The sequence below is a fragment of the Dreissena polymorpha genome, chromosome 14, assembly GCF_020536995.1.
Source record: "Dreissena polymorpha isolate Duluth1 chromosome 14, UMN_Dpol_1.0, whole genome shotgun sequence".
In the NCBI taxonomy this organism is placed as follows: Eukaryota; Metazoa; Mollusca; class Bivalvia; order Myida; family Dreissenidae; genus Dreissena; species Dreissena polymorpha.
The window spans coordinates 61,008,957-61,153,135 of NC_068368.1; the positions used below are offsets into that span (position 1 = coordinate 61,008,957).

Sequence of the window (144,179 nt, forward strand, 5' to 3'; positions counted from 1 at the left end):
TTGACCCTTCACCACTCAAAATGTGCAGCTTCATGAGATACACATGCATGCCAAATATGAAGTTGCTATCTTCAATATAGCAAAAGTTATTGCAAAATGTTAAAGTTGGCGCAAACCAACCAGCAGACCAACCAACCAACCAACAGACCAACAGACAGGGCAAAAACAATATGTCCCCCACTACTATAGTGGGGGACATAAAAAAGCCCAATATTGCTCAACAGCTATAATAAAGATTGCTGAACTCTTATTGATTTGTGGGGTTGATTAACTTGGAACATAAGATGAATCTGATAGCTCATTAATTTTTGTAAAGATGTGATCTCCAAGGAAGGAGCAAATTTTAACCAAAGGGGCATTATTTAAACAATCCTGATAGTGGACCAATTAGAGACGCTAGATACCAAATACAAATGTATAAATGCTCTTTCCTTTTTGTTACAGGGAAAAAATAAGAATGTGGCGTCTCATCAGGATCCAAACTGTTTGCTATTCTAATAATATTCTATGAAAAAAACTCGAAGAAAATGCTAATTTTTGAAATTCAGCAGATGAATTAGAGCAGGAGACACATTTCCCAGCATGCAAAGGGTTAACAGCTGTTTTTGAGGATACAATTATGTTAGCGAAAAGCCATAAGCTGTTTGATGACAAAAGTTATGTTAGTAGTTTGACATCCATTCATGTGTGCTTCTTCATGATAATGGCATCATCTATTTATTAAATATGATGTATATGATATAACTAACCTTCCATGGTAGATCAGACACACTATAGTCATAAAGAAGCTCCTCTCCTGTCTGAATGTCTCTTTGAGCAAATAAGCATAGGTATGGTTTTTGTGTGTTCATTTTCAGCACAAAATAATTGTAGATGTCACTATCTATTAATGTAGGAAAGTCCATTAAGTCACTACTCAAAAATACGTAATAGCCAATATGGCGGCGCCCTTATTATCGATTCTGGGATTGTCTATATTGCGGAGGATACTGGCAGTGGTCAATGTATAGTGATTGAGCATGCCTGTATTTACGTCATCGTCCAAGATGGTGGCAAGCAGAAAAGAAATTACGATGAACGGCAAAATGATAAATAACATTCGAATTAACAACGGATACCATATGGTTATAAGGAAATAATTTAATGGGTGTGTCAATTAACCCTCAAGACTAATTTTGAGATTAAAACAACACATATTTAGTAGAAATCTGCACAGTGAATGTGTGTCACTGAAACCAGTGTTAGAAAATTGCAGTTCAGTCTACTAGCAATACATTTTAATTATATGGGTCTCAACATTAGTCATTAAGTGTAAACATGTCTACTTCTAATAAAGGGCCAGGCCCAACAATTTTCATTACTTATATGGATACCTAAAGTGTTAATTATAGATTTAATGTTAATTAAATTATAAGGGACCCTAGAATGTCAACTTGTATCTTTTATGTTGGACCCAACGATGCTTTTTACGTATATGGGACCCAACAATGTTTCTTATATGAGATCAAACAATATTTCTTACAATACTTTTTATATATGGGACCCAACAATGTTTCTTATATGGGACCCAACAATACTTCTTATATAGGACCCAACAATATTTCTTATATAATATGGTACCTGACAATATTTCTTGCAAAATTTCTTAAATATGGGACCCAACAATGTTTCTTATACGGGACCCAACAATACTTCTTATATAGGACCCAGCAATATTTCTTATATGGTACCTGACAATATACCTTATATGGGACCCCACAATATTACTTATATGGGACCCAACAGTATTTCATATATGAGACTCAACAATATGACTTATATGAAATCTGAAAATTAGTGTCAACATGTTTATTTCTTATATGGGACCCTACAATTTTTATAACTGATAAGAGGCCCAACAATGTTTATAACATGTATTTTGGCAGAGGAAGAAGTATTGCAATATTGCAATATCATCTGTTTACCACCACTGTTTCCCTTTGAAAGAAAGGAAGTATCTGAAGAGAAGGGGAATGGGAAGCTTGGTATTAGTTTATAGCCGTGTGGATACATAATTATGGCTGAATGTTACTGCTTCTGTTACTGATTATCATAAAAGCTTTAAAGCAACAATCAATATTCCATTAAAAATTTCCTCTGTATTTTGGCAAAGAAATATTAATCTTAGTCTTTTACAGATGACACAGAGGGAAAGTTTTGAAAAAAAATCGGTTAAAAAATAATACAATATAAAGAAGTGAAACTCCAGCTGCTGGAGCAGTATTGAATTTTCATTAAAAACAATTAGTAGGTCCTTTATTTAAGGCAAGTGACCGATTGCCCAAACAGTACAAAACAGCACAATACAGCACAATACAAACCAACATAAACACAAAATATGAATAAAGCTGGGGTCACCGCCTTGGAACGGTCAATGCAAAGCATTGGGGGTTTAAACCTGGTTATAGAGCGCTCAACCTCACACTTGGCCCAGCAATATTCATAATACATTTAAGTGTAAATAAAATTTAACGTCATAGCATTGTTACTCAAGTTAAACAATAATAAAAGGGAATTAAAACGCATTCAATTTAATTGCTATTTAATTACTCAATTGCATTGAAGATACAAGAGTAACAGAATTACAACTTTTTGACGAACGATCAAATAAAACTATTAACAATTGTCAACTACATTCCTTCTTTATAGAAAAGATTTGAGAATACAGAATCATAGAGTTAATATCTCAGATAATCATCGCGCAAATACAGGAAGAAGCAGCAATAATGGGTGTAAAAATTCCATATTACATAGCTTGGTTGTTTATGTGACTGCTAAACAAATTACAAGGCATTTTTCCTGAACAATTCCAGGGAACAGTTAAGCATTTGAAACTTGAAATGTTTTATTTTATTCATAAACCCATGTGGGACAGACAGACACAGTGATTGCAGTATAGCTCCAATCACTTGTGGTAGGGGAAAGCCATATAAAAAGCTACAGCTTTTAAGTGGAGCAAATAATGGTTATTACATGTAATTAACCTTCGGTTTATGACAATTTATTGCAATTTTTCCCCAAAAGTGCCCGTCACATGGTATTTTCCCCTTTTGAAAGGTAAGGCCGTATCCCAGAGTCAATTGTTTGTTTGCTTAAAGGATTTGATGCCCATTTTATTTGTTCAAACATATAAAGGCAAAAACATGTAGTGCCAGCTGAAATTGAAATTAACAAACAAGATTAAATGACTTAAGGTCAAGGCTACAAAGAGGAATCTTAAATGATGCACAGTACCAACTCCAGGGATTTTCTTAACTCTTTCAGTGCTGGAACCGAATTTTGAAGGCCTTTGCAAACAGTTTGGATCCAGATGAGACGCCACAGAATGTGGCGTCTCATCAGGATCCAAACTGTTTGCTATTCTTATAGTATTCTTTGAAAAAATTCAAAGAAAACGCTAATTTGAGAAATTCAGCAGACAACATTTTAGCAGACGACAAATTTCCCAGCATGCAAAGGTTTAAGAACTTGACTTCCACTTGCACAGATCCTAGGCCCAAGCGTTCTTGAGTTATCATCCGGAAACCACCTGGTGGACGGACCGACAGACCGACATGTGCAAAGCAATATACCCCCTCTTCTTTGAAGGGGGGCATAAAAATCAGTTACTTGTTTTATTTCTGCATAAACAAACTGTTGAGTGAAACATCTATCAGACATGAAAATCATGCAAGATTAATACATGGCTCTATATCTAACATAAATGATATTTAAATTTTCATAATATTTAATGATTAATCAAATAACTGTAGAGAATGAAATTTTGAAAGGCCTTATTACTCACTTAATGTCATAAAGACTAGTCACTTTAGGGAGAAGTTCTGCAAAATCTCAAACAGAAGAAGGAATAACGTTGGTCCAGTTCTTTAAGATTAATATTAAATTGTGTTTTGGAAACAGTCAATCTTTAGAAAATTGAAAACAGTTTAGACAAATGATCGTTGTTGGCAATGTTATTGAAACGACCATACTATTGACTGCTAGCCGCTGACAATCGAACTGGACGGGGCTTTATAATCAATAATCGAGGTGACTGCCAACAGCTGTTGTGTTGGAATGTATTTGAAACTCTGACCTTTGGGCAAAAGAATTTGGTTGAATTTAGATTGATCAGGTTTAATGCCTTCTTGAACCCAAATTAAGGTCATTTTGCAAGTGGTCAGGACATGAACCAGCTTTCCTACTTCTTGTGACCAGTATTAGCCAACCACAAGTGACCCACTTCTTCCCAACTTGATTCAGAGGTTGGGGAAGAATGACCTACAAATACAATGTTACAATGTTCGGGAACCAATCTCTATGAAGAAACTTTATCCTACCCCCAGATTCAAACCTAAAAATTGACAGTCTGGCGCTCTATCAACTGAGCCATCAACTCAGCTAGCTGGGCAGGCCCAAAACATTTTGGATTAAAAAAATCAATGCACAGAAAGCAGAAAGCATACTTCATTTTTAGCATATGATCATATAACCGGACATTACCTAACTTTTGGTTCCTAAACATCAGTAAATTACAGACTGCGCATTGCGATAAATAGTTGATATTTTAGATGATATTTAATATATAGCATCTTCAAGGTCTGTTCTTTAAAACGCACTGATTGAGTCGTAATGGGAAAGACTCTTTGTCAAACATTTCGGTATGTTTTGCTGACATTTATATACAATTTTGTTGATTTCTGTCTCGTTTCCAAATCGAGGTTAAACATTGTTCGCGGCCACATGCTAGTATAACTATGTTGGCAAGCAAGAAGTTTAAGCATTAATTTTAAGGCCATTTAGTAGTCCTGCCTGCAAAAGTCCATTTCAGTTTTGATTCGTGTTTAAAGATTTTGCAGCACCTTAAATGAAATAAAGAATAAGGACAATAACAGATCAAGCGTGATAATATGCGTATTGCTAATATATTATATTAAAATATATGAAAATCTTGTTGATTCTTACAATAAATGACATCAATCTTATAGTTTTATTTATGATCCATGTTTAATATCGATGATTATATATGATTCAAATAATTTCATGGTTTTTAACACGCCCATATCTTTCTGATCTATTTAGGATTTTCATCAGATATTTCACACAAGAATACAAGATCACATATAGAAAACAATCAATAACAATAACAAAAACATGAATATTATTTATAACTGGCAATATAACTTGGTCCTTGTAAACAACAAAGTTCATGTTTCGACATTTTAAATAATATGTTAAATGCCCCCCTCCTTGAGTGGTTTTGATCATGTGATCCGTTATAGCTACAACTGATCCGTTAATGCATGAATTCTGCGGCGAAAAAAAGGTAACACAAATACATTTTGGATTTGACAAGGCGGACAGTCGCTCCAACATTATTTTGCCAACCCGGCTAACATCTATAATTAACAGACAATTAAATTTGCCAACTTGTTAACAGAAAGCCAATTTAACATGAGCGGATCAATGTGATTTTAATAAATCAATTTACTTATTAAGAAACTATGTTACAGTTGGTCGATTCTTTAAATGTAATTTAGCAATCTGTGAAAACAATATGTATATATTGTAATGTCAATATTACGCCAATAATTTACTACCAACATGGAACTTCTAACAAACAAACGCAGTCAGTCTGTGCTATGCTTAGAGGGTCACTCGTACTCAAAGAAGCACATGTCTAAGTCAACCATATGATGGTTATGCAGTAAATCGAACATGTCTGTACAGTCGAATTTGCCTGCATGTTGCATTTTATGAATTTCGTCTTCAATGTATAATTTTTCTGGTATAACATTCTATCAATATATAACAATTTAATTCTTTGCTATTATATAAATATAATCGGTGATAAAACGCGTAAGAAAGAAGACGGTGAGCCACTGACAGACACAAAAGACCTTTTGTTTGGATGTTTTTTCGTTTGTGTATTTTGTGTATATATATGTTTATAAATGTCATATAAATGTCATATCATAAAAACAAATGAAATTAAGAACAACATATTTGCGGTTTTTATGTTTATCCCATTCGCAAAATGGCACTTACATGTATTCCAATAAATGTAATGTAGGAAATGTAATGTTTTGAATTGGCTAACTGTCAACAAGTTGGCAAAATTAATTGTCGGTTAATTATAGGTGTAAGTCTTTGATAGGCATATAGAACGTTTTGCCGTTGAATAAAAATAATGTAGGAGCGACTGTCCGGGTTGACAAAATAATGTAGAAGCGATTGTCCGAGTTGGCAAAATAATATAGGAGCTACTGTCCGCCCTATCAAAACATTGTAGGAGCGAATGTCCGCCCTGTCAAATTTAGCGTTAGCTAAAGAAACTTCAGCGTACAGTTTATATAGTATTGACATATCTGTACGCTGAAGTCAACCCTGTATCGAAAGTCAACCAGAGTGGTGACAGATTTATGTCACGCTATAAATCAAAGACAGTATGTTTTCTTGGATACATTCCTTCATATATTGGTGAATGAATATAAATTACTGCATCGGGGCATATTTTAAGATTCAAATGTTTCAAATGCATCTTACAATAGATGAAAATAACTCTCATCAGCCTGAAAGTCATAATTTTGCACCATTGTCACTTTGTCATGTGACGAGTTTTCATTTGGATACTTTCGGATCGACCTTGACATTTTTTGCTGGAATTGTAAACATTACTTTCGTTTTCTGAAATCTATTATTTGTGATTAACAAGTTACGTCTGGTGGATTTAAACACTGATTTCAAAGTGAATTTGGTAATTTTGAATATTTTGTACATTGATTTTGTATTTACACTACAATTTGTTTACAAAACAAGCAAGAATAATTATAAAAAAAAAACGGGAAATGTCTTTCTGAATTTGTAAACAATTGAGCACATGGTTTGTTACTAAAAATAGAAATAACATCATATGACCGTGAAATCTCGGGAGATTCGCATTTCAATCATGTGTGTCACGTCACTGTTTTTCTCGATAGACCAGTTGAATGTTATTGTTTACATTCGGGATTTTCCGCGCATGCGCACTGGCTGGTTGGCAAAAAACACTGGTTACAGTAACGTAAAACATGTATACATGTCGTTTGTTTAGTCAATAAAACGATACAAAAATCCGAAATAAACATAAAAACTCTTAAATAATAGTGCAAAAATATAATATTTAGTACCAATAAATGTATTTTCATAAATATAATTACCTCTGTATAAAAATACATATTAATAATATTAATACATCAGACTAAAAACTGGCAATCCAACAAAACAAAACAATAAATATTCTTTCATATTTTTTGTGATTGTAAGATTTTGGTAAATTATATTTCAAAGATAATAACACATACATTAATTTGATTATAATTATAAGTGGTGCAGATATTGTTATTGTTCATAAGCGAACGAAGGTGCAAGAGGGGCATTTAATCAATTATAAAACGAAGCCCTAAAAGCGGAATACATTACAATTAATAAACATTGTAGTAATTTTATTTTACATGGAATGAATTACCGTTTCGTTTCCATCGAATGACAATATCATAAAGTTTAGCATACATATGAAAAACAAGAACTGCATATTAAGCAAATTAAACTGTCTTTGCATGCACTCTCTTTACTGGTGGTAAGGAGTGATAACAATCTAGCATTTTATGATAAATATATCTATATATTAATTTATTTTACGCAAGTATTTTTTACCCTTTTGTTGTTTGCTTGTTTTCATGTCATTTCATACACTACAGAAACGTACAATCTTAACATGAATAGCCGAGTTTACATTTGCCGGTACTCGTTAAATACGTTAATTGTGTAGCAATGAAATTGCACAATATTTTTAATTTATAGTTATTAACACTCTATTATTATGATTAAACAGGCTAATATATACATACACTAATTCCTGTTAATCCATTTCGGACAAATATCTTCATTTTTTAATATGTTCAAATATTTTATTAAAGCAACTGTTTCGTATTTTGGCTTTACAATTTTGCTTAGATGATCGCTCAATATGCCAAGAGATGACATGGAGGTATCATAAATGATGTTTAATGACCAGACACTTGTATGCCACATGTGGTTTATGCAGTGGCCAAGAATAGGTCCCTGGATTTATCACACCATGTGTTCTTTGTAATTGTTTGGACAGTATCCGATCATAACGAGATAATCGCTTTATGATGAACAAAAGTGCAATAAAACACCGGGTTAAAAACGCTGAAACAAAGAGTGTCAAAATTGGTGTGAATAATTAAATAAAAACAATTACATTTATCAAGAGAATTTATTTAATGTGTAACAAGGCAAGTTTTTACAGGCATGTTCAAATCAGTTACTATATGTTGCGTACATAAAGTCGATCTATTTGCTGTTTGTTTACATCCTTATTTTTGTTCGTTCATTAAATTTGTTTTATTCTGAAAAAATTTCAATATCAGAGAATTTTTTATCTAAAAAATGGTCGCGAAGATGTGCCAAGTAGAGATTTTTATGGTAACTGCATACCGTGCTCGTATATTGTGTTCCACTCCAGATTTCGTTTATAGTAAAAACAAATAATAACAACAATATAATCGTTCCAAAAATGCATTTCCTTGCACGCTTATGTTTAATTCAGACATAGTTAGTAAAATTATATTTGATATAGTGCATGATTATCAATAAAAACGATTATTATTTCAACTTTCTCTATAAGCGCTTATATGAATTTCACCTCTTTTTGCCAACCAGTGGGCGGAGTGTAATATTTGCAGGTGCGCGTGACTTCACTCGTCAACTGGTCTATATGTTAGAGCAGAAAAGATAAATGTTAAATGTTTAAGATAGTATTTTGTAAAAAAACATATCAGTTAAATGTGAAAAATGTCAATCTTTCCAATAAAGACATAAAGTAGCTGATTTGGGCCAATAACTGCTTTTACAAGCTGTTTTGGAGCGGTCTTTGTTAACTGTCAACTTTTCGTATATTCCTGGTTGACTTTCCTACTGGGGTTGGTCCATAACTTTAATGTTGCGCCATTCAAAATTCATAGAAAGCGAATTTTAAAGTTATTGAAGCCAGAACTAATTTAGCGTAGGAGCGATTGTTTGTGGGAGCGTTTGTCTGGAAACCTTATCAAACTGATGTAAAAGAAGTCTTAAACCATTTATTGCTTTTCCCCAGAACAACTTTATTACGCTACTGATCCGGTAATAGTAACATGACTGTACCACTAAGGCTAGTCCAACTGTCTTGTGTGGTTAAAGATTCTGTTCTTTTATAATTTATTTCCCCAGTCTAACCATTGCAGTCAGCCTAAAACATATATTGAACTTGTATCGCATGGAAATGATCTGATGCTACAATCATGCTTGCTTTCATGAATGTCACTATATCTGCATTAAATGCAGATTATAGGTTACATTTGTTTGTTTGCGGTAACAAGGTTGTCACCTAAATTCGTGCCACGGCTTTACATGTTTGAAATATGTTTTCATTGTCAGCAAACGTTTCAGAAACTGTGTCCTAATTATTGGTTGCAGTTTCAGTTTAAATTCAGTCATTTGCAGAATAATTTTAATAACCAAAAATATAAATAAACCTAATAAATATTATCGCCACTTACCTTTTTAAGTTTAACCGCGAAAATTGGCAATTTTTATTACAGAGTTGTCGGGCGCCGAGTTGTCGTTCGTTGCTATGCTGGTTCCCGGTAAATCACTGCGCCGAGGTTGGTCAATCTCATACGCAGTGGCCTCCCTTATTCTAGAAAAAGACATTAATGATTGGCGAATGCCCAAGGGAAGTAACTGCTGTGTGGAGTTTGACCTAATGTGTGCTAATGGGAGATATAGGCCCGACAATTCGAGTAAAATTACACATGCAAATTTGAATTTAAAAATAGTCATGAGTATGTTAAGCAGCCTTTTTTTAAGTGGGTCTTCAACTGTCGGGTCCAAGTGCCCGATAATCGACTTTGGGACCCGACAATCGACTAAAGACCCAACAATACGGCCGTAAAATGGACGTTTGACCCACCATTTTACCCAATCTGAAACTATATAAATAAATAAATAAATAAATATATATATATATATATATATATATATATATATATATATATATATATATATATATTCTACTTCTACTTGTTTCTCCCGAACAATCAATCCTGACTATGATTGGGAGGCGCTGTCAAGAAAACTGTGTTAAGAATAAAATATTAGTGCAGATTAACAGATAAAAGTTCAAAGATAAAAGTGTGCAAGATTAAAAACATAGTAGGGTGGCTAAACTGTAACTGTCACCAGCCTATCTTTGAAGATATCTAGGCTGGGACTGGACTTGACCTGGTATGGGAGACTATTCCAAAGTCTCAGGGTTCTCGGGAAAAAGGAGTTTAGGTGGTACTGTCTACGGGAATGGGGGATCATGAAGTTCAAGTTTCGGGTAGGGGTGAGGTGGTCATGGTCAACGTAAACAAGGTGGTACTGAATTTTATAGAGGAGGATTAGGGAGGTTTGGAGTCTGCGGCTTTCTAGGGTGGGCCAACCAAGCTCATTTAGCACAGTAACGCTACTCTGGAAGCTATAGTTGCTACAAACATATCTAGCCGCAGCTCTTTGGACACTTTCGATGTTGTAAGTTAGACTTTTCTGCCAAGGGTGCCAAATTACAGAGCAGTATTCTAGTTGGGGTCTAACATATGTGCAGTAGGCTGTGGTTTTGATTTTCTTATTTTGAGTTTTGATGTTTCTCTGAATAAATCTTAGGGATTTTTTTGCCTTGGAGGTTGTGTTGTTTACGTGATGTGTCCAGTTTAGGTCTTTTGAGGTGGTTACTCCAAGGTACTTCGCAGTATCGGCGGATTTAAGGATTTTATCATGTAGGGTGTAATTGAAGATAGTGGGGTTCTTTTTGCGTGTGATCCTAAGTACCTCACACTTATCTGGATTGAACTCCATAGCCCAGACCCGCTCCCAGCCTTCAAGTCTCAGTAAGTCCTCTTGTAGTCGGTTTGCGTCTGTCTGTCCCTTAATTGTTAGGTAAACTATTGTGTCATCCGCAAATAACTTTGTTTTACTTTTGACGGTTTCTGGCAGGTCATTAATGTATACCAGAAACAGGCAGGGTCCGACAACAGAACCCTGGGGGACACCGGATAACACAGGCAAATTGTCAGAGATTTGACCTTCAACCGCAACCCTTTGGCTACGGTTGCTCAGGAATGACCTAATCCACGAGGAGACATTGCAGTCAACCCCCATGTTATTTAACTTGTGTATTAACTTGTGATGGTCGACTTTCTCGAAGGCCTTTGAAAAATCCATCACAATGACGTCAGTCTGTTGTCCACTGTCTAGGCTGTCAAGGACTTCTTGGGAAAAACTCAGCAGCTGAGTTTCGCAACTACGTTTAGACCGGAAACCATGTTGGAAGGGACTGAGGATATCATGATTATCAAAGAAAGTCATCATATTTGAGACAATGATATGCTCCATAAGTTTGGAAGAGATGCAAGTGAGGGATATTGGTCTGTAGTTGCTGGCGTCAGATTTATGACCCTTTTTGTATACTGGAGCTATGGTTGCGTTCTTCCAATCATCGGGCACAATACCTGTTTCTAACGATAACCTGAATATGTGAGTGAGGATGGGGGCTATTTCACGGTGGAGTTCTTTGAGGGCCCTTGGTGAAATTTGATCTGGGCCTTGAGCTTTATTGGGGTTTAGGCCTGCCAGGAGTTTGTCAATGCCGTCAACCGTTATTGTAATAGGGGGCATACTGTGAGAGGGTGGGTTAAGTACACTTTTGCACATTTGCTTTAGGCTCAATGGTTGTGGTCGGGAGAAGACTGACTCAAACTGTTTGTTAAGAATGTTTGCCTTGTCCGTTGCATTTGTAAAAGTTTGACCTTCAGACTTAAGGGGTGCTACTCCACAGTTTTCAGATTTGTTATGCTTTACAAAGCTGTAGACTTTTTTGTTTTGACCTGGTTGGGAATCTCCTGAGAAGATAACAGACTCTAAGTACGACCAGTATGAGTTACATATTTTTCGTTGGATGATCGCCTTTAGGGTCTTAAAGTGGGGATTTGACTGGGGGGGGCTCATTTTTCTTTTTAAGTCTAGCATACATTTTGTCCCGTTTACGTATTTGTCTAAGTATGTCCATGGTAACCCAGGGGAGATTTTGTCTATGTTTGGTCATTTTCGTTGGTATGTACAAGTCACAGAGTCTATGAAATTCAGTCTTAAAGTCAGTCCAGGCTGAGTTTGGGTCTGTGTGTTTACATAGTCTGAACTTAGAATGAAAATCGTTTAACTCCGATTTGATTTTTGACCAGTTGGCTTTTTTGTAGCATGGGATTTTTCTTAGGGGTTGGACGGGGCGGCCTCTTTTTATGTTAAATTCATGGAAGATGATATCATGATCGGAGTTTTCTAAGCTTGGGAGGGATTTGACATTATGAACCAGTGATGGTACATTTGTGAGGAGTAGGTCTAAGATATTATTATTTCTTGTGGGAATTTTTACCATTTGCTCAAGGTTGAGGCTGACAATATTTTCAAGGAAATCTTCGTATAGGGTTTTGAATTTGCAGGAGTTCTTAATAGCTTCTGAAGACCAGTCTATGTCGGGCATGTTGAAATCACCTTCAAGCCATATGATGCTGTTTTTAGGGATTTTTTGCAGAGATAACCATAATTGTGAGAGGGCATTTGGGTCATTTTCATGAGGCTTGTAGAATGAGCCGACATAGATATTACGGGAACCGGGTATACTTAACTTGACCCAACAGACATTACAGTCTGTTTTGAGATCTGGCTGCTCCTGACTCAATAGGGACCTTGTGACAGCTATCAGGACTCCACCCCATTGACTATGTGTCCTATCATCCCTCATCCCGATAGACTGCATAACCTAAACTGTCTGGGAAAAAATATATATAATAAAAGTAAAAACACGTGTCTGGGAATTTAAAGATATATTGATATAGCCAACGCGTTTTGCACAGCTCATCAGGGCATAATACAATATATTACAACGTCAAAATGTCATGGAGATAACGTCATATCAATTATGACGTCATAACGTCAATAAATATTAAATGAAATCTAATTGGGGTTTAAATGTTATTCTTTTGCGAACCTAGCTAATAGATAAATGTGCTGGTAAGTGGTAAGTATTATAAGTCAATAGATCTAATTTTGAGCTTTTTATATAGAGCATGTATACTCTATACAGTATAAGTGACATTTTTTGTTGTAGTTCCTAAGTTAGTTACAGTACAATTGTTGTAGAAGTGAATTGTAAGTTGGTGTTATGTTCACACTATAGTATTGATGTGATATTGTAGTACAATAAGTTTGTATTTTTGTATAAAAGGCGGACCGTGTTATGTGACATGGAAATACTTGTGACATTTAACAAGTTATGCATGTATTATGTACAGTTCAAAGATTATGATGAGGGCATCATTTCTGAGCTGAGCTTGTCTCTTTTTTGTATATATTGGTTTGCGTTCAATTTTAATTATCTACCCTTGGATCAAGTTTGCCGCCTTACTCAGTTGGCAGCAGGATTTCCTCATGACAAGATGTCAGTTTTGTCACTGGGTGACAGTTTATTAAATTTTGTGGATGCATTTATATGGTTGGTATAATTGTGTTATCAGACTGCATTGTTCAAATGAGTCCTGTGTATTTATTTGCCATTGTTGTGCTAGTGAAATTCGGATTTGATTGAGATTCTTAAAAGTAAATAATGTACTTTGGAAATGGCCTGGCAGACATATTTGTTCTTGGATTTTTTTTTAATATCACATTCCAAATATTTACACACTTGCACTTAATTTGCAGTCCTAACCGTCACAACAGGAGAGTGCGATTGAGAGGATGTATTAAAGCAACCTTTCCATAAAAGGTACATATGTATTATTGTTGTGGCATTGTTTTGTGTTTTTTATTATTTAAACATTTGTTATGGCTTCATTCATATGATGTTACACCACTGGGTGACGTCAAAATATTATAATGTTGATATATATATATATATATATATATATATATATATATATATATATATATATATATATATATATACATATATATTCATATACTATGTCTTTTCATCAATAGCTACATAGATATTAATGTTTCATTTAATGTGGTAATTTAATATTTGTGTTGTTTATATTTATTTCAGGTTGTATCCTTGATATCTCCTTGATACAAAATGTATCTCCTTGATATCTTCGCACAACCTACAGAATAAATTACTCCTACAACAATTATCTACTTCGTTTTTTTACTTCTACGAACCCAAACCTACCTTTTGAACATTATATAATTATAACAAAAAGTGAAGGTTACAAATGGCGCCAAAAGTGCTTGGAGTTTTATTCTAACATAAATTAATAATTAATTTAAAGCTTAAGTATATAATTTTAATGCAAGTGTGAAGTTTTTGACGCTGCCAACTAAAAATTACTATCATGTTAACAGTTAACGACGGGCGGGAAGCGTTATTTAAGATGAGGGGAGGACATCGTGTAATAGGGTGTCTTAGCATCACTTCAAGAATCTTCTTGTCAACAGATTTCCACAAGCATCAGATTGGGTGGAAGATTGTGTCATCACTCATGCGCTTCCAGTCAGACGTGGCTATACATGTCATTTCACACTTCGTTTTCTTCAAGATCGTCGTTCCAGCTGACTGGACCTGTGGATCATGTGCTTCCAGTCAGACGTGGCTATACATGTCATGTCACACTCTATTTTCTTCAAGATTGTCGTACCAGCTCACTAGACCTGTTGATCGCCGAGGATTACTTCTCGTATTACATGTGAACTCTTAGAGTGCATATGAACTAGAACATTGTTACATTTAGTACATCCAGTGGTCAAATTATTCAAATTGTACTTTCAAGGTCCAGGTCGACTAATCGTGAGTATTTTTGTGTGAGATATTTTCTCTTGCATGCTAACATTTGGTGATGGATTGAATAATATTGCATTTCTCATATTTTTTAGCGTTTTCTGCTGTATTCTTATGTCCAGGCCAGGCTATTTTCTATTCATTTTGGCTATATATATATTTACATTTGCCATATGTATATGTATGTACATATTATATGTACATGACATATAAAGTGCATAACATAACATGGAACTCATTGCATTGGTTGTGTACTGACTCAATTTCTGGTTGGATATTGTGTTTACATTGCAGAAACATTTGCAAAACAACTGGTTATTCCTGTTCAGAACTGGTTTTGATCTTGGTGATCTTTGTTTACAAACATACTCATTGGCTATTTCTTGGGAAAGACCTATGGCATCATCGGGTATCTGAATATTTAATTGGTTGACCATATGAATGACATTTATTGACTAGTATTTTGTAAGTAACTCCTTTTATGGAATACACATTTAGTAACCATGTTTTGGTTGTGTAATGTACATGAATGGTAGTAGTTTTGTTTAGTGTGGAAATAAGGCATATATTTTAGATTAATTGCTGTGTGGAATACAACGTAAGTCAAACAGGGACATCAAATTGAAATATTGGTTAGGTAATAATATTTCAATAAGTGACTTGCAAGAAATGAAGTTTCAAATAAATAAATAAAATTATTTTGGTACTTTGGACAAAAATTACCAGTGTTGTTGAATAAGTCACGAATGGAACTGTCGATATATGCACCTCAGCAACAGGCAAAACAACAACTTCAGATAAAACCAACAACTATGTTAACAACAACATTAAACAACAACAACAACAATAAACAACAACAATGATAAACAACAACAATAAAAAACAAAAACAACAACAATAAACAACAACAATAAACAACAACAGTTGTTACCAATCAAATATTCAGCATTGGCTTTCTGTTTTATATTAATAAAAATTGAATTTCATGTGGTTTATTCGAATTGTATTTTAAATTTGAAAAATATTTAACATAGTTTGTACTTTGATATTTACTGTGACAGTCATTCAAATTTATTGAAATTAAAACAGCATGTGGAAGAGAAATAGTTATTTTGCATTTGATTTGAAATGTGATGCTTGTACTTGAAGCATTTATTTGGATATGGACTGAAGTTATGGATTTGAGTTGAAATAATTCCAAGTTGAATAATGTGTTGAATTATTTTGTATTTTGATGCGTTATTGACTTTATACATATTCAAAATAAATGAATTACAGTATCGTCAATTTGATTATGTAAACAACTTATGTGTTTACAGTGTTATAAAGTGGATGAAAGCAAAAGTGGACATAGTTGTGTGATAAAAATATGCGCGTGTTTATCAACAATTAAGTATGACATTGACAATTGAGTGTGAATATTGGAAGTGTATAGGTACTTTCTTATTGATGTAATCTTTTGCATCGAGAGTAGAAGATCTGTTTGATAAAGCTATTGTTGTAGGTGGTGTATAAACTGAAACTGAAACTGGTTTATTTGCTAAAACGCATATTTCTACATTTAAAACATATTCAACGGCGTTGTACATAGTCTATATAAATAAAACTATATAAATGACAAATAAAGTAAACACATTAAAGAAATAAAATAAGAATTATATAAAACTAAAAACTAAAGTTGTCATATCACAATATCTTAAAACCAGTTTAGATATAGAATAATAATATTGATACAGATATATATTAATCTTCTAGTTTACTATCACAAATGTTCACTATTTTTTACAGTTCATTAACTTGTTAAAACAATGATAAATAGTCTTTAAAAAGGTGCGTTTTCAGATTTCTTTTAAAACATTCAATGGAGGAGAGTTGTTTCAGGCTCAATGGTAGATTATTCTAATAATCTAATAATATTATTCTGGAATAATAATCTACCATTTAGCCTGTATAAAAGAATGATGGTGAAATTTTGAAAGGTATTTTATATCAAGGTTTGCGAAAAGATTTAAAACACATGGCAGCATATAAACATGAAACAGTGAGCAATTGTGATACTTTCAAAATTTAGCTTCGAAAACTAGAAATGGATTTGAAAGATGATAAAGGTACTGAAACTAAACCTTGTAAACCTGTGGTGACATCCAAAAGTTCTGAAATGAGTGAAATTAAGGGACTTTAAAAAATAATTGAAAGAAAAGATAAGCTTGAAAATGAAAAACAATCAGGTAAGTATGATAATGTTCATAGTCTTTTATTGTTCTTTCAAAGTTCTGCAATCGACACACATTCTTAATTTCCCATTACGTTTCAATACCAAAACAATTGGTGAAGCAAATGGTGACTTTGGTGGTCTAATTACACCACAAGATTGTAATTGTTCTAAGTGCTCACGCACTTCGTCAACCATGCAAGGCGGTATACGCATATGACGTAATTTAAAAGGTATGTCATTTGTCAAGTCAATTCGGTGTTTAGTTTCTGAACACTGACCTATATCAGTATCACTTGTTGAAAAAATATCTTTATGTTTCAACAACTAAGTTTTAATTTCAATAATTTCTTCAGCAGTAAGTAGATCATTATTTTCTCCTATGATAATGTTCAATACAAACCCTACACCTGTAGAGGTACAAGGCGAGGGCAATTTTATCCTAACAGAGGGCAAAGGCGTGGTTTCAGAAGTCAGGTAAGTAGAAGACCCTTTAGGCCAGCTTCAAGTTTTACTTTTGCCATAAATGTGGACAGACTGGACACTTTCAAGCTTAGTGCCCAAACTATATTGTGCTCCGGTGAGGGGATCGAACCTGAGTACGAAATCTTTTAAAGATCCCAGCGAGGTAAGTATTGTTTTGAGTAATATATATATATATACATATATTAATACCATAGCCTTGTTAGACACTGTTTCCCGTATAAGTATACTATCTGAAAGTTTTTATAACAATAATTTTAAAGACATAAGTTTGGAGCCATTGAATGATTCGCTTAATACTGAATGAGCTGATGGTAATCCGTTGACATATCTTGGTTTTGTGGAACTTGAAGTGAACATTTGTGAAGGACTCGAGAGTTCAAAGCCGAGTCAATGTTTATTTTTTGTGTCACCCGACACAAATTTTTGAAAGAAGTACCAGTTATTCTGGGAACCAATATTTAAATAGACTGTTGGAAGAATGTCATGAGAAATAAGGTGAACAGTTTTTACAGACAGTTAAGTTACACACACCATGGTGCTTAAGCTTAGAGCTATATCGTTAAGAGAACAGTCTTTGAAAAGAAATAATGTCAGAGTTGCAATTGTAAGAAGTTTAAACAAAGAGACTATTTTGTTAAAGCTAAATGAAGTAAAAAAAAAGTTATACAGATAAGCAAATTGTTTATCCATCCTCAAGTGTTATAACAGTACCATATACTGATGCAAACATTCCAGATTTTATTGATGTTACACCTGCTGGGAATATGTATGAATTTGGCAAGTGTAATGAAATGTATGTCACATTGTCTAATTTGACAACAAACACAGTTGCTTAAGCAATTTTAGAAAAGTTACAACATGTAACCATAGCAACGGAAATTACAAATATGAAAGAAAGTGATTTAAACCACAAAATAACAGAAATTGTTGAAAATATTGTGATAGAAAATAATGATCTACTTACTGCTGAAGAAATTGTTGAAATTAAAACTTTGTTGTTGAAACATAAAGATATTTTTTCAACAAGTGATACTGATATAGGTCAGTGTTCAGAAACTAAACACCGAATTGACTTGACAAATGACATACCTTTTAAATTACGTCATAGGCGTATACCGCCTTGCATGGTTGACGAAGTGCGTGAGCACTAAGAACAATTACAATCATGTGGTGTAATTAGATCACCAAAGTCACTATTTGCTTCACCAATTGTTTTGGTTTTGAAACGTTATGGGAAATTAAGAATGCGTGTCGATTGCAGAACTTTGAAAGAACAATAAAAGACTCTTATGCTTGCCAAGACTTGATGAAATATTTGATTGTTTAAATGGTGCTCAATACTTTACTACTTTGGACATGAAGTCATGATGTCACCAAATTGAAATAGAACAATCACATAAACAAAGAACAGCATTTACTTTAGGACCATTTGGACTTTGGGAGTTTAATGAAATGGCTTTCGGTTTGACAAATTCAGCCGCCACATACCAGAGAGCATTGACCGAATGTCTTGGTGATTTAAACATGAAAATTTGTGTCGTTTATTACGATTTTATTATTTTTAGCAGAAGTTTCACGGAATATTTGGATAATATAGAACAAGTATTTGAACGTTTAAAATCTTGGAATTGAAGCTTGCACCTGAAAAGTGTAATTTTTTTAGAATGATCTTCTCTTTGTCATATAGTTGGCAATGATGGTTTAAAAAATGATACTGAAAAAATGATAAAGTTAGTAAGTGGCCAACCTACAAATCCGGATGAACTAAAAAGTTTTCTTGCTTTTGCTGGATACTATCGTAGATTCGTAAAAGATTTCAGCAAATTTACACGTTGTTTGGCTTATTGCCTTCCACCCACCAATGCTAAGAAAACTAAACTGAAGTGTCAAAAAGAATGGCAATGGGGTGCAGAGAACCAGACAAGTTTTAAAATTTTAAAAGAGATTTTAACTTCTCCACCTGTATTGGAATATCCCAATTTTAACCATCCATTTTAATTACAGACTGACGCATCTACTTAAGGACTTAGTGCAGGTTTATACCAAGAACAAGATGGACACAAAAGCGTAATTACATACGCAAGTAAATAATTGTCAAAGTCTGAACAAAATTACTCAGCTTTTAAACTGGAGTTTTTAGCTCTCAAATGGGAAGTTGCAGAAACGTTTTCTGATTACTTGACCAACAATCACTTTCATGTGTTAACGGATAATATTTCCGTTCACATATATTTTAACATCTGCTAAATTAGATGCTACTTGACAACGTTGGGTCTCAGCCTTATGTTCTTATTATTTTGACATTCAATACCGCAGAGGTATAAATAACAAAGATGCGGATGCTATGACTCGTTATCCGTACCCTGAAATAAAGCCAGTTAAGTTTTCAATGGGCACTGATGCAGTGAGTGCCATATGTGGGTGTATTTCACCACCTTTCGTTGAATTACTGCCATCAATGAATGTCAATATTGTTGAAATAACTGAAAATCCTGGAAAACCAATGGCTCAAATTGAATTAAAATAATGTAAGAAATCAACAAAGAATGAATCTATTTATTGAAAAATGGAGAATAGCCACCATTGATAAAAGTATTCCACAATGTTTTTTTTCCAAAGGAGACCAAACAATGAAAAAACAATTTAGAAATTTTGTCGTTAAAAGAGGAATCTTGTTTAGAAAAATTGGTGAAAATGACGAAACTGTTGAACAATTAGTTTTACTTACAGTTTACAGGAAACAAGTTCTTTGTTGTTTGCATAATGATGTTGGACATCCCGGACGAGACAGAACAGCACGTTTACTGCGAGAGCGTTTTGACTGGCCATTGATGTTGACGGATGTTGACAAATGGATTTCAAATTGGGAAAGATGTTTGCGAAGAAAATCTTCAACACACATCAGAGCTCCATTGATTAATGTGAATACCACAAATTCTTTGGATTAAGTTTGCTTTGATTTTTTTAGTCTTGGACCTTGTAAAGGTGGATATTCAAGTATTTTGGTCATTACTGATAATTTTACTAAGTTTGCCATGGCTGTACCTACAAAAAACCAAACTGCAAAAACTACTGCAGAAGCCTTCTTCAATAATTTCATTGTGCACTTTGGTATTTCTACCAGACTACATAGTTATCAAGGTGCTAATTTGAGTCCGATAATCAAGAATCTGTAATATAGCAAACATAAGAAAATCACATACTTCTGTTTATCATCCTCAAGGAAACTCTGGTCCAGAGAGATTCAACTGTACACTTTTAGACATGCTTGGAACACTGGAAAATTCAGAAAAACAAAATTGGAAAACATATGTAAACTCTTTAGTATATTGTTATAATTGCAAACATCACGAGTCCACAAAATCGTCTCTCTTTGAAGTGAGGTTTGGTCGTAAACCTAAATTGTTTATTGATGCTGTTTTTGAAAAGGCAAACCGTGATTCAAATCAGAAAAGTTTTTTCTGAATATATTGTGGATTTGCAATGTAGAATGCAGAAAACAAGAGAAATTGTTGAAAACACATCCACAAAGCAAAATTCAAACAAAAGTCAGTGTATGACAGGAAGACTAAAGCAGCTTTACTTGAAATAGGAGACCGAGTATCGGTCAAAATACTTGCCTTCAAAGGAAAACATAAAATATCTGATAAAATTGAAGAAGACTTTCATACTGTAATTGAACAGATTAATGATAATGTTCCAATATATAAAATTCAGGGCGAAGTAACGAAAAGTGTTAAAACTCTACATAGAAATCATTTTCACTTGCTTAGCATTAATGAAACTACAGGAAAAACAGAACTGGTACCAGATGAGTATGATGAGGTAGAAAAGAATACACAAAAGGTTTCTGTAAATTAGGAAGATAGTGATGAAATAGAACAACTTGTATTTGGGGACGCCCAAAAGAAATCGGTAGTTTCGGATAATCAAGTTGTTATATCAACTAATGGACATTCGGATAATGGTCGAAATACTGTTATTCAAGATAACAGTTTAACATTTGAAAATGTAGAACAATTAGAAATAGTGGAAAGTGAAAACAAAGATGATTTACATGTAGATGAAATACCTGTTTTAAATGAAAATGTAGATAAGGTAATATAACCAAGTACTGAAAAAAAGGGAGAGTGTGCAAGCAAATGATTTAAGCGAGTCAACGAATGAGGTAAGAGAGAGTGTGCAAGAACATGATGTTAGCGAGTCAGCGAATGAGTTAAGAGAGAGTGTGCAAGTACGATGGAAGCGAGATACCTTAGCTTGCACCAAGAAACTCAGGTAGAGTAAGAAATGTGCCCGATAGATGTTAAGATTTTCAAATGTATGCCAGTGTAAACCTGCCAGATAAGTCATGGTTCACTGTTCTTAATGAGTTTATGAACAGTGAAATGATAGATTCAATGAGCCCAGAGATGGCAGAGAGAATCATTAACAGTATTATACAGAATATTTACACTTTTATTGTGTAATATTGATATGGTATGTGCACTTTTTGTGCATAATTGTGTTGCATCAGGTAGCCTGATATTTGATAAACAGTTTATTGTATATTTGATCTGTGTTTTACTTGTTTATTTTTGTTCAAAAATGTGTTTTTGTAAATCTTTCTCTTATATTTTGTTTTACATTTAGACTTAAACTAGTTTTGATACTTAAATGTAGTGCCGGTATGTACTCCTAATATTTGACAACCAACATGCATACTTATAGTAAGGCGGATTGATTCTTAAAGTTAGATTTTAAAATAGCTGTATAAACAAAACCCGCAATCAATAGCATTATAATGAATGTGAAATTCTCTTAAAAGTCATTGTAGCTACTAAAACTTTCATTAACCATACATACATTGTGGAACAGTTTATATACAGTACAATTTAATAAAGCTCGAATGCGATCATAGAAGGGTGTTTACAGTCACTGTGATGTCCATCACCTGGGTCAAACTCATGAGAACTGAGTGTCCTTAGGCATAACAAAGTTATTTGTTTCTTCTTGTTTAGTTTTTAGTAACTCTTTGGCCTAGTGGTTCAGGGCAAACTCCTACACTATATTTTTCAGGCGCGAAGACAGAGAGGTAAGCAGCCATGACAAATTTGCAGCTGTCACATTGATGAGGTCCTTAAGGAAAATGGACCAACAATTTTTGTCTACAGCAAAAATGTTGGTAGCTTCCCAGATGTACCTACACAACAAAGGTACATTAATAGATGAATACCGAGTACGTGGGCAAGTGAAATTCTCCTTTTTTGGTGGGATGGAATAGGCGGAGGGTTGACACCATTTGAAATATAAATTATTCACAATGTGATTGTCTAAAAGTGTTTCATTGAATTTACCCATATTCACATAACATTAACACATTTTATTTATAATATTCTAATACATTGCATATGTCGATAGTACATAATAATATTTTATCCCAGTTTGTATGAATTTTGAAGCACAACAATCTCTTTATATACTGCGTCCCTCAATAAGTTAATACATATTCTTTTTTCACAATCAGACGAAAAAGGCCTAACCTAGATGATGCCCAGATAGTCGATGTTCCTTATGGTCAAGCCATTTCAACTGGATCTGTCCTGTATCACAGCTATCATCTAGTGCAGCCATATACTGATCATGTCCATGTGGAGAACCCAACAAATCATGCAAAAGAAGGTAAATTTGATAGTGTATCTGTATACTTTAGTTAGATTTTTTTGTATATTTACAAAATTATGTCATTTTAATTTTGTACTTTTAAATTCTTGCTGCAGGGTCCATATCCACAAAGCTCCTAAGGCAAATCTTAACTTAAGGTAGACTGAAGTGAACATTTTAAATTCCATTTTTACATTGAACTCCAATGTTGTGCACTCAATTCTGGTAAAAGCAGCAGGGTGTTTTGAATCTTAAACAGCATAATATCATTAAAAACAAAATTGAAGTTCAATTAAATCAAATATAGACTTAATGAAATTTTCAATTGTAAAGAATTTACATTAGTTTACACTAAGGAACTTAGTGGATACGACCCCAGACCAACGAATCACTTGTAAATATTGAATTGATAAAGGTGTTATTAGAACTGATTCGTAATTAAGATGGTTGATAAGCCATATTGATATTTCATATAAATTTTGTATCAAATGTTTTAAACTAGCTTTATTGATGTTTGTCCTTGATTACATAGCCCATCTCATCAACAGCCACTACCAAAGCAGACAACATACCTATGCTGATCCAAATTCCTTCGGGCCCATTTAAAATAAATCTTTCTGCCTTTATTTAATAGACATGGAAATGGCGAAACGTTAACCTCATCAATTAAACATGATTCACCGTAGCTGTACTTATTGTTTGCCGTTTTCTTTACAGAATACAATACAGTGTTATTGAATTCAAGAATTGAAAAAGAACATTCGTGAACTGGAAAACGAGCTCAGAGTGCTTAAAATGCAGAAAAGTGGACTCTCCATAAAGGACATTATAAATGATACAGACAAGGTATGTGAACTTGCTGGCTTCAAGCTTAAGGTGCCCTATCATAAATTTTTATTAAAACATCCTTTGTTTTATTCCTTGTGTATATTTGAGTAAAATCAAGCAAGAAATATGTTATGTAGGTTTTGCAAAAGTAAACGCTGTACTTCATGTTACATTAGAAAAGTTTAAGTTAGCAGTTAGAAAGGCAATACTATATTTTACTGTAGTTTACAAATTCGTTTGTATCACCTCTCTGTAGAGTGTTAACCCGCTTCAACATATAATCTAAATTGATATTAATTATTGTAGATGCTTTTGTATGCATCATTTCCACCAGATGTCTTTCAAGTGTTGTTGAACATGGTCAACAGGATGTCACCCTTCACTATTCTGGCTGGACAGTGTCATGTTTTACGGTTAAGGATCAACTCCTTATGACATTTATGAAGCTGCGGCTTAATTGTAAGGACTTGGATTTGGCAGTTCGGTTCAATACTAGCACGGGAACTTTTTCCAATATCATTAATACCTTCATGTGTGTGTTACATGAAATTTTATTTGAAGGAGTTCTACAGAGTGTTGGAATACCAAGTCATTTTAAATGTTAATGGTCTATGCCAAAATCGTTTGATGATTTTAGTTCTGCAAGGATAGCAATTGATGCAACATAATTTTAAAAGATGTTTTATCTGATGTCAAGCTCTTTCCTACAGTAATAACAAAAGCAGACACTGTTAAAGCGGTTAATTGTGTGGCACCAAATGCATCGTTAGTATATTATTCAGATCTTTATCCTGGCTCTACATCAGATTCAGCTATTGTAGAACACTGTAAAGTTTTAGACCAGCTACGGCCAGGTGATTTGATTTTGGCAGATACAGCTTTGAATATTTTTGATAAAATTCCATCTGGTGCCTCGTTAAACATCACACCTTTTCTTGCTAGTAAAGGTCATTTTACACAGAAGGCGGTTGAACTTTGCTTTAAGATAGGAAGGAGCAGAATCCATGTAGAACGAGCCAATGAAAGAATAAAGAACTATGATATTTTAAACCATATTCCGTCACAGTATAGGCATTTATCAAAGAAAATATTTTAACTATGTTGTTGTCTTGTGAACCGTCAAGCACTACTGCTGAAGGATATTGCTGATAGATATGAAATAACACAGTAAAAATTAATGAAATTGTATGACTGTAGTCATATTCATTTGTTTTTATTATATAATACCATGTTATCTGTTAACATAGACATATGTATATAAATAAAAAGTCAATCTTTCTTGCAAAGTTTTAAAAGGTAAATATGTAATGAAACATTCGAGTATATCAAAGTACGACACAACTAACATAATGATAGACACCCCTATAAATGAAAAATGGTCAATAACTCATTTACAATCGACACATATGTGAGTACTAAATGTCACAATATCGCAATAGATATAACCGCACGTGGTTGAATGTCATTAAACAGAAGGATTGCACTGCCTTTAATTAAAAAGGGGATAATAATGTTTTGAAATAAAAGTCAATCATAAAAGGGATGCTTATTGCACAGGAATCATATTTCACTATACGAATGATCTGCATGTCTTTTGGGGTCCACACAATCAAATCACAACAATTTGTCCCTGTCAGGTAGAGTTGACCCTGTATTTGGTTCCGGTAGTCATGGGTCTCTTTTAACATCAACCCTTCATGAGATGGTGGCTCTGAAACAAAAAATAAATCAATGAATTGCTCTGTAAAATCAAAGACCATAAGCAGCATTGCACTGGATGGAAGTGTTCATGTTGCAGATTCAATTTCAAATAAAACTGTTCTAGTTGTGGTATTCAATAAAGAACTTAAATTGATTTTAATGATTAGAAAAGATATAAAATCAGTTTTTTTTTCAATTGAGCATCCTCTTGTTTTGGAAAAATACAAAGCTGTTATTATATCAAATGCATTTAAATGAATTTATTTAAATGAAATCATTTACCTAAGAAGAAGTCTTTATTTGAGCAGCATGTCTCTGCAACAGTCATGTCCGTTGCCGAAAATGGGCACTTGATGTCTGTGATGTCTAGTGACAATAGCTGTTGCCCATTTTGCTGCAAGTGAACAGGTCCACTGTACACCCCCTGAACGAGTCCATCTGGAGAGGCGCCAAGGATACCAGACTGGTAGCAAAATACCTGTGATATAAGAAAAGCATAAACAAATCTGTACCTTAACCCATACAATTCACTCCACCTCGTATGCTGTATGACACTGTTTAACATTTTAATCAAATTTTGCCTTGAAATAGTACCCAAGATGAACTATGCTGGTGCAAACATACATATACATCTTTTTACAATGTTCTACTCTACTACAGTCTACAGTACATTTCTTGTATTATTTTATAAATTAATGGAAATAGGCGATTGATAATGTATCATTCTTTTCTTTTGAAATCTTTATTTAAAATGTTAAAAAGAATAAAATCGAGTATATGAAAATCAACTAAAATATATGTATATTATTTTTTTTATACATGCCTGTCGGTAATACAGTTGCACTTCCTTCTTTGCAGTAGTCGTCTTTGGCATTTCTCTCGTGGGTAATGCCCCACTGGATAGGGGCCCGTTTTTCAAGGTTGTAAGCACCAAGAAGGCGTTTCTTCAGGGATAACGTCAACATGTGGAACGTAAACAAGCATTGATACAATTACCGATTTTTGCACTTCATCTTACTAGTATTTTCAATGAAGAAAATCAAGTAAAACTTGTAGAATTTATCTAGATCTAAAATGCTAAAAACTTATCTGCTCTTCATTAATAAATAAACACTTCATTATTTACCTGTTGCGTTTTGCAGCAGATATGATCTGTCCAAAGTTAGAGGCAGTAAATCGGAGCTTTCTGACTGCAGACCACAATGCATTATCCCACTGGCTACTAGTCACAGATGCGGTCAAATTTATTTCTTTTGTACTCAGCACAAGTTTACCCAATCACCATGTATGTGGCTGTGAGGCTGACAGGTATTCAGGGCTCGTCAACCAATCGAACTGGCGCTGCCTGAGATGCTGGCTCCTTGGTTCACCAGTGCAACCCCTTTTCCCACTCTCCATTTATCCGATATTCATACTAAACTCATTGCATTGAAGCATTAATGTTACACAGACTCAAGTGTAAATGTCACCTCAGAGAGCAGAAATGAGATAATGAAACATTTTCTATAACTATTGCTTATAAACATATATATATATATATATATATATATATATATATATATATATATATATATATATATATATATATATATATATATATATATATATATATATATATATATATATATATATATATATATATATATTTATTTATAATAATTAGCACATACAACACACACACACAATTTATTATGTGTTGTATACATGAAGGGAATGACTGTTTTGAACAGAGCCTAAAATAATCAAATATTGTATATGTATACACATGCCATTATGATAAAACATTGACTGTCTTAAATATTAACCATTTCACATATAAAATGCATAAAAAAGGGTTATAATGATTTGCAACAGAGATTTGCACTAAAAAATGTAATATCAATGCTAAAATTCTATCAACTGATAGCATTGATGAGATTTCTTCATCTTGATAAAAAATAACTAAGTAAAAATAGGAGGTCTTACTTAAAAAATAACAATAGAAAGAATCTAAATAAAACACTTCAACAAAAACATCTAAAAAGTATGGGTTCATAGATTCATACCAAATAACGGTAACATAAGAGTTTTTGTCAACACTGTGCCAAAAGGAAACACCATTATTTTTATGTTTAGAAACAATTTTAAGGCAATATAATGCTATTTTATCAAGTAACATGAAAATGAAAAAGTTTGTAAAGTTTCTTTAACTTAAAAATTCTCCAAGTACTTTTGTAACAGACATGTATGCATCAATTATCCCATATAAAAAAATAAAACGGCTAGAATAATGAAATTCATGAACAATAAACTGGAACAGTTTGGCAACCTGTAAAACCCCCTAGCTTTCCAAGTGTGTTATATAAAAGATATAAAAAATATATAAAATTGTTCTTGATGTCTTGTTTACTTAATATATTCTAATTATATACAATTATAATTATGAACAAAAAAAAGTATTAATATTAAGAAAAAAAACGATTTATATTCTGTTAAAATCGAATAATGTATCCAATCACATCCAAACCGTATATATTTAATACAGTCAAGGTACCCAGCATTTCCGAGCAGAATCATCAAAAGTTGCAAGCAATAAATAGCAATGTCTAAAATAACGAATAGAGGAAATGTGAAGTAGATTACACGAATATCGGTACCATTTTGTTTTATATTTTACTCATAGTGGTAGTCTTCTGCATTTGCAATAACATATACACTGTTTTGTGGTCTTATTAAGTTTAAGATGGCGTTTATGAAATAGAAGGTTAATAGAGTCAACAGTTTGTATCTATTCATACCCCAATATTTTTTGGACCCACAACAAAGTGTCGGCTCGACCATGAGGTCATCTATTTTTTATCATGTCTTTTTGTGGGAAATAAACTAATAAGTTTTGAAAGAAATAAATTGAAAAGATGTATTTTCGTGATTTAGAAACTGACATTATTAAAAACTCAATTAAATAAACATCAAATAGTTCCCTTCATATTGCTCTTCATCTGTACACTCGTAATGTTTGATAATGCAACCCACTGTCGATATAATACAGCCATAATATTATAATATGTGCTACCTTATTTACGGGCGAAAACGTATTTCAACGCGAGAATCACGTGGTCAGAATTGATAAAAAAAATGGCCGCCGATGCATCGATTCGATCGAGAAATCAAGTTTTCAAACAGGTACATCTTTCTTATTACTTACTTGTTTTTAATCGGATGACGTCTATCATAGGGCCAGTCGAAAGCGGTTTCAGCGAGTATCAACCGTTTTCCTCTGGTTGGTCTGATTGTGGAGATAAGTCATGGAATATTTCTTGATTTCCTGAACCGTCAATTGAAATTGAACACGGAATAACACTAATAACACTGTTTTCACACTAATTAGCACTGTTTAAGTACCAGTTGTTCATGTGGACGCTTTTTGGTTGACAAAAATGGATAAATCGATTGCTCAAGGCGTTATTTTCAAGGTAAAGTTGAGTTTCAATTGGTTTTGACGATTTTTACTGAGCACGTACATGGCCCTTATAAACGGACAACTTCTTGAACAACCTGATATTGAGCACGCACATATCAAGGAATACCGTTTTCTCCGCCCAATAAGTCTAAAACAACCTCGCATTGGCGTGTTCTGGTACATATAGCGATACATTTCTTATTATTTAGCTGCCAATTTAGCCTATTCAGCAAGTTTAATAAATAGGTTGAAACTTACTTTCTATAACATCTTTTATTTTATAGCCTATTTAGTAGCCTATTTAGAAAATTTTACAAGTTGAGTTAAAGGTAGGAAAACCTCCTATTTTAGCCTAATTGGCAGCCTTTAAGCCATTTTACAAATTTTATGAACTAGTTTGAAACATAGATCATATTTAGCCTTTCATCCTATTTAACCTATTTAGCCTAATTATCAAGCTTAATAAAAAGGTTTGAAGCATACATCCTTTATGGTTTGTTTAGCCTACTTATCAGCCTATTTATCTTATTTAGCAAGTGTTATATATATGTTGAAACATCCTATTTAGTATCTTTAGCCTAATAAGCAGCCTTTTCAAGTATATTTGTATATTTGGCTCTTACAGCTAGTTCATTAAGAAGATTGAAACATGCATCCTTTTAAGCACTTTATTTTTCGCCTATTTAGAATCTTATTTAGCATAATAAGCAAGTCTGTAAATATGTTGAAACATACATCACATTTAGCATATATAGCTAGTCCAGTCTATTAAGTTTATTTTGCAAGTGTGTTTAACAGGTTCATACTTACATCCTTTTCAGGCTTTTTAGCAGCAATTTCAATCTATTTATCCTATTAAGCAAGTTTATTTTAAAGGATAAAAATATATAACATATTTGTCATAATTCGCTTATTAATTAAATAGGATGAAACAAACACTACTTAAGCATGTTTAGCAATTTTAACATCCTGTAAAGAATTGTTATCATATTAAGCTAGTTTAAATAATTATGTACGATGTAGAGACTTACAGGCAGAATGAGACGATTAAGCAGATTATTTACAGTGCATCATTTCCGATGAGTAGTAGTGTAGAGAAGTTATCCCAATGAAGCGACCAGTGCTAGCAGACTTACCGTCGGCTGCTTGTCGGCTGACTTGTTTTAGCCAGTTGTTTTGATTTGGGCGGGAACCAGAGTGGAAGAGGGAATCCTCAAAGGAAAGAAATAACAGCATACAGACAGCTTCAAGTATCTCGGACCTTTACTGCAATATTTGATAGCGCGATATACATCAGAGTGAGAACACCATAGCATTGAGCTCAACGAGACACCTGGACAGCATCTGATACATCAAGAACATGAACAAGAAAGCTAAGATGAGACTGTACAATTCCCCATAGTCCCGATGTCATGTACGGATGCGTGGACTCTTAGAAAAGCTGAAGAAAGGCAACTGCTAGTGTTCGAGATGAGTTCGCATTATGGATACGATATGAAAAAGTAAGACATCTGGAAGGTCCTCAACTAAACAGACACGATGGTAAAAGTAAATGTACGATAACACCAATAGACAATAACAGGATTTCTAACATTGCTCTACACGGAAGAGTGGGCGGGAAAACCCAATTCTGACTTCTCAGAACAACAAGGATGTCGGCAGCATTCTCAAGATACGTTAAGGGTCCGTATACCTTAACATGTTCGATTCAAGACAGAGACCGATGGAGTTTATTGTCTAATTATGTGGAAGCAAAAGTCGACGTACCACAGCACTGATATATGGCGAAGAAGAAGCAGATAAAACTATTCAATTGTATTGTTTCGTACACAGAATTGAACTTATTCTTAATTTGTTTTTCAAAAGGTTTAGGAAGGAGGTCAATAAGTGTATATACAAACCATTTATTCAAACGATCGAATTAATTGTAAGGAAATTAATGGCAACAATGAGTAATTGTATAGACTATAAGATAATTATTTTCCGATGGAAGTTAATTCACCATGTCGCTTATATTTTCCTTGTGGTCACAGCTTTGAACAAACAAAATATGTACTGTTTGTATGGGATTGGCAATTTGTTGAGAATTGATTCCTATAAACGGAATTATTTGCATTTACAGAACTCGAGCATTTTAAGTATTATACACTTACAGTTAAATATATATATATCAATACATTTAGAAACGCTGTTCTTGATGCAAGAAAAAAACAATTCTCCTCTGTTATTTTAGGTTATTCTAATTAATATTTTGTATGTGTACCATTGTGGTGCAAATGATTTTTCAAAAGTCATCTTTGAATTAAAAACAAAAACGTTTTTTCTTAATTAATTGAATCTAACTCATACAAATTACATGTATTTGTTCGATATAATTATATTTATATAATATATAATGATCGATTTGTAAAACAATATGAATACAATTACCAGAAAACGTATCTGTACCAAACAGGTTATTTACGTATCGCGTTCCTCCTGAGAATTTCATCGTATTTTTGCATAGCGAACATTTCTGTGACAAGGCGTAAAGAAGGTAATCTGAAAACGAAAAACAGTCACAAATGAATATGCGGTCACCTGAGTATAGTGGTATCCTGAGTATAGCGTTCACCTGGCTATAGCGGTCGGTCTTGTCCCTACCCGCAATCCCTGAGTACAATGGTCATATCGATATAGCGGCCAATGACCCGAATATTTAACCCCGAGCCATTTTCACCTGCGTTAAGCGGTCACAAGGTAGTCGTTTCGAGGTGCAAAAAGTATAATCGCAAATCAATGAGCGTGTTTGTCTCTAAGCTTTAACGTCCTAGTGGAAGCGGTATTTGCGACTAAAGAATCTGAATGCGGCCCACTGTGAGAAAAAACATAATTAGGTGTTGTAAAGGTTTTTTTCCTGTGTATTATGCGGAAATCTGTTACAATTAATTATGTAAGGGTAACGATACTATTATCTTAACAACCATTTAAAAAGTGGTCACCTGAGTACAGCGGCCACATGCCTACAAAGGTCACCTTAGCATTTTATCTGACTGGCCGATTATGCACATGTTTTACTGTATAGAACACATTCATTCAACCAAAATAGAAGTGTGCAATTGTAAGACATCTCTTTAGAGCGGAATTGCATATTCATGTAGGTCATTATGCATTTGTGTGTAATCAGTGATGATGATGATGGTGATGGTGATGATAATGATGAAAATGATGCTGCTGCTTTTTCTTCTTCTTCTTCTTCTTCTTCTTCTTCTGCTGCTGCTGCTGATGATGATGATGCTGATGACGACGAAGACGACGAGGATGAGGATGGTGTTGATGATGATAATGATGATTTTGAAACTGCAACTGATGCTGCTGATGCTGCTGTTGCGGATGATGAGGAGGAGGATTAGTATGAGCTTGAGGATGATGATGATTATGATGATACTCCTGTATGACAACGCATTTTAAACACTAAATCAGGCGATTTATTCGACTGAAGATTATTATAAGCCACAATTTAAACATGTTTGTATTGTGTCAGTAAATGCCTTATATTGCTAGATTGTAACCACGACTCTATGGATCTCCATTATAATGACAACAATAGATTTTGAGGAAGAAAACAAAAAAGAATAGTTTGTGCTCAGCTGGTTCGCAGTAGAGTCCTTTGTATTAAAAGTTTAATGCTTAAACCATTTCGCCATCCGAACTTTTAATACTACAAGACATTTCATATGAGAGATCCACGTGACGTAATAAAATTTTACGAACAAAAGAATCACTCTTAATTATTAAATCGTTTTGCGTTTGAAACATTTTCTAATTTTATCAATTTTTGATGATGATCATTGATAAACGAAGCTTTATATTTAGTTACATTTCACGTCATCAGTGGTACTGTGCTCCTGTGTATAAAGCGTTCTTTTAATTATTGTATTTGCAATAAAAAATGGAAACATTGTCATTTTTGCAATTTGTCAACAAGTTCTTATAACAATGACTCAATTGCTCTCCTAACGCTTGATCCATGACTCATATAAAAACAAAATTTTCAGCCAGTGTCTCGTTGTCAGATGTAACATTCAAACAAACGGGCTTCTTTACGTCGATAATTATAATAAGTATTCAAATGCAAACCAGATAATATAAACGATGTTCAACGTAGCTTATTCATATACACATGTAAAAACACTAGAAAATAATACACCTATTTAAAAAATTGTTTAAAAATTATACTTTATTTCTTAATCATATATTTACAATTGTTTTCAGGTATCAAAAGGCGCTATGTACGGACAACGTTCAAATACAAAATATAAAACTGTTGATACATGACACCTTCTTTTAGACAATTTGAAAGTTCACCGTATTGCTGATTTTGATTACCAATAGCGACGATGTGTAATAAATGGACTCGGAATAAACATTTTAATAAACCGAACAGTGTTATGGGAAGAAATAATTTTAAGCAATATGTTCTTAAAAATAAAACTTATTATATAATTAACGTTGTTAAAAACCATGAAAACGGATTATGTTCTTTTATTGCTTAATTTTCTTTATATGTTGGTGCAACTATTTTCATTTTTTTCTCAAAAAGATTTGGCGATTCGAAAACGATACATGAATTTTGTTTCGTTTCCCTTAACAGTAATATTCTTAAGAATTGCTATTTGACACGCTAATATATCGTTTCAAATTAGTTCTTTTAAAGCTTTTTTTTAATAGTTATCACCTTATTCCGTTGAAGTGTTAATAGGATATGAACTTACAGATCATTATGAATTTTTTATTTGTATACAGGTTAACATGAAATCATGTAGTATAACATGGATTTCATCGTCTCTCGAACCAAAAAGTGATAATAAATAAATAAATAATGTAGAGGTGTTTCTTTAAGAGTTAAGAAATTGTAAATGTTGATTAAATCCGGTACATTTCACCTTGTGCGCATGACGTTTGAAAGGAGCCCAAGCCATATTCGTCAGTTAATGCGCATCTTTAATTTCCTGTATATTCCTGAACGACAATACTACTATTTTTTTCAACAAGCATAGTAATCCTTTTCTAATAGTTTAAAAATATAATTTAACGATGATGGCTAGATTTTGTACTTGGTATTCACCGTTTCATTGTTAAAAGGTAACACAAGGTGAACTCGTTAACAGTCGCGAGCGTCAAAGGCGCCAGATATATAAGTTAAGACATAGTTTACACCAATTAGCTGTGATATTTACGTTTCCTCTAAGTTGCAAAATATGCAATATATTACGTAAAACCAAATGCAATTATGTCATGGTAACTAAATCCAAATTAAAAAACAACAACATCTGTTTAACTGTAAATTAAACTTACAAACTGCTGTGTTATATATATATACATGTCTTGAGGTCAGTGTCAAAGCTTTTTGACGCGTGTAATTTTGCATTTATTGGATTGATACCATACGGATGTGTGGATAACGTATTTGCCACGTGTTACATCAAAATTAGGACCCAAGTATGCACATGTGGTAACACAAATTTTACCTTTTATGCAGGATTAGTATCTTAACATTTATAAGGCAAGATTAAGCAATATGTCGACTATCGGTTGCACCTAAAGGAGAAAGCCACATTGCACATCTGTTCATATCAGCGGCAATTTAGCAATCATTTGAAATGCAATTTGCATCTCCATTCGAGTTTCGAATTCATCGGTAAATAATTGCGCTGATAATTGCTTATCAATGAATTTTAAAGACGTCAAAATCCTAAATAATCGGATGACTATGAGGTTTTTGAATAGGTATGATTCCTCTGGAGTTTCTTTATGCATATATTAAACGTAACAAAATCTTGATGAAACAGCAAGTATTTTCTCTCGACGTCGCAAATGTAATGTGAACCTTGTCTGAAATTAAAAACAAGAGACGAGATTTGAATTGCGCACAATGTCTGGTATTAGTCTGGTTCCATTGCTTACTGGCCCAGTGAATCGCGAAATCTCGTCGCGGATGTTGATGCATTAATTAATATTAAAAGTGTTTATGATATGTATGCAAAATGTAGTTATTTACTGAGATACGGTTAAAAGACAACTTGTTCCTCAAGTTTAATCAAACCAATATCACTTGCATCATTATACGACGGTAAATCGCATATAGCATTGTTCGAACATTTTGCCTGCCAAAAGGTGTACTCATTATATACAGTGTAACAGTCGCATCTCGCATAACGCATAAATTATCAGACACGCATGTAAATAAATGAACATTCATACACTTTCACGGACTCATTTATTTTACAAATGTCAATAGCATATATAATAAAGCTATAAAGTGAAATTGTTAATACAAACACCATTAAATGTGACATAACACTGTATTGCATGGGTGATTTGTATAGAATTCAACACAAACAGTAATTTAAAACACCGCCAACACATTATGGAAAAAATCACTTTACTGTCCAACACATTCAGTTTTGTCCATGTAGGTTCTTTTGTAATGTACATGTGTGTCTAGCTTAGTGCATTTGTTTTGTGCCTCACTGTTTCGAGAATGGCTCCTTGTCCTTAGAGGCCCGCACCGTAAGGTTGTCTTTCCTTTTTGTGCAACTGAAGTCTTATTTTATTTGTATTTTAAAACACATATTAAAATATTTACAATATATACATATTGATGAGGTTAACATGTTATCGGGTCCATTTAATGTTCCGTTTAAATATCCAACACCTAAAACTAGGTAGCCGAAGAATTATGTGTTTGACAAACGATATTGTATTACTTCTTTGGAAACAAACACGCTTCTAGATATAAACATTTACATTAAAGTACCGTTTATATTTGGAAACATGATCAATTGAAAATCAAAAATTGTAATAATTGAAGAAATCTTGCAAAAACTGTGTATGACTATTTGATATTACTCGAACCCTTTTCTCCACGCTTCTTCTTTACCACGCTGTATAAATAACCTTCGCAGTTCTCTTCTCACCTTATGGTACGTAGTCAAAATAAAAGGTAACACAGCTTAAGAACACGTTGATTAAAGCATTAAAATAACCTAAAAATCGGAAAGTGGCTAATAAATATCATATGTTATTATATATTTCACATGACTGTATTCACTTTATGAAAATCAATATAATATGTTAAAAGTGAAACAACGCCAGCAAACTATGGGCATGAAAGAATAATTATAATACTTATTTCAAAAAATAAATGTTCACTTACGACGTCTTTTCAATTGCGCACTCATCTGAAAGTATTTTGATTGTGTATAATATTTATGAAAGCAACTTTGAAAACTTATTAAACAATCATTTGTTTAAGCTGCGAATAGTGAAGAAGACTCAAGTTCATTTATGTGAACATACTTGTTTATCAAAAGTGTGAGTGCAAAATAACTGCATTAACCTACCTGTAATAATGTCTGTCGTTGTATGCATTATACTGTTGTTTGCATCGTCTGTTATGTTCTTTTTGTTGACGAAACTGTATATGTAGTCTATTGGCATATCATCCTTATTGGCGGCATTCTCCGATAATTGGCCCGGTTTGTTAAATGTGTTGACAAAGCTGTATGTACTGTCAGTTGCTGCATTGACAATTTTCTCGGCGCTACAGTCAGTTCTTTCCTTTATATTTCGCTTCTTACCGACCAGTAATGTTGAGTTGTCGGGTCGTCTTTTTTTCGTCACAACGCTGTATGTGCAGTCATCTGATAATGTTTTTGTTTGTACATCATCTACATTTTTATCAGACTTTTTCTTTCGTTTGACAACGCTGTAAGCGCAGTCATTTGAACTCGAGTGTGTGCTGTCATTATTGTCGGTGCTGCCGTTTTGGCTATTGTGTGTAATGCCAAATGTGGTGTCGTCAGATCGTTTCTTCTTAACAACGCTATAAATGATGCCTTCTGAACAAAGATGATGATTACAAATGTGCGCCCTGCAATTGATATTCAGTGTTTAATAAATAACACCTTCGAATAACAAAAAATATTTCATACAAACATGAATAACCGCACATTTGACGAATGTATGATTCTATTATACAATATATAAGTAATATTATGTTGTGTATGATTCGTTATGCATCGCACATGCGGCTTTTCTTGTTTAAACACCATCACAAATTAAAACAGATCGTGAATCATTCATCAACAAAGTGCTGTTAAATTGCATTTATGATAACATTTGATACAATACTCACGGTGCGTTTTTGAAAGACGAATGGGATTCTGAAATGATAAAATAATACATGGGTTAGTAATCAATGTAACCTACGACGAAGTACTATTTTAGGTCGGTAGACTGTCTGTACAGCGAATTAGTCTTTTCAGTTAATATGCAAAATCCATATTGGAACATTTATCAAGTTTTGATAGTATCGTTTCTATAAAAGTATAGTTATTGATGCTGATAAATTGAAAATTACTTTTAATATTTGATGAGAACAATAAATGTAGAACTTGACTGATAGTATGGATGCAGAATATGAATTATAAGCATAAATATGAAAACAAGTTGTTAACATCATCACAATATTTTTTTATCGAAATCCTTTGTTACCTTTTAGTTACACATATTCATGATATCATTGTCAGTGTACCTGCTAAACTAGGCTTCGTGATGCCACTATACAAAGGGTTGTCTTGAAGTGAATCCAGTTCAACGGCATAATTACGAGCATGCTTGGAACTATATAGATCAATTAAAGCATGTTCAATAAAGTATGCGTAAATAATCAATGACCTTAATATTCCGTTTTGAAAAAAATATTTTGGTGAAATGTGTATGTTTTATAATACACAAAAACATTAACCAATTTGTATTTAGATAAGTTTTTACTACAGTTTATTTTATTTTATAAGACGTGATTAACTCCATTGGAACTATAAACCAAACTCATTGTATACACTACTATTCATTATCCATATGACATTGTATGCATATACATGCACGTTGTTTTCGTCATGATTAACGTGCATTATTAATTTATTCAGTATATAAGATTGGTAATAGAAACAAAACATATATATAACATAGTGATTTAAACTGCATGATAATACTTATCATTGCATTTTTTTTGAATTTCTAAGAACCAGTTTTTTAACAAACCTATTTTTACGATCCGGACCTGAAAATGTAAAAAAAATTATCATTTAACGGTTATTTTGTGATAGATATCTTGTTCAATGAAACCCATGTTAGTTTAATTAGACACAAAATTTAAGAACGTTTTAATATTATCAGTTTATCAGTTACCTGACCAATGTTTGTTCCCAGGACGCTCATTCAATATTTGGATATTTCCATAATAAATTTCATTTCCGAACGCATGTGCCATATCCGCAATCTCTATTGGCGATGCATTCGCATTTGCAAGATCAGAATCGGGTATATTGTCCTCTGGAAAATGTCCAATGGTGTTCGATCTTACATACAAAATGACGCGCTTATACATGTCTTAGCAAAAGTTGATTGCACCAACGGTATGAGGATTCAAGGTCTGGACATAAGGTCCGTCTTTTTTACAAAATACCATAAAACTCTATTCAAATGAAAATTACCTTCAACAAACGCGTTATTGGTCCCAATATTCGTATCTGAATGCGATGCGTTACTGAAAAAAGGCAACATACTGTATCATAAACGATTGACGACATATGAGTATAGAAGAATCGAATCAAGTTTTGTTTATTGAACATGTACAAATGATATATCCGAATATAAGGTGAATGAGATAAATTATTGCAAAATCCACTGTTGTGTCATCTATTATGTAATTACACATTTTAAAAACTAAATGGATTCGTCTAAGTTTCATTTAACACCACAATCATTACTATAAGTATGTTAAAAACAAACCCGTCTTTCGGTTCATTTATTTTCTCTGGAGCAGCTGAAAGCAAAAGAGACAGCCATAATTAAACTTAAGAAATTTTATTTTGTACATAATTGGTATCCATACAAGACAGTTTTCATTTCACATTGTGTTTACTGCTATTGTTTAAAACGCCACACGATGAAAATATACATAAAGCCTGGTATACATATAACTTTTTATTATCACTTATATAGATAAATCAAATACAAAAGTGTTAGTTTTTGTGTACGTAGACTAATACTCACCGGTATTGCAAGTGTAACCTCTGTGTACAAGATACAACACAAGTGTCAATATAAATAAACTGATGGCAACAGACGCACCGACACAAACAAAGACTATTAAATACGTATCATTTGTGTTATTGGCATCCTCTGTCTCACCTGCTAAAAAGATACCAAACTAGTTTTCATGCGAAAAGGCAACGCATGTTAAGACGTTCTCAACATTTCCTAAACAAGCGTATGCAAGCTTTGTACTTGTTCACCATTAATGCCAAATTGATGTATTTTGTTATCAGCCAATAATCTTAATCTGTCTTTAATCTCAATTAACTCCTTTGTAAGATCTACAAATAAAATAGGATTATAACGATTCGTCTAACCTTGATGAACATCTATTGCAATATGACAGGTGATAAAAATCGCCTCGCTGTGGTCACCGAATGCGTTAGCAGCTACGCATGTATAATTTCCACAATCTTGGGATACATTCAGTGTCATGGTATGTTTTATCAGCGAATATCCTCGGCTGTATTCGACACCGTCTTTTACTAATGTCATTTCAGGAGGTGGATTACCATGACCAAGACACTGGAACGTTATTGTGTTTGTGACATTGAACGTGATGTTCGTCTGATTGTACAAATCTTCTAAATAAAATTGCTTTACTGATGCTCTGACTGTGAAATAAAACAAAAGGTGAATGCACGCGATTAATTGAATACACGCTGGTAAAATAACATACAAAAATATTAACGCGCGTTTAAATGAAATTAAAACTTTTTGTTGGATTGTAATTTGTACTCACAAAGGATGTCCAACTTGAAGAGGTCGGTTTCATTGCCTACAAAATATTTAGCTCCTAGGTCTGCCCTATTAACAGCATCACAAAGCTTTAACGCTTCAGGTTTTAAAATCTTTGAACCTAACAGACACTTTGACGACTCATTGTCCGCCCTGACGACTTCTATTAACGGGTTACCGTTTGCCAATTTACATGTTTGATTCGTTGAATGAATGGAAACATACGCAGAACATAGTGCTGGTGGATCTGAAAACGGATCGAAGTGCTTCACGATAAACACGACCATGAAACATGTCTGTACACACAACAATGTATATGCATAATGTTAAAATATATAAATGTACAAAATATTTTATTTTTGAAGTATGTTAATTATGTGCAATGCATAAACATACTAACGTACAGAGTATTTTTATGTTCCATTCCAGTTGGTCCTCTGCTTTAACTTTGCATACGAGAATAGAGCCATTATCTTCTCTTTCAACTGAGTGTATCAGGGAACTTATATTTTCTGAATTGTACAATTCCGTTGGAAATAATATTCCTGTATCTAAATAATGTATCTCATCTACAACCCATCTAACAATATCCATTGACCGATTAGTTGAATCGGCTGAACAATCTGATGTCGTCTTCGTTGAGTTGTTGTTTTCGACTAAAACGTCACAATATATATTCTTTGGCATTAAAAAGCAGGATCAACAAACGCTGGAACTGTTATTGCATACAATCAAACGAACATGTACCATTACATTCGTGTCCACGTGACGAATACGTATGATGCACACGTAAAAAAATGGGTTTAACCCTTGTATAATAAGCAAGGGCCTCTTTGTCATGTTACAGTAAAATGTTTTTAACAGGTTAGCTTTACAAATACTGCGGTTTACGGACCAAGAGACATTAGTTATGGCAGTTCATTTAAACATGATTTGATAGTCTATGCGAATTGCAATAAATGTACTAATTATGCAAATTATCCTTGTACTAATTGCTTTCAATAACTATGGTTGAACACATAAAATTATTGTTTCACTATAGTTGATACCCATAGTCCGTAGGCATACGTACCATGCATGCACACATCCACCGAATTACTTTCCGCTAAAATGCCCTCGTGTATTGCAGCACACCTCCAAGTGTAACAATAAGATTGGTACTCGTTATTTGCTAAATCGCAAGCAATAACTGAATCGGCAGAGCATAGACAGTGCAAACTGTTCATTAAAGTTTTAACAGTGCAGTTATTGAACTTATATGAAACTTCGGCAACATGTTTACTATTTTCCAGAAAGTAGATTGAGTCCATTTCAAGTCCGGAAACATTACACAACAGCATTTGTTTTCCATGTTTCTCTACGATCCTCATCACTGGTGTTAGAGCTGCAACAGATAGGCATTGACATAAACAATTTTTCAACTTCTTTTGTTCCCATCTCTATAACTGTTATAGTATAGTTATATAAACTTACCGACTATATAGCCAATTTTAATTATAACAACAGCCACTCTTAAATATTCCATTGTGGAAACAATGTCTGCAGCAAAGGAAAATGTTAAATGCTAAAACTCAAACACGGAACTTTATTCAAATATAATCCATACAGGAAACACTTGCTTATGAATGGTTCAGAATAATTGTGGAACAATTACTCATTGTTTCATTATCAACTTTCATCTGATTTGAAAATACAGACATGTACATTTTGTATTGTAAAACCTTCAACGCTTAAGGCATCAACATTTTGATATTTATTCTATAGCATGACACAAATTTTTTACGTATATTTAATTATATTTAACAAACCAATACCAGTGCGGGTTTTGGTTAATTTATATCATCATATCTCAGAATACATTTTTCTTTGCAACTGTCTTGAAAACAGTCAATTTTAGTCTACATTTCTGGCATAAAGGTCTATATTTCGATCGATACGTAATTTGCATAGTGTTTTCTGTGATTTGTCTCTAGATGTTTATGTTCAAAAAAGATGCCACGAATGTTTCAAGATGACTCTGGTTCGCTCAAATGAACCATATTTTCGAGGAAAAGGCATTGTTAAATACCACCTCCATTAATTATAACATACCAAATATTACATCTCTTGATCATTTAGTTTCAGAGGATGCTTTCTTCCCGAATTCACTGAAAAATACACCTTCAGATTTGATATAATAACATTATCTATATTAGCTTTGTTAAGGACCAATTTACGAAAAGACTTACATAATGTTACATTACTTGGTCCTGTTTTGTATAGAAACAATTGAGACGTCATCTCCAGAAACCCGTACACATGAGATCGACGTTATTTAAAGCTACGTTAAAAAATGAACAGAAATTACAATTATTTTATCAAAAATCCATTGAAAGCTTGAGACGTATGCATATCTTTTAGGACGAAAATGCCCTGAATGGACAGTGCACGCTTTTACTTTTACAATTGGTTGAATGCAACCCTTGCTGAAAGGGACATCTATCCCTTATTATCATAGTATCGGCCCTACAAATATGTATCGTGCCTTTGGCGAAAACCCCTCAAGAAGTGATGGGCAGTAAATTTGTTTTTCCATTTGTAGAAGTGTTAATTTATTTGCTGTTTATTACTGACTATTACGACGATCTTTCTCATGATTTCCGGTTTTCATATAAAAGTGGGTCAGGTTTATTCGAGGCCGATTTCAGTATTACACATTATTGTGTTAGTTTGTTTTGGGTTTATTAGTAGTTTTATCCACTGTTGTATAAGCCACTTATTTGTGAAATTTATATAAACATAATTTAAGAGAAACATGAGTTTCGTTTTTCCATTAAGAAACTATTGATAGAAAAAGAACTTTCGCATAGTAACAAACCTTAGCAACCATCAGAAGGGCTAATATTATAAGAAACGGTGTACATGATTCTGATTATCACATGGAGCTTAGTCTGGCGAATATTGTGGCAAAACATTACCAAGTTAAATGCAGTTTTTGTTGTTATGTCTAAGAATCCACATTGAACTATAGACTGACGTATTAAACATGTATGTTTTTCAATCTTTATACGTAAAATATTAAGACGTTTTCATTAGGCGGACCGAAACTACGGATACACATGCTACTTAAAAAGGCTGGCGTATTTAAAACATTCAAATTGTTCACCATATATTTAACAATTTCGTTTAAATTCATTGTCGCGACACTAAGTTCTTCAAATAAAAATCAGGTAAGTTATTTGATTACATTTGACACTTATAATACTGGTTAACAGTTGTCTTATTTAACTTCCCTCGAAAGACAAAAGAGTATTAACCCGGAAGTAAATTTTGCAACGAAGGTGAGATTTAACTATGTCCAATTCCAAAAGCGTCCCATTATAAAACTGCCAATATAGAAGCATTTTTCTTGCCTTTTACATCAGACTTTCCAGGTCTGCTGTCACTTTAAAGATAAATCTGTTCTCTTTCAATAAATGCATCATAGAGATATAGTCTTGCAACTTCTAAGAAAGTAAAATGCGCCCAATGCGAGAACCATCGGAACATATGGTTTATACAGTGAGATTTCGACAAAAGCACCGTACGTCAATAATCGCCCCTTAAAATTCTTTAAACGAATTCCGCAATGAAATGCAACAAAGTGACGCAGACACACATAGGATACAGCAATGAGCCACACAAAGCATGGGTGCGATCGCTAAGGTGCTTTTAAACCAGAAGAGATAAGAAATCTGTAGAATAAGGCACTAATTATGAACTACGGAATGAGTAAAATTGAGTGAGAAAATTGTTACTTAAAGGAAACTAATTTTTGACATCATGGAAAAAACGTATCTTCATCATCATTAATCTACTTGTAACTCAAATGCAAAATTTCAAGTTGATCTGACAGCCATAAATACCCCAAACACGCGTTTCATTTGAGTATGAAGCATTATAAAGCATTTGTCTTTCGTTTTCTGTTCTTGGATAGTGTACGCTAGGCAACCTAACATTCGCTCGTAAATAATAAAAAATAACGAAATAAGCAGCACATTTTTACATATTTGCATGGACCACGGAGGGATACTTACTGATTTAGTGTAATATAACCTTCGAAAACTTGTTTTGTTTGCTATTCATTTGCAATGGCGAGAGTATTGAGATTGTAAATATGTTCTAAGGACTTCAGCAAGCACCATCCCATATAAAATTTTCTAGGGTCATGATAATTTTTTTGTTGACGATCTGAACTGAGTTGACCAACTTTATTTTTAAAACATCAAGTATGGCACTATTTGAAGTAGTGTCACCTGTAGATTATGATGAAAAAGAAAGAAAGAATTATGGGTCAGATTTTTCAGAAACAGAATAACCACAGGTGGTTATCGTGTGGCTATGATATTAATTAGTGAAAACATCATTTTGAATGATAAATTATCATATTATAACGAAAAATCAACTTTTCTGAAAAAAAAATTCACTATCAAATATATATATAACAAGGTATCCAACTCGAAAACACCCGAAAACGGGATGCATCGTTTTGAACAGCCATTACTTCATCAATTTTGCAGCGATTTTCACGATCTTGGTCTTATTCAACGCAGAAATGAATTTCCTTTCTGAACCAATAAGACATACAAAACATCACTAACATGATTTCGATTATCGTCACATAAATAAGAAATCGAAAGAGGTCCTTATAATAACATACTACGCGAAAATAGAAAATGTAAGTTTTGCAACGCACACGCTATAGAAAACGAGTATCACGTTTTACTTGTTTGTCCTCTATATAGAGAAATTAGAAAGGAACATTTTAAACATATGAATCGCGCCATGAGAAAACCAGCACAAATGACATCGACGACGTATTGTTTACAATAATATTAAAAAAGCATATGACTACTACTAGCCATAATAAGTAAAATCTAAAGTTCAAGTAGCAAAAATGGACAGATAAATAAGCTGTTAGTCAATGTTGTAGTTTTATTTGTGTGGGAATAGCCTATTTAAAATAATATTTTTGCAACATACCGTATGGATATATTTAGATAGTACAATATGTCGTAAATATACTGTGAGTAAATAGCGCAGTCGGTAAGGCAGTACGCTCAATACTGTTTTGCTTGATCTAAGCATTGGTTCGAATCGTAGAAGTTCCTACATTTTTTGTGTTAGTATGTGCATGTTATGTAATACAATTATTATTAAATTGCCACTTAATTGTTGCTTTAAATATACTAATATACATTAATAATCAATTGATTAATTAACGCGTATTGAAATATTTCAGGTTTTGGAAAGTATCATCTCAGACCACTTTGGTAGTACCCCGGCGAGTACACCCGTTTGTTCCTAGACATTGGAGGCGAATGACGAGGGTGACGTGGATACTAGCAGCTACGCCGACATCTGTCAGGGTCGTGTGAGGTCTATGGTGAGTGAAAATATTGATGCGAGTGATGACAACGATAGCGACAACGAAGACGATCAAATCGATGGTCAATCACTGTCAGAAGATGAAAAACATGTTCACAACGTAACAAGCGCTGGCTTACATAAACAAGGAGAATGTGACCCTGATAGGTTAGCTGTAGAGCATTTCATGAAGAGATGTGAATGTGGCAGGCAATGTCAAAAGAACTTCACACCATCTTCGGTGTATCAGTCCATTTTAGACATGCGTGAGAAGAGTAAAGATGAAAAAGAAATGTTCCATATGGGAATTTTAAGTAATTGTTTGGATACCTCTTCTAGCACTAAGAGAGGGAAGAAACGTTCCCGCGTGCGCGCACACTTTGCAATTAATGGTGTGTAGCGAAATTTGTCAGCTGTTTTTTTTACGTAAAACGTGCTGTTCTATATGCACTGATACAGGCAGTAAATCAGGGCGGCTGTACACCGAGAACGCACGAGAACAGAGGGCGAAAACATAAACACGCACTAATGTTTGATGATGTAAATCGGGTTGTGCAGTTCATCATGAACACATCCGAAGAAATCGGACTGCCATACCCAGCAGCCCCAAGGGGAAAAGACAATATTCCAATCGTCTTCCTTCCATCAAGCACATCAAAGTTGCATTTACATGCGCAATATAGCGCTGCTTGTGAAGAAAGAAATGCGCGGTGCGTGAAAATTTCGGCATTCAAAAGCATCTGGTTGCACTGCATTCCGCACACTAAAATTGCAAAACCAAGAAAGGACGTTTGCGGCACGTGGACATCGTTGGCGCTATAACAGAATATTAGAAGCTACATGCACTGACAGCAATGGAGACGCACATCACCGACGCTCGCAAGGTTGTTATTTGTAATAAAACTTAATTTATCGATAGCCTACACATATACCTGGCACATGGTATGTAGCAATAAGTACATTATAGAAAATGAACTGGTATATTATACGCAAATAGTTTAATAACAATCCTACTGATTTGGACAAAATACAAATAATTAAATGTGTCCATCCACTGAAGAAAAAATCAGTACTTCCGAATGTCGTCTGCCGACCCCGGCGTTGTCATGGCGAAGACAAGCAGCGACGGTGAAGAGACCTCTTTGTGTTTATTGTGTCTCCTCTTCACGAACACCGACCGTTCAGTGCAGCTTCTCACTCCTAGATTATCTGCAGCACTGCGCGACTACTTGCGTGATAACGTGCGAACTCTATTGTCAGCTCGGGGTCAGGATGGCTTCGCGTGTTAGACAGAATGTGACATGTTTACTGTTCTAACTGTGCTAAGAGTTGATTTAAATAGTTATTGTTAATGTATTATGGAATCTGTACGTTAGTTTGTATAACAAAATTATATCAACATTCTGATTTTATTTAAATTATTTAAAAAAAACTGCGTTATTTATTTTCTTGAAGAAAAATAATAAATTAATATTAACACATTATATGACATAACCAAACAGTAACACATTTACGTCATCGGTATCAAAAACAACATGATTTAAATCTAAAAATGATAACGGACATTTCCAAATAAAATATGAACGAAGTGAGTTTGAAAATAAAATGAAATATGACGCGGCGTCAAAATAACGACGTCATAAAGCTCACTTTAGACTCACACTTGTTAACGTAAATGTAAATTAGTTTAGGTTATAGTTGGAAAAGTATAACATTTTATACATATATGGAACCGGAAAAGAACGTAGATTTTGTCATTTGTGCTGGTTTTCTCATGGCGCGATTATTTATAATATACTATTATTTATTTTCAAAGGTAGCCAACGTAAAAAATATTTGACGTTCTAATGAAGTCGGTAAATAAAAAAGATACTATAAACCTTGCTTAATATGTTTTTAATTCTAATGAAATGCGTATTAATATAGACAATCAGTTATAATTGTTAACTTTTACAAGACTATAGCCATGTTATTTGATTTGTTCATTGAATATGTTTGTATAGTTTAAATAATTCTACCATTTCCTCGTGTTACAGTTGGAGATATAATTATATTGATTACAGCTGTGTTACTGTTTGTTGTAAACTTCTCTTATTGAATCAATGTATTAATGTTATTATACACACTGCTAAACGTTTTGTTTTGTGGCATAAAGGCAGTGTATTATGCTTATATGCAAATAAAGGTTGTTGTTGTTTTTATGATTTTTATCGCGAGTTAGAGAAACGTGTAAATTACGACTTCGCTAATTGCCCCCGCCCCCCACTCCCAGCAGTTCGCTTTTTAAATTTTCGCGAGTAAAAAACAAGCAAAAATAGAGCCAATGATCAAATTATACTTTCTGTTGTAACCACATTGGTATTGATTTATTGCTGTATTACTTTATTTGTTGACACGTTATTTATTACCGTCGATGGCGCGGTATGTTGTTCTTACTAGTTATCAATGCAAGTTGGCAGTTTGTCACGCGAAACGTAAAATTGTACGAATAATTCCATGAAAAAGCATTACCAGGTTTGTTTTTTCAGGTAAACCTTTTACCAAAAATGTAACCGGTTAACTGGTCGTTCCGGTAGGTGAACCGGTTAACCTCTAGCATCCATTATTAACACTAAAATCATTTTCATTAAAAATAGAGCGAATTATTAAATTATTACTTTAATAAATTAAATATTAAGCCTGATGCAATGAAATATGTATATGTGTGCATAGTTATTCTGCAATTAACATGAAGGCTCAAACAACAATACATAGCTTCAAATCTTATCTGTCCTTCTGATCATGACGGTTTCAGCTGTGTCTTTCTAATCAATAATTTGTTTTAACGTGTACATGGACTCGTACCGACGAGTTGAAATATATTTAGACACTTGCATTATTTTCGGTTTTTATACATTCATACATGCCATCTCTTTTGTTTTTTAATTACATGATCTTGTGAAAAAAATCCTTTATTATTGGGCTAACAATTTTATCTACACAAAGGTACATACGACTTAATACATTAATGAGAACAACAACAAGACACATCGCAAAACATACGTCAGGCTGATATGTGTTAGAAATGTCAGCGCAGAATATAATGCCCCATGGGCATTACACCCATTTACTACCATATTTTCTTTTCGCGACACCAAAACTGACACCGACTTTGTTTCATCAAACACCTCTGTGCATGTGTAATTTCCATAGTGACCATTTCCAATGTTTCTCAGGATTAATTCTCCGCCATTTTTGGTTCTTCTCAGACTGTATTTTGCTATCAGGGTTGCAGTCGTCAAATAACATCCGCCAAAGGAGGTACAACCACCAATTATAACATTTTCCTTATTGCTTTGTGTAAAATGTATCTGAAAACCACCTATCGCGTCACACTCAAGATTAATAGTATCCCCCTCGCTTGCTAAGATTTCGTTTTCGGATTGAAATGCCAAACAGTTGCGAACTGAAAAGAAAAACAGTATGGTTATCATACAAAAATTTAAATTTATTTAATTGATATAAAGTCATTACAAATTAGCAAATACGCATCTCTGCTTCGTTTTGATGACACCAATTAAGCAAATTCAGTACACTTTTAAGTACGGAATATAACACTAATATGAGAGTTTTGTATAAAGTTATTCGAAACATAATTACCCAATTCACATGTATGTTGTGTATAATTTTAGCAAAATGATGGAAGATGATTTTATTGCATTCATAGTCATTACGGGTACTAAAAGCAAAAGCCCTTGCAAATCGTATTTATAACTAATTGACCATTATGTTCCGAGATGGATCGCCTTTTTCATGGCGAAAGTCAAGTTGCATGCTAAGAACAATTTTACGAAAAGACCACAATCCTATGGCACATGTGTGGTTTCATATAAGTTGAATCATTTTTTCGAACCACTCCAACATAAAACATGTCATCCCAACACCACAGGCAGTGTTAATTTCGACTTAATGAACATGATTTTAAAACTGCGTAAGTACCAATAATCATAAATATATAAACTTAAAACTTGTTAATTTGATGAAACACCCATTTATATAATTATATTCAATGGCGTTGTACAAAACATATATATGTACATAAAATTAATAAAAAACAAGAGTGATTGATACTATTATGAAGCATTAATTAAAGGATTTATAATCTAAAATTGTGTGATATAAATAAAAATGCTGTAAGAAACTTTAGCAATAAAACAATGCCGGCTACAATAATAAAACAAAGTAAAAGTAAAATATTATGTAATAAATTGATATAAATAGGGTTAGACAATAATTCTAATGATATTATGAGCAATTTTTGGGGAACATAAAGACACTGTTTTTCATGACTGAAAGGATACGTGAAAGGATATTTCTGCACTTTGGCTGTCGGATTCCACAGCTGCCGGTCACCCTTACGGGCATTTCTTTTGTGTTTTAACCTTATTTGAACTATTGTGACTACAAATTACGACTATAAGACACAACTAGAGGGGCTAAGCGCGACTAAGAGACAGCTGGGTGATGTCAATCAATAATTGAGCAAAGAAAACCTAATGAATTTTGGTTACCGGTCACTTGTACAATAAATATCCTTGTCGAGCAAAGAAGCCCGCACAATTCTTAAATTTCCTGGTCCTCCAAGTCCAGGTTTTTGGACAAATAAGCCCGTACAACTGAGACTTGATTATTTTTAAAATCACTGGTATTCAAGTCAAAATAGGTTGTAAAAGTCCCTGAAGAGAAAGAGAAGTCCGGATGCTTAATAGTAGGTCATTCCACAGTTTCGGACCAACAACTCCGAAACTCCTGTCCATGAAAGTTTTTCTCTTTGTGCATTTAACATCATAACCTCCGTCATACGAGGCGGTAGATCGCAGGTTACGTGCTGGTATTTTTTCTGTTAAAAGTTCAGTTAGGTTTTTTGGTGCGTGACCAACAGAACAATAATACATGAAGGTCAGTAATTTGAATGTTATCCTGACCTTTACTGGTAGCCAGTGAAGTTCGTACAAAGCATCTTTTGAAATGTCATATTTCTGCCTTAGCAGTTTCGGTGTAAAAGATTGATTTTTAAGTTATTTACATAAGTCTATATAAATCATGTCATCCCGGGGCGAGGAACTTTTTTACCACCCAGGCCTGTTTTTACAATCTTTATGGAGGACCATTATGCGATGTTAAACAACCAAAATTGAACCTTAGTGCCTTACGTGGTCAGATTACTTTTTTTCCTTTAAACAAAATAACGGTTTCCCTCTGCTGAGCTACACATGCAACGGACCGGACCGAGTTGAACAACTTTATAAGAGGGTCACCCATGGAACGATTCCTGAAAGTCCGCCAATTAGTGAACGTAATTGTTTCGTTTGAACTTAATTGTTGACGACCGAAGATATACGACAAACGACGCGGGAGAGCTATCCTATGTGAACTAATGAGTGAAAGAATGAATCCCACCATGAAATGTAATATGCCTAATACCATAAATCTGGGTCATGTGGTTAAAGTTTTAAAAGTTATTTTGCTATGTAAGAGAATACAAATACTGTTGCCATTATTTACCCCACAGGCACAATTTAAACACACTTTGTAGAAGTACCAAATAGTGTTCTGATTTGTCGTGTAGTTTCTATTTTTATTTGGAATTTTTATTAACATTAGTATGATAATTATCATTTGCATTAATCTCAACGCGCTTTTACCACATATATAAACTTCGTTTGCTCATAGCTACCAAAATTAATAGAAAGTATATTTAAGCCCGAACACTTACCACACAATAGTGTCAGCGTAAACAGGAATGTATGATTCATCTGAAAAAAGTTTATATGAGTATATAAAACAATCAATGCTGCATCAAGACATATATGCACCAGTCAACGGGCAACCGGCTTTTTCCTAATTAAAACACGTAAATTTACGAAATAAATAATCAACTAGGTTCGATATTTAAAGGCACTTATAACGCAAAATTTATACGTATCAATGCATGACAAAAAGGCAAATGTATCTATCATACTCAAATTTCACCCAAGAAATATTCCTGAGAAATTTCATCAGAATTGGACCAGTAGTTTAGGAGAAGAAGATGTTTAAAGGAAAAGTTAACGCACGGACGCACGCACGCACGACGGAGACACAGGACCATGACATAAGCCCCGCTGGCATCTGGCCAGTGGAGCTAAAAACGATAATATCAGCTGAATGCCGATATACGTGGCATCCTATTCCATCAAGTTCCCGTAGGCTGCAGAGATTTTATTTGTGAGCATTAGCTCACACATAATGTAGAGGCAATTTTTAAAATCAGTATGGGCTTAACTACGCTAGGAACCGTAACCCGCGATTGCCTGTATGGATAACTGAAGTAAAATTAAGCAGACGACGAATGCTAAAAGAGTCTACTCTAACCACAGCATCTGCCTGTTTATAGTTCCCACTGGTTCACTACATGGTGTGTATGTATCCAAAAGTATTTAACAGCTTATAAGACAACGTTGGCCAGTCTAGTGTTTATCATTGAAATCTGTACATATTGGCTGCTTTCATGGAAAATGGGGCTTAATGCATGTCAAGTAAGATTAGCCTGTGCACACTGATTAACTGTATCAATGATTTGAATAAAACAACACATCTCGACCTGTGCTTTAAGACACACTCTTTATAAATTTGAATTGGTTGTGGTCATTTCAAACTTGCGATATAAAAAGCTATAACATTATTTTGAAAACTGAGGATCGTCTAAGATTATACAACAGCGAACAAAATCAGTGCCTTCAGCGCTTTGATTAGGTCCGTGTATATACACCCATGTTCAACTAATCACACACGTTTGTTTTTTAATAAGGTTATTTTCATTGCAGTGCAAACGTTTTTTTTTATGTGTGATGCAAGTTATGTGTAATGAAATTGTTGCACGAGCTGTGCGAGCTTGTTTTCAACTACATGGCTAAATGTTTATCTAACATTTGTATTTAAGCTAATGTGTTATAGTTGTATAACAAAAGATACAATGTTCAACTCGTGATAAACTTTTCTTTGGTCATAACCTTGAAACAAGAACGGAATTACTATTTGACAATAAGTATGAACTGTCCCCGTTTACCGCAGAATAAAACGGATAAATATGTTGAAGCTGCAGGGGCCGTATTCACCAACCGATTCTTAGACTTAAGAATAAAGAATAGACTTAGAACCAAGAAAAATGTGTTCAGTGTTTAAATATATACAGGCCTTCACTGGTGATTATGTCATTAACAAAATGTTCTATATGAAGTATAATTTAGATAGAGATGTTTACTGCAGAGTTTGACTCAAAAGTAAAGAAATTCTTGAATATTCTAATTTAAAGAATTTTCTTTATTCTTAGACTTAAGTCTAAGAATTGTTTGGTGAATACGGGCCCTGGTCATTTAAATTAATGTTTTGATGAGCTTAATCATAATTAATGGTTAAACCATTATCGATTATATTGTTTGTTATAGTACATGTGGGTTGCATATCATGCGCGCAAAATCTGGTGCACGGTAACATGTATGAACTCCTTATTGATAAAACACAAATCTTATATATATCATACAAGCTAGTTCCCACAATCAATTCATTATATAATTATTGACATGATAAGATCACACGCCATTTAAAAAATAGTATAGTATTACCCTACCAAAAGTTGTACCGGGTTTACTATTTCAGTTTTACGCATTTTGTTTCGATTATATAATTTATGGTCATTTTAAGACATTAATATTATTGCTTTATGGCGCTCGATTTTCTGTTACTTGCAGTACAACTGCACCATTTTATATAGAGGATATTTGTTGGAAGCGGTGGATTATCGATTTTAATTCACGACTGATCATAGAAAATAATATTTTCACAAGTGAATTAAAATCGATATTCCACCGAATCCAACAAATGTTCTCTCTCTATATGTATATTTATATAAATGAATCCTAGACATACTCGAAATTAAAACGAATATCATGGTGCAATGGGTTATGTTACAAAGTATAAATGTACTGTAGCATCCTATATATGATAGCAAACATTCGTTGTGTAGCAACTATACAGTTAGTACAATAAACACATACAATCATGCAACATACAGATGAAAATGCAACTTTTAAATTATTAACTCAATAACAAAAACAAAAACATCACAATACAGCGTATCGCCGGTATGTGTAAGGAGATGTTTGCCAAAATTCATTGAATATACCAGAAGTATGGCAAATTGTATCTGACAATCGAACTGCGCATCATGTGCGTTGAGAATGTTGTGTTTCTTCTTGTTCTTGTTGTTCACAACGCTTGCGTACACATATTTTTTAGATGATGTTAACACTAAACACCTTATCATAGTATTTTCACGCTGGTAATGCGGGTACTTCGATAACAGATGCCACTTCGATAACAGAGAACAACAATAGCCACGCGCGAGAAGTAATTTCCTCAGTTTTGCCATAAAGATTAGTTTTTGAGACAAAGCACATGTCGTGTAAATAAATGGTGTATCCCTTTTTATTGGGAAGAAACCAGTTCACGGTAAAATTCGGTCGGAATTCATCATGTACTGGATGAACAGTAAACTTTTTAACAAAATAAAACTAGTTAAAAACATTGCAAGAAATTGTTTGCTATTCCAGCATGTAGAGTAATAACCGTGCTTCAAATACTGAAATTTTGATAGTATTCAATGAAATACAAAGGAAGATAGAGCATTTTTTATAGGTAGCATTCATGAAGGTGCGGATACTTTGATTCCCGATATAGGACACTTCGGATAACAGAGACTTTCAACAAATTAGGCACTCTGATAACTGAGTTTTATCTTATACCTTAAATGCATTAATGATATTATGGCTATTCTTACCAAAAAATCTGAAGTACGAATCAAGTTGCATAGTCAAGCGCGACACATTTGGAATATATGCGTAACGTAATTAATTGCATACACATGTGAAATAAAACCAATGGAGTTGCTCGTTTTTAAAATTCACATAACTGTTTTTTATACATTTAATATTATAATTGCAATTTTTAAAAAATATTCAAATGCTTATTTCCGAAGTAATATATTTCCAGTGACGACCGGAAATAATAGTATACATAACGAGCTTGTATTTAAGTGGTAACTTGATATTCAGAGAGCAGAAAATACAACGGAACAACACGATAATTTTACTAATAGCATGCCTCTAGATAACGGGAGCGAATGTGTCTTAAAGAGGTTAATACATCTTGGTTCTTCATAAAATCAAATGCCGTTGATGCTCATTACAATCGCATCATCAAGACGACACTAATGCGTAGCCACACAATTAAAAGGATAATGGAAAACTCCCTTTATCTTGAGCTCTGCTTATAGGAAGCACTTTCGACACACAGTGATACTGTAAGCTCGAAGTGTAATTCACCTGACCCACATCACTTTATTGGTTGAGTTAAACGAATTTCGGACATGCATCGCTACTGAAATTTATCTCTAAGTAGCAGTTTCAGCAGAGTGATGTTTCATGAAATGCTATCTAATATATAAGTAAATGGCCTTAGTACCTTTATAAGGACATAATCCGACTCTTAAAACATTGGACTTTTTCTCTTTCAAATTCGTTAGTAAACTAAAATGTAACATGTTGTAACATTAATGGACATATAAATTTTTTATTTTAAAAAGTAAGCACGTTCTTTAGTTATTTCCAAGTATATTTATTTTGTTGAAATATGTACTGATCATCCAATGCATGATGATTATCGATGGAATTTTTTATTGTGTTTTTTTATTCTTTTATTATTATTTCTTTTTTGTAAATGCGATTGCTATACCACTTTTCGACCAAACAATGCCCCGTGTCTGAAAACCAAATGAACAGATCATAAATGCACAACAGCTATAGAACTCTCGCGCGCGTGGCTTTTGTTGTTCTCTGTTATCGAAGTGCCATCTGTTATCAAAGTATACGTATACACGGCGATTTTCCTTCAACCGCGATTCAACAATACATTATACGTATTATGACCCCAACTAAGATCGGAACTACGAGGTGGTAATATTGAAATGCTGTGCCACTAGCCCGCGCTCTATTTATTGATCAAATCGTCTATAATTGAACATGCCTTCTACAATTCAATGTAAGAGCATATCCTCTTACAGTCAACGATATGAAAAGCATTGTGGGAATTTGCCAACAATCAATAAGGCCGTTCAAATAGTAATGCGACCTATAGATCTACACAGTATATAGAGCTAGCTAACGTTTTCTTATATAAAAAAAACAAATATAGTGTACATATGTAATAGATGCGTAAATACTTCAGATAGATTGATGTTTCACAAACATGTTTTTAAAAATTCCCTACTTTCTCTTTTAAAGAATTATTTCTTATTGAATTCTTAATTATTAATCCTTATAATCAGTACTTATATCAATAAGTCGTCAACTGCCATATAAACCACACACGTTAAAGAATAGTTATATATTGGGTACAAATATTATCGGAAACAAACATAAAATAAATACTTCTCTGAAATGTGTACGCCGATGCTTCACAAACACACACACACCTAATATTTTGCTGTATGTATATCGTACTTACGTACATGTGTACATCGACAGGTTCTAAAAATAGATAAAAAAAACTAAAGACACGGCTTTCCACGCTGGCAAATACAGGTTAATATACCGAAGACTTATGTCATGAATGATTAACATGGTTAAGAGTTTTTTGTGGTCGCATGAAGTATTTTTAGTCGATAAGCTGAAGTAATCACCATTGCAACTACTACGTTCACTAGTAATGCTTTTACTAGTGTTATATCTATCATTTATAAATAACAATGACGTAGATTTATTTAATATTACGTACATGTCTAAATAGCATGTTTATGCTTAAACATTTCTTCATAACATAAAAGGATACTAATAAGAGAAAAAGCAACGCAACAAGCAGTGTACGATAACATTAATTATTACTATTAGTCGTAATTAATTGATTAATTATTGATTAATAAATTAATTAATTGATAATTAATAAATGTAAAGTGACATTGGTGTTTAAAGGACACAGCGTTTATATTTTGTCTATCTTATAATCAAACAATTAATAGGCGTGGTGAAAAGACTTAAATGGTGATTTCTGTATATCTTTGAGGATACCTTGAACGGTCTTTAGCAAGATTCGTTATCGAGTCATAAGTACTCACTCGATTATTGTAACGGGAATCGTTCACGATTTGTAAGTTATCAATGTACATATTTTGTAAAGCCTTCTATATATTATCGATTTTAAATGATTGTTACAAATAAGTGATAATACGTTTTTAGAATATGTCTATATCCGTAGTGTTGTTCCGCTCATCAGTACGAATTGTTGATTTACTTTACAAACAGTGGGACTATTGTCTGCTTGTAAATCTATAAACAAGTCTCTTGAAATAACATGATATGTCGAATGGGTAATTTATACAGGAACTAGACAATTTAAACATTAACATCCTCTACATGTAACAACGAAAAATAACAATGCAAAACCCACTTGTTTATCCTTGTCCAAACACGCATGGACTGAAAACATAATCGAACTATCGCGTGATGTGACTGTTAATTATTGGTACAGCGAGTGCGTTGTTAACAAAAGTAATGCGCACAAGTAAAAGAAGTGAATTCCCTTATGTCGTCAGTTGTATTTCGATATTAGTTCTTTAACTGTATTGCTGGGTAAAGTAGATCATAACTTGTAATATATTTACATTTTTGTTGGCTGGGTGCATGATATGTATTAACATGTACTATCTTTTAAACTACAGAAATATTAAAATGCCTAACTTAACGATTACGAAACAAAACCAAGACCAAATGAACACAACATTTAACGCAATAAAAAAATACGGTATAATTATTGCACTAACTCTTTTGGATTAAAACTAGTTAAAGAACATCGCAAATATTATTACAATATACGTGTTTGAATAGAAAATACCATGAACACGCATATCCATATTCCTTGCATATTAAGCACAATATGCAACTACAAAACACAGTGTTTGAACGATCTGTATATATGCATAAAATCGTGCACATAGTTTTCTTTAGATGCATTATTCTTTTAAAGTCAAGTTGTTTTGACGTGTAGTTTACCTTGATCTCAGTGTAAAGGTAACCTAGTTATCTTGAACATTGTGATAAGTAAACATGCACCAGGCGTTTTCGCTCATAAATCATTTAGTTTAAACACACGCCGTCAAGTTGATTTTAGGCCAGCAACTTTTTTTATTTGTTTCACGGGAAATGTTTCAAAAACATTGAGTCGGGGGGGGGGATATATAAAAATAAAAATAAAAGCATGAAAAGTGAGCAGTCGACCAAACAAATAAAAATAAAACTGTCTTAACCCATTTAAAAAAAAAATGTTGAAAATTTTAAATTCAGCCAATTTAACATTATGTATACTTGCATTAACCTTTAAGTGTTTTATATATCTCATTACACTGTTGTTGAAGCTTTTTTATAATAATAGTAAACATATTTATATATATATAGTTATAGGTAAAAGCACCTTTCGCATGTATTTTACTATATTGCTTTAAAAGAGACTATTAAAACACGCCAAGTGTGTAGTGTATTATAGTGATCGTTAAACTTTTGTTGAGTGTATATCATATGTATGTTTATAACAAATATAGCATGCATTTGACTTAAATAAAAAAAGACTTGAAAACTTTTTACATTGTTTAATAGCTTTAACAACCAACTTTTTGTTTTACTTTCATCAATGGGTGGAATATGCACATTAAAAATACTCTTTTATATACAACAGACTTGCTTTATATCAAAGATATCATAATAATTTGTATCAATCATGAGAAAAAAATGAACTACGTAACAGGAAAATGGACATTAGGGCGATTGCGACCATTTTGGCTCCAAAAGAGCAGTCTGATCAGGATCCAAACTGTTTAACATTCAGTCAGTACTTCTAAAGATGTTAAGAGAACACTGTGGATCCTGATCAGACTGCGCTTGAATTGATCTTGATCCAAACTTTGTGTAGTGAAAGTTCTAGTACATAACATGGGAATATTTCATTTAAGAAAAACCGAGAAATATAGACTTATAAAAACACGTGCTGCATTTCATTTTATATTCAGAGAGAGTTATAGTGTTTATATATAAAAATTAACACACAATATATAATGTTCATATCCATTCATATCCATGATCAGGAAAACTATCAAAGTAATGATGGCTTAAACAACATACATATTAATTTTCAGTATGTCCTAAATTAAGAAAACAATAAAAACACAATAACTTACAAGGAACTCAATATAAAATACCATTCAACAGTACCCCAGGTACGGGTAATATACTACAACGTACCGGGAATTTAAACGCTAAATCGGTCATTGTCGGCTATATTTTTATAACAAGAGCACCACATAACGGGTGTCACGCTTGGCTACGGGTGCAATTTTTGAATAAATGAAAGCTTGTCAGATTTTTTTGAGGTCACAGTGCCCTTGACCTTTGAACTAGTGACCCAAAAAGGGGTGTGGCATGTAGAACTCATCAAGGTGCAGCTTCATATGAAGTTTCAAAGTTATAGCTTGAAGCACTTTGATTTTTGAGCCAATGTTCAAAACCTTAACAAACCTTGACACGGACGGCGGACACGACAATACCTCGGGTTTTCTCCGAAAACAGCCGAGCTAATAAATTATATTCACATTTATGTCAATTTTCTGTAAAATGGCCTCTATATTATCGAAACTCATACTTAAAAAGCATGATGCTGTTGTTGTTTTTTAAATAGAAGTTTGTTAAAGATAATCGGTAGCGCGTTTCACGACATCGGACTTTGGGCGGGAATACAACTCGGATACAGTCTAATATCGACCGGGTACGATTAAGTATATTTACCGTACCCGGGGTACATGTAAGTATACTTAAGAGTACCCGGGGTACATGTAAGTAGTACCTGAGCCGACAATGACCAATCGAGCCCCATTAACAGGTACTTTGTTTGGTCACAATATAACCAAAAATGGTCAAAAGGTACCGGAAAAATGGTAAATATGTTGATATAAAAATAGTTATAAAGTTTAATATATATGGAAAAAATGTTTTCTTTCTAGTTAATGAAGAATAATAAGCATGTTTATTTGCTTCTGTGTCAAGAAAAATAATTAAAACTTTCTTGTGACTTTGTCGGACATATGAACAATCGGACCCAATGTTATTTTCTTCAGAAGTTGTGTTGCATATTTTTTTTCTAAATAAAGAATATAAATGGGTGGGTGGGGAATGGGATTATTGCAAGTTACTGTGGTTCAGTTTTCATGTTCATTATAAAGAAACGTAAAAAAGTACTTCTTGGACATTTTCGGGATGTTGATTTTTATCTATAAAAATATTACAGTATTTACATTTTAATAACTACGCATATTTATGAAAACTACCCAAAACTTTTTAACACATCGAAAGTTATTGATGGTGACACCTCTGCATCATCTGCAAAACACTAATTATTTTTAATTTCGTATCACATAATATGAGAATGATGTCAACAATGATGTTCTGAAGATTAACTTTTCTAATTGAAATTGTTTCTGCTCCGTTTTTAATTAATTTGATTTTAGAATATGCTACATTTGTCTCGTTATTGTTAATGTCCGCCATTTTGGAATTGCAATGTGAAAATCATTTGTTAAATACTCACCGATTGGCCAATAGCGTGTGGTATTGGCTGCAATAGCCAATGAAAATTGCTGACGCTTTACAAGTCGACTTGGCACAACGAAACAACCCGTATTATAATCAAATTTTGAACAACACTTCCGGCAATCTGCGCAATTTTTTTCTAGTGTTAGATAAAATACCAGGTTGGCGGGTGAAATGTAAATAAAAAAAACGAAAGTGACTTTTATTTTTATTTGTATTTGTTGAAAAATAGGGTCGGGCGCTCCCGTAAAACAAATAATAAAAAATGCTGGCCTTAGCAAATCAATAATGCGTATGCATATGCGTGTTTGTATTCTAAGCGAATACAGTAAAGCGAACAAAATACAAGTTCGCTCCTTTTTAAATTGCGGACGTATTTGCTTAAAGACGACACAGGATAATAGTCCTAGAAAAAAAGTAATTTATTTTTTATTGCGTGTTGTATATTTACGAACAAGAAAGGCTGACCGATATGTTTACACAAGAAAACGACACCGCTGGGTTGGTATAATATCTTAGAGCAAAGCCCCAAAAAGAACACCGTACATACAAAGTCAGTAACTACGGGGATGCTCGTCGGATGTTTATTTGACCGCTAAATTGTTTGATTAAGTTAACCTTTTTGCATCCTGCGTATGCCTCCATGCATGGCGTACGGGTATTCTTGTTGAATAATAATAAGCAATTAACTTTTGACTCAAAATTTATTTAAGAAAACCCATCTTTCCCACGTTACTTGTTTCTGTACAGTCTTAATAATACATCTCTATTTCCTAGTGGATAAATCAAATATTCCATATTAAAAACTATGTTAACAAACAAACAAATAACAACAACACAAATAAGTATAATCCTATTGCATTGATGTATTGATGGCAACAATTTTCACAAGAAATCGCGACGATGGTGCGTCAATTCAATATTGATTAGTTTGTTGTCAGGAAATGAAGAAGACCTCGGTCGCGTGCTGGTACAGTCAACTTCATTGGAAGAATATAGTCAACTGTATACATCTAATGAACTGATTATATTTGGAAAAACAGGGATGAAAACGTATGTATATATATATATATATATATATATATATATATATATATATATATATATATTATAGGCGCATAACAATATATATATATATATATATATATATATATATCTATATATATATATATATATATATATATATATATATATATCTATCTCTCTCTATATATATATATATATATATCTATATAGGTAGAGTTGATAACTCTATACTATATAATTTCTATAATATTCTAGGCGAAGAAACTATTATATGACTCTCTACTAGCTATATATCTAATATATACTTATCTATATATATATATATATATATAATATATATATATATATATATATATATAGGTAGAGTTTTGAAAGATGTTTGCTACGTCATTTGACAACATATGTTAATTGTAAGTTATCTTAGTTATCTTATCTAGCCCCAATATATTAATTTTATTATCATCCAATATTTACAATTTTCCTAATTTGCATATATACAACATTAAGATAAAACATTGGCTTTTCATAAAAGGAATTATTAGAGACTTATTCTGTGTATCAATGTACTTTACATGACAATCAATATACATGTTAAAAGCCATCTTGCCACCACCAATCTTACCCATTGTCATACCAATTTGTTGTCGTATATTATCCAACTGAATTGTGACATTATTGCACAAACAATTAACCAACTAGGAAGAACATTCAGCCATCATGTCATACCATGTTAAGATGATTAGTGGTGATAATATATACTTCTAGCCTATTATAAACTTACAATCAGTTATCAGAATGAAGACGATTGCTCTATGTCATATTGAAGGGGAGTAACTCTTCAAACCCTATCGTTAAAATATCTACTTTTTAAGCCCTGAAGAGTCACCTTTTCTTCATTAACATTCAAATGCGCTAAGAAGCAAGTTTAGTGCATTATTGTAGTCCCAGCATATACAATGTAATGAAAAAATGTCTTTTAGGATTCATAAAATTGATACATTGCATATGACCACTATACAAAAGCCTTAAAAAGGGACTCACAACATACATATCAACATATTGTATGTACAATCAAACCAATAAAAAGAATAAAATACCAGATGACCAGGTTGTTAAAAATCCTCTATCTAGTTATTTACATGGATAAAATGAGCGTAATTTTAAAATTTCAAAACAGGATTTGGCAGTTATTCTTTTCAAAAGTGGGTCGGAGAACAACATAATAGTCTTCTCTAACAATGACATATTTTCAAAGTTTGGATGAACTATACAGGCTTTCTGGGTAAGAACATGTGTAATATGGCTGTACACAGAACACTGAAACGGAAGATGAGACTCATCTTCAATCGAGTCACAGAATGAACATTTGCGATCACTGACATCTAAATGTTTATACTGTCCGGTTTCGATCCTAAGTGGTGCTACACCACACCTTAATTTACTAAACGCTGCACGATAATTTAAAGGAAGAATCATTTTGCAATAAGTTTCAGAACCATAGAAGTTTTTAAACAAACAATATTTCCTTAGCGTATGTAATTCAAAGTAAGTTATCGCAAATAAACACACATGTTCATATTTATTTAGTTGACACTTCTAATTTGTATCTTCGTTACATATGGAGGTAATTTACTTTTTTTGTCTTCTTTCAGTAATAAATAAACTATTTTAATGTTCTTTGTATACACCGAATTTCGGTAATTTGAATCATGCATGTTTTTCGCCACCAAACTCATAAATAAATTGTGTAATGATGATATTTTTTTCTAATTCTAAAGTATTATTAACTTTACCACTATTAGAAAACCATATGTTATTGATTTATTATTGCACTTGTAGATTTATTAAAATTGTATTTACTTGATGAATATACACACACATACAGAAAAAAATGTCACTTTGTGTTTTAATTGGCATTTCTAGATCAGCCGTTTTCACATAAAATTTAATATTATTTCAAAAAATATAATTGTTCAGTGTTTAACAAACATGGAGGCTTCTGAAAATGTGAATAAATAAATTTCCTCCATGCATCCCATTTTACCTTAAAACTCAGGACAGGTCACATATTATTGTTTTCGCACAAGAACGGATTAGACGGTCTACTACACACGCGGTTTGAGTGTGATGATACGAGGTTAATTTTTATTTACATTTCCCAGATATGTTGTAAATCTCGACCATGTGTAAAGGTTGTGGCGCATCATAACCGGTTTAAACCCCAATATTATATGCTTTGCATTGATCAATTTAAAGCGGTGACATCAGATTTATTCATTTGTTTGTGCGTATGTCAATGTTTATGACAGTTGGTAACTGTTCTTGAATACAGAACCTTGTTGTGATTCAAATAACGATCTCATGCTGATGTAAGTTTGACTTGCAAACTTGTGTGTATACTTAAAGAAAACGAACAATACATTTATACTACTGAAAATTCAAGTCGAATAAAAAACGTGGATATAAGTCGTTTAAGAACGAGGATATTGGGAATTTTAAAGGAGTGTTTAAACATTCAACATAGATTTGAAAAGACAAATCTCTTAAAAATTTATTGCAAACTCATAAAAGGTCATAGTGAACGCAGCTTTGCAACTTTAGGACCTAATTACATGTTTTTATAATTGTTGTGTGGGGTTTTGCAAATCGTTTATTGGATTTTGGTTATTGAACAAATATACAAACATCTGTGTTTTGCTTATGTGGGTCAATCTACAATTGGTTACTTTAAGCATCGTCTTGCCAGCCATGCTTGGTCAGAGAAAACGTGAAGTTTCAGATACGTTTTTTGTGTTGCAATTATGAATCATACGAAAACATGTTGTTTTGTTTTTAAATCGTTGATCGATACAATAAAAAAAGCCATATTCATTTTGTGCTGTCTAGTTTATGTTACGATTATATTGATCTGTTTCATGCTTCACGCACGTTTAACTCTATAAAAGATATTTATATTCATTTCGTCTCTTCAACAATGAATTCAAATTACTACATTCATTTACGCCTCATCCTCGTCAACGCAAATGAAGTTTACACGACTCGTATTCAAAAAGTACGATGACATCCACAATTCCACTAGAGAGTATATGTGTTAGCTTTGTAAGCAGTAAGCCGGTAGAAGCGAACACCTTTTCAAACGGCACTGACGTCGCGAGCACCAAGAGTACACGTTAGGCTACCACTGCCACCTTTTGGAACCGTGACTCGTTCTCCCGCCACCGATGCAGAGAATAAATGTCATTCGCCAACTTCTTGTTGATATAACGCTGCAGCTCGTCCACCAACGAACTCATTGGCGAGCCGAAGTCAAGGAAGTCCAACTTCCCGTGTTTTGCTGGGGTCTCAATGTCACCGCCGTGTTCTGCTGTATATTAAGTGGCAAGTCGTCCATGCGCGAATCCAACATATCCTGTGTGATCTTCCGTTTTAAGGACGAGAAGATACCCAACTTCTTGTTACGCGGATCCAACGAAACACCCCAATGCAGACGTTGACCGTGCCGCGTCTTCCAATGATGGTTGGTAAAGATTAACCAAATCATCTCGGATCGCCTTTTTCACCCGATGAGCAACGGCACTGTCCGTTGAGGAAGACGCAAGACTCTTGGTGACCAATCAACACACGATCGGGTATATTTCTGACACAGGCAAGCGTTTTGTACTAATTAATTTACTTAATAGGACGCATACAGAAATCGCATCGTATGCCCGTCCGTCATGGTTACAGTTTGGAGCATAACTCCCTTAGTGTTAAGATTGGACCTCATTAGCAGGTATGATTTATCGTGTGTTATGCACTGCATCATGTTTAATAGTCGTGTCTTTTTTAAATTAAAAATTGTTATTTAAACGATACAGTCTGTCCCATATACACGTATGTTGTGCCATCGAAAGTGACTTTATATGCATATACCGTAGTTGTCTTATTTGGGATAATATCATAAAGAATTAAGAATGCCAATTGCCAATGTGTGACAATATGTATTTAAATCTTTCAATAACTTTCCTACTTTCCGAACGTTTCCATCTGACAGGACATATTTGTTAACACATTCACGCGCTCCGTACATGACAGAAGATGCCATCCCAACAATTAGTCATTGTATTATCATAAAACTATATTGTCCGCTTTCAATTCAACAATGCATGCATTTATGTCCTGGTGCTTGAACCATTTCTTATATTTTGTTTACAATGTTAAGCATGAACCAGGAGTTTCAATACAATGAATAATCTGAATATATCGGGCATTTTTAAATCATCGTTATATTAAAGAAAATTTTGAAAATATAGTTATTGCAAATGTCTTCTTTTCAAGCAAGAAAATTGCACTTTAATACTCCAACAAATACTCTGTTTTAGCGTTTAATGTGATTCTTTTAATTTATATTGTATTAGTAATTTATTTTGGTGCACACTTGTAGGCTCTTAACATTTACTGGGGATAATTAACATTCACTGAGAAACGCAATTTAAGTACTGGTGTTATAATTTATCGTCAATGTAAGTCCGATATCAGAAGCTACAGACCTTTCCTCTAATGTGAGTATCGCCAATCTGAATAATATGAGATCTCTATGTAAAATGTAAGTATCACCTACACATCGAAGGTCACAATTTACACAACGACTAGGTCGTCCGGGTATGTGCAATGCAATTAAAAAAGTACACATTTTACGCGTTGTACATTTAAATGTCGGAGTACAGATTAACAGGGCAAAATAGGTTATTGGTATGCTTAATCGGCATATAAATGGTAGCAGATTGCAGGTCTCCATTACCCATACGAGTTTGTTAAGTTTGAAGGTGACACGAAATAGTAACAAAAATGGAAACGAAGAAATAACGCATCGAGGTACTAGAATAATGATTTATAAAACGCTGTATTGCTATTAATTTTGGGCGATATCATATAAGATATACCTCTTTGAAAGTCCCGAATGTACTTTGCTCACCACACGTTGTACTGAGATTATATCAAGTCTATGCTTAATGCCCGCTTACCATACAAAACACAATAATGCCTTCGCAATGCCAGACGAGCGCTTCATGTTTACGTGCAGCCACGACAAATATGCGAGAATACAACAGTATGACACGCGTAAGTTTAACACATAAAATTTATGTAAAACCTGGTTACACACTTCTTAATATGCACTTGAGCGACCTGGAAAACTGTATTTCAGTCTCCTCGTGCAAAACCTGTACAATATAAATCGCGTATATGTCTACTTTGAACTTTTTATAAAGCGTAAGACAAAAAGTTCATGCTATATTCCGAAACGCGTCAAATGTATAGTATAGTGGTCACATGTTGCATGATAAAAACAGCAAACATCACAGAGACCCAAGGAATGTATGCATAAATTGTTCTCTGAAAAATTACTTGTACAAATATTACAAACCGAATATGGCAATTGAAATAAATTTATTTACAAATTTTTATATTTTTGAAGTGTCATTACATGTATTTTCTAACAAACAAAAACACTTGGAAACAGCCAAGATAATAACCAATTAAGCAAAACAAGTTGAAAACCCCTCATAGTTTTCGGAATTCGATTACGGGACTTTTGGAGGAAAAATATAATCTCGGTCCCATTGACGCTTTTGAAATATTGCGTAAAGGCTATGTTGGAAATGACACCTTTTTTTAATTGTACTGCACTCAACAACAGTTAATTAAGCCAACTGAATACGAATGTGTTAACACATTAAACAAATGTAATCAGCGCAAACTGCACATTTCATTTCTTGAACATACTTCAATAACTTATGTTATTTGCACACAAATTTACATGTTAACACTCGGCTCATTTGATATAGTAATTTTAACAGTTCAACACCTATAACTAGATAGTCTTGTATTCCAAATAGCGTGTTACTTCTCAAGAGATTAAAATACATTGTACTAAAAACAAACAATAAAAAACACAAAACAAACACAGCATCATTAGATCAAGAAAGAAGTGAATTTTTATATACGCACAATTACTGATTCAAACAAGACATAACCCAACCAAAACACCAAATACAATAACAAATAATAATAAATTCACTGTAGATTATAGAAATACTTGTGCTCTTTTAAACACTAATACAGATGAAGATAGACTGCTGAAACAATTATTTCATCTATTTTTTATTTAGGGATGTAAAAGTTACACATATATGAACTGGTTAACATTTTCCGCAACCGGTTTTTAATTGGTGAACCGAAAAACCTTTAGTAGTAAAAATATTTAAGTAAATATTAAATATTACGTAATATATTACGTAATATATGTCATACCGCTCGTACATGTACTCTATAGAAACGAAAGTTATTTGAGGTCCCATGCGTTCATAACATATCAGTTTCTTATTAAATGTATTATACCATTTTTTTAATAATTTTGTAAATGTAGTCTGTATTTTGCATTTATTTTCTTCTGCATAAAAATAAATTAGTTAAACGTGATTATAACTACACAATGTTCATTTTGACGTGTCATTAATTTAGTTTTGCTTGGGACGCTTATATAACGTTCGCGTCGTATCGCTCACAATAAAATTGTGTTTATTTGTTCATTCTTGTTTAATTTGTTAAACTATAATTAACTTAATATAAACATGTTTTTAAATAATTGTTCAACTATTGCAACACTTTCTCACAAATCAGCAAACATACATGTATATGCAGAACATACAGAAAACAACAGTGTTCATTTGGTCAGGAAAATTACTTTATTCACTGATGCGATTGCGAACCTTTGTAACAAGGAGACCTGTTTTCAAGAACAATATCTCCGAGGGCACGGTTGTCGATGGCACGGACAAAAGCTTCCTGGCCTTATGCGAAATTTTTGGAAAACGTTAATTTTCACACCACAATGTCAACGGGTCGCCATCAGGATGATACACCACACGCATGTTTGTAAACGTATCGTACCGCGCAACTTTTAAGCACTTTTGCACAAATACTAAATGAAATAAAAATTTTTTTTAATTAACCTTTAAATTGATGTTTATAAATTAAAAAAGTTTAATAAATTGCTTCCTTCAATAAAACTCGGACGGCAGTGATGGCAACGTTGATGACGTGAATTTCTACTAATAATATTGATTTCTGATAAAACGAACAGGACTTTCACGCGACAAGTTTTTAACTACAAATACAATTATTGATTTAATTGTTACTTATTAATACTTTATGTTCGCGAGCAATCATGGTTGGATATTGGTTAACAAAACATAAAAAAGGCGTCCAATGTCTCAACTGATTTTTATCGCAAGTTAGATAAATGAGGCAAGTACGTCTTCGCTAATAGCCCCAACTCCCAGCAGTTCGCTAGTAAATTTTTTGTGTGTAAAACAAAACAATAGTGCAATTCATCAAAACGCACGTGTCTGTAATATCAATACTTTTAAAACAAGTTGAAAAATGTGAAATGAAATATTCTTGTTTATTTCGTTAGGGTGAAACTTACATATAATACCTGACAAATCTTAAGTATGTAGCAAGTACATGTGTCACTTTATCCTTTAAATTGCAGCATAAAGCGCATTGAATTGTAGTACATGTATGTTCGCCTATTTTGTATGCACAATACTGTTATTATCATCGAAGTGTGTCTTCTTTTATTTACTACGCCGTAGATGAAGTGGACAAGCATATTATCTTTGTCCTCGACATAATCCGCTCTACAGCCCATTCATATATGCGCGGTAATCCTTCGTATAATCTGCAGTATTCTCAGAGCATTCATCTAGGATTGTCTTTGAATTGCTAACGCTAACTAAGATGTCGTATGGTCGTCGTTTCTATTTTTACAACGCTTTCAGTAAAGTCATCAATTCGTATGTTGTTTGGACCCGAGTTTCATTGTCATCATAATTACGGTCTTTCGTTGATGTAACACACGCCAAATATTGCGCCGTCAGTAGGTTTCTTCTTCTATACAACGCTTTAGATACCCCCATCTTTCATCGATGGTGAATTGACAACATTCGCAATGCAATCGTTTGGTTCTGCCTTTGTAGCTTGTCCGTTAATTGAGGCGTCGTATAGTCGTTCCTTCTTAGAGACAACACTGCATTTGGCGTTTTCTGAACTACAATGACAGTTCCCAACATGTGTCCTAATTTTGACATGCTTTCAACTATTAACATTTTTATGACAAACAAGAGTTGCATGCCTTTAAGTCATTTCATTTAAAATTAATTCCAATAAACAAGATCTTAGGCGTTTGACTAAATCATGACAAATAGCATTTGCGTTTTATTTACACTAATGTAAAAGTGTTTTAGGAACAACACTATGTAAAGAAAAACGTTAGATTTTGAATGTTTCCTATATCAACACTAGATTGATCAACACATTGTTATGAACCTGCTTTGGCAATAACAATACGTCTAAGATTTAATACTCACGGTTTAGGTTTTGAAGTGCATGTTGTTGCTGAAGATGTTGAATTGCACAAGAGTTTGCGAGAAATGAACAAGCATGTTGATGCAAATGTTGTTTCATTTACTATATAGTGCGATGGCTTATTAACTCGATTTGATTTGTTAGAAATTAGCTAAATCTTATTTAATTTCATTATCCAATATTCCCTATTGATATAAATGCATTTAAATAATTCCAAATATGTATGCTTTGTATTGTTTTGTAAATTCTTCATTGTGTACACGAAACATGAATTTAATGATAATATTATATAGGATGCAACACATTTTTAACAATTTTATAAGCATTAATATCTATATCGAAATCGTTAATCATCACAACGCAATGTATAAATATGAAGAAGGCAGACCATAATTTAAACGCATGTTGACTGCAAATAGTTTGACCATATGTGTACCTGATAAAGCAAAATCAGCAGCTATAACGCCATTGCGAAGAGAGTCGTCATCATTTGCGTCAATTGCTCCCAGCTCGCAGGAATCTTTGGGATCATCTGTTGAGCTATGTAAAGCAACCAATGAAATGAAATCAAAAGGTACGTATATAAGCAGTTCATGAAATCTGCAGTATTGATACAAATAAGTGTTTATGAATTATTAATGTTTACCAAAGAAAGACACATATGCAATTTTTGTTAAGTAAAACAACAAAGCTTCCAATAATTAATATCGAGAGCATAGTACTACAAACTACATTAAAAACAACAAATCATTATTGGATTAAACCAAATTATCAAAGAACCATTTCAGTCGACAAAACCCAGGCGCCTGATCTTGACCTGAAAAACACACAACGTTTAAAACTTTTAAGATTAATTGGCATGGTATATTTATGAATTGCACCTTATTTTAGTTCAAATAAAAAAAGGATTATTGAAATAATATCCGCATATATGTTACCTGGCCAATGGTTGTTTATCGGTCCTTCCTCAAATTTGTTGATACTTTCGGCATACGTTTCATTGTCGAAAGCATGTGACATTTCCGCAATCTCTATTGACGATGTATGCACATTAATAACCCCGGAACTATGCGTTTCGTCATCTGGAAACCGGCCTGTGTGTAACAAACAATTGTATTAATCGAACCTACAAACCTTGTTTATTTATCCGATCCATTTAAAAAAATTATTTGCGTCTTTACCTTCGGCACAGATGATAAACAATAGCTGAATTTGCATGCAAAAGAAACTGTGATTGGCGTAATTCTAAAGGAAAATTGCAAGCAATATGTCATTTTTGTACGTAATGAAAAAAATAGATACTTAAATAGATCGTTCCGATGCGCTGTCGACATCAGGTAAATTTTTATTGCAAGAAGAAATTATGTATAACAGTGAACAGTTAGAATTCATGTATTACCTTCAAAAAATGCGTAGTTGGTCCCTGTATTCAAATCTGAATGCGCAGAATTTGCATTTCTGAGGAATAAGATAAAATATTGCAGAACAAACTGACGGCATATGCTTATTTAAGATATTAAATTCTTGAAATGAAGCTTAACGGCTTTTACGTGCAATGTGCATTATTGTAGAAGATACACATTATATATGCAAATGCATGACGTGTTTCGTTAAATGTAAGCAGATCGCACAGATATCGACTTTTAATTTTAATTAAATACGACAATATAAACACTTTAAGATTTCGTTGAAGTGTCCTTTATAAATTCCTACTATTCATCACTATACGGGTTTTAATCAATCCCATCTTACATGTCATTATTGCTCTCCACTATCGCTGAAAAGAGATTAGACAGCCATTATTACGAGTTTGACATGTTATTATGCGTATAGTAAACATCCATACAATACATTTTGCATTATCACTTTTGACGATATATAGTATACAAATCGATTGTAAGTTTTTGCATGCTTATTAATACTTACCAGAAGAGCGAAGAATCCTCACTAGCGACACGCAAGTGTAACCTCTCTTGAGAAGCCACAAACTAAGTGTCAACAAAACTAAACTGCCAGCAACAGTGCTACATACCCCAACTATAAATACTGTTGACTGTTTATCATCTTGTTTATTTGTTTTGTCAGCTTCACCTGTTTAAAATACGCGTGTAAACTTTACTAAATATTTCATGCATACATGTATATTTTATGTAATTAACATGTTATTAATACCAGTTTAATGTTAATATGCAATATACTCGATATGGCGTACTTCACATTTGATGTAAAAATATTCACGAGCAAACGCTTTGTTTTAAATATGAATGTTACTCCAATATTTATTAATTTTGTATTATTCCACCTAAATTAAACGTAACTATAAATTAACTGTTTAAGAGGTAAACCTACTAGCACATTGAAATCAAATAATCGTCTGACCTTGATGAAGCTCTGTGTCAATATGAACGTTGATTTCAATTTCCTTGCTGTCTTTTCCAAGTGCATTAGAAGCTATGCATGTATAAATTCCGGTATCCCGGGAGCCATTTGTTGTCATTGTATATCGAATTGGTGATTTTCCACGACTGTATTGAAACCCGGTTTTTAATAATTGCATTTCCGGAGCTGGATGACCATCACCGCGGCACCATATCGTTAATTGGTTAGTATCATAAAACGTTATATGTGTCTGATTGCTGAAACCTTCTATAAAGAATTCCACAACTGACGCTCTGACTGCAAATGTGAACGCATTATTAAATAACCAAAACTACGTTTAATACACATTGATGCTTAATTTGTATTGTTTTGAACATTAAATTGTTACTTTCAACGCTTAACACAAAGGCGGTGCTTTTTAACAAACATAATATGAATTAAAAAGACAATCAAATACATACACAAGGGCAAGCACGTATTATTGACATATTGTAGTTGATACTTTCTCACTCTTAGATAAAGAAAAGTTCACTCACAAAAAATCACCAACTTGAATTGACCAACTTTGTTGCCCACAAAATGTTCAGCTCCTACTTCTGCCCTATTAACCACATCACACAGCGTCAACACTTCATGTATTTGTGTCCTATAAAGTGATGGACACTGTGAAGCGATACTTGGTTCTCTGATAACAGTGACCTTCGGGTTTACATCTGTGATCTTACACGGTTTATTAACAGTCATTGTTTTATTAAGCGCGCACAATTCGGATGGATCTGAAAGCAGTCATTTAGTTATTGTAAACGAATGATGTTTTTTATTTGTAGCAATATTAAAGGAAACTTTTCACAGTTTTGGCATGTATTGCCTTACGATATAATTTAAAATCTTTTTGTAAAATAAAGGGATGTAGTTGACACTTGTTCGTAATTTCATTTCATCGTTCCTCAAAAAGTTGTAACTCTGTTGCTCGGGTCTTCTCCCAACCATTGAGTTATTAAATGGTATTATATTGAATGCGTTTAGATCACCTTTTATTATCGTTTAATTTGAGTTGCAATTTTATGAGGTTTACTTTTATTTACACTTGCTGTTTCGTATTGTCCTGTTTCGTATTGATCAGTTGCCTTAAATAAAGGACCAACCAATTGTATATAAAAAGAATGCTATGCTACTCCAGCAGCTGGAGTTTCACTTCTTTATATTTATATTTATAAATGAAAACATTGGATCTAAAAAGCCACTGTAAAAAAAACAAGAATGCAATTAAAGAAAAACAAGTTACCCTCAACTGAGCGCGAACAACTGATCTCTGGATCAAAAGTCTAACGCTTAGACCACTAGGGCATCCGTGCTCATTCAATAAATGTGGTATTTTATGCATTATATAAGCAATATTCGTAGTGTCATCAAATATAACCGCAACAACAGCACTCTCCAAATTATTCAATCGTTACGCGTTGCAACGCTTTATACTTTTCAGGTTTTTAAATCGTAAAAAGATGCATATCATGGATATTTTAGAGCATGGTTAATGTATTACTGTTTCCACACAAATATAATAACTACAACGACAATTATGTGCGAATTAGAAACATTTTTTTTTAATTGTGTCAATTTACCAAAATGTGAAAATGTCCCTTTAACGTTGTTAATACGTATATTATGAAATGTACATGCCCAAAATATCAAGGGTCTTTCCTTCATACGCTTGCGTTTCGAATCTACATGCAGCAATCGACCCGTGAGTCTGTGTCCGGTATTTTTGCAAGAAGGAACTCAAATTGGCTGTATCATATGACTTCAATATAGACCATATCATATTATATTCAATGTTCAATCCATTAATGGGCCATTGCAGTCGATTAGATACATTGTTGGAGCAATTATCTGCGTCGACCACATTCGTTGTAAGACTTTCGTGTTCTGCGAAAAAACACAACTGTTGAGATAATATGCGATTGACTGGAAACCGAAGTTTATTATATTCAATAAACATTACAATCAATGAGCAACTTTTGCGTCATAGATATTCTATATACTTATATGTTAAGTCGACATCAATAAAAAAAATTCATAAATAAATGTTTGTGTCTCAAAACAAAATCATAAATTGAAGCAATACATACTAATTTTGCACACGTTCACAAAATCGCTGTTTTGTAAAACACCTTTGATTGGTACTGCACATCTCCATCTTGGACAATTATCTCCATACGCACCAACGGAAATTGTACATGAAGCATTAATTCCCAGACAAGAACATTTAACGTTACTCGGTAGGTTTGGTGGATCGTGTTGACAATACCCGCTTTGTGTCTTCATCTGAACTACCAATCTGCTCTCTTCATAAAAAATTAGCGGTACCGTTTCCAAGCCAGTAATGCTACATATAAGATTCGTCTCGAAAACCCCTAAAACACTGGTTATCTTTGGTATTTGAGCTGCAATATGACAAATGTTTAATACTGTATATTTAGTTTTTCGATTTATACGCAGTCCATATTCCTACCGTTCGTCTTCAAAATTGATTCTACGATAGCACACAAAGAATGTAAACTACTTATGCTTGTATTCGTGGAAATTCTATCGTTGAGCCACAATCAAATAATCAAACAAATATGTATCCTAACGATGAAAAACAGCATAAATTCACCAACGCATCAAATGATGTTATCGAGAAATCGATCTCACGGTGGACCACCATGATCGCGGTGGACCACCGCGGCCTCGGTGGTTCGCGGTGAAATACAGGTAAATGTGAATGAACATGTATATTTCGATATTGCAGACCGTATAATTTTTGCTTATCGTAGAGCCACAATCAAATAATAATACATATATGTATCCTTACGATGAAAAACAGCATAAAATCACCAACGCATCAAATGATGCAAAACGGAATTTCTATCAGATATATTCTATTTTTGTGTTTTCCCCCATAATTTCGGATAGGTTATCTATACATATGTTAAATCATGATAGCATCGATATGTTATCATAATTGCCTTTAGGTCTACCACTCTGTCTACTATGCATCCCTCTACTTCATGATATATACATAATTTGTGATCATATACATAAATGCTTTTAAAATTGAAAGTTTTAGAAAAGTGTTTTTAAACCATCCAGTACATGATGCTAGTTTGAGAGAAACCGTAAACGTATTTGGCTGAAAAAAACATAATTAGGACTTGCTCAATGCTTTTAAAGTGTTTAATATTTGTATCAAAATCATTGATCAAAAGAACATGCAGAACACACCAATGTCATTTGTAGAATCCGACACAATAAATATTGTATTCGAGTACAAGAACGAAGTATATATAGGTGCTGTTGATCATGATACATATAGAGTCGCAGATTGACTAGGTTGTTACACTACGTCTAGCGCGATTTCTGCCATCCACCTCACTCCCACCGTGGACAATTTTTCGTGAGCGTGGAAAATCACCGCGATCGGAAGGTGTTTCCATCATGATAGATCGCGTCGACAGTGGCTGAACACCACGGGCGTTATCGGGAAATCGATCTCACGGTGGACCACCATGATCGCGGTGGACCACCGCGGCCTCGGTGGTTCGCGGTGAAATACAGGTAAATGTGAATGAACATGTATATTTCGATATTGCAGACCGTATAATTTTTGCAAAGTTCTAGAATGTTTTGTTACATTTGCATGTACATTTGTATACATTGTAACTTGATTGTTAACAATCGTCATTATTTTCTATTGTTTACCCTCGTTCCAGTATCATTTGACATGTCGTATATCGAGCGTGATGTGCTTTATGTTTTGTTTCTACAGTTTCTGCGTGAATATTTACTTGTTGTTTATTTAAAGAATTGTTTGTTTTTGTTAAAATTTCGGAAATGCTTTCTCGTTTGTACACGTATAGCTTGCGGTATCCGGACAAACGACATCCGAACAATCGGCACCCTATATAAAGTACCTGGTCATAGCTATATACGGATATGGACAGAATCGTTGCGATAAAAAAGTACCATCTCCGTGTATTGTGGTGTTTTCAAATTATATATTGTATACATGTACATATATTGTGTTTGGGTAATGGTGAGGGTGATCGGCCGCGCTTGAAGTAATACATCGGATGCACCGATTTTAATTTTAATCGATTCACGCTTGTAATTGACATGACGCCTTATCAGTGATCGCTCCGCCCACTTAATCACGTGGCTCAGCGGGAAGAAAACTTAGACAAGCTAAACCAAACTGGCTTCTTTGCCTATAGACTGCATATAGATTTACGCGATATTCCGGATGATTTTATGGACTTGTTTAACACCATATTACACTTGTAAAGGGGTTGATGCCATTTAGTTATTCTGCAAATGCAAAAAAATACGATTAAAGAGAACATCAGCTATTTATAACGGGTAAATCGGTACATTAAACACGCTCTCAAACGCTTGCGCGCTTCCCTAAATCGAACCCGTTATTACGTGTAATGGTGGTTTATGCAATAAATTAACACTTCACCGGTATTTACCCGTGTTATTAACAAAATTATTACAGAAACATTCCCCCCTTCCCGTGTATTTGACACGAAATAGCGCTTTATAACTGGGAATTCGGTGAAGTTTTACGCGCTTTCTGACGCCGGGTGGGTACCTCAATCCCACATGTTATTGCGTATAAAAGTGATATTAATCATATTAAAAATTGCTTATGGGACATTTATCAATCACTATAATTTAAAGCGCAAAACCAACACAGTAAATTTGGACATTGTCTGATATAAAATTAGCGTTGTACGAAAGGGAATACGGTCAGGCTATTATAAATTAATAAGGCTACCAATATCAGATGCTCGCGCAGGTACCGACTTCCCCGAAGTTACCGCATTTATTGGTTAACTAATATCAGTAAAAATAACTCTTTTACAATAGCATTTATCGATACGTCTTTATTAAAATAATAACAAAATGGTTTTCACTTGTTTCTGACACACACAGAAACGCGATTTTTAACGGGGATTTCGTAAAGTTACACGAATTGGGTACCAAAATTTCTCAATTATTTTACATGCACGCGTGACATAATACATACTTAATAATGCTTAGCTATTGCTTATATGACATTTCAAGTTTGTGAAATAAATTAATGTTCTTTAAAGGGGATCTCGGTAATTTTTAAAGCTTACACTCGCTCTTGTCAAGACCGCATTGCCGCGTTGGAAATGGTATCAGTTTAATTCATCTATTTTATCTTTCTGGATACCAAATGTCAGAGTTGCATTAACCCTTTTTACACCGTTTTTGCCATATTTCATTTCCGTTTTTTAATCCGAACAAAATAAAGAAATTCGTTTAAAAAATGAGATCTAGGCATTCGAGCTCCTAGTGTGGATTAAAAGCGTTTATTGGTGACACAAATGTGTGCAAATGTGAAGATACCGTTAATAAGATAATAAATCACGTGTCACCTTCAAATAACATGTATGATGTCAATTAAGTGCATTACTATCAGAGTAATAAAACACAGCATGAATTAGGCTTCATGCTGGGTTTTATTTCTCTTTAAGTAATGCAGATGAACCTCGCTTCTGACCTAGTAACTGATAAAACTATTTTTAAAAAAGTGAAATAGTATGTGATAATCAGATCGATAACATAAACTATTTAAATCTGCTAGTATATCCGATAAAAATATATAATAATTGTCTTTGACAGTGTTGACGTTCAGTTGTTCGTGGTGACGACCGCATGTATTTATACATCTCTTACAGTTCTCAAGATCTCTTTTCGGCTTTGGAAACGTTAAAATTAAATGTCACCAACTAATCTTTCAGGATATCGATTGTCCGAGTTACATAATCCCCATTGACACCGTTTAACCATTTTTAATCGTTTTTTTAAAGAGGAAAACAAAAGAAACTCGTTGGAATAAAAGTGAACCTAAACATGTAGCTTGTCTAGAAAATGGCGGACAGGTTGCTGCTAACGAGTGCGCCCGATTAATCGATCGCTGATTGGTGGATCAATTCTAGTGGGCGGAGCGATCATAGATAAGGCGTCATGTCAATTGATTAAAACAAGCGACGACGGTTAAACGTTTCGTTAACAAAATTTGCAAATTCGGAACATTTAAAAATCGGTGAAACACGAAACGTATTTGTAAATTGTGACGACACATAGCGGTAATTACGGGGATAATTAGTTGATAGCGATTACATATTTATTTCATAAAACAATGTTCAACGTAATCTAATTGCAGAAAACAAACAGCGTGAAAAACAAAACCAGCCGACAATATTCGCGGCGATTTTCAATTATGACGATTAAATAATAATTTGCGAAAAATAATGAAGATCTAACAGTTACCGATAATTGGTAAAGCACAGGGAGATCAAATAAATTTGTAATGTATCACTTCTGTCTGGCACTGATTGAGAAAAACGCTCTAGGCCACGATGTCGCACAAGTTAATTGACGCGTGTTTGACAATACACAGGGTCGAGTGTGTACACAGTAATCTCGTTACCGATTTTTCCTGCTTGATGGCCCGATTTGCACGCGTTTTGCACTCTTCGAAAAACTTGTATAGGCAAACTTTTGATTATGTCGTCGGATAAATTAATCGCCATTTTTTCTTGTCAATTTTAAGAAATGTTAATGCAGCATCAACATACTAACACAATATCGCGTTAAGAGAAAAATAATGCATTTAATGTCAACCGTACTTTCGTTTGACAACGGATCATTTTAATTTCCTGCAACGATATTTATTCATACGACACACGAACACTAAATCCGATCTTAATAAAAAAGACAGTTCCGTCGGTAAATTATCGTGTATATTTTTTTTATAAACAACTGGTAACAAGACGAACTTTTAATTATGTTCAGCTCAATTGTCTTTGATATTTGTAAATTGTTTAGAGGTGTTATTAAACCAATTAGCAGATAACGTTAATCAATCCACACTTATATTATGTCACTAGTATTTATTGTGCTGTAACATTGTATTATGTTTATGCAATACAATTTTGGACTTCGACTTGGTTTGATAACACAGTTTAATGACGGGATTTATTAATCATCTCTTTTACCAAAGCAATTAGCGGATTAGACGAATTACTTCTGTAATCAACAATGTGCTGACGGGCTTTATCGATCGCATTTACTCGGGTGCCGTTTGTCAGGGTATACAATTAAATCGGGTGCCGTTTGTCCGGGTATACAATTAAATCGGTTGCCGATTGTCCGAGTCGACCATATATACAGGGTGCCGACTGTCCGCGTATGCAAAAAACACTGGGTGCCGTTTGTCCGGATACCGCAAGCTATACGTGCACAAACGAGAAAGCATTTCCGAAATTAAAAAAAAACAACAAAACAATTCTTTAAATAAACAACAAATAATTCTTCACGCAGAAACTTTAGAAACAAAATATAAAGTACATCACGCTCGATGTACGACATGTCAAATGATTCTGGAACGAGGGTAAACAATAAAAAATAATGACGATTGTCAACAATCAAGTTGCAATGTATACAAATGTAACAAAACATTCTAGAACTTAGCAAAAATTATACGGTCTGCAATATGGAAATATACATGTTAATTCACATTTACCTGTATTTCACAGCGAACCACCGAGGCCGCGGTGGTCCACCGCGATCATGGTGGTCCACCGTGAGATCAATTTCACGATAACGCAGAGACTGACACCGCAATTCGCCACGGCGAAATCACCGTGTTCAACGGTGTATCGTGGTGAGATAGTAATTGTCTACTCTGGGCGGAATCACGGTTATGCGATGTGGATGGCAGAAATCGCGCTAGACGTAGTGTACTATTTCGATTTCTTATGAGATTGACAGGATAATTAAACTAAGTTGACTGAAATAGCATACCATGCACACTTTGCAATAACATGTGCTTTTAAGTCTGAATGTCAATTCTTACTTTGTCTTCTGTATATTGAATAAAGCTGTGAGACAAAGCTAAAATACTAGTACTGTAACTACAATTGAGGCATTAAATTATGTCAATTTATCTGAAAAAAGTTGAATTTATACCGTAGGACTATGGCAAGCGGTTCGACGCATAATCCCCATAACTTGGTTTTTACTAAGAACCTTGGCTCTAAGATTGATAACCTCTAGGTTCTTATGCTGAGAACCCAGATTCTTACCAGAACTTATGATCCTAAATGAAATATTGTGTTCTCATGAAAACTAAGGATATCCGAGAGAACGACGCAAAAAGCTGTCGAGAACCTAAGTTCTTGTGAAAACCTTGGATATCAAACGAGAACTTTGGTTCTCGCAAAATGTTTTGGCTTTATTATCTGATAACTTGAGTTCTAGATTTGAAAACCTAGGTTTTTATGAAAAAGTGTGTTTGATCCTAAATGAAATATTGTTTTCTCATGAAAACTAAGGATATCCGAGCGAACGACGCGAAAAGCTGTCGAGAACCTAGGTTCTTGTGAAAACCTTGGATATCAAACGAGAACTTTGGTTCTCACAAATTGATTTGTCTTTATTATATGATAACTTGAGTTCTGGATTTGAAAACCTAGGTTTTCATGAAAATGTTTGTTTTTATAAATATTCGTTAAATGTCTGACTGAAAACCGGGGTTCTCAAATGATAACTTAGGTTCTCATGAGAACCTAAGTTTCATGAGAACCTAAGTTCTATGTGTCTATGTGCGTCGTCTCACCGAGAACATGGTTTCTTGAGCGTAAACAAAGGTTTTCAAATGAGATCACAGGTTTCTTAATTTATGTTTAGCGTCTGCGAACCACACCAGCTATTAACCTCCAGTTAACAAAAGGGATATTGTGTTATAATTGGTCAATATTGAAAACCACAGCTCTCGCATGAGAGACTAAGTTTACGCCGTCCGACGCGTAATTCTGGGAACCTAGATTCTCATGAGAACTATGGTTCTCAAATGAAAACCACGGATTTAGTATTACAGATGCGAACTCATGTTCTCGTAATGAGAATTATGGTTGTCACAGATTAACCGAAACATTGGTTTTCAAATAAGAACCTAGGTTATCGCCGTTTGATGCACATTTTATGATAACTTTGGTTCTGGTGAAAACCTATGATGTCGAATAAAAACTTGGGATCTGGAAGCCTTGTGCAATCTTCAAGCGAGAACCTAGGTCCTCAGCAAAATCCAAGTTTCTTGGGATTAAAAGTCGAACCGCCTGGCATATAGGACGCATATAGTGTTGCCTCTTAACCTACTTTATTTTTAATTGTTATAATACGTGAAACAATCCAGTTCATGCTATTAACAACGTTTTGTATAATGCTTTATATAAAGTGTTATTTATATGTTTTAAAATGTTATTTGAATTTGTTTACTATTTAAGTAAATGGCTATAGGCATTGCTTGTTCTGAGATGTCGTAGAAACCAATAAAACAGCACAATAGTATCCACTTTTCTTTAAGGTAAAATGTAGTGACATAAGTGTTGCCATTATTATCAATGAATTCACATAGCATGTATAAACAATTTTCGAAAGGAATGATAAGTATAATGAATTAAATTTAAATACGCGTATTTTATGTAAAAACATATAATTTTCTAAGCATGTCACTCTGTTCAATTTGTCTGCCAATTCGTAAATCAATAATGAAAAGGAAATAACTGTAGGTTATTTAGGTAATATCCATTGATTAAAATTAACCTTTTCTCATGTTAACGCATTATTAACGGTAGAGATTATTGACAACATTCCACACTTTCGCAGACGGAAATGATACGACTATTGCAAGTATTTTGTATTTTTCGCATGCGAACAACTAATATTAATATCCTATTTTCAGAGACACTAGCTTGATTTACTACACATGCGAAGAATCTGGTTTCAAAGCAACTTGCTTGATCTAATACAATTGACAAAACCACTGTAAAGAATATACCTACGCAAAAAAAGAAGTACCGTTTTCAGTTACGTCATTTATAGTAACATACAGCTGTTTTATTAAAATGAAAAGTTCGGAAAACTTTATATGCATTAGTGAAGCCTATAAAGACGGCAATAAATCGCCTTTAACGTAACAAGTAATTAATTTTTCGCAGTAAGTAATTGATTGTAGAAATAATTTCGTCATCAGTCGATCGTGAACAAACCAGGATCATTTAGCCAAAATTATCGACTTTTCATTGTCTGTTGAACTTTTTAGTATATTCATTTCTGCTTATGTTTGAAGAATGTTAAGGTTTCAATATACTTATTAGAACGCTAATATAATGTCATGCAAAACCTCCAACTTGAGCAAAAAAATAAATGCATCATTTTCTCAAGAAGGGACCCCCGTTTCAATGTATTTTATTTAAGAACATTTTGAGCTGAATGCATCTAAGAAATCAACAATGTATATCATGCCAAATGTAAGACAAAACTAGACTCGTATCAAAGTAAACTGCTTTGTTTTTCAAAAGGGTTTTACACGGCTAGTTTTTATTTGATTGTCACATGTATTCGCACAAGTTTCCCGCTGTCATCTCCAATCTTAAAGTAAGCGATTTGTTACTGAACATCAATGCTTTCCATAAGGGTCGAGAAATGAATAACATAACGAAGTGTTTCAATGCTAAAACATGTCTTTTAGTAAATTTATAGTTTTTTGTTAAAAGAGTATAATATTGAATATCTCATTTATTTAGTATACTGAATCGTTCAGGTGTTCAGATGGTGGCATACATTGTTTCATTCGATGATGTAAATCGTTAGGAAAATAGACCACAACGCTTGTCGAGAAGATAATATAATTCTATCAATCTCGTCATCTCCGATTTGATGTTACGTTACTGTTGGGTAGACAATGTTTAATTGACCATATAGCTAAAAATAGAACGCTAATTGGCTTATATCCCACATCTTACCAATGTTTACAACCCATTTGTGTGCTTGTGTAATATGTATATGTACGTCACATGACACTTACTTCACTAAGTTGCAAAATACGCATTTGGTAAGAAAATAACAAAATTGTGAAAAACTTGTATTTTGAAATCTAAAAGGTATTGAGCAAGTTCTAACTTTTAATTTTATTAGGAAATATTTTGGCTATTGAGTCTCTTAAGGAAACATAATACAATGTTAGGTTGGTTGAAAATAAATACCTTCTTGACAAATTAACGTTATAGATGTTTACACCCTAATAAACACATGTTATGCTATTTTTACCACAGAGGTGAAATGTATTTCTAACGTTAAAAGGAAAAAAACAACATGCTTCTCAAACACACTAAACGGATAATTACAGAGTACTATACAAATACTCCATAACCGTTAATAAATTACGAATTGGGACTGAATTTGTGAACAGTGTATTGCTTTGTGACATGTCAGTATATATACATACGATTTGTCAGATAACTATGGTTATTGTATGATTTTAAGGTTTTAATCGAATAGATTGATAACATAATGAATTACTTACAAAACAGACATCCGAATTGAACAGAACTGATGATGTAAATCTGTAGGTTTATTAACCTTAAGTATCCGCTCGCAAACATTCTTTTATCAATGCTAAATGTTGAACAGATGTTAAAATACAAACACGTCTCTCTTGAATAATACGTATTTACTATGATTATATTTTGATACTGAAACACATCTGTTTAGATATAATTCATCAAAGTTCTCACATGTGACCATATAAGTGCATGTGAAAACAATGAGAGGAAATTAAATGAAACAATATGCGATTTGAGCATGCTGTTTGTTCTGAAGCTAAAAATGAACTTGCCTTTTGCTCATGATAACAAAATAATATTTAACTATTTGAATACCATTCGTATAATAGTCGTGTCATTATATGAAAAAAATGATACAAACAGTATTTTAACTGATCCTGGTAGGGTAGAATATTATTTGTAACAAATCAAAATTATACCAAAGTCAGACCAACGGGAAGGTGTTTATTTTAAGATGGCTTCCAAGATTGCCCCCAAAACCTATTAATGATGATAACTATTTGACTATCCACTCAAATTTCATATTTTTGTGTCCTTACGTAGGATTATTTTTCAGGGAGGGGTATCATAAGCTCATAAAAAGTTTTGTTAGTCTATTATGGCGTTCAAATGACCGCTCACACAATGAACACGAGTGCTTAACTATTGACTCAAACGTGATATTATTTTGTCGTAAAACACTGTGTACAACGTTCCGATATTGAAGCTCAAGCGTCATTAACAACAAAATATAAATACAAACCACCATTGATAACAAAATTCAGACCTGCGTGTGCTAAACACTGCATCATACTTGTTATAAAGATAATGTTATGAATGCCAGTAAATTGGGCTTATATACAGAAGTTATGAGATTTGAGAAAAATGCAGCTGTTTTGTGAAACCTAATGTCCTGGGTAGTGATATAGATTTGTTTGAAATGTTGTTTTCTTTTTGCCGCCGAAATAATTGACCACAATATTATCACCATTGACGGTCGATGCACTTTTCATAGACGGATGTCACTGCATCTATCACCCCCGGCACACGGACAAACTTTCTGATTTCGCAAAAACAGACCTAAGAGCATAACACAAGAAATAAGACAACATTTTCTATCTTTGAGTATCTGATGGCAAGGAATGCCTGTCGTGAGGTAGTTTTCGAAGACCTTCCGCGATTTCTAGATTATGACAAGATGGTCGATATTGTGTTGGAAGTCTCCGTCAGATTCAGGCAGGCAACATCAAATTGGCAGGGAATGGTTCATATTTTGCAGCAGGGAAGCCAACACCATGGGCAGTTGTCAGTTAAATGTTTGCCATGAACATTATGTACTCTAGAGACAAATCGTGCATTCTGTCCACACTAGACTTTGTTTGCAACCTTGCCATGAAGCACAACTTACCCACCATTGTAACGTTTGACCAATGGAAATCACAATCGATGCGCTACAATTATGTTGCGTGAAAAACATTGTTCTGATGTTTGGGTGTTATAATACACTCATCAACTTGCTGGGGCCATAGGATCCCTCATGGAAGGAACCGTTCTCAAAAACATACTTGAGGCTGTCTATGGGGAAAATGCAATTGTGCACATTATGACCGAGAAAACTTTCAAGAGGGCTTTGCGGGGCCATTTTCTTGGTATCAAAATGGCAAAGGAAGATCCCGATATTCAGATACTGCTGGATCAGGCCGAGGAGTTGTACCCTTCCCTCCGAAGGGGCGAGACGATGCCAATTATGGCTGAATAATCAGCTTATGGTAAGCATGATAAGGATCTAGCTCAAGGTGGATCTTACTTGGTGTTGGCTGATGCATTCGCAGTCAGTATCCGATTGCCTATCAGTCTTTGCTGCTGCTTTAAACTTTATGTACCTGCGATATGCTTATAACTTTAGCAAATGAGCAGCCAATAAAAAACGCACCTGTTTATCGAAAGTTCGTTGATGGTTTTCAAGTTGTTCGTAGGAACAATCAGTGCTGGGCTAGGCTAAGCAGTGGTGTTGTCATTATGCAAACATTAATGAGGTGTCCTTAGAGCACAAGTGGCCTAACTCGCGGCAGGACAGTGGGTTGACCGAGGAAATGCAAAACCCTTGTACCTTTTCCGCACCTGTAACATCCGAGTACAACAGCGCAACAGTGCGATGAAGGATGTCAAACACCTGGCCTATACTACAAGTCCACAATGCAACAAATCAACTGGTGCGCGCATCAAAAGAGACGCTACTGATTTGAGAAAATGCAGACAAAGATTGCAACATTCTCACCCTACTAAGCTGATCCTACTCTGAGAAACATTGTCAATGGGATAATGGCTGGGTCAGATGGGCACGTGCATGCATTTCATGAGGCTGGGAAAAATATCATAAGAGGTATCATAGGAAAGTCGGCATTTGTTTATAAATTTAAGAGAAAAGGCAGAGCAGCCATAACCCTTGGGAATAGTTCCGTTGTGATGCTATCGATCCTGCCCTACTGTTCCAACGTTTCCTGGAAGTGTCAAAATCTGGAGATCTCTCCCTTGAAGTCGTATTGTCGAATGAACTGCGCCTTCATCGTCCTGCCCACTTTGAAGCCAAGAATATACTTCGTAAAGCACACAAGCCTAAGATCATTCAGGCAATTCGCGATCATGCTGCAAAGTCGTCAAGTGAGGCTATACTGAACTGTATTCCTAAAACAGAGTGCTCCGTGCGTGAGGATGGCTCTTGGGTTTATCGTTTAGCATGGAAAACAGGGCGACACATATAACGCAATAGCCGAGTCTTTTGCAGATTTCACTGTAAGGCATTATGGAAAAAAGGACAGTGGTGTTCGATGGTTACGAAGACGGTCCTTCTATTAGAGACGACACACACTAGAGACGAGGAAAAAACATGAACCCAATTGTGGGTTTCACCAAAAAAACACTATGCTCATGCAACAGGGATGACTTTTGGTCTCGTGACAAAAACAAGGCAGGCATGATTGCTCAAATCAGCACATCTCTGACTAAAATGGGATGTAATGTCGTTGTGCCCCAAGGGAATGCAGACGTTGAAATTGTTAAAGAAACAGCGGAACGATCCCGTGAAAGCACCACAACGTTCATCGGCGAGGATGCAGATTTTCTGATCTACTTCCGCTCTTATGTAAAAACAGCCATAGGAACATAAAGTCTATAATATTAACCTTTGATGATTTGCTCTTTGTTCATGCTAACACAGGCTGAGATTAAACTTTAAGTATTTTCGGCATCCATAAACAGTCAGTCTTATAAAATAATTAAAACCTGTTCCTATCATTATGCCATGTGTCAGTTAATGCCTCTTTCCAAACAAGTTTCAATAAACAGCAAATCTTGGCAGATGATTGATGTTGGATCTGTTTGTTGGCAAGTCCGATGATTCCTTAGAACCACTGTGCCATAATATGTTCACAAAAAAGTGGCTACTGCAGAAACATTCGTCACTCCTTAATGACTACCCCACCCCTCATCACATTTAACGGTATGTCATAGCTAACGCATATACTATCAAATATCAAATCATGGTATGGATAAGAATATCAAATACTATGCAACCCACCGAATGGGGATAGAAACATGAAAACGACCAATTAACGACCGATCATTATCCAAAGCAATGCTGCATCTGAAGAGCTACTAAAAATATTCCATTGTAACTGTCATTTATGATGAAAATCCTCGTGACACAGCTGAAGACGATATGGACTCCTCTGAACTTCTGGATGCGGCCCTTTCCATACTGTAAACTGTGACAATCCAGATATTTCACATTAGGTCTGTACTGAAGACGAGGAGGACGACACCGACAGTTTAACGCTCTGATAGTAGACAGATGAATGTCATAACTTCGATTTGATGATTATGCAACTGCTAAGTGATGTCAACAATTCAATCAAAATGTTCGTTGTCTTCCAAGACTATTGGCGTTTGACATAAAAAAATCATCACACTTGAGTCAAACGTAATAGACTTTTGGCCCTTCTCAATGTGGCGGTGGCTATGTTTGGACGCCATGTTGGACTTCTGTGTAGCAATAAAAACTTTCAATATGTCCGATTATATCTTCAAGTGTTATTTAAACCCCGAAACCTAGGTATAGGCAACAAAATCATCAAATTTGAGTGGATTGTTACACAGTTATGATCGTAAATATGATTTTGCGGTCATCGTGTCGGCAATCTTGAAAAAAAAACTATCCGAAGGTTCGCTTTCGGTAAACAGTTGATATGTTATAAAGTACCTTCTTCCCTAACAAGATCAGTCAAAATACCCTTTGAAGCAAATTGTATGGGTCAAAGCATTTATTGACCTGACCATAACAGTGACATCAAGACAAGGTGACATTTTAACAAATTCAACCCTTATTTAAGACGCAATCTTGGTTCAAATGTAACTGCAGTGTATCAACTGCCCAACCTCACTTAATTTTAAATATTGTCACTCTGAAACAGGAATTTGCATGAACAATGTCATGGACAGAAATGCAAATAATTCCTCAAGGCATTAGACTTCAAATAAATGTTATAATTTTACATTTGCCTGTTGCATGTACACTCTGTTTGTTGATAGAAAAACGCACTAATACGAAGTGATTTTCTTAAAAGGAAAATTATATCAGCATGCGGCTAATGTTTACTATCACACAACAAAAACGATGATTTTCTATGTATGGATACATTAGAAACCACGAACAAGTTAAGACATATGTGCATATTAAAGAGTTTTGTAATGTGCAAACATTAAGAATTGTTTTCCACAACAGTAAAAACACATACTTTCAAACACATATGTAAGATTAAGTCAATTTAATGTATACTTAGGATTTAAGTGACATGTAATGCACACGTAAGTTAATCTAATACTGATTTCGCCCATGAATTGATTGAATGTGAATGTTAACTTCAATGGAACTCTGTACATGTTTACATACCTCGTTCCTTTGATATACATGCACATGTAAAAAAAAAATACACTTGACAGTTTACATTCTGAGATGAAATTACAGTTGTATTTTAAGTGGTTTAAAGTAGTCGCAGTTGTTGTTGTAACAGAGGTTGTAGTTGAAAATAATATGGCACACGGTTGATCACACACATAATTTAATTTGTGCACCAAATGTCAGTTGTTGGGTTTACTCTTTTTATTGTATTACAACAAAAAGTTTCTACAAAGTAGTCTAGTCCCGGTTTCGATTAATCCTTCGATTATCGTTATTTCTTATCTTTGTTTCATATATAACAACCAATAAAGCGAGCTCTGATCATCATATATATTTACGATTGAGTGATGCTTATCTCTTTTTTTGCCACTTAACGGTTTGTTCCTTTCGGAGTTGAGTACTTTACTTTCCATGTTCTTTTACATTTAAATATTTGAAATCGATTTTGAGTGCATTACATGTCTCTTTCATTACATTCAAATAAACAAATACAACATAGCAATAAATGGTGTCACACATTTTACAGAAATATTTGCCGAACGCCACAACAGTCGGTTCCTAGACAATTTAGATTAATTCCTATCGCTGGTGAGCTAGTACTTTTTTGTGTGAATTTAAATAACTTAAAATAACAACTGGCGCTTTTAATGATATAATTTCGAATGGACGTCAACACTGTATATATCATTCAAACGTTTTTAGTGTATGAACATCTGTATGTGTTTTAATGACAATTTTTTTTTTACCGGTCGAACTCACACTTGACCTGATGCTGACACACTTTCCATTCAATCAATACTTATTTTTATCCGGACGTTTTTCTCTGAAAAACCAGTTATCGTATGTTATTACATAGTAAGGTAATGAAATACACATGGGGTTAAATTATATATTTCACAGTTAAGCACTCTCCTGAAAGAACATACATCGATTGTTTTTTGAAATGTTAACAAAATCTTTTTGACAAAAAGTTGATATTATTCCCATCAAGAACAAGACTGGTTTACACGTATATTAACGTTAAATGCTACCGGTGATGGATTCGTAATGAAATGATTTGGTGAGAGCACGAACACATTTTAGGTTTATAAGTATATACAAGTATATTTACAATATAAAAAACAACAGTACTAACGTGAAAGACAGAGCATGCCGCATACGGAAAGCTGTACACGTATTTGTAAAATCCATTGACTCTGGCTTTTGTTGAATATGTATGCTGTCAGACAGAGAGGAATTGAACAATGCTGAGCAGGAATATATGCCAAATCTGTATCTGTCAATATTGAAGATTGTAAGTGTCGCCCCTTCATCAGTTTTGGTTATCTCATATTGGCCTGTAAGTGCAGAGCTGTATAAGTAGCAGTCGTCAAATACTGTACATTCCCCGATAGCGGTCTGAACATTATCTGAATTTAGAAACGTGAATCGCAAACTGCCCTTTGCAATGCATGTTAGAGTTACGTTACTTCCATCTGGAGGCTCCAATGGACCGTCTATTTGTATGGCTGAAACACCTGAATTGTGAACGCGCTTGATAAAATTCAAGAATTATTTCTTAAAACGATTATTACGAACAGAATACGAATATGTTTTTATTTATTTATTTATATGAGTGCCTAAGTTTGCTTTGGGGAAATTAAACAAACAAGGTATCGCTTGTATGTGTATTTTCATTATCATTAGTATACTTATTATAAAAAGAAGTGGTATTAGTAGTAGTATTATCATAATAATAATATTTATTAATTCTCATTCTAATTATAATAATAATAATATAATATAATGAGTATTATTATTATATTTAAAAGTCAGTACCTGCTTCATAAAATATGATCACACACACAATCCACATAAACCAATCCTGTAAATATATATACAAAACAAATGAAAAACATTCATGGTGATTACGTGCCATAGACATGTAGGTTCTATTTTACGAACGAATACTCTGAAAAGCTTAACAAAATTGATCTGGTGTTTAATAAAAAAACGACGCGAGCATGGTGTGTGCGTAAAAAAAATAACATACAGTTATGTCCAGTACAACGTTGGATTTGCCATTTCTTTTCTTGTTCATGGTGGATCTGTCTAGAGATGTATACCTTTAACAAGAAAGTTAAAGCCTATTGAGCATCATACAATTTTAACCTTCGTGATTATACATGAGACGCTTACTAAATCAGCCGCCGATAAAAGCATAACGAATACATATTTATTTAATTTATTTAATAGAATACTGTAATTTGGCTATATGCTTTCTGCCGCAAATTAACTGTCAGTTAATACGTATTGATAATCACATATCATCCACCACCACAAGCTTCCGCAATACATAATTTGTTATTGATAAAATGAAATTAACCTGAAAAAACGACCCTGTATAGTTTATTTTCAAAGCATTTACTGCGCGATATTGATAACGTGGTAAAATTATGTTTAAGATGCTGCGCTATAAAAGGAGAATAACAACGAAATTCTGTGCAATGCAATCTAAATGACATATTTCTTTGTGTGTACATTCTTTTTAAATAAGTCATTTTTCAGTTGCCTCCCTTTACCTGTAAGCGTATGTTAAACGAATGTATATTCGTAGAGGCACATTACTCTTTCAGACACTAATATCAATATGAAATAACAAGGTTGCGCCGCCTAGATATTAAGAATTGCGCTTCAAAAAAATGCGCGCAATGTTATTCGTTCGTTTTTAAAGCTCACTAAAAGAGCTTTTAAAAGCAGTAGACTGAGCGTACATTATATCTTGATATAACACTCCAATCAGGTTGACATCCCGAGCATGGTACAGTCAAGTTACCATTACCGGATCATTACCCATAGCGGATCACTTTGATGTTCAAGACTGCGTATCGCGATAAATAGTTGACATTTTAGATGATACTTTGCACACAGCATCATCAAGGCCTGTTCATTAAAACGCATCGATGAAGTTGTAATCGGAGCTACTCTTTGTCAAACATTTCGGTATATTTTGCTGGCATGTTTATCCGACTTTGTTGACTTCCGTCTCGTTTCCAAATCGAGGTTGAACATTTTTCGCGGCCACATGCTATAACTCTATTGGAAAGTAAGAAGTTTACGCATTAATTTAAAAGCCATTTAGTAGCCTTTCTGTCTTCGAAAGTCTATTTCAGTTTTGATTCGTGTTTAAGATTTTGCAACACCTTAAATGATATGAAGAATTGTGGCAATAACAGATCAAGCAAGATAATATGCGTATTGATAATATATTATATTAAAATATATGCAAATCTGGTTGATTATTACAATAAACGATCTCAATCTTAATGTTTTATTTATGTTCCATGTTCAATATCGATGATTAGATGTGATTCAATTAATATACATGGTTTATAAGATGCCCATATCTTTTCGATCTTTTTAGGATTTTCAACCGATAATTCACTCAAGAACACCAAGTGTGGATACAAGATCACATATAGAAAACAATAAATAACAACAAAAAATGAATATAATTTATAACTGGCAATGTAACTTGGTCATTGTAAACAACACATTTCATGTTTCGACAGTTCAAAAAGCGAATTAGATGCCCCCCTCCCTGCGTGGTTTCAGTCACGTGATCCGTTATGGCTACAACTGATCCGTTAATGCATGAATTCTGCGACGACATTTTGCCTGCGTTTACAAATAAGACTATGTGCTTAATCAGTAAGCAAAGGTAATATTTAATCAAACTGGTGTAAAACAAGTCTCAAAATATTTATTGCTTTTCACCAGAACAACTTAATAACAGTAATGATCCGGTAATGGTAACTTGACTGTAATGTCAACAGAAGCGACAGCGTGTGATAATGAACGCATTATTCTAAAGAAATAAACAGCGACTCCTGTATAAACATCCTCCCTAAATAATTATTGTACCCCGTTTTTTTCTTCAAATTCTGTCCTGGCCCTCCAATACACAAGGAGTTAATTGATCTATTTATAAGACGAACAAATCAAAAAACGTATACAGGTACGGCCAGTGTGCGTGTAAAGTGATATTTTTAATGTATATTTGGATTTATATTTATACAAGATGTATTGGTAGTGTCTGATCACCGCTTTGATTCCAATATGTTATAAACACGCGTAGAAAAAATTAAGAGTTTCGCGCACACAAAATTGAATGATACATTGTAGATGCAATTGTTCTGCTTTCTGTATTTTGAGGAAAAAAATCGAGTAGTGTGTGCCACGTGCAGGATACACGATTGGAGATTGCATACGTAAAAACATTTTTACTAGCCACGGAGATTTTCCAAAATAAATGTGTCAAGTTTTCATTGAATGAAAACAGGTTGTATGGTATGTTTTTATTGTGTAAGTAATCGCTTAATAGTATCTATGAACGAAGAAGATAGACATTAGTGTCCTCAGACGCATAAAGTAAATTTAAAGTTTCGCAAAGTTAAATATAGTGTTAGTGTGTATAAGTCATGTACTATTTAAACTATAATAAACTATGATGTCAACGCATTGTTACGCTTCCTGCCTAATCTTTCTGTTAAACATTTATGCAATTATGACAAACATATATTATGTAGATAACGTGAATCAAAATAACGTCGTATAGTGTATTGCTGTTATGATCTATTTGTTAGGTACATCGAACACATAATAATTGAAAAACGCGTAGATCTATGGGGATCTTATATTCTTCGTAAAACATTGTTATAAAACAACTTCGATTTTATAATAACTTGTTTTATTACTATGCAAATTGAATTGTTTTATATAGTTGCATATTAAATCAATATTTAAATTCTCAGTGCAGATACATTCAACACTTAATCTATAAATGAATACATTATTAGTGAATCAATTTTGCTGCAAACCTCAATAGTAATTACAGGCCACGAACAATAATAGAGAACAATGTAACAAGACGATGTTTTGCCCCTTCTTGTACTCAAGTTCTTTATGTTTATGCAATCGTTTGTGAATGTTAATATGTCTTTTTAAGAAAGAACAATATCATGATTTAAATAGCTCAGAACAGGAATTTGAAACATATGGTTTAAGTATTACACAATCATTTTCCATCTTGAAATAGCTCGAAGACTTTTACTTTGAAGAACATATTAAAAACCTTTCACGTATGACGTAAGCAGCTCTAATACATTGGCGACATAAATTGATATGCATTTTCTTGCTCAATGCTCAATGATTGTTTTAATTTAGTTCAATTACTTTTTTGAGTGTTTGGACTTTTTATTAGGTAGTACAAATTTTGTATTTTAATAAAAAATAAGTCAATCAGATCCCAGTAAAGATGTTGTCAACTTGAGGTCCAGAAAGTTTGTTTCTTATGTTAAATTCATGTGTTTTGGTCATAATGTACACCTTGGTCTTAGCCATCAACATATTGAACTCGTAGATAGGAGGTTCGTACACTTTATATTATACTCGACATTTTTTGTCCAGTTCAACGGCGACACTCAGTTGCATGATACTATTTGATATTTTAACTTAATCAATAACAACAAGTTTATTGCAGATTTTTACCAAACGTACGCATATCGGCGACATTTCACATCCTGATGTAGATGCGGCTGAGATATAAAATTACTAAAATCATCTGTGATGCAATCACTCATTGCCCCGGGTGAAATAACATTTCCATTTGAGTCTTTGACAGACACGACATACAGACGACCGCTGCCATTTTTTTTACAATAACCAATCTAGTAACGCAAAGACAGTCTATGTCGTAAAATACGTAGGCTAAATTACAATCTCCATGTAGAGTTATCGTACCTTGCTCTAACATACAATCTCTGCCATCACAAGAAAATCCGATTTGGTACGATTTTATTTTTTGATTCATTATTATTTAATGAAAAGTTGTATCATTTTACTTTATATTTTTATAATCGTGTATAAGAGGTTCATAAATAATAAGAATAATTACCTAAAGTTAAAAAAAAGTGAAAATAACAACGGGACAATTATTGTACCACGTGACTAGGCTATCATCACACGGTTGGTTATGAAGGCAGGGATTGGAGCCAGCAATGCTTGTTCCAGTCAAATCTCTGCGCAGAGGTTTGCTATTAAACTTAATCATTTAATAAATAGGTGTGCAGCAAAATTGTTGCTGCGGGAGAAAAATATAAATAAACATTTTTTTATTTCGTTTTAAGATTTTTAGGTGCGGCAAATCCGACGAACATTTAATCAATTTTGTTGTGGCCTTATACAACATTAAATAATATATTTTGGGTATTTATTACATAAATACAATGTATATATAGTATAAGTGTAATGTAATTTAAATGTAAACCTATGAGTATTTTTGCCGCAATTTTTACTGATGGAAAACAAATGTAAAACAAAACTCACAAAATAATATTACCTGCATAGTTTATTCCGTTCAGGCTAGTAGTGATACACTGTTCTAAAAATAGGTACGGAAAATCCATTGGAGTTTTGATAGGCTTTTTGTGTGACTAAGGCTAACAATAAAAGCATTTGTTTCAATTGAAACAATTTAATTTCGGACATTCGGGAATTTTAACACTATTGAGAGAAAACTTTGCATATTATTCTTCATCAAACAATAACTATAATATGATGGAAAAATGCATTTTAAAACGGAACACACCTTTTTAAATGAAAGTGAAAATAGCTCAACACTCTGGATTTTGTGGTCACTTTGTATTATTGTTTGCTCATCGAGAAAATGTTTTTGCAGTCGATAACGGTAACTTATATAAAACCTACTAGTCTACTGCTTTTGTTAACAGTTGGGATTACCCATGCATGCGCACTGACTACTTGGCAAATTACTGGGTCAAGTTTAATAAAGTAGAATTATACACACACGTGTAATGCGATACACCGATGCGAGGTTTTGAAACTACATGAAAATACCTTAATAAACAGTCCACGTTTGTCTGACATCACAAACTGTACCGATATTAAGTTATGCCGTGTTAAATGTTCTGCATTTTAAACAATATTAATATTATAATAAATGGTGACCTGAAAAAATTCCACCCATAAGTATATGTTTAAAAGCTATTAACTAGCATTGCATATTTTGTAGAAAGACTTAACTTCTGTAAATTGAAAAAAATACAAACAAAGCAAACTATGAATCTTAACCAGAACGTTAAGGATAAAAACCATTATACTGTGGAAGCTAGAGCATGCTGTTAGTTTTGCTCGATTGGTCATTGTCGGCTCGGGTACTACTTAAAGTATACATTAATGTTATCCTTACTTTAGTAAGGTGAAATTAAACAAGAGCTGTCACCATAGGATGAATAATGCCCCCTACAAACGCTTGATAGAAGTTATGAGCTTTTTTCGAAACCTAAACGCAGATTTCGAAACCTAAACGCGGACCCTAAGTTCAAGGTCAATGTCATAGGGGTCAAAATTTGTGTGCGTATGGAAAGGCCTTGTTCATATACACATGCATGCCAAATATAAAATTGCTATCTGAAGCGACATAGAAGTTATGAGCATTTTTCGAAACCTAAACGCAAAGTGTGACGGACAGACTGACGGACAGTCCGATTACTATATGCCCTCCTTCGGGGGCATACAAAAGGTTGGATAGTGTGACGTACTTAAGGGGGAATCCGAGATTTGTGACAGTTTGTGACAGGGGGGGGGGGTTAAAATGGTCAGAAATAATTTGACGTACTTTATGGACGGCGCCTGAAGTCTGTATTATGAAATCAAAATGCAACACTTTATTTGTTGAAGCGTTAATCCATACAAATGTTTGCTCATAGATGAAGTAATCCCGTTTTACCAAACGAAACTGCTAAGATATGCTAATTCATTATACCTGCAAGATTTATCAAAATAATGTGTAAATGAAAGTCTATATACTTCATTCTTTAAACTGTGTAAACATGACCTAGTTTACCATGTCTGTCGCGGTAATCTTCTGGGGCGTAGAATTATTCGGTTATCGCGGCAAGACGAGCAATCAGTTCTTCAATGCTCTACAACAATCAAAGCGCTGAACGATAGTCGTCGGTATAAAAATACACCCTTAATTAAAAAAAAAAAATTGAAGAGCTAACATTAAGTAATTAAGATTAAAAACGGTTTCAATTTAGCATATGATAATCAAATAGGCATATGATAATACGTTCAGATCTTCATGTACCGTAAACAAAGTAAAACCACAAAACAGGCACAAGAGAAAAATATTAATCTTTTAAAAGATGTGTTCCTTTGTGTTGGTTAATTTTAATCAGTTATATCAATTATGTTGTGCAGTCCTTCGCTGCGTCATACCCACATCAATTACCGAGTATTGTGCCGGTTTTGGAGACTTATTTTTCATTCGCAGATACTTGTTTGATACTTTTTGTATATGCATCTGTAAAATAAAAACATGTGAATTATATTTGGGCAGGGAATTTAAACGTATCACATAACCGGCGAAACACAAATCTTTAATGTATATTTCAAATATTTATACGCGCGTTCCGTTAAGATCTGGTTGAGAGGATTTTCTGCTAACTGCTTTTCACGCGATTATTTATCCTGTCGTTATTCATCGGTATAATATTAAATATACTTGTCAAGACTATAAAAGTATTATTGTTAAATCAATAAAAGTGGTATATATCATTATTGTTAAAAACATTATAAAATATATATTCTTACATTTCAGGTGTGCATAATTATTATTGTATACGCCACATATTGTCGTTTTAAATACATGTTTTTAATGGTAAAATTCTATTTTCGCATTAGTAAGTGAATATGTCCAGACATGCTGGCCGTTCACTGACCTTTATAAGGTGCGACATGGAAGGTTATACATTAGAAGAGAGGTCACGATTGCGCAACTGGAACGACGGCTTATGCACAACTCAATACAATGATTACATGTAAATTATGAACACAATATACGATGAATTTTTGAAAACGCAAAGCAATACACTATTATGCAATGTTAATTAATGTTGAATATCTTTAATTATGTTTAATTTCAATGTAAATGCAATAATGGTGATATGAATTTTAATTTTTGCGTTCATCACTTTATTCTGCACTTAATATGAGTTTCACGATTACATGCACACGGTTTAAGAATCGAAAGTCTTTAACATTGACCGTTTGAGGGCGTTGACCCAAAATAAAACGTTCTGATATATGTCACCGTGTTGGGTTATTATATATTAGCGTTAGGTTGCTAACAATCCCCAAAACGTGAAAACCGAGGTGGTAACAAAAAACAACCCTGTAAAGAAGCGAATACATTATAAATATAACGTTCTCGTCAAATAGCTTATCACATCCTCGTGTACAAATGCGCCTTTTGACACTTCCATGTCGAAAAGACACATTTGATTTGTTAATTCATTTAATTTGATTGCTAAACTGTTAAAATCAACTCAGGACTGGTAAATATGATGCACGAGTAATTTGTGAGTATTAGTAAACGTGAAGCATTGGGAGTTGTATTAGTTTCTTATTGTAATCTACTAAATAACTTAAAAGTTACTACTACATGTTTAGCTTTACGATAAGTATGGCTAAATTAAATACCGTTACCATAAAAAAGAATGGTAATTAATTAAATATTAAATATAAATCTAAATTTAAATCTACAATACATTGTATAAATGTATGTCCGGTGACTCATTTTCCTCCTCCGATCAATGTCGTCCTCGACATTTCTTGTAAAAATATTAAAAACAATATTAAAGTTTTACACCACTCAACGTTTTTTGTTTGTTTATATTTGAGTCAATACATAGGTGTATTGAATATTAATGGAGTCACGTTTATTAACAAAACATATCAATTAGCGTCAAAAAATGTGTACAATAGATGTACCATAAACAAGGAAAATACACAGTACATACATTTTAATAATGCTAAAAACAGTTGCTCTATAGCTAAATAAAATCACAAGGCAAAAAGAAGGCCTATCTTACAAAAAGTCGGAAACCTGCCACGGTGGCGGTTTTCGTGAACGATTTGAGCACACCAATTTTGCCATGTCCTCACCTGTGCGATTGTTTATATACATCCGATATTACAGATTCTGCTGATGAAATGCATTTCATGAAATATTCAGAAGAGATTTCATTTGTTATAGGTAGGTTTTTCAATGATAACAAATTGTTTCGGTGTAGCGTTTTGATTACCCAGGATTTGTCTTATTTTTGCACCTTAAAACAGGTATAAGGCTGTCATTTTGATAAATTATCCGATGCACATGTTCGCTTCAGATATCAGAAAGCTTATGTTTTCCTTTCAATCACAAATTTCAAATCAGAAATGAGGACTGTGTCTCCTTAACCAATTTTCATTTCCCGCACTAACGGTTGTAGTAATATTTGGCTTTGTCGCCACCGCGTAAATCTTCTTTGTAAGAAACGTTATATGATAAGTGATGTTTATTTAGATAATGCCTCTACGCCACGCCCAGCGTAGCAACGGTCCGCCCCAAGTTTTATATTACTGCATGTTGACCTCTGATCTTTGTAAGGTAGTTGCTAGCCATTGATTGCTTCTATCGTTCTGTTATAATAAAGTAGCCACTGAAATTATATGTGTTACACTTCGTTTGTTTACCCGAACGAAACAATTCCTTCCGGTTTGTTTTAATCTGCCGCGTATAGTCTGTTAGACAAGAGCCACTTACAGATTGCCTCTTCAGGTCTAAAACTAAAGGCTTGACGTGGCATTCTACCAAACATGAGCATACACGGGAGAAAGCTCGTGGATTCGTGCGCTGTACAATTATACGCATGCATTAAGGAAGGAATGACTGATTGACAGTCACTCTTTATTTGATTGGGCAGCGTTCCAAGCATTAGAAGAAGGGTTCGGCTGAAGCCTTCACATTGACCATTACCCTGCGGGTGGTAAGGTGTTGTGTGTGACCGCCGGATGCCTGCAATTTTACAGAGTCGATGTACGACCGTAAAAAAGAAATTTTGACCGCGATCACTGTGCACCATTTTTTGGGGAATACATAAATCACAAAATAGTTATGAAAAGTGCATTTGCCGTGCTTCGGGCGGTTCGGAATTTCGTCGGGATTGCCTGTGCGTACCGAGCAAAATGGTTGGCAAAACCAAAATGTTTTCAAATCATCCATTCTTAGGAAAGATCATCAATAACATCATTTCCATTGGGGAAGACGAGCAAATGCTTACTAAACCTGTTGCTCGTTGCGGTACAGTGTTTCGCCGGAAGTAAGTATGAAATCCCTTCGCTCACTGTGTGACATCTTCGACAATTCCTAGCCAATAAAATCGATTTCAAATGAGACTCAATGATCGGTCACGACCTTATGTCCAAGGTCATCATGTAAGGCCTTGAGCATTGTAAATTGTGCTGACGCAAGTTGATTTTTAACATCACAATTTACTACACATGATCGGTAAAGAATACCATCATGCAGTTTTAGTTTATGGAATATGTTGACGAACTTCTGAACCTCTGGGTCTATGGATCGTTTCTGAGCTGGATTAGGTTCAAATACCAAAGCCACAAACTGCCGCAATTTTGATAGAACTGGGTCAGATTTTTGTCCATTTACCAATTCGTCAGTCGTAATGACTGCAATTTGAAAATTATCAAATGCAATGTCATGCTGTATGAGTTCCGGCTGGGTCTCGGCATGGATTGTGAAAACAACCTCAACAAAATCCTGGTCAACAGAAAGCTGCTCTGATTTGGTTTCAGTGTGAACTGTCAAGACGACCTGAAACACATCTTGTTCTACATACTGATGTGCTTGATTTGTATTTGTCTGCCTGCTAACAAATTCTGCTCAACGTCTTATCGTACAGAACATTGTTCAGGATGGATGTATGTAAACATGTATTAAGTCGTGATAGGGCGTTGGCTTTGGTATTTAATGTTCCAGACCTATACTGAATCTTAAAGTTGTAGTTTTCCAGCGCAGCTACCCAACACTGTCCACAGGCGTCCAGTTTTGCAGTGGGTTATTGTTTGTAAAGACATCGAACGGGATATCATACAAGTAATCGTGGAATTTCTCAGTGACCTCCCATTAAAAGCTTAAAATTCAAGTTTACCTGAATTGTTACTCCGCTCGCATTTCCACAGACTAAATCTCGCGAATGCAGCTACCCTGTAAACCCAATCCTGGTTTAAGTACAAAACTGCGGAGGTATCAGTGACACTGTGTGCACCTTAAAAAGTTTGGTGTAGTCAGCATACGCTAACCCCATTGGCTTGCTCAACTTCGCGATAAGAATGTTAAATGCACGTAACTGTGGTTCTCCCCACATAAACTTGGACGTGACTATTTCCTTGGACTTTGATCAAGAACTGCCAATAAGAAGGTTGTTTATTGTGCGTGCAACCTGTGCAAAATGTTCAACGAATTTATTTCCGGTAGTTACCAGCAAAGTTCAACAAGTTCCGAACTTCTATTACTGATTTAGGAACAGGCCACCTTAATTACTTCTGTTTGGGCGGAATCAGTTTTGATACCATCTTTGGACACAATCTGACCTAGCCAGCTTATCTTTTCTAAGAAAAACTCATGGTATGAACCGTTAAACGCTAAAACACAGATTCCAGTCTTTGAATAAGTTCAAAACGTGTGATAAAACAAAATAATGTCATCGAAATAGATGAGGCACTCTTTGATGTTAAAGTCACCAATGCAACGTTCCATGAACCTTTGAAAGGTTTTTGGTAAAAACCCAAGTTACCCACTTGAAAAGCCGCATTCGACCATCTCCACCTGTCAGTATCCGAGTTTCACGTCAAGTTTTCGGACATATTTAGACCCGGAAAGCAGGAGGAGAGTGTCGTCAATTCTAGGTATTGGATATGCATATTTATTCGTTCGTGAGTTTAACTTTCTATAGTCAATAGAAAAGCGTCCTTTTTACGCACAATTACTCCATTGGACGAAAAAGATTTCTGAGAATGCTAGATGGCACCCATTGACATTTCATTTAAATGTTACCGAACTTCATCAATAAGGCCTGGGGGTACCCGTTGATATGGCTATTTGAATATCTCTAGATTATCCATTTTTTTAATGTTTTACCAGATTGGTCTTGCCTATATCATGTGGTCCCAGCGAAAACATGTTTCGTCACTTCCAAAAGAAGTTCTCTTAAATGACCGTTTTACCAGGAGGATCTAGATGATCAAGATTTACTTTTATATTTTGAAGAAATGTTTGCTTTAACTGATTTTCATTATTATCGAATGGAAGTGGATTTTCTGTTGTCTAAGAGATTTCGTGCGTCCATGATCTTTATGCTGCAACGTCATACAATTCAGAGACAACCGAGTTTGGAGGTAGGCTAATTGTTTTTCGCCGACATATTAAAATGCGGCGGAAACCCTAACAGTTTTATCGGGGGTATTTTAATGTACTACACTAGGGCATATTTAAAGTCTTATCGGTTTGAGCGGTGACTGTTCTGTGACAGCGCTATTACAGTCATAGGTTTTTCTTATTATACCTGAAACAGTAACAGTTGCGAAAGGTTGGATACTAACCGATTTTCCGGTATTTTTGACCGTACCAACAGATTCCTGTGTTGATATTGTCATAAGAGCGGTTTTCCACTTTTCCGGCAAATTAGATTTGTCAACACCTGACATATCGTATAACATTCGTCCCTATGATGACAGTTACGTCTTTATTGAAATCAGTATTCCGTACTACAAGAACATGAACCGGGAATGATTCATTTGTTCGTTTTGGATCCCGTATAAAGACTTCGCTGCAACCTATGTAAGAAATCTCATTATTATCTGCCGCTTTAACGGAAACATTTAGCTCTTCTATGTTATGTTACACTTGGTGCAGTACTAACTCTTTAAAGAATGCTTGCCTGACCGTTGTGGCCATAGCTCCACTGTCAATTAGAGCCATAGTATGCACACTTTTAAATTCAATCTCACACGCATTTGCATGGCCGACTAATCTATCAAATAAGGATGGTATTAGTTTGGGGTCTTTAATACTGTTGTGACACATTTGACCCTTAATGGTTACACTTTCTAGTTAAAAGGTTGCTGGTTGTTAGCGTCGGGTTGTGATCTATCTTCTTCAATTCTGTTAACTTGGTAATAGCCTCTTCCGCGGTTTCTATACCCCCCTCTCACTCCCCCACCCCCCTACCCCCCACCCCCCGATTTTTTTTTAAACATCATCTAATAAATTACCACACCCCACATAATACCCCCCTCTCAACCCCCGTACCCTCCCACCAAAAATGTTTTTTTTCCTTTTTTTATTTTTGAAAAATCGTCAAATAAATTATTGAATATGAACAATTTCCCCATGATGGCTAACGTTATACTGTCAAGCACTCGAATAGTCGAGCGCGCTGTCCTCTGACAGCTCTTGTTTATTGTATGCTTACCTTTATGGAGCCAATCCATATATGATTTGTTTTGTCATAATTGATTTTAATCCAGAACATAGGGTAAAGTTATTAAAAAGATCAAGGGTAGCATTTAGGGAAATATTTGTGCCATTTTCTATGATTTTCTATTCTCTTTGACTTGCTTTGCACGTATCTAGTAATATTGAATCTCCAGAAACATAATAGAACGAAATGTTGTGCTACCGTCAATGTGTCTTTTGTCAAATGTACTTGACCAACTGCATATACAATACAGGACAAAACATACAGTGACAAAACTGTTGAAGCGTAAGATAAGATAAAACGCAATTCATTGGAGCATGTGTTAATATGTTTATCTTGTGTGCGTAACCAGTGTATATCTGGTTCGATTTAAACCAGATAGTTTGATGAAGGGCATTATATTCTTAATATATAAATTTGTATTTATATTGTAATCCAATTTGAATTGCGGTGCTTTTATTCATTGTAATTTATTTTTTACTTACTCGGGGCTGATCGTGTGGTATGAGCGTTATTAAACCATATCAAAACCCCATATGCTTTGCATGAACCGTTCAGAGCGGCGATCTCAGTTTTATTCATATGTGTGTGCGGGTGCGTGTGAGTGTGTGTGTGAACTAAGACTATAGCATTCGTTCGATTGACACGGAAATAACTATCTGAATAGTAAACAAAGTTATTGTACTGTAATACAATGGCTAACGGTGGATTAAAATAAAATCTTCGAGATGTTACAAAGAGGACGACACTGAATTTGTCAGAAGAAGATAGGTTACGCCGCAGGATACAGAAATAAAAACAGCAGAGAAAGATAGAAGAGGAGTAAACTACAATCCAACAGAAAAGGAATGAATTTATACAACTTCTAAGAGCAGCGTCATCCATACACATCGATGCGGAAACAGACAATGTTAGATTGAGAGACGGAACAGATGAAGGATTCAATATTTCAGCTGAAACCAGTAAACTAAAAGACGAACTGGGCCAGCTACAAGATGAACATCTGTGCCTTGAAGAAAGAGAGGTTACCTCGGTTACTACGAAAGGGCGTCTAACAAAAGTGAAGTCTCGCACAGACGAACTAACTCGTAGAGAAGATAGAAGTGGTAAATTATTATATGATGTTTAAAAAAAATATTTAAAAAAATTGGGGGGTAGGGGGGTTGGGGGTGAGAGGAGTGTGGGGGGGGGAGAGGGGGCGTATAATGTGGGGTGTGGTAATTTATTAGATGATGTTTAAAAAAAACATTTTTTTTGGGGGGGTGAGGTGGGGGCAAGGGATTCTGGTAGGGGCGTCGGGTATTGTTTGGGTGGAATCCATTGTGGTATTCAGGTAAGTGTTGTTTTGTCAAAGTTATAATAAAATGTGATCATAAGTAAAGAAGTTATGTCAATTTAAGCAAAATGTTCAATTATTTAAGTGTATAAAGGGGCCATAATTATGTCAAAAAATGCTTGATACAGTGGTCTGCTCTTGTTTATAGGTTGGGGTAATGTTGGTAAACAAGTATGCAACATATAAAAGCAATATGTCAAAGGATATAGGAAATATTTGGGGTATTACGCGAACTTTAACATAGATTTATCAATAATATGCATATTCTAAGTATAAAAGGGGCAATAATTATGACAAAATGCTTGATAGAGTTGTCTGCTCTTGATTATAAGTTGGGGGTGATGTTGGTAAACAAGTATGCAAATATAAAAGAAATATGTCAAGGGACAATGAAAATAAACGGGGTAGTACGAAAACTTTAACATTTGCTGCATATTCTAAGTGGAAAAGACGCCATAATTATGTCAAAATGCTTGATAGAGTTGTTTGCTCTTGTTTATAGGTTGGGGTCATGTTGGTAAACATGAATGTTTAACATTTGCACGCAGACGCTAACGCTCATGCTAACGCAGACGCCGGGGTGAGTAGGATAGCTCCACTATATATATATTGCATATATTATAGTCGAGCTAATAAAAACTAAAATATAAACTAGTCTGGGGCACAACAAACTTTGAAGTTTTAGGAATATTATTTTATGTTGATTTAAAAAAAAAAAGATAAAAATAAAATTCTCAAGAAAACTTGAAAAGCTGCACAATATCATACATTTTTGGAAAAGCAGAACTGTATAGGCCCTAGGAAAGATAACTGTCGTTAAATTACTATTACTTCTTTTTACACACCTGTGTATAGCTCTTCCAAGTCCAGGAGAAAAAGTTTTAAAACAAATATAAAGCCTATTTTCGAATTTGGTATAGGATGGACCAAAAAAACTAAAACAAACTATTGCTATTAAATCATATGATGATGGAGGAGTTGCCATGACTAAAATATACGCTTTAAAAAAAACTATGAAACTGATGTGGTTAAGGAAAATTGTATCAAGTAATGGAAAATGTTTCCAACTAATATATTCTATGTTTGATGTGAAGAAAATGTTTTATTAAGAAAAAAAATACATAGAACAAATTATGGTAAGTTTAAACAAAAGCACCGCCTAGCGGGTGTAGACCGCTCATCTATATGTCAAAGTATGAATCAAATCCGATCATAAATAAAGAAGTTATGACCATTTTAGCAAAATTGTGTGGGTGTGGTCATTTATTACATTATCTTTCAAAAAAGAAACAAAAAACAAAAAACATGTTGTTTTTGGAGGGGGGTGGAGGGGGGATTCCTGGGTGTGATGGTTAGACAGTCTTTCAAAATTAAAATAATAAAAAAAAATATTTTTTTAAACCATGCTAAAAAAATGTATGGGGGAGATCGGGGGGTGGAGAGGGGGTATAGTGTGGGGTGTGGTCATTTATTAGATGGTCTTTTAAAAATAAGAAGAAAATGGAAAAAAAATGGGGGGGGGGGGGGGTTCTGAGGTGGAGCGTGGGGAAGTTTGGGTGGAGTCTATTGTAGTATGTCAGGTAAGTGTTATTTTGTCAAAGTATGAATCAAATCTGATCATAAATAAAGAAGTTAAGGCAATTTTAGCAAAATTTAATACTTTGACCTTGACAGTTGAGGTCATTCAAAGGTCAAATTCAACTTGGCAGGTACAGTACCCTCATAATAGTAAGAAAGTATTTGAAGTTTGAAAGCAATAGCCTTGATTCTTTAGAAATAAAGTGGTTCTAAACACAAAATTTAACCAAATATTCAAAGTTACTAAGTCAAAAAAAGGGCCATAACTCTGTCAAAATGCCAGTCATAGTTACATAACTTTGCCTGCATAGCCCCCTGATGATAGTTAGTAAGTGTTGCAAGTATAAAAGCAATAGCTTTGATACTTAAGTAATAAAGAGGACCTAAACACACAACTTAACCAAATTTTCAAATTTCTAAGTATAAATAGGGCATTTAATTCTGTCAAAATGCCAGCAAGAGTTATCTAACTTTGCCTGCATAGTCCCCTCATGATAGTTAGTAAGCGTACCAAGTTTGAATGCAATAGCTTTGATACTTTATGAGAAAAGTGGACCTAAACACAAAACTTAACCGGACGCGGACGCTCAGGTGATGACAATAGCTAATTTTTTTTTTCAAAAAATAGATGAGCTAAAAATAGTTTTTGGAGAGATGTCCTTACATGTTACATGGCGTATATTAATAAACAAAATGTCAGTAAATGGGAAGATATCCTTGATATGCTTTTATTTGATAACCAAAATTTCACGATAGGTATGAATATTTTATATAATGAAAATATGTATGACAGGGAAATAAGATATGTTAGAGATATATTGTGCACTTCTGGAGAATTTATTAAACAATCTGTATCAGAAAATCTCATGGGTTTTAAAACTACATGTAACTTCCTATTTTATGAAGGTTTAATCAGAACTGTGAAGGCATTTATCAAATTATCAGGACTTCCATTTATAAAAAAGCCAAATATGTAATGTGTATTTAAATCATTTTACTTGAATAACATAGTATTTGGGAATAATCAAAACAAACTTGTTTATACTTGTTTTGCAATAATACATACATGTATATACCCACTTGCCATTCTAAATGGTATACACTTTTTAATAACGTTGAATGGACAAAAGTGCATGCTCTTGGTTTTATTATATTTAGAGACACATACACTCGGTGGTTCCAGACAAGAATTGTTCACCACAGAATCTTCGGAACGAAATCTTTGTTATTCAAAATGAACATTGTTCATGACAATTTATGTTCCATCTGTGATGAAAATGAAGAAACCCTATTACATATATTCTGGGACGGCATTTTTTACAAAGGGAATTTTAAGTTATGTTGTAGAATTTTTAAGATCACATTATGTGCAAAAATGTACTGAGATTTCCTGTAAAACAATGTTATTTGGGTGTACAGGTATTAACATGATTGATATTAATATTCTTATTCTAGACAATAAAAAGTATATATTTGTATGCAAGAGAAAGGGTCTATTTCTTTCAATAAGGGGGCTGAACAATTATATTTGCGAAGCATGGGAAATTCAATCTTATACAAAATATCAAGAAAAGGAACTATTAAACTGGTTAATTGTTAAACTTAGTGCAGATCAATAGAATAATCTTATTTTTCATTGTGTTGTTTGCTTAAATATTTAATACCATGGTCGTTTGATTAATGTTTATAATTGTCTAAAGTCCAAACGTTTGATTGAAGGTTATAATTTTCTGAAAAGTCTTAACATTTTTCTCTTTTTTTTGTATAAAAACATGGCATTTGTGTATATGTCTGTATGTGTGCACTATATGATTGTGACTGTATAAGGGAATGCATGGATTTTATTTACCTCTATTATAATTAATTGTTAAAAGAAATCTTATTATATACTAACAAATTAACATGTAAACTAACGATACAATTTGTAATGTATACTGGTAATGCATCGAAATTAAAAATAATACAGCTAAAACAAAAGTGTTAATTTTCGAAAAAGGAACAGATAACACAAACATCAATATCTTTCTGTATGGCGAAACACTAGAGGTCGTTTCTTCCATTAAATATCTGGGGGTATACTTATTTAATCAAAGCGCTGAAGGCACTGACGTTGTTCGCTATTGCATAATTTAAGGCGCAACTCATTTTTTGCAAAATTAATCGCAAGTTTGAAAGTAACACACGCCATTCAAATTTATAAAGAGTGTGTCATAACGCACGGGTCGAGATTTGTGTGCACTTTTTATCATCCTATTTATTTTATAGAGATAACCAAGACAAAATAACAACAACATGGCCCTTTTTGGACGTTGTGAAAGCATAGAAAGTATGATGAAAATGCTAATGAGAACTGAATATAAAGACAATTTACAATCACCATCATATTAAATGAATATTGTTGGAATATCGAATACCTATCCTACTAAGAATATAATTTCATGATGAAAATTCCCAGTACACAACTTTTAATTTTTGAAACCATATACAAATTCAAAATATGCATATGATAATTGATGAAAAAAATGTTGCATATATGCAACTCCATGTGCAATCCTAGGATGGTCACTTATATAAACCATTGATTCACACTATTTGAGTTAACGTTATATTCATACTATCCTACAGTGTTCACTATAGCCATATAAAGAAACAAGAACCGACTACAAGCACTTTCAATCTCGTCAGAGATACATCATTCAAACAAGTTCAACACTAGCCAATTTCAATCACATGGGCATGATATTTACAAACTTGGTAGATGACCACAAAATGATGTTACTGGTCATTTACCGAATCCCCATCCCTTGAAGTTTTAGAGGAGAAGATTTTAAAAGTTTTCACTATTATACTGTATTAAAAAACAAGTAACCACACGGTGTGACCAATTTTGAATTGTTGGCACCATTTGAACAAACTTGAAAGATGACCATATATCATGCTTAATACCAAACCTCTGTACATTGGTGTTTCAAATATTTGAGTTTTAACTATATACATATTTGGGAATAAACTATATACATATATGGGAAACAGGTAACAACCGAGACGGACCAGTTTAGACCCCAATGGCATGTTTTAAACAAAGTTGGTGCAGTTCATATATGTCATTTTGATGTTACATGCCAAACACAAAACATCTTGGCCTTATAGTTTCAGAAAGGACGATTTTTGAAGTTTTCCCAATATACATATAATAGAAACAAAAAAGCTTTAGTACACAGCAACGTTTTACCTAAGGGACATGACTTTAATAACCTTGGTGGAGTAACACATTACAATACAATTTTACTTGTCATATAATACACCTTACACTTCTGGGCCTTGTCTTTTTAGAAAAGTTTGTTTAGTCATTTTACTATACAAGTCTATATTAATCCTGTGATACATGATGTGTGACTATTTTACACCCCAGGGGTTTGACCCAACTCTTTAAGTGCTGGAACCGAATTTTGAAGGCTTTTGCAAACAGTGGCGTCTCATCAGGATCCAAACTGTTTGCTATTCTGATATTATTCTTTAAAAAAAATGAACATAATGCTAATTTTAAAAATTCAGCAGACGTCATTTAAGCAGACAACAAATTTCCCAGCATGCAAAGGGTTAAACAATTTAGAAGAGGATCACTAGATAATGTTACACACCAAATATTAAAGCCCCAATACTTGTGGTGTCAGAGATTTCTTAAATGTTCATGTTTTAGCTATTTCTTCCCTTACATTCATATATATCCTCATGTGCTACTTCACGTTTTCGAGGGTCCAATCTGGTTACATGGATAACCACACACCTCACACTTGTTTAAGTCAGTCTCCTATATGTATCCTCATGTGTGTCTTCAAATCACCACTTTGGTTACATACATAACCACACACCTCACCCTTGTATGGTCTCTCCTGTATGTATCTTCATGTGTGCCTTCAAGTGACCACTCTCTTTATATGCTTTACCACACACCTCTCACTTGTGCAGTCTCTCTCCTGTATGCTTCTTCATGTGTGTCTCCAAGTGACCACTATGCTTACACGAATAGCCACACACCTCTCACTTGTGCAGTCTCTCCCCTGTGTCTTTCTTCATGTGTGTCTTTAAGTGACCACTATGTTTACATGAATAGCCACACACCTCTCACTTGTGCAGTCTCTCTCCTGTATGTTTCTTCATGTGTGTCTTCAAGTGACCACTATGTTCACACGAATAGCCACACACCTCTCACTTGTGCAGTCTCTCTCCTGTATTATTCTTCATGTGTATCTTCAAGTGACCACTATGTTTACACGAATAGCCACACACCTCTCACTTGTACAGTCCCTCTCCTGTGTGTTTCTTCATGTGTGTCTTCAAGTGACCACTATGTTTACACGAATAGCCACACACCTCTCACTTGTACAGTCCCTCTCCTGTGTGTTTCTTCATGTGTGTCTTCAAGTGACCACTATGTTTACACAAATAGCCACACACCTCTCACTTGTACAGTCTCTCTCCTGTGTGTTTCTTCATGTGGGTCTTCAAGTCACAACTACGTGTACATGAATAGTCACAGATCTCACACTTGTACGGTCTTTCTCCTGTGTGTTTCATAATGTGTGTTTTCAAGTTATCCCTCAGTTTATATGTTTTACCACACACTTCACAAATGTACGGTCTTTCTCCTGTATGCATCCTCATGTGGTTCTTCAAGTTACCACTTTTGTTACATGCATGACCACACACCTCACACTTGAAGAGTCTCTCTCCTGAATGTGTCCTCATATGTGTCTTTAAGGTACTACTCTTGTTACATGCAAAACCACATTTCTCACACATGTACGGTCTCTCTCCTGAATGAATCCTCATGTGTATCTTCAAGATACTACTATGTTTGCATAATAAGCCACACACCTCACACTTGTATTGTTTCTTTCCTTTATATATCTTCGTGTGTTTCTGTGAGTTTTTGTCTCTGATAAGAACAAGTTCTCTGGAGAATTCGACTCCATACCAGACCAGCAGTTCCTCGCCGGTAGCGATAGAAATAAACAAGTTTCAAACATGTGCAAATGTGAAACTTTTTAAAAGAAAATCTTTGTCACAAATGTGACCATAACGCAACATTTATTTTCGAAAAGTGTGTATATGTGTCGATTTTATTTCATTAAATTAACATTTATTCTCAATTTCTTTATTATATAAACATATTCAAGTTTTTATTCAAAGACTGAGACAGGTTTTAAGTCTAGTTAACAGTGTTGGTAATTTATGTTTTTTCTCGATATGTTTAACATGTGTTCACAATTGCTGCGACATGGCCTCATACCGAATAAGACATAATGTGAAGTTTTTTTTTTCTATTATTGGGATCTACCTGACATTAAGTATTGTGCATAAATTGACCTGTAAATGTATATGTCTTTGTAGGCCCAAGGCTGCAGTTGGCAAGGGTCTATAGTGTGTCTCAGAAAACACTCTGACTTTGGAAGAAGTTTTAATTTAGTATCAATGTCCAATTATTTATTTAAAACTCTAAGGTATTATACATGTATATTGGTGTTGCCTTGTGCTGTGGGAAAAATCAGAGTACTCAGAAAGAAAACACACCTTTCCTGACAATCAAGCAAACTCATATGAGCTGGTACAGGGTAATGAACCCATATTGCCAAGGCTAGAGTAGACTGTTCTTATCAGACAGAACTACATGGCATTATCATATCTTTAGCCATACAACATGTCTATATACCTGGTGAAACTGGCTTCAATGTGCAGTAATAGATGCCTCCTTTGTTCTGCAATGCTACAAGGTTCGTATCTGCCTCCTTCATTGCACAGTTCACGTATCTCATCCAGTTAGAGGTCGCTGTGCCCTCTTTGCCATCCTTTAAGGTTTGAATTGCATAGAATCTTACCATCACAAACAAACAATTAAACAAGATTGATACACAAGAAAAAATGATACTTCTATACTTATTATAAAAAGCAACATTCCATTGATAGACTAGAATAACCAAAGAATGCATTTTTAAACTAAACAGGGGCAATGATCACAAATATTTTCTATAGCTATTAGCACAAACAAAACGTATGTAACTACATCCTTGAATTGCATACTAATTTTAAACAAGAGATTGCCAAGCAATATTGTCCCCTACCTGTGAAACGCCACCATTGTCAGTATTTTTTAAATATATTTGTTACCATAGCAACCATAATTCTTTTGTAGGAACAAAATGAAATGATGTGCATAATCTCCATATTGCCATCTTAGTATCCATGTTTCAAGTTTCATGAAAAAATATAAAGAACTTTTAAAGTTATCGCAGGATCCAGAAAAGTGTGATGGAGAGTCTGACAGACGGAGCGCAAACCATAAGTCCCATAAGTCCCCTCCGGTTTCACCGGTAAGGAATAACAATGACTGAATCAGTTTCAAACGATGTGTGAAATCTATACATGCCAGCTTGATTAAATAGAACAAATAATAGGTATATAAACTAGAAATGTGTGACAGATACTAATGAACAAAAAACCCATATGTTTTGACGCGGACAAATCAATAATTAATTTTACAGCTGGAAAGCAGTAAAAAGGGCAATAATTCAGCTAAAACTGTTGCAGTTGAAATTACTCTTTTAAAAATCATCTACACACTAAGGACAATTAGCTCTTAAAGTCTGAGCAAAATCTGCAAATAACTTAGAGGCTTTAAAAACTTAAGTTTGGGACTATACATGTATATTATAAAGTTGAAAACCAGACAAAGGGCCCTAACTCTGCCAAAACGTGTCACACACAAAAATCCTTTCATAACAATTATCTCCAGAAAATAAAGATAAATCTACTGTGAAAACTAGCTCAACCAAGTAGCTAAAGATTAGGTGAAAACATAAAACTATATATTGCATAGTGGTAAAACAGACAAATGCCAAATTTTTGCTAAAACTTGATGCAGCCAAAGTTCCTATTCAAATGTTTTGTTTCACTCATCTATGCATTAAGGTCAATCATCTTTGAAAGTTTGAAAAAGATTCACCAAATATGTAGATAGGAATTGAAATCACACGTGTCAGGATTTAAAAAAAGACAAAGGACCATAATCCTGCAAATACTCCTAGAGGTCAATCCCCTTTTTTTTAATCATCTACATGTACACATTAAAGTCATTTTACAGTTTGCACGACATCCACCAAATAGTTAAATAGTATTTGAAATTACAAGCATTGGGGTGAACAAACATGCTGAGGGACAGACGGAAAAGTACCATGCTTAATACCGCCCTTTATGTAGTGGCATAAAAAACATTAAATCCCCTTTATAGATTGCTAGATAGACAATGTATTTGTTGAAAATGCAGCTGTTTATTTTCAAACATTTAGACTTTATTGAATAACCCTTGAATTTCAAACCAAAATTAGTATCAATGCATCAAGCTAAGCATCACTTTACCCGAACCTTCCAGCAATATCCTGACTTGTGGTTGCCATTGATGATAGCGCCCCCATACGGTCCGAACATGATTTTGGATTGCAGTCCCTCCTTAAAAAACACTCCAAGACCAGCTCCAGCTAATTTGGATGTTTTGATTGTAAGGCAATCTGGCAAGGTATGCTCAGCTTTAAGAGGGTCCCCTTCTGGCACCTGCAGTTCATAATTAGGTATACACAATGCACAAGAATGTACTTGAAACACACTTTTGTATTAGAATAAAAAGGACATATCAAAGGCATGTCTTAAATTTATTGGCACATATTATTACAATGAAAATTTCTTACATTTATTACCAGTAATACACTTTTCAAGTTACTGTATTGTATGCCCATACAAATATGTTTGTTTTCCCCTTATTTTTCTCTAGAACACGTGGTTTATGTTTTAAAGATGAACAAAGCTTCACCTCTTTGTCCTGTATGTAGTTATAGGGTCCATGGGCAGGGCAGTGCACTTCTGGCTCCTTGTTGCATTCTCCACAGTCTACAAGAGAAAAATAAACACAATGCAATACTCAAACCAAGTCAAAGACTAATATCAGTTACTGGAACATCAGATTTGAAGAACCCACTTATATTCATTTGGAATATTATAAAACTGCTTATTTAGAAATAAATATCACATAATAAGGTTCATATGGTTTCAACACAAGTTCTAATACTTTCTGACTTATGTGCAACGCATAATCTGACAGAAAAGCAAATATATAGGGAGACATGATGACTTTAAGCATTCACCTGAGTGTGAGTTACAGTTGTTTAAATAGGTCAACCATCTGAGATAGTGACTAAGTTTGTTACTTCATGTGACAAAGTTATAATCTTGGTCTAGATATGGTTATGAAAAACATTTAAAAACAAGTTTATTAAAAAAAAAAAAAAACAAATGATGCATTTGAAGTGTTATTACTTTGTTTCTCAGATTTTACCCAGGGACCTTATTTTTGACAACACCTGACCTCCATTCTAACTAGATATTGTCAAAATGAACATTTTGACCAAGACTTGTCATATGGTTACAAGTTTTTTCTGAAATTTGACCGCGGTTTGTTTTTACTGCACTTAACCCATAGTCGTACTTGTCCTAGATATTGTTATAAACATTCTGACCATAGTAAGATTGAATCATAAACAAGGTTTCATATGGTAACAAGGTTTGCAAATTTTGACCTGTTGATCGTGTTTGAACTCAACCAAATATAAATTCAAATTTGGCCAAACATTGCAAAGTTTAGCATTTTAACCAAGGTTTATCAAGACTGACTGACTCAAAATGTACCTTATAGACTAGTGACAAATATTTTCTAGGATGTGGCCAATAAGGCTAGTTTTTTACCTACCTTTTAACCTAGTTTTGAACCTGGTTCTACATGTAACTTGGTTTCAATATGTTCAAAAAAATATATATACTGAATATGTTTCATCCATATTGATTTAAATGTTGCCTGTAGAGTGAACAAGCCAAATGTTGACTGTGCACTGAACATAACATCGAACTTACCACTAAAGCTCAACTTGAAAACTAAGTGCTCAGGGAGCTTAAATGATTATTATTTTTGTTGGTCTTAGTGAGACTTTCTAGTGCAAGGTACTGGGTGTTTGGTTCTAGGGCTTACAGAGAAAATGGTTATTATCTAGAGGTTCCATGTTCATTCAGCTAGCTAGGTTGCTCTCTTTAGGACTGTACTCAGGTTTGTCTTTTTCTAGGGTGCTGGTCATTCTCTGCAATAGTGTTTAAGACGAAGAATTGTGATAACATGTAATACAGAATATTCTGATAATAATTATCTTTTAATTAAAACATGCATCCCATGCAACATCTTTGAGATTTTCATTAACAAACAAACTCTAGCGAAAACAAGAAAGAGATTGATTGTTTAAGTTCATCAAGAAAAAAAAAATGCCAGCATTAGCTATGTAATTTTTTACTCGTATATTCTTGTTAGATTTTGACATGTTCTTAATCTCAGGAAATAAAATAAAAAGCAGTGACTGCTTTACAACACATTTTTCGAAGGGCGGGCATAAGCATACATATGGGTTCAAACATTATTGTTGCTTCTTTGTACAAAACAATTAAAATGTTTTAATAAGAAAGAAAACAAAACAAACTTTCCAAGGCCCGTAATTTCGTCAACAAATTGATGAATCAGTACAAAACTTGAACTGGGTGACGGGTCATGTAGTTAGACCTGCACACCAAAAATATGGTCAGTATATGAAAGCGTTTAAGAAAAAGTCAGAAACAAGTGTTATTATAAAGAAAAGTCCTAAGTCCAAGGCCTGTAACTTAATCAACAAGAGCACTGCATAACGGGTGCCACGCTCGGCTGCAAAAGCTTGTCAGAATTCTTTTTTTAAGAGGTCACAGTGACCTATTCCTTTGACCTCGTGACCCAAAATGGGTGAGGTGTGTAGAACTCATCAAGGTGCATCTACATATCAAGTTTTAAAGTTGTAGGCGGAAGCACTTTGATTTTAGAGCCAAAATAAAGGTTTTAGCACGACTCCGGCGGACGGATGACGGCAGACGACGAACAGGCTATGACAATACCTCGGGTTTTCTCCGAAAACAGCCTCGCTTATAAAAACAAGTGCATGCACTTGTGTCCATTCAACGTTATTAAAAAGTGTATTCCATTTTGAATGGCAAGTGGGTACATCTGTATTATAGCTAAAACATTTATAAACAAGTTTGTTTTGATTATACCCAAATACTATGCTATTTAAGTAGAATGATATAAATTCACATGGTATATTAGACTTTTTAATACATATAAGTTCTGATAATCTGATAAAAGCCTTCACAGTTCTGATTAATCCTTCATAAAATAGGAAGTTAATTTTAACACCCATGATATTTTCTAATAATTAAAATTGTGGTTATAAAATAAAGGCATATAAAGGATATCTTCACACTTACTGAAGTTTTGTTTCTTAATATACATGTACTCAGTGTAACATGTAAGGACATTTCTCCAAAAACAACTTTTTCTATGTAATTTTTTTCTAAATTGAAATTTTTCTTCACATCAAACATAGAATATCACAAACATTTTCCATTACTAGAAATGTTTTTCCTTAACCATGTCATTTTCAGATATATCAGTCATCACAACTCCTCCATCATCATATGCTTTAATAGCAATAGTTTGTTTAATTATTGCTGGTCCATCCCATACAAAATTTGAAAACATGTTATGTATTTGTTTTAAAACTTTTTCTCCTGGACTAGGAAGAGCTATAAACAGGTGTCACTGTGTTAAAAGGGGAAGTAATAATGATTTAATATCAGTTATCTTTCCTAGGGGTGTTAAACTAGCAACCCCGACAAACATTTCAAACCATGGAAATCTTAAATGTTTTGAGTGCAAATTATTTTTTATTTTTTTGTCGAAGAGCATAATACCACAACATATTCTTTTAAAGGGATCTTTTCACGGTTTGGTAAATTGACAAAATTAAAAAAAGTTGTTTCAGATTCGCAAATTTTCGTTTTAGTTATGATATTTGTGAGGAAACTGTATTACTGAACATTTACCATAGTCCAATATAGCCATTATATGTATCTTTTGACGATTTGAAAACTTAAAAATTATAAAGCATTGCAACGCAAAACGATTGAATAATTTGGAGAGTTCTGTTGTTGTCGTTTAAATTTACGAAACTACAAAGATTGCTTATATATATACCCGTCGGAATAGCCGAGAGGGCTAATGCATTTTTACTTCAGACTTACTCCAGGACTCCGGGGGTCATTGGTTCGAGCCCTGGCACTGGTTATTTTTTTTTTCCTTTTTAAAATTTTATTCTTGATTTTTTACTGGAGCTTTTAAAGCCACACACCTTAAAATGAAGTACATGTTAATCAATACATATAGATGCAATTTGAAAGTTTGCAAAATTGTCATTAAATCTATAGCCTAGTTAGCAAATAAATAAAAAAAATAATTTAATTTTAAAACCGAAAGTAGGATTTCTATACTTATACATACATTTCGACTAACGCGATTATTTTTAAGTTTAAGCGCAAAAAAGACGGATATCTACCTTGTAACCACCAGATATATTCTAACTGAGATAGATACAATTAAATTTATAGCCTAGTTAGCAAGAAATTTATTATTTTTCAAACGGTACCGCATTTAAAACCGAAAGTAGGATTTATAGACGTATACGTCCATTTCGACAAACGCGATTATTTTTAAGTTTTAAAGCGCAAAAGAGATGGATTTTTACCATGTAACCACCAGATATATTCAAATTGGCATAGATTAAATATGTTTCTTATTTATACTTAAATTTACTATGCCATGTAGTGCATTTCAAGGTGTGTGGTTTTAAGATCCAATGTTTACATTTATCAATATAAAGCATTTAATGACAAACTTCAAAATATGCCAAAATCTGTGAAAAAGGCCCCTTTAAAGTATAAAAATCTTAAATAACTTAAATAAGTCAATACCACATTCAACAAACAAACTGCAATAATGTCAAGTGCGTACAAAAGGGAAAATTCAATAAAACATTTCAATACATTTAAACTACAAACAATATCTCAAAGTAGGCTCTTTTTGTACAGTTTGTATGATGCTTGATATTTCTCATGTTTGGAAAACAGCCGGCCATTATCTTCCAGTTCCACTCTTTAAACAATCAGAAATCATCCCAAAGTCTCGAATACTAGTTAATTCAAATTTTACACTTTGGATATCTACTCGCCCTGGCAAAACAAACACTCCCATTTGTCTACATGCTGTCATGAAATTCACTTTCATTTCATTGCCTTCTTTTTTTACAACACATCCAGGGTACCAGTTGTCATGATTTTACAGTTATGTAGTCTTCTTCTTCCGATACAGCACTCCTTTTAAATTGAGGGAGGCATATCAGTGAAGGGGTGAAAAAACTGTACAAAGGTGCTCAGTTGGGTGTTAATTCAGAATTCTTTACATTGTAAGTGTCTACAATAGGATAAGGGGGAAAATGACAGCCACAGGAGTAAGGGTTTTGAAAACTTCTAATGTGGCTGCCTCATGTATATGGGGAGGGAGTGAAATGGTTGTATGACTGTTCATGGGTAGAATTTCAACTTGCTTGGTTATATAACGTGTGTTTTTCGTGTAAAAAAGCGAACATTGCTATCGATTGATATCGATTGATATCGGGTTCGGGGGCATACTCCCTTGGAAAATTTTTGAAATAAAGGTGCCAAATCGTGGCTTCTGAGCGATTTTGGGCACATAATTTTTCTCAGTTAAAATAGAGGATATTTATGCAAATGGCAAAGAAAAAAGTCCTCAGTTTACATCAACTCTGCAATTATCAAGATTTTGATAAAAACAGATATACATGTATAAAAAACATTAAAACATGTAACACCAGTTCGACTTTTAATAATTAATTTTCCAAAATAAAACAGAGTTTGATGTGATTCTAATCTAGTTGCCACAAAAATCATCATCCGATGATTCGCTATCTGATTCTGGGTCATATTCCTTTGATGCCAGGTTGCCTTTTTGTATGGCTATATCGACAGCTGTCTTAATCGGGCTCAGCTCATTATTCCCCTCAGTAACATCAGTTTGGACCCCAGCATCCATAGGTGTAAGTTACACTTGTGGATGCTGGGGTCCAAACACAGTTAGAACTGGTGCTGATGCTGAGGCCCTTGGCTGCTTCGGGGAAATCTTCCGCCTCTTCTATTTGTCTAGCCACAGCTTGACTGCTGACTTGATAGGCTGCTTGGCTTCAGAACTTAAATAGTAAAAAAATCAATATGGAAATTTAGCATGTTTTTTTAGATTGAATTTTACTTTTGAACTTCAATTCAGATTAAATTTGACTTTTGAACTTTTTTTTTTAAAGAAGAGTATAAATGGCCCATTTAATATAGAAGACACTGTGCAAGATCATGGATGACATTACAATTTTGTCATAAAATTTGGACATAGGTTCTCCTAGAATAGCAATTTTAAGAAAAATTTGGCAGTTTGGCAATGCAGATTTTCCAAAAAAATCGTGCATAGGTTGCCCCAGCTGAGGCAATCTTAGGATTTAAATATGTTGCTGAGGAAGCTTCTTTTGGCCAATTTTTTCCAATACAAATTTGGACCTAGCTAAACATTGCAGTGCCAATTCAATATTATTTAGCATTTTAGGCATTGTGCCTAGACCAACTCTGACCTTAATCATGAAAATATACAGGAGAGTTTGAGGCTCGAGAGTTTTATTTATCCTAATGAAAGACTCACCCTCCTGTAAATGTGGTTATAAATAAATCCACTTACTGTTCAGAGGTTCAAAACTGCGCAGGGAAACCAAACATCGGCATGATCGGAGCCAAACATCAACGAAATTTGTCGAAAATAAAACCGAAATGTAACAGGAAAGTGCATTCATCCGGAGGTGCCAGTAAATGATAAACGTTAACAAAACAGGAACAAAAAAACGTCAACAGGGAACTATTGTTCTTACTCGAAACGCAAAAGAAAAAGTCGTTTCTTTTTCTTTTTTAGACATGTTGACATTGTCAGTACGTGACCTTTAATCAAAGTTGTACACTCATGTTACCCGCTTAGCGATTGGACAATTATATCGAAACGACCAATGATCGAGACAGCAGTTAACACATATCGGTTACGGTTGTTTACTTCCGTTTCAGACAGTTTATAAACGAATACTAAATATCTCGTCATTCACATTCTATACATAGATGGTGACGTCACTACGTAATTGTCACCTTTATACTAACACGCATCACACTCCCCTGGTTTGGGGAATTATGCTTCCGCCAAAGTAGTTCTGTGTAGGAATGAAAATGTTAATACTGAAAGAAAAATCGTTTTTGTGTGTTTAAAATGGAATTTTGTTTAAAGAAATGTTATTTTATTATGTTTAAATGTGATTTTGAATCTCTATTAAAACTGATAGCGATTATCAGAAGCACAATTACCTGACCTACTTTCTCTTTCACCTTTCACTCGTAAAAGAAGTGCTACCCAAAATTCCTTTCGCGTTAGGACACAGGTCAGTAAGACCGGTGTGCACACAATGCCCCATTCATCGCCGTGAACATTTGCCGATTGTTTTTTTTCCGAATTTGAGCTGGCCCAAATAACAAAAAAAAAGCTGATAAGGGTACCGAATTCTCATATGTGGAAAATAATTTTGGTATCAACATTTAAGTTAGACTTTCTTGCTTTTATAACTATGTTCAAAATTGTGTTCGGTCAATCAGAAGTAATTTAAATCAACGTCAAAGTCGGGTACTATTTTTTTTAGCGTAGGGTGGTCCTATGTCAATTTTGAAAGCATTGTAGTAAAGTCCATTCATTTGTGAACAAGATGATGTCAAACTCATAAACATTCATGATGTGTAAAATATCCGCATTTGAATTGTTAACAAACACATGTTTATGCAAGTAGTCCAAAAATCTGCATTAAGCTATGGGGATATTTCTGCCCAGAATTTGTTCAATTTACAGCATACATACTTAACATCCTTAAAAGATAATGAAATGAAATTTATATGCATAGAAAGATAAAAAAATTTCTTTTAATAACTTATTATTGTTTTGCTTTATATATTTAAATAATGGTTTTATTGATCATTTAGTATAAAGAGTGGTTTTGTTTTCTTCCGCTTTTCTCCCATTGAACTGATAAGGAATCAGCTTTTATCAGCGTTGCTAATATCAGGAGGCGCTTGGAATAAGGGAATCGTATGATACTGTCTGAAAATTTATAGTCGTTAATTATGGACAAAATCTATCTATCTATCTTTCTATCTTTGTATACTGCCAACTGCTCTTTCGAGCATTATAGGCAGAGGGACATTATCGAGTCCGTTTCCTGGGAAGAACCAGTACTAGGTGTCTATGGAGGAGTTAATGAGAACGCACCCAGAGTGGGGTTCGAACCCACAAACTCCCGATCGCTAGGCGGACTCCTCAGTCATCCACTACACCACCGCGATCTCTATGTCCAAAAATTAAGTCACGAAAAAAACAAAAAATGCAGTTTTTTTTTGCTATGTAAAAAAGGCCATGAAACAATTCCCAATTAAAAAAATAATTAAGAAATAATCATGATTAATTATTATATCTCAATTTTATTTCATAAACATCTAACAAAGTATATCAATATATTTTATATGATTTTTGTTTCCAAAAATTGACATTGTATCGATTTAAAAAATCCTAATTTGACCAGAGTCCTTTCCCAAAATGGCTGGAAAAAAACCTATTTTGGCTCAAAAAAAGGTGTCCGAAAATTTAGTGTCCGAAAACTTTTACAAATATAATTTTATCGTAATCAACATTAAACATATAGAAGCGAACTTGTGCAACATCGTTTGGTAACGTTTTTGCATTAAGCAGAATGTTTATTACTTGGATGAAAGCAAAAGTCATACCATTTATCAAACCTATCGTGTTGTTTATCACACAGTTTTTACCGGAAGCAGAATTTACATATGAGTCAATACGGTCACATTTCAAAACGGTAGCAACGCGCAGTCTGGTTCCCACGTTAAAAGTTAGATAACTATTTACGTTTTGAAGTCTTTATGTAGTAGCCTGGTGGTACCGCGTATCGGTGTATTAAGCCATAGTTTTCAATTAAAAATGTGTGAATGTAATAAAACAAAGAAAACAAATCAGTTCGTTATTATTTTACCTTTTTCAGATATAATTAAGTTTAACTGTGAAATAAATAATATGATAATAGGTGCTACCTTATTTATGGACAAAAGCTTATTTGATGTTTGTTTAAGATAACATGGGTAATATATGTCTGCATATTATCGTGCAACAAAACATTTAAATTCTTTATATAACAATATGTAATTGAGCAAAGCAATAAAATGTAATTTGTTTTAATCAAAAACAAGTTTATCAAGCTATGCCATATATAAATAAATATTATATTAACCTCTTGTACTGTTTTCAAACTCTTAAACATGTATTTTAATTTTTGTTCACTTTAAAAACCAATGTAAGAATTTAAAAAACTCGTGAAACTGTATTCTATTGATGTTGTACATATGCAGGTATGTCATTTATGTTTTAGGGCGAGATTATTTCTAAAACTAGAAGGGATTTTATTTAACTTAAGCTTAAAAAAAGCAAGGTGTCGTACTTCAATGCTTGCGGGAGTGTTTGCATCTGTCTTGAAAGAAGTGCTTACCACTCATTCACTGCGCAAAATCACACAGACGAGAAATGTCGCCTTTGGACACAATACTCTTTGCATATCTTCCGCACTGTTATAGCTAATGTCATGAAATGTTGTGAACTTATTGTATTTTACTTAATCCTCAGGAATTAAAAGTTGGTTAAAACTATCGCTAATGGCATGCACAGATTGAACATTACTAGGTTGGCGCTAAGAAATTATACTAGTAGCAAAAAGCCAGATTTATGATGTCGACCCACATCATAAGCTTATTGCTTAATATATGAGTGTACCTGTCGTTTTATTTGTGAGACTAACAAAAAATAAACAACAACATACTTATTATCACGAATGTAGTGTTATCTACCACGCGTTTGTTAGTTAGAAAACACGCCCGGCATGGCATTAATGTCAATGAGTTTACTAAATCAAAGATGTAGAAACAAAAAAATACTCCACTCTGCCAGTACGCATTTTGTGGAGAAATAATTACAATCAGACATCAAATAAAATGCACACCGTATCATACACTTTCGCTTCTTATAATATGGTCTTAAAAAATAATCAGAGACAGTTGACAAGACTAAAATTCTGCTTTTCGCTTATTTGCATTTTTTTCAAAGTGTCAGCATAATGTCCAAATAATTATGGTAATACACAACATGGTGTGTCAAATGGCACTGCATTATGCACATTTATAATTAAGCAAAAATTAACATTCATTCATATATTAAACACGAAATTTTATACTAAAACAACTTTGTAGATATTGTTTAATTTGCAATGTATTACTCAAAGTCATCATCACACATCACAATGGTCTGTAAACGCAGTGTGCTTTTTTGATTGTGGCATACATTTTAATTACTAATAGAAATACAGAAAAATGTCTATAGCTGCCTGGACACCATCATTGTTAATATCAACAATTAATTTGACATGCATGATAACTGCAAATTGTTAATTTTACTATTCTTGCACATTGTTTTCACATCTGATATTTGTTATGTTGTATATTCGTTTTGCTTACAGACATACACTGTTTCTTCAATAATTGCAGTTTCTTTACAGTCCACTAACGCTGAACATTACAGAGTCACAATTGCTGATGTTTCGGTCCCGGTCAATCTTGATCGGTCCAGAATTGCTTCGTTGTTGAGTATTAGGCACGCTGTCAGTTTTGCCCAGTAGAATGCTGCATGGAATGTGTGAAGCCCAGCATTTGACAGAGCAGCTTCTAAAATAAAATAATAAAAAAATCCATTAAATGTACAGATTAATGTCTATTTCCAATGTTAATGTAAGCATAGTTTGATTTTTTTACAGTTTGTTTCGTTTGGTACGAAAATTATCGAGTACGAGTCGGAGATGCAATATTGTATACAATCACAACGTGGAGACAGTGGACTAGTGGTAGGATGCTGGTCTAGGGATCGGAAGGTCCCTGGTTCGAATCCCGCTCGGAGCACTGGATGTTTCTGAGCAAAACATTTATCCCACACTTTCTCCTCTCCACCCAGGTGTATAAATGGGTACCTGTGAGGAAAATAAGTCAATGCGCCGTGGCTGCCTTCAGCGCCATATGTAAACAGACGACTTTAATCCCAGTGATCGGGGGGTTAATGTCGAAGTCGACTGAAGATACGTTATCGAAGCAGACTATAAACCGCACCTTTAACCTTTTAACGTAACTTAATACACCACAAAATAGAGGGTCTGTAGACTAATCATTTATAATATACTCAAGAAATAACTCCAAAACTTAAAATAAAATAATAACTTTTTTGTTTAATGAGTTTGACTGAATGACACTGACCTTAAATTTAAAATCGGCGAAAAGTTTCATTGTGACGGAACAATTTCCATTTTATCAAAGGTAATCTTTAATGGCAATATAATTATATATTTATGTTTTATGTAACCAAACGCAATATTTTAATTGAATAATTACTTACCAATCGAGTGTATTGCATTTATTTATTTGAGTTTAACAATGTTAACATCCACCAGAAAGTCAGTTTCAATTTTCACTTCTTAATCATTTTAATGACGTATTGACGAAAGCAGTGACATCACACAGACATGTATAGTTGTCGACGAAAGAAACGCTCATGTTGTGAACAAATCAAACTTTTAAAACAATTGTTTATTTATTTAAAGAGATATTATTAACTATAAAATATTGGATTCATTGGAGAAGTAAATTCGAGACTAATCTAATTCGATAATGTGCACCGGAAGTACGCAATAAAATTTAGACGGGCTATCTTTTCTAAGATTTTGTTCACACCATTTAGTGCAATTTGCAATGCATTATGGGAAACAGGAAGCGTCACACAAGGAGGCAAACAGACGTATTTTTTTTGCGGAGAAAATCATATAATGCAAGGAGATATTCGCTACAAAATAACGAATTACTTGTCGTATCATGCCTGAGGTATACAAATATATGCAATATGGCGTTTGTCGGTGTGTCTTTGTTGCTACATCGGTCAAGAAAACTGCACATGCATCGCGAAAATAGATGACTCGGACAGAATGTATTTGACTCTGTTAGGTATGTGACTTATGTTTTTAGTTATGTCGGAAATGCGATATGTATGAGCGGTCAACACCCTTCGTGATTTTTGCCCGTATAAACTGCATCTCCGATTTCGGTTGCTTTTTACTTACGGTCTGACGCCATTTCGATTGTTATGAAGAGTACTGCGTATCTGTGTATTCACGGTAAGCTCCCTTTTAGACTACTTAACTAAACTTGAGATCGTTAACTGGTGTCATGCATAAGATTAATTGTTAGATAAACAAAATACAACAACTTTTACCTTTTATTTCACGTTGTTGTGTATGTATTATGTATATTTATAAAAAAGATAAATGCGCATTATAATAAAGTGATTTCATATAGTCCTATATCTCAGTTTACTCTGGTATTCCATACATCCTTGCAGCTTTGCAGACTGATATCCCATTTTCTCGGACATAATAGTAAGCATTTTCCATTAGACTTCATATTGTCTTCTCTGTAAAAGACTCACTCACTAAGAGTGCTCGCTATTTCAATACTTTAATGCTCACTCTATTTGACTCTGTATATATAAACTAACTCACCGTGACGACAACGTCATGAACGTCACCGACGTCATTAAACAATAAGTAATGTTCTATTAATAGATCTCAAGGATATAACATTCTCTTCAGCTTAAATTTGGTGATGGTGGGCAACGGAAAAAAATATATACTTTTTAGAAAAAACAAAGTAAAATGGCAAAGAAAAAAAGCAACATTTTATTTTAATTGATTGTTATGACCTTTTAGCGAGTATTTATATTCGTAGTAGCATGCCCATTAATGTTAACACGTCATCTAGCAAGCGCACCGCATATTGACGTCATTTAAGGATGAAATGCTTCCATTTCGTAAAATAGCTATCGAAAATAGTGAAATTGTCTAACAATCCCCTAAACACAACTTAGGGAAATTTGTAAGATTTTGTAAATTACATAATATTTTGTTATAAAAGAGATCTACTTACACGAAGACAGACTGTGGCTTGTATTTGTGTTCCTTATATTATAAAAAATAATATATACAGACAACACACAAGCTGGGTTCATTAAATGTCCATTTAATTCAGTTTTTTCTCAACACTATAACTTTTAATGATTACATAATTGTAATTTATCTCTGTAAATAACTATGATAAACAGCTTATTTAAAGCGTCTCAGAGATATCACAAAGGCGTCGCAAAGTTGTCAAAGCCCTGAAATAACAATAACAATATTCTACAATATTATAAATTGATACAGACTTACAATAACATTTAAGTATGTTATCATAAATAAATACTAAGTTATTCATACATATCTAGTGGTCGTTAATATAAGGTCTCGCTATATTGTAGCACAATACCACGAAAACTTGCAATATATCGACAACTTACAATAGATCGAACTAGCATTACATTTCCAATGCTAATCATAAAAATAATAAAAGATACAAATCTGAACTTTATAAAAAATACATCCAATAACATGACACACCAATTGTGGATTGGCCTCTTATGACAGCTATGACAGCTTATGACCCCAGTCTTGACTGCAGATGATGCCCAGTGCTGTGACTGCAATATTAGCTCATAGGTGCAAGCATACAGAAAAGAAAGTGATCTCTGTTATGACTTTTAAATATAAAGAATTATGCTGCCATCATAAACAATACCAAGGTAAAGGAAAACAACCATATTTAACTTATAAATACAATACCGACAAAAGCACTATTCAATGGCCATCTAGACTAGCATATTACTAATAAATTTACATAGTTAAAATACAACATACCTTTATAGAAAACAGAATAAAAGTGAAGAACAACTGCTTCAACCAATATGGATGAATTATTTTCCCGCAAATGGTGCTGAATGATGCGCTTGCTTATATACCCTCATTATAATCTATTAGGGGTTACACCCAACTAGTTAAAGTTAAACCGGTTACAAATTTCCCCCCTTTGAAAATGACGTCCCGTCATAGTCATAACGTATATATATTCATTCTTCATTTTGTCCATTGTCAACATATAAAACATAGTTCAAGTGCTACAGCATTCGAACTTAACATTATATATATATATATATATATATATATATATATATATATATATATATATATATATATATATATATATATATATATATATATATATATATATATATATATACATGTACACAATAATTATAGATAAAACCTGAAAAACGAAAAAAATCAGTAATTATTTGATAATAAATACAGATGCAGCATCAATATACCTGTCTATCTGCAACAAATGTACAATACATTATAACATTGCCGTTAAATACAGCACCTAAACAATTATTCAAACAATTATTCAATCTCTCATCCTCTCTGAAGGAATTGTGTCCTCACAAATATCTAAAAATCATAAAAATTGTTAAAATACATTTATACAAATTTCATAAAACATTTACTTCATGATAGCATTTACTATTTTTCTGGCGATTTCACACTCCATACTCTTTAATATTCCTGAAGACATCAATACTTCTAAAGCATGAAATCTATTGTCAAAAGGTCTGTTTACTAAACTAAACATATGAAAATCATCATATTTAGTTGGTAATTTTCTATGCCGTTCAGATTTTCTAACAGGCTGTAGAGGTAATTTTCTTCTCTTTCTTTGCGCTGCATTGTTGGAATCTTGCTCTTGCAGTGCAGTGTCCTGAGTCGTGTTCTGATCTGATTCTACTCCTGGCTCTGTGGATCCATTCCCAGCCTCTGCGATAATTTCACCCCTTTCCACTTGTTCCTCTTCCTCATCCGTATTCCTACCAGCTTCTACAGCCGGACGGCCATTTTCTATCGCGTTTTCTTCCCTCTCTGTTCCACTCACTTCTTCTCCAGCGGGTATGGGCTGAGTATGTACAACATCACCCGAGTCCATTCGTCTGTTAATAATATTCTCCTCGAGTCTGTGGGCGTCCCCACAAATACTTGTTCTGGGAACATGTATAAAACTCGTACAATCCTCATCGGAACTGTCACTCTCGGACGGTCCATTTTCTTCCTCCATTAATCCAACTCCGGATGCATCATTTCCTATTGCTTTAGAAATTCCCGCTTGCTCTATGACCTCGTGTATACTCTCTCTGTCCACATCTTCCCGAGCCTTCACTGGAAATATATGATTCCTGTGTAAAGTTTTCTGTGTACCACTTTCTACACCTTTAAGCCTGAATACCGGGATGTTTTCACGCGGTTGTTCTGTTATGATATATAGTTCTTCTTCAAATTTGTCTGCAAGTTTATGTTTTCCTTCACCATGAGCCATTATCTTCACCAGGACATGATCTCCTACTTCAACCTTGGCTCCTCTTACTTTAAGGTCATATGAATGTTTCTGCTTTTCCTTTGCCTTTGAAATATACTTTTCTACAATTTCTCTTGTCGTTTTAATCCTATCTTTCAAATCTTCAATATATTCCTGACTTGTCTTATTACATGATTGTTCTTGTAATCTTTCAAATTTAGCATCAATAGGTAATTTAGGCTTCCTTCCAAACATCAATTCAAAAGGTGAAAATTTTGTTGATTCATGAGGCGTACAGTTGTAGGAATAAACAAATGAGTTAATGTATTTCTGCCAGTTACTTTTCTGTTCGTTTTCCAAAGTTCCCAGCATGTCTAGTAGAGTTCTATTAAACCTTTCTGGTCCGGCATTTCCCTGTGGATGGTATACAGATGTATGTGTTTTCTTCATGTTGGTGATATTACAAAGTTCTTTGATTAAATCAGATTCAAAGTTTGCGCCTTGATCAGAATGGAGTCTTGTTGGGATACCGTAATGAATGATAAAATTGTTGTAGAAAGCTTCTGCTGTCGTCTTGGCTGTCTGGTTTCTGGTCGGAATAGCTAGTGCGTCCTTGGTAAAGTGATCTGTAATAACTAATATGCTGTTGAATCCTCCTTTTGCTGGTTCTAATGAGAGACAGTCAAAACAAACAAGCTCTAGTGGGTAGGTTGTGTGTACATTTACCAGAGGTGCTCTTGTGTTAGTTGCTGTTTTCCTTCTTAAACATCTGTCACACTTAGACACGTATTGTTCTACTTCTGAAGACATTCCTGGCCGAAAAAATCGCTCTCGTATCAGTTTCATCGTTCGTTCCTTTCCCGGATGTCCTAAACTTCAGGGATCACTAATTGTTCAATATGTGTACCTTGATCTTGAATATCTCTAAACAAAATACCTCTCTTGATCTTCAAATTAGCAAAGATCTTCTTCATGGTTATGTCTTGCTTACTATGTATTTGTTGTGGTAGGCTCTTGTCAATAACTGCTCTTCTCCATTTGTCAACGGTAGGGTCAGATCTCTGTGCTCTCCGAATTTCACGCATTTCTATCTGTGCCAAAGGTTGTCCGAAATTGTCCGCTATGTCTACTACATTTAAAGATAAACAAGTGTAACATAACGCACACAAAACGCACATTTGGGGCATTGTTGGATTTATATTATGATCGAAATTTGTACCACATTTCATACAATCTTAAATAGGCAGCCATCTGGATCAACAAATCATTAGCCTCGGGTTATAATTACCGGACACGAATATTTGCTTACCGTATGTGCCAATCTTCGGTCATTTCCGTATGTATTCGTTAGGTGTCCGTTGCATACGTATATTTAGGTTGCAGACACGTGACTTAACAAACGGCCAATCAGAATTGTACATGTAGACACGTGACGTTACACAGCCAATCAGAATTGTACACATAACAAGTATCAAAGCTTTCGTTGTTTATATCTATATTTATGGTCAGTCTTACTTAAACGGCCGAACATACAAGTCGCATTATTGCTGGCTTTCGCGGGATGGGCCCATTGCGGGCTTCGCATGTATCTTGTATTTGACAAACATTTTGGAAACGTTGTGTTGTGTTAATAAGCAGAAATAAAACGCAAAGAAATCAGAAATGAACTTTGTTGGTTACTGTGTCTTTTACACGAACAATACGCAATTACGTGACACAGTACATTTTATGGAGCCGTGTACCATGGATACGACCGAAGTACGATCACAAGTGCGATCACGTGCCGAAAAAATGAAAACATCACAACCACAACGCGACATGAATTCAGGTCAGTTGTTTAAAAAAATTATGGCAAACTTGGAGAGGGAATTTCAAAATTTATAAAGTAGAAAATTAAAGTAAAAGGCGTCATGACAACGAAATTTTTAAGAATTGTTTTAAAGAATTTAATGTAGTTAGATGTTAAAAATAATAGTGTTGATAATAAATTATGTACGAACAAATTTTACAAATATCAAAATCATGCCAATTTTGCATTTATCGGCACATTTTTATAAATAGCGGTGAATTGAGAATAAAAAGAGATATTTGAGTTTTACATTATTTTTATGAATTATGGAACTCATTAAATTAAAGGTGTACACACAGAGAGTATTTAAAGAATTTTTATATATTTTTGGTATTGTTAGAATATAGGATTATGTACGGACTTATGGTTTTTTTTGCTTACCAATACATTTTAAATTGTTGGAATGTTTGTAAATTTTCATTAAATTAAAATGTACGAGGAAAAATAAGAGTATTTAAAACTGTTTTGTTTTATTATTTTAATAAAGAAAATTTGTGGATGATTTTATTTATTAATATAATAGAAAAACTCGAAGAAGGAACAAATATAAAAAAATATTCAAAGAATTTACCTAGTATTTTACATTGGCAGAATTAAGAATTTAGGAATTTAGATTATTTAAGACAGTTTTGTTTATTATTTTAATAAAGAACATAAGGCGGGTTTTGTTTATTAGAACGATAAAGAAAATTAAAGAGGACGAATAAATAAAATTATTGGAAAATTTAAAAATAGTGTTCTGAATTGTAAAAGAAAGAAAATAGGAAATAAGAAAAATAATGTTGATTGCGAATATGAATAGGGCAGACACACAAAAAAAAATATTATGTAAATATGTATATACGTCATTGTGTTGATTCAAATATATGTAGGATATCGGTAATATTGAAGGTCTTGAGTAATTGCAAGTAAGAATTTAATGCGATCTGACGCGTATAGCGCAGTGAAAATATAACGATATGTACGCATTAAATTTCTAATATAATTGTTTAAGGGTTACAATTATATTTTATGAGCACGGCTGACTGATCAGCGTTCGGACATACCGAGCCCGAGGTTCTGATAACCTTAGCGTCCTCATGAGTAAGAGAATTTATCCCTGTGCCATCGAAGCAAATTACGCTATGGACAGAAGATGCGATGTCGCATAAGAATTATTTGAGTAGTTCGATTAGGAGCAAAGACCTGAATTTTGAAGTATACCGATACGTGTTCTTATATTATGAATGCATATATATAAAAGTCTGCCTTGTCATATTTGCGCATTTTTACAAGTGCACAGGTCAAACATGTCAATAAATCTATGCCCAACGGCAAAACTATAGTGATAAAGATGAGGTTTATGAAACCATGATATGAACAGGTACGTCTATCATTACCCATTACTCTAGGTCAATAAAGTGGCGCGCGCCTGTCAAAAATTTACTGGCTGCACGTGCGTAAAATGATTATGCCTAAGGCGGTACACAAGTCATATTAAGTAAATGGCTTGTCAGATGTCAAACTGACATGTACTTATCCGAAGTATGTTTTGAGGAATTGACTAATATTTTTTCGTTGTAAAGAATTTACTTTTTTGAATAAGATATCACAGTAAGTTGTCATGACGATATTTAACAATAACTAAGGGGATATTTATAAATGTTTGCCATGATTTTGAACAACTGATACTTGTATCACCACGCCGCAGATAAAAATATCGAGATTTGAAGACAACGCCGAAAAAGAGCGACTTCGCGAGACAACGCCTTCCACAACGAATAGAAGAAACAAACAACATAATTAGAATGGAACATCACGGCGTTTACTCTCAAAGTGAATACCTGGTTCTATCGCTAAAAGAAGACCAACGCCAGAAGATTTCGAAGGACAACAAGTGACGCAACACTGGACACAATACTTGTGACGTTAAACACTATAGAGTAGATGCAGCCGTTCAACTGTTTGACGTGCGTAGATAACGCATTTGGAATGATACTTCCGAGGCCTAAGACATCAAGGAGAACACTGCTATAGTTAATACCTCGTAAGCATTATGGCCAATAGAAGATCTTAATGTCCCGAGAGAAATGAAGACGCTGGGGCCATCAACAAAAGTACAAACGACAACGAAAACAACAACAACGATGAATACAACGGAAACGACAATCGACGACGCAAGTTAAACATCGGAAAGCAGAGCTGAATCAACAAACGCATTCCAATTGCCACGGGCGAATCCACAATCGGCTTATCTTCATGACGGCGGCAATGACTTCAATGAAACATCGTATTCGCCGCGAGCTACAACTTCAAGACAACATGGACGACACCAGATGTACAGATGGCCAACGATCAACATATGATGTTCTACACAACATTTCGATTGACATTTAAATTGTATATCAATTACTAATGTTATTTATTTCAGCAGAGATGCTTGTCAAGGAAATTATATTGTTATCCGCATATTTTCCATCATTTGAGTGTGTTTATATGAATGTAGTTTTTGTTATTTAATTAGTAATTCAATAGTAAAATTTTAAAAGATTTTTTTAAATCATAAAATATAAAAAAATCAAATTAAGGGGGAAAGTTGTGTAACATAACGCACACAAAACGCACATTTGGGGCATTGTTGGATTTATATAATGATCGAAATGTGTACCACATTTCATACAATCTTAAATAGGCAGCCATCTGGATCAACAAATCATTAGCCTCGGGTTATAATTACCGGACACGAATATTTGCTTACCGTATGTGCCAATCTTCGGTCATTTCCGTATGTATTCGTTAGGTGTCCGTTGCATACGTATATTTAGGTTGCAGACACGTGACTTAACAAACGGCCAATCAGAATTGTACATGTAGACACGTGACGTTACACAGCCAATCAGAATTGTACACATAACAATTATCAAAGCTTTCGTTGTTTATATCTATATTTATGGACAGTCTTACTTAAACGGCCGAACATACAAGTCGCATTATTGCTGGCTTTCGCGGGATGGGCCCATTGCGGGCTTCGCATGTATCTTGTATTTGACAAACATTTTGGAAACGTTGTGTTGTGTTAATAAGCAGAAATAAAACGCAAAGAAATCAGAAATGAACTTTGTTGGTTACTGTGTCTTTTACACGAACAATACGCAATTACGTGACACAAGGCAACGTCTCAAAATAACATTCAATACTTTTTAGAGAATTGCATATAGCTTTAACTACATTGTTATCTAGTACTACATGATTGTTAGAGTCTGAAACTTTTCCTGGTAGGTATCTACTTAAAGCATCAGCATCTGTGTTTTGTACGCCTGGTCTGTAAAAAATATCAAAATTATACTCTCAAATTGCTGCTGCCCATCTTTGACCTGTGGCATCTAATTTAGCTGAAGATAAAACATAAGTTAGTGGATTATTATCAGTGTACACTGTAAAATGACTATGTGATAAATATTCTGAAAATTTTATGGCCCACTTCAACGCTAAAAATTCTAGTTTAAATGCGTAATAATTCTTTTCTGACTTTGTTAGTTGTCGGCTGGCATATGCTATCACTATCTTCCTTTTGTCATATTGTTGTTGGTATAATACTGCCCCTAATCTTTGTGTTGACGCATCTGTGTGAAGCTCAAAAGGTTTCTGAAAATCAGGATAAGCTAAATAGGTGGAGATGTAAGAATTATTTTCAATTTATCAAAGATCTGCTGGTTTTCTTCTGTCCATGTCCATTCTTCGGCATCTTTCTTCTGTTGTGCTTTCTTGCCTGTGGGTTGTGGAATTAATTCTGAAAGAGGTTTTGTAATTTTACTGAAATCTTTTATAAATCGCCTGTAGTAACCTGCAAATGCTAAGAAAGAATGAAGTTCACTAGGGTTTTGAGGTTTTGGCCAATTTCGTATCTTCTCAATCTTCTCGGGATCAGTTTCTATGCCTTCGTTGCTCACAATGTGACCTAAAAAGTTAAAACGTTGTTTAAAAAATTGACATTTTTCAGGACACAGTTTCAAATTACACTGCAATCTAGAAAGAACTAATTCTAACCGTTCTAAATGCTCCGACACGGTGCGGCTGAAAATAATCAGGTCATCTAAAAAAATAACACAAATTTTTATATTCAAATCACCTAAACACTCCTGCATTAGTCATTGATAAGTAGCGGGACTGTTGCATAACCCAAAAGCCGTTTGATTAAATTCAAAGAAACCGAGTGGCCCCACTGTAAATCCGGTGCGTTCCTTGTGTTCTCCTAGAATTTCTACTTGGTGATATCCTGCTTTCATATCTGGGGTGGTAAAGTACTTGGCCCCTTCTAAGCAGTCAAAAATTTCTTCTGTTCTTGGTAAGGCAAATAAATTTTTAATGGTTTTGTCATTTAACATACGGTAGTCCACACAAAGTCTCAGTTTTCCATTTTTCTTTCTTACAAGGACTATGTTGGATGAAAAGGGAGATTGAGATGGTCTAATGATGTTGCAGACTAGTAGTTGTTCTATATGTTGTCTTACATCATTGATCATTCCAGGGGGAATTCTTCTGTGTCTCTGCTTAAATGGCCTTTCATCATGCAAATCTATTCTGTGTTTGAATGATGTACAGTTTCCAATATCTGTGTCGCTCGTAGAGAAAATGCTCCTGTGTTTCATTAACAGATCAGTTAAGGCTCGTTTTTGTTCAGAATCTAAAATGTTATCTTCATCAATGCTGAGTTTCTTTACTATATTCTTTCTTTTGATGTCTAGATTTTCTTCCTCTAATCTGTCAAGTACTTCTGCTGTGACTTCTACTGGTTGTAGTTCACATAGTATAGCCTTCGGTGCCAAACATACTGTGTTGGTAGATAGATTGGTCAATGTGACGGTTAAACTCTTCTTCCCAGACATAACTAATGCTGAACTGACTTCTACAGTACTGGGTAGATTACTCTCTGTACATTCCTGAATGAGAGCTGATGTGACTGGATAATCCATTTCTTTGTCTGTGTAGGCTTGTACTGTCACTGTTTTATTTGGTTTTATGATCACTTGGTGTGGCACTCCGTTTCTGACGATGGCTATACAGTTGTTGTTCTGTTTTAATTTTTTCTCTCTGAGTACTATGCTTCTAAAACATAGATACCATGGTACATGCAGATCTGCCTTCTGTAAGAACCTTTCACCTAAATTTCCTTTACATTTACTTAAAAGTTCAGATAATACATTAGTTCCTAAAATAACAGGTGTTCGTGCACAATAAGCTGTATCCGGTACAATCAAAAATAAACATGGCTTATTTTCAGACTTTGGAATACAGTCCACTCTCGTTATCTCGACATCGGATATCTCGATATTCTCGATATGTCGAAGTAAGCTCAATGTCCCAACTTTTTTTCTTCTTTATCTATATAAATAAACATCGCATATGTCGATTTTCGTTACGTCGAATAATTCAATATCTCGATATAAAACTTTGCTCCGAGTCCCGATTTTACATGTATTTACTGTGGTTTATCTCGAAGTGCGAATAACTGTTCCAGTGTCAGCAAAAGGTGAGAAATTTTTTCTTTGATACTTCACCGTTCCGCTTCGCCCGGCTGCTCCCGATACTGTGCGGTAGGAAATTGATCCGTTAATTGCATCAATAATCACACGTGTGTAATGTCGTTAGCCATTAACACTTGAGTAAGGTCTGTCACTTTAACATCAATTAACTGCAATTAATACACAGCCTGCCGAAAGGCCAAAATACTAATTGTTTTTACAAACAATATTCTAAAATGCATTGAGTTATATTTTTACTAATAATCGATTGAACTTTGCATTTCAAACTACAAAATGTACATGTACAGTTCAGTATTCCTTAAATTTAAAATTTAAATTTCTGTTTCCGTATTTTCCCTTCTGCATATCATTGGGACAGTCTCTCGCAAAATGACCCCGATCACCGCATGCATAACATGGTCCTCTAAAATTGTTACTACCCAGTGGTCTGAAAGGTCTGTACATCCCTCTTCCTCCTCTTTGTAGTGGTGGTTGTTGAAATCTGCCTCTTCTTACACCTCTGCCTACATAGTAGTTGGGATTGTTGTTTCCTTTCTGAAGGTCTTCTATCTTCCTATTCAACTCATGAACCATGGCCTTTAATTCATTGATTTCTGACTTTTCTTCTTTTTCTGGCTTCTGGGCAACATTGCAGGTCCTTTTCTTGTCTGTCATTTGAAGGTCTTTTTCTAGTCTTCTTAACTCAATCTTGAATCTGTCGTAATCATCAATCGTGTCATACTTGTATTGGGCGATGTGTTTCAAGTCTAACGTCAGCCCTTGAAATAGAACTTGTTTCAGGATCTCATCATTTCCTCGCTTGATTGCCTTCAATTCTATGGCTCGGGCAAAGAGATCTTCTAGTATTGAAGCATATGCAGTCACTTCTTCTGCGCCTTGAGTACATGAGTAGAATTTTCGCATCACAGACTCCTGGGACTCTATGTTACCATAAGTGCTATCGAGCTTCTTCAGCACTTCGTGTAGAGATGCACCTGGTCCTAATCTTCGTTAAATATCACCTGCTGTACCTTTCATTGATCTTCTTAGTCCCAGCATAATTTGCTTCTCTGTTAATGTTCCCTCTGTCAACAGTGCATGTATTTCGTATCTAAAGGCATCCGAGATTGCTTCCCCTTTGTTGTCTTCTCCAGAGAATGCTGAAAGTTTGGGGAAATGGTAGGTCCCTGTTTCTGGATAACTTGAAAATCTTGGCCTTGAATACTCAAATGAACTCACCCTAGGTTTCCTTTCCTCGTCAGTTTTCTTGGTCAGTCCTCTAAACAATCGACCTATGCCTTCTCCACCGTCTATCCGAGGATCCATGTTCAAATCTTTGAGGGCATCTAGCAGTTTCTGTTCCTTGTCTGTAAGTGTACGCTCTTGTTCACCTCCACCACTTGCTAGTCCACTCTTCTCCGATTCATCTTCTTCCTGTGACCTACTAGCCATTATTTCTAAATCTAATAACTAGTGAAGAAACAGACTGTCATATAAAATTAACATTATATAATCCATATAAAACTGTGTTACAAAATACACAAATTAATTTCTGGAAACCTGCAACTCTACAATTGTGAAAACAATTTTCATATTTAATTCATATCCACACTGCTGACAGCAGGTAAGAATAATTAATTTTAAAATAAAACTGCAAAACTGCCAATAGTACATTTAATGAGTTATAAACTCACAAAAATTGTGTGCTTTCTGAAAATAAAATGTCAAGTTCAAATAGTTGTCAACAATTTTCTGACAAGGTCACAATGCACATGTCAATGAAATGTCAAATCCCCAACGAATAATACTAAGCAAGTGAAGCTTTCAGCACGATTGAAAATTAACCACCTGTTAACTCAATAGCTGTGTGATTTGAATGCTGGCCACCACCTCCAGACAAACAACACCTCTGAAATAAACTAGTTGGCCGCTGAAAAGTACTGCAATAACACAAAACCAATCAAACATACCCTGTATGTAAGGTTTTCAATATGATGGCAACATTACGAAATATTTAATAATAGTATAGTTGCTTCAAATAGTTAACTAAATAGACTGGTTAGTTAAAGAAACCATCACCAAGGAATATGTTTTTGCTAAGGTATCATGCAATTGTGACACTTTCCCAATCAATTGTTTAATAATAGAATTTCTTCCCCAGGGTATTTAAAAAATTGCAGTTAAAAACAAAAGTTTTAAAACAACAACAAATTATTTACAGCATATGGACCACAAAGGATTATTTACAATTTAATAAATAAATTCAACTGCAATTTAATAAATAATGGCCTTGAAGTATTGGTACTCACAAATACAAATGTGTTTTTCTCAATCACACGGAAATGTCAATGTCACACGTTCCAGTCACTTTGCGGGCACTGATGTTCTACTTGCTCCCAAAGATCGCTCGTCGCTCCCAACAAATGATCGCTTGTTGCTCCCAATGATCTCTCAGAATGCCACCTGGATTGCTCCACTGCACACGCCAACTTCTCCGACCACTGGCTACCGAATAAGCTGTACGTCCTCCATACAACCAAAGATATTCCACAATCTTTAACAATTATCAATACTCATTTATTTATTTTTAAAATTAATGTTCAGTTCTTCAATGAGAGAAATCTAAAATTATTAAATTTTGACAAGAATTTGAATTTTTAGAATGGATTTATACTTGCCTGACAGAAATATACATAAGGATATTATTCCCGATTAAACATCAACAATCCGCTAAAAATAACCATCACGTGATCTATTCTCATCATCACGTGATCGGAACCTCCTTTATATATCATGCGTAAACCCCGTTAGTCAGTTTTATTTCGGCGACAAATCATCACCGAAAATACATATAGGGGAGGTGGGTGGTAATATGTCAGGCAAGTATAAATCCATTCTTAAAATTCAAATTCTTGTCAACATTTAATAATTTTACTTCATGATTTATACTTGCCTGACAGAAATATACATAAGGATAGATTACCAAGCAATACTAACCTCGGTTGTGGTTGTATTTTCGGTGTATATCCTCAGTATCTGTCACGTCTTCTAAATTCTTCTTAGAAGACTAAAAAGTATCTACTGGATACTTTTCTTCATAACACCAAATGAAGTATTTACATCCAATGAATTTACCTACTTTGTAACAATACAAATATATGAATTTCAGTAAAATTCAATGTCTCTCCAACACAATCCGTCGGAAATAAACTGTTTCTTCAATTTATTCCTTGGAACTCTTATTCCATGATCATTGTTCAATTTAAAAAAAAGGATTTCTTTATCCCATTATAACAATCATTGTAACACTGATGTATTTTCATCTCTGAGATAAAATTTCATAAATGTGCTTTCTCTAGACCAATCTGCTGCCTCCAGAATGGAATTCATTGAAGCACCATTAAAAAGTGCCCAAGAAGGGCCAATTGCTCTAGTTGAATGGGCTTTAACTTTCATACTTTTATCTTCATAAGCCAGGCGTATGACCTTGACAATCCAGGAACTTAAAGTTTGTTTCGACACCTTCCTATGAGGACTGTTGATACTCAAAAACAAGGCTGTTTCATCCTTATTGTCTTTAACTCGACAAGGTTCTGTTTTCTTTAAATACCATGTTATTGCCCGCTTTGGATCAAGTAACTTATTATCTTTAAAACATGGCACAAAAATCTTTGGAGCTAGATGAGGAGGTCGATCTTGTTTAGCCAAGCCTTGACGTAAGAAAGTTATGCCCTGTTTCTGAACTGTAACTGCACCTTCTCCCAATTTTAACGCTTGTAGGTCTCCGACCCTGCGAAACGTTGTGATTGCTACAAGAAAAATTGTCTTGTAAGTAACATATTTAAGTGTTGTTTTAGCCATTGGTTCAAAGGGATATTTTGGTAAAGCTTTAAGAACAACATGGAGGTCCCATTCTGGAGCAAGTCTACATACAGGAGGACGCTCATTAAATACACCTTTTAATATTCTTATTATATGTGGATGTTGCCCTATGGGTCTTTCTCCCACAGGTGGTAAAATTGCAGACAGCATTGACCTATAGCCAGAAATTGTACGATATTGCAATCCATCATGAAATAAGTCTGCTAAAAAGTCCGCACACTGGATTATAGTTGCTTCAAATGGATTAATTTTCCTTTGTGCACACCAGCTACAGAATCGTTTATACTTGGCATTATAATCAGCTTGTGTGCCTGACCGCCAACTGGGTCTAAGTAATTTTCTAGCTTTTTCTGAAAACCCTGTTGTTGCAAGGTGTCTGTCGATAACAACCATGCCACTAATTGAAACACCCCTGGATTCGGATGAAAAATTTGAGATTGAGGTTGGCACAACAGGTTGGGATTTTCTGGTAATTGTATTGGATGAGCTATGGCTAGTTGTAATAATTGTGGATACCAATGGCGTCTGGGCCAAAATGGGGCTATTAGAATTATTGTGCATTTGAATTGTTGTATGTACTGTAGCACTCTCGGAATAAGGCAAATCGGGGGAAATGCATAGGCGAACATCCCTTCCCATGAAATTGTCAACGCATCCAATGCCAAAGCTGTTGGATGAGGAATCCATGAACAAAATATCTGTGTCTGTTTGTTCAGATGTGATGCAAACAGGTCTATTAACGGAAACTCCCAAATTTGAAAAAGTTGAAAAAGTTGATGTACTACATATTTGTTCAAAGTCCATTCTGTTGGTTGAATTTGAATTCTTGATAACTGATCGGGTAGAACATTCAGTTTCCCCGCAATGTGAGCTGCTTTGATTTGAATATTCTCTTTTATTGCTAACTGCCAAATTTTCCATGTTATCATACATAGATATGTTGAACGTGTTCCCCCTTGTTTGTTCAGATATTGAACTACCGTTGTATTGTATGATTGAATAAGAACAACTTGATTTCTCAATTGTGGAAGAAAATGAGACATTGCTCGAAAAACCGCTTCCATTTCTAGGCAATTGATATGTCTCTAATGGGGACCAACGACCTTGTGTTATCAAATTTTCCAAACAAGCACCCCAAGCATATGTGCTTGCATCTGTTTGCAATGTCTTTGTTACTACTGGGGACTGAAAAGACCTGCCATTTGAAATGTTGGCTGGGAGTAACCACCAATTCAGATGTGGAACTAAATGACATTGTAAAGGGATCTGATATGTTAGATCTTTGGAACTTGGTTTCCAAAAGAACAATAGATACAGTTGGATTGGCCTCACATGAATGCGTGCAAACTGAATTATTTCTACACACGACGCCAACAGGCCTAGGAGATGTAGATACTCTTTGGCAGTTTACAATTCTTTGGAAAGGATGTTCTTTACTGCTATCATTATTTTGTTTTTCCTTTCCTGTGTAGGGTACACCATGCCTTGTTTGAGATCTAACACACTGCCTATATATGTATTTTTTTTTTTTTTGGATCCAACTGAGATTTTTTTTATGTTTATTATAAAACCCAAATTTACAAGCAGATTTATCAATTTATCTCGATCCTGGAGAATGCCTAATCTGGTTGCCTTTAGACCTAGCCAATCGTCCAGATACACTGCCAACCTTAGACTGTGTTGCCGTAGATACGCTGCAATTGCTGTCACACATTTTGTAAATGTTCTTGGTGCAACTTTGGGCCCAAAAGCCATAGCTCGAAATTGGTAGACTTGATGCTGTACACAAAATCTGAGAAGCATTCTGTGCTTTGGAAATATAGGCAAATGTAGATAGGCATCCATCAGATCGAGAGATATTGCATAATCGCCTTTTTGAACCAAATTGAGAACTGACTTTAGTGTTTCCATTTTGAAGTGTATTGTCCGTAGATACCGGTTGAGGGGTTTTGATAACTGGTCTCATTCCCCCCGTTTTCTTGGGAACAAGGAAAAATGTGCTATAAAAACCTTGATTCAGGTTTTGATATACTGGTTCTATTGCCTCTTTTTTTAATAAAGAGTCTATCTCCTGTTGGAGAATAGACATATTGTTTTGAGATAATTTTGTTTGGATAATGCCGTTGAATTTTGGAATGTTTTGAAACTCCATTTTGTAACCATCTCGAATGATTGACAAAACCCATTGATCTGTTGTTATCTGTTCCCAGTTGTTTACAAAATTTTTCAGCCTGCCCCCTACCGGTATCTCGGGATTGATCAAAAGCATATCATTTTTTTGTATATTTACCTCGAAAATTGCTACCTACCGTAGAGGTGGATTTCATCGAGGTCTTTGGAAACCGCGGGTAAGACGCAGTTGCTGTAGCCGGCTTGTACTGCTGCTTAACAGCACCACCATAATTGTTGAAGGAACGGTAGTTCTGGTTCCTATGTTCATCTGCAAACCGTGCACGTTTCCACGGCTGTTCAGGTGTGGATAATGAACTACGCTTTCCCCTCCTATCAACCTCGGGCAAAAGGTCTGCAATTTGTTTGTTGATTTCAACTCGATCCTTTAATGTTTGTTCTAAACCCGGACCAAAAACGCCTTCATGGGATAAGGACAAGTTCCATATTTGATTCCGTATGTCCTTTGATTCATTAAGGCCAGTATCTGCCATAGCACATTTCCTCCTTATGAGATGATGAATAGCTCCTGTTCGACCCAATTGGTCCAATGAGTTAGTGTTCATGGCAAAAATATCACGTACACATTGTACAGCACTGTCAAGATTTGCTTCTTTACTAGATAATGTTTGCAACAAATTTCCTAGGGCTTGTTGCATGTACAAATTCACAATAATGCCCATCCTAGCTGCATGCTGCCCTTGTAATGCCAACTTCTCAATATCACGCAAAGGTTGTGACACTAAATGTTGTGACTTCATTGTGGCTTTAGAACCAAATCTCTTAAGCAACAGACTGCTAACAATTGTATCTAGGCTAGGCACACTCAACATTTCCTCTGCTGACTCTGCCACTGGGAATGAAGTGCGATAAGCATCTTTGAAAGCCGAAATACGCACTGGTTTTTCAGCTCGCCACGACTCTTTCAAGACGTCACACTGCGCTTTGTCTAGAGAAATTCCTTCTTTACATTTATCTGATTTTGTTGTTGCGTCTTCTCCAAACATATCCCGCAACAAACTTTGTGTCTTGCTAGAGTATTTTGTAAACCGTGCATTGTTCTCTTCATCGCTATCATCACTGCCATTCAACAACGTATGGCTAGAATCATCGTCATCACCCAGTAAGTCCGATCTCTCCTGTCTACTAGACTGAATAGACAAAGTGTCTTCTTCCTGCCCCAATATATCTGGCGGAATGCTATTTGTAGGTATGCGAACCACTGTATCAGCTCTGAACACCCCAGGAACAGTGTTCAAGTTACTTGGTCTCTGCCTGGCTGAACCAGCAGTATCAAACACAACTGACATCAATTTATCAAGTTTCGAGTCAACAGAACAAAACCGCTTGTCCATTTCGCTGACATTTCTGCGCAAATTCTCAAAATCAGCCTGGCTGGCTCTAGGGGTACGAGATTTCCCTTTCTTACTCGAGTCGCTACGTACTGACCGTACTGACCTGTTATCTTCGTGTTCTCCACTTGATAATTCAGCTTCTACCCGCAACAAAGCTGCATTAGCCATAATGCCAATTATTCCCGAAAGAATAATATTGAAAAAATTCCAGAAAATAAATCCGTAAATCACTATAAACGGTAAAAATAAGTCCAATTTCCATATAACCTGTTACTAAAAGAGCATGTTGATGTTAACACGGCGCCGGAAATAAAACTGACTAACGGGGTTTACGCATGGTATATAAAGGAGGTTCCGATCACGTGATGATGAGAATAGATCACGTGATGGTTATTTTTAGCGGATTGTTGATGTTTAATCGGAAATAATATCCTTATGTATATTTCTGTCAGGCAAGTATAAATCATGAAGTAAAATTTAACCCCGTTGGGCGCCATTTGTGGCTTGTATTTGTGTTCCTTATAATATAAAAAATTAATATATACAGACAACACACAAGCTGGGTTCATTACATGTCCATTTTATTCAGTTTTTTCTCAACACTATAACTTTTAATGATTACATAATTGTAATAAAATCTCTGTAAATAACAATGATAAACAGCTTATTTAAAGCGTCTCAGAGATATCACAAAGGCGTCGCAAAGTTGTCAAAGCCCTGAAATAACAATAACAATATTCTACAATAATATAAATTGATACAGACTTACAATAACATTTAAGTGTGTTATCATAAATAAATACTAAGTTATTCATACATATCTAGTGGTCGTTAATATAAGGTCTCGCTACATTGTAGCACAATACCACGAAAACTTACAATAGATCGACAACTTACAATAGATCGAACTAGCATTACATTTCCAATGCTAATCATAAAAATAATAAAAGATACAAATCTGAACTTTATAAAAAATACATCCAATAACATGACATACCAATTGTGGATTGGCCTCCTATGACAGCTTATGACCCCAGTCTTGACTGCAGATGATGCCCAGTGCTGTGACTGCAATATTAGCTCATAGATGCAATCATACAGAAAAGAAAGTGATCTCTGTTATGACTTTTAAGATAAAGAATTATGCTGCCATCATAAACAATACCAAGGTAAAGGAAAACAACCATATTTAACTGATAAATACAATACCGACAAA

The 144,179-nt window shown here is 34.2% G+C and overlaps 6 protein-coding genes and 4 long non-coding RNA genes across 14 annotated transcripts in view; all 10 read right to left on the reverse strand.

The window, feature by feature from the left end:
- Nucleotides 1-10,045, reverse strand: part of LOC127858213 (uncharacterized) — a 16,200-nt gene extending 6,155 nt beyond the window's left edge. Inside the window, exon 1 of the long non-coding RNA XR_008038811.1 lies at nt 9,621-10,045. This is a non-coding gene — a long non-coding RNA (uncharacterized LOC127858213). The remainder of the gene's footprint in view (nt 1-9,620) is intronic.
- A 10,750-nt stretch (nt 10,046-20,795) lies between these two features.
- Nucleotides 20,796-26,770, reverse strand: LOC127857417 (uncharacterized). The gene is made up of 4 exons (XM_052393812.1): nt 26,603-26,770; nt 26,088-26,271; nt 25,660-25,815; nt 20,796-20,803 (listed from the first exon to the last, which is right to left on the reverse strand). Exons 1-4 carry the CDS (start codon nt 26,768-26,770, stop codon nt 20,796-20,798), a joined length of 516 nt encoding a protein of 171 aa, XP_052249772.1.
- Nucleotides 26,771-36,121: 9,351 nt separating this feature from the next.
- LOC127857418 (uncharacterized) lies at nt 36,122-43,586 on the reverse strand. Its single transcript, XM_052393813.1, has 8 exons — nt 43,532-43,586; nt 41,198-41,509; nt 40,530-40,781; nt 40,130-40,372; nt 39,082-39,115; nt 36,630-37,159; nt 36,443-36,467; nt 36,122-36,203 (listed from the first exon to the last, which is right to left on the reverse strand). Exons 1-8 carry the CDS (start codon nt 43,584-43,586, stop codon nt 36,200-36,202), a joined length of 1,455 nt encoding a protein of 484 aa, XP_052249773.1. The 3' UTR covers nt 36,122-36,199.
- Nucleotides 43,587-48,385: 4,799 nt separating this feature from the next.
- On the reverse strand, nt 48,386-57,606 carry LOC127858872 (uncharacterized). Of its 2 annotated transcripts, XM_052396210.1 has the most exons (4): nt 57,475-57,606; nt 56,092-56,114; nt 51,266-51,305; nt 48,386-48,955 (listed from the first exon to the last, which is right to left on the reverse strand). In XM_052396210.1, exons 1-4 carry the CDS (start codon nt 57,491-57,493, stop codon nt 48,507-48,509), a joined length of 531 nt encoding a protein of 176 aa, XP_052252170.1. In that variant the 5' UTR covers nt 57,494-57,606; the 3' UTR covers nt 48,386-48,506. The 2 variants fall into 2 exon arrangements, 1 of the variants encoding a protein (XP_052252170.1); XR_008039146.1 differs by lacking the exon at nt 57,475-57,606 and having other exon boundaries at nt 56,016-56,092.
- A 9,100-nt stretch (nt 57,607-66,706) lies between these two features.
- On the reverse strand, nt 66,707-72,779 carry LOC127858869 (uncharacterized). Of its 2 annotated transcripts, XM_052396206.1 has the most exons (10): nt 72,566-72,779; nt 72,030-72,326; nt 71,577-71,741; nt 71,403-71,427; nt 71,050-71,108; nt 70,589-70,744; nt 70,431-70,467; nt 70,087-70,190; nt 69,653-69,680; nt 66,707-69,333 (listed from the first exon to the last, which is right to left on the reverse strand). In XM_052396206.1, the coding sequence occupies exons 1-10, from the start codon at nt 72,771-72,773 to the stop codon at nt 69,189-69,191; spliced, it is 1,224 nt and encodes a 407-aa protein (XP_052252166.1). In that variant the 5' UTR covers nt 72,774-72,779; the 3' UTR covers nt 66,707-69,188. The 2 variants fall into 2 exon arrangements, with proteins under 2 accessions (XP_052252166.1, XP_052252167.1); XM_052396207.1 differs by lacking the exon at nt 69,653-69,680.
- A 936-nt stretch (nt 72,780-73,715) lies between these two features.
- On the reverse strand, nt 73,716-83,628 carry LOC127858885 (uncharacterized). The gene is made up of 3 exons (XR_008039171.1): nt 83,473-83,628; nt 74,159-74,473; nt 73,716-73,955 (listed from the first exon to the last, which is right to left on the reverse strand). It is a non-coding gene; the product is annotated as an uncharacterized LOC127858885 (long non-coding RNA).
- A 5,136-nt stretch (nt 83,629-88,764) lies between these two features.
- On the reverse strand, nt 88,765-94,863 carry LOC127858875 (uncharacterized). Of its 3 annotated transcripts, XM_052396212.1 has the most exons (5): nt 94,828-94,863; nt 90,481-90,553; nt 90,267-90,312; nt 89,584-89,965; nt 88,765-89,271 (listed from the first exon to the last, which is right to left on the reverse strand). In XM_052396212.1, the coding sequence occupies exons 2-5, from the start codon at nt 90,526-90,528 to the stop codon at nt 89,241-89,243; spliced, it is 507 nt and encodes a 168-aa protein (XP_052252172.1). In that variant the 5' UTR covers nt 90,529-90,553; nt 94,828-94,863; the 3' UTR covers nt 88,765-89,240. The 3 variants fall into 3 exon arrangements, with proteins under 3 accessions (XP_052252172.1, XP_052252173.1, XP_052252175.1); XM_052396213.1 differs by lacking the exon at nt 90,267-90,312; XM_052396215.1 differs by lacking the exon at nt 90,267-90,312 and having other exon boundaries at nt 89,584-89,785; nt 94,828-94,849.
- A 12,986-nt stretch (nt 94,864-107,849) lies between these two features.
- LOC127858883 (uncharacterized) lies at nt 107,850-110,193 on the reverse strand. Its single transcript, XR_008039169.1, has 3 exons — nt 110,037-110,193; nt 109,869-109,952; nt 107,850-109,700 (listed from the first exon to the last, which is right to left on the reverse strand). It is a non-coding gene; the product is annotated as an uncharacterized LOC127858883 (long non-coding RNA).
- A 14-nt stretch (nt 110,194-110,207) lies between these two features.
- Nucleotides 110,208-121,668, reverse strand: LOC127857419 (zinc finger protein 430-like). The gene is made up of 6 exons (XM_052393814.1): nt 121,620-121,668; nt 114,820-114,925; nt 113,611-113,687; nt 113,163-113,354; nt 111,460-111,595; nt 110,208-110,479 (listed from the first exon to the last, which is right to left on the reverse strand). The coding sequence occupies exons 2-6, from the start codon at nt 114,854-114,856 to the stop codon at nt 110,208-110,210; spliced, it is 714 nt and encodes a 237-aa protein (XP_052249774.1). The 5' UTR covers nt 114,857-114,925; nt 121,620-121,668.
- A 1,482-nt stretch (nt 121,669-123,150) lies between these two features.
- LOC127858889 (uncharacterized) lies at nt 123,151-126,818 on the reverse strand. The gene is made up of 3 exons (XR_008039176.1): nt 126,722-126,818; nt 126,425-126,504; nt 123,151-123,617 (listed from the first exon to the last, which is right to left on the reverse strand). It is a non-coding gene; the product is annotated as an uncharacterized LOC127858889 (long non-coding RNA).
- Between the last annotated feature and the right edge of the window lie 17,361 nt (nt 126,819-144,179).

Bases quoted from the DNA above. Each gene is read 5' to 3' on its own strand.
- LOC127857419 (XM_052393814.1), bottom strand. From the start codon at position 114,856: ATGAACATGGAACCTCTAGATAATAACCATTTTCTCT. The intron at 111,596-113,162 runs GTAAAGTGATGC...CAAACCTTAAAG, and splicing joins GATATTGCTGGAAGGTTCGG to GATGGCAAAGAGGGCACAGC. The intron at 110,480-111,459 runs GTATATAGACAT...GGACACATTCAG, and splicing joins ATTGAAGCCAGTTTCACCAG to GAGAGAGACTCTTCAAGTGT.
- LOC127858869 (XM_052396206.1), bottom strand. From the start codon at position 72,773: ATGACTGTTAATAAACCGTGTAAGATCACAGATGTAAACCCGAAGGTC. The intron at 71,109-71,402 runs GTAAGATGGGAT...CTTATTCCTCAG, and splicing joins GTGGAGAGCAATAATGACAT to AAATGCAAATTCTGCGCATT. The intron at 69,334-69,652 runs GTGAGTATTAAA...CTGTCATTGTAG, and splicing joins TGCACTTCAAAACCTAAACC to TTCAGAAAACGCCAAATGCA.
- LOC127858875 (XM_052396212.1), bottom strand. From the start codon at position 90,528: ATGAACAAGAAAAGAAATGGCAAATCCAACGTTGTACTGGACATAACT. The intron at 89,966-90,266 runs GTACTGACTTTT...TTCACAATTCAG, and splicing joins GATCATATTTTATGAAGCAG to GTGTTTCAGCCATACAAATA. The intron at 89,272-89,583 runs GTTAGTACTGTT...CTGGTTTTTCAG, and splicing joins CGGCATGCTCTGTCTTTCAC to AGAAAAACGTCCGGATAAAA.
- LOC127858872 (XM_052396210.1), bottom strand. The intron at 51,306-56,091 runs GTAAGTACGATA...AACTTTTTTCAG, and splicing joins CTGTCGATGTACACATGTAC to ATGAATCATACATTCCTGTT. The intron at 48,956-51,265 runs GTAAGTGTTCGG...TTTTCTTTTCAG, and splicing joins TACGCTGACACTATTGTGTG to TTCGCAACTGTTTGGCATTT.
- LOC127857417 (XM_052393812.1), bottom strand. From the start codon at position 26,770: ATGTTGACGTTATCCCTGAAGAAACGCCTTCTTGGTGCTTACAACCTT. The intron at 26,272-26,602 runs ATATTTTAGTTG...GTATTTTGCTAC, and splicing joins ATAAAAAAAATAATATACAT to CAGTCTGGTATCCTTGGCGC. The intron at 25,816-26,087 runs GTAAATGATTTC...TTTTTGTTTCAG, and splicing joins AAATAAAGACTTCTTCTTAG to AGCCACCATCTCATGAAGGG.
- LOC127857418 (XM_052393813.1), bottom strand. From the start codon at position 43,586: ATGCATTTATTGAAAGAGAACAGATTTATCTTTAAAGTGACAGCAGAC. The intron at 40,782-41,197 runs GTACGTATGCCT...GTGACGTTTTAG, and splicing joins GGTGGATGTGTGCATGCATG to TCGAAAACAACAACTCAACG. The intron at 37,160-39,081 runs GTTTGTTTTTAA...TATCAATTGCAG, and splicing joins ATAAATGAACCGAAAGACGG to GGCGCACATTTGTAATCATC.